The sequence below is a fragment of the Notechis scutatus genome, chromosome 11 (assembly GCF_049901735.1).
Source record: "Notechis scutatus isolate UNSWTSFEM ecotype Mainland chromosome 11, rNotScu1.2, whole genome shotgun sequence".
NCBI classification, from domain to species: Eukaryota; Metazoa; Chordata; class Lepidosauria; order Squamata; family Elapidae; genus Notechis; species Notechis scutatus.
In genome coordinates, this window is record NC_142019.1 from 13,461,079 (window position 1) to 13,605,257 (window position 144,179).

General features: G+C 40.8%; 1 protein-coding gene across 7 annotated transcripts; it reads right to left on the minus strand.

Moving 5' to 3' along the window:
* Window positions 1–5,588: 5,588 nt before the first annotated feature.
* LOC113428496 (ATP-dependent chromatin remodeler CHD2-like) lies at window positions 5,589–97,056 on the minus strand. 7 transcript variants are annotated; one of them, XM_087972820.1, is made up of 42 exons: window positions 96,747–97,056; window positions 94,115–94,181; window positions 93,515–93,582; window positions 90,101–90,148; window positions 81,907–84,684; window positions 81,416–81,554; window positions 68,418–68,637; window positions 67,314–67,400; window positions 61,932–61,978; window positions 58,329–58,457; window positions 56,883–57,032; window positions 56,046–56,179; window positions 54,105–54,330; window positions 52,148–52,248; window positions 48,819–48,863; window positions 48,438–48,613; window positions 47,025–47,149; window positions 45,403–45,619; window positions 44,168–44,257; window positions 42,793–42,983; window positions 41,748–41,936; window positions 38,946–39,108; window positions 38,034–38,186; window positions 35,808–35,879; window positions 34,586–34,735; window positions 33,223–33,371; window positions 32,422–32,518; window positions 32,151–32,243; window positions 31,892–32,065; window positions 30,543–30,718; window positions 30,114–30,155; window positions 29,342–29,481; window positions 28,303–28,441; window positions 27,528–27,678; window positions 27,093–27,215; window positions 26,211–26,339; window positions 24,981–25,121; window positions 23,521–23,699; window positions 22,131–22,242; window positions 19,144–19,348; window positions 9,441–9,684; window positions 5,589–8,775 (listed from the first exon to the last, which is right to left on the minus strand). In XM_087972820.1, exons 6-42 carry the CDS (start codon window positions 81,475–81,477, stop codon window positions 8,445–8,447), a joined length of 5,352 nt encoding a protein of 1,783 aa, XP_087828946.1. In that variant the 5' UTR covers window positions 81,478–81,554; window positions 81,907–84,684; window positions 90,101–90,148; window positions 93,515–93,582; window positions 94,115–94,181; window positions 96,747–97,056; the 3' UTR covers window positions 5,589–8,444. The 7 variants fall into 7 exon arrangements, with proteins under 7 accessions (XP_087828946.1, XP_087828947.1, XP_087828945.1 ...); XM_087972821.1 differs by having other exon boundaries at window positions 33,223–33,344; window positions 61,917–61,978; XM_087972819.1 differs by having other exon boundaries at window positions 22,143–22,242; window positions 61,917–61,978.
* Between the last annotated feature and the right edge of the window lie 47,123 nt (window positions 97,057–144,179).

The following is a 144,179-nucleotide window of genomic DNA, read 5'->3' on the forward strand; positions in this document are numbered from 1 at the left end:
TCCCTGGGTTCCAAGTTCTAACTCCCAACTGTCAGACAGCCAATCTGGTCTATGCTTCAGATGTTGGCCTAGAGACTAGTAGACTGGATTTCTAGTCCTGCCTTAGACATGAAAGCCAGCTGGATGACTTGGGACCAGTCACTCCTTCTCAGCCCAACCAACCTCACGGGATTGTTGTGGGAAAAACAGGAGGAGTATTAAGTATGTTCACTGCATGGAGCTAATTATAAAAGTAATAAAGGCAGGATGTCCACTCCTGTTCTGGTTCTTAGGAAATAAGCCAGGGAACTATGTCAGTATATGTCCATGCCACCTCTAGGTACAAATCTTCTGGATTGCATAATCCTCAAGTCTTTCATTTTTGGAAAACAAACCATGCCAATCCATAGGAGAGCTGGAACATCTTTTTCAGTGGTGCTGGTTTTCAGACCGCAATTACACCTTCTTCCCCAATGACTTGTCCCTTCCTGCTTCTGCAGAGGGCATGGTGAGTTGTTCTGGTTAGTCCCCCTGCTCAGAAGGCTGCCTGCTGATTTGATGGCATTACTGTATCATTCAGGTCTTATATTATATTCTTTATTAGAGTATAATATTTATTAGAATTCTTTATTAGCGAAGTGTGATTGAACACACAAGGAATTTGTTTGCGTTTCCCACAGGTGGGTAGGCCTCATAAACAATGCCATTGTTTTATTCGAGGGATGAAGGTGGAGGTGGAAGGTCTGCCTCAGTATTCTGGAAATACCGTTTTACAAAATGCAGCTTCTTTAGGTCCGTGTTTTTCTTTGGCAACACCTGAGCTAAGGAATCTCTGAATCATTATGTTGGGTTTAGGTCAAGGTGCCAGATGAGAAGTCTCCCATCCTAAAACTGATCCTGATCCCTGTCTATTTTGAATACACCATAGTGGGTGTATTCCCATTCTTGGGGACATATCGGGTGGGTGTGTTTGCTGTGTATATTGACAACATGCAAGTTTTAGGGAAACCTAAAGTCATTGTCTGACTCTGCCCCTTTCACCCCAGTTTCATCGTGGGCAATAATACCCATTCAGCAAAGAGACACAAGAGTGTAGCCACTGGATGCAGATATTTGCTTGTTATGCTACATAGAGAGTTGTGTTGGTTCAGTGTGAGTGAGCAAAGAGATGGGATTCACCTGCTTCCTTCCTAAAATATTTAAAGGAATACTTTTATTACTTCTCTTCATGATTGGTTCATCAGTGGACATGATTGTCTTCTCCATTGCTTTGTGTCAGTTTGAGGAAACCGAATTGGGGCTACTTAGAGAGGGACGTGGGGGAGACCGGGTGCTCTCTTCCCACATTTTAAGATGTCTACAAAGTTCAGATGGATGTCTCTCTCTGCCCACATTTAGCTCACTTCCTTTTGGTCACTAAATGAATGGTTGTAAGTTCAGGACCTTCTGTATTGTCTCCACCAAGATCCTTACATTCTTCCATTGTCTAAAGTTGTAACTCTAATTGCTCTGAAAGTTATTGCAAACTTGTAATCTAGACAGATTTTCCAATTTCTTGTAGGTGTTCAAAAGAAGCTTAAATGATACCACAAACATCACTATATAATTGCATCTGTAATGAAATCACAAGACAGGTGAGATTCTGTGAAAACAGGTGAGTTCTATCGTTACTATATTTTTGATTTTACGGTGGATACCCCAATATATTTGGAGAAGATAGATAGGAAATCTGACTCGGTACTAGTTCAATAGATGTCCCAGGTTGGCTGCCATAATTTTCATTTCATTACATAGCTTATTATTGTGTGGGAGGGGGTGAATTCTCTCCACACAGTGCCTGGTTGCCAGGTTTTATCACTATTGATTGTATTTAGGTGGCATTTCAGGCAAGTTGGCTAAGAGTAAAAATCCTAGATGGTAAGTAGATCCCAGGGATGAATGACTCTGAAGAGTGAAGATCAGCTTGCCTTCCATAATTCATGCATGCTTGGATAAACTTATGGCACCCATTTCCATTCAATTCTGAAACACAATCCATTAACGCAAAAGTCCAAGACAGGTTTTCCAAATGTCCATCAATTATCTCTTGCAGCTTCTTCCAAGCTGTAATAGAAGAAATACAATGTGATTTTTTAAAATATATATTGTTGCCAAAGTTGGAATGTCAGGCCTGCCTCCATTCATAACCGAAGAAAGAAAAAAATCCTGATATTCTGACCCAGCTTTGTCAAACAGAATTAATACTAAACTTGTTTTAAAAGCAAAACCTATTTTATTGCAATGCTGGGAAATACGTGCATTCCCAGCCAGAACTAATTATAAACAGTCCCCCAAGATAAGCACACTCCTTTCAGTGCTGTGGAATGTTGCCAAAACCAGAAGTATAACAGAAATCAAGTACCAGAAAAAACTAACCAGTACACAGAGCTTCCAAGAGGACTCGGAATCTATCGAACTACTTTACTTCCTGCAAAGTTTTCGTCATTGAGGTCTGACTTTTATCCCTCATGGGAGGGCAATCACCTCCCAGCCTTACTCCTGAGTTGCCTCTTCTGTTTCAGCTGCTCTCGCCTTCTAGCAGCTCTGCACACACGTGCACTGGGAACAGGCTCCCCTGGGTCCTCTGCCTCGCTGCTGCCAGACTCTGAAGGCTCCGAAGGCAGCACCCCGCTCCTAGATGGTCCTGGCCCCATCCCTGCATCAGACGCAGGACCCGCGTCCAGGTCCTCTCCAGACTCCCTGACTGGTTCCCTTTCCTCCTTTCCGATTCCGCTGTCATCTGCACCGACTGCTGGCGAACCACAACACCCGATTGCATTGAAGTAGAGAAGAGGTACATTTACAGAGTTTGAAATGATAGTGGCGAAAGAAAAGCAAGAACTGAGCCAAAGGCACAAAAGTTACATATTGAAAGTTTCCCACATCCCTTCCCCCAGGGACCCAGCTGAATGTCCAATCCATGTCCCGGATAGTGCCATGTGGAGCATATCTTCAGGTGTTTTTGTCCATATGGAGTTCTAGGACGGTTGGCCTTGACTGGCTGTAAATAACTCCATTCAGCAGCGGAGTAATTCTTGACAGCAAACCTCCCTTTTAGTTCATATGGTCCTTCATCACACCAGCTCACTTCCCAAACCGCAATGCCATGCCCCCGCTCCTCATTACTATGGCAGCTGATAGCAAGCAAGCATCAAAGGGAAACACCGTGCTGGAGATCCGGCTGACAAGGATTTAGGATAAACTGGATAAACCCTATATAGAAGTCTTTGGCTGAATTTAAAAGTTCAGCAATGGAAACCTGAGTTATCACCCTGTTTGCAATGAAGGTGAGAATTCGCCCTTCACATGAAATTCTCCTCAGAAATGGTTTACCTCAGGGGTCTCCAACCTTGGCAACTTTAAGACTTGTGGACTTCAACTCCCAGAGTTCCTCAGCCAGCAAAGCTGGCTGAGGAACTCTGGGAGTTGAAGTCCACAAGTCTTAAAGTTGCCAAGGTTGGAGACCCCTGGTTTACCTCACAACCCATGCTAACTACAACTCCTAGAACCCCCAATCAATGACGTCACTACAAGAGGAGGGGTTTTTTTTTAATGCAAATTAACTGGCTATTATCAAAATGGTATTTCATTTTAGCATTTCATAAATCAAATGATTGAACAGTAAAATGTAACAAATCGGAAGTTTTTCCTTAACCAATTGTCATCTTTCATTCTCAACTTATTTCTCTTAGAATTTTTATTTAAAAAATAAAAAATAGGAGAGGAAATTGAATAATGAAATTACTAGAAATGTTTAAATGATATGGTGGTTGGCACTAGGAGCGAGTATTGCAATGCTGAAAATAAGCAATAAAGGATTATGATTTAATGCGAATACGTGTATTAAGAGATATGATTGTTATTAATTTTGTTTACATTAAAATGTATGATGTATTGATACCACATTGTTTATGTATTGCTATGTATGTGTAGACTATAAAAACAACTTGATTTTAAAAAAAACTTATTTCTCTGACTACAACCATTTCCCAGATGTTGCAATATTGTTTCTTAACCCTCTAATTATTAACAAACCACTTTAATTTGCATGATCTTCAGTCATATTTTGGCTTCTGAGCAGGGGTGGGCTTCAAAAAAATTAGCAACCGGTTCACTGCCTGGTTGCTGGGTGGGCATGGCCTAGTCGGCCTCCTGCACCACGGCAGGGGGGGTGTTTTTGCCCTCCCCGGGCTCCGGAGGCTCTCTGGAAGCTGGAAACAGGCCCATTTCCAGTCTTCCGGAGCCTCTGAGAGGCCTGTTTTTCGACCTCCCCAAGCCTCTGTGTGGGCCCTGCACAGGGATGGGATTCAATTTTTTTAACAACTGGTTCTGTGGGTGTGGCTTAGGTGGTGGGTGTGGCTTGGTGGTCATGTGACCGGGTGGACGTGGCTTGGTGGTCATGTGACTGGCTGGGCGTGACCAACTCAACATCACTCACATCGAGGCACGCATCTCCTCTCCTGGCCTCTCATGACTGTGGGAATGCTGCAACAGTCTTAAGTGTGAAAAATGGTCATAAGTCACTTTTTTCAATGCCATTGTAACTTTGAATGGTCACTCCACACAAGCAAAGTACCAGCAAAGGAGGGGGAAAAAACTCCAGAGAAGTTCCTGAGACAGGAAGTCTAGTCCTGCCAAGAATGTAAAAAGGGTTAACGGAGAGGCAGTTTCTGTAAGCAACACCAGAATGTTTCCTTCCTGCCTTCCTTACAGGATTAGGCCAGTAATTTCTTCTAGCAACCGGTTTTCCGAACTGCTTAGAATGTTAACAACCGGTTCTAGCGAATAGGTGCGAACTGATAGAATCCCACCCCTGCTTCTGAGTGAATTCAGCCTATGAAGACCCAAGAGGCTCCGAATGAATATCTGAATAAAGACATGGAAAGTGTATAACAAACACACTGCCTCCCTTTCCAGCTTATTGCATATGTGTGGAAATTGTATGGGGTGTTGTGATGTAAATATTGTAAATTATTTATTGATTTTAAAAAACCGAAAATAAATTTCTTTTTCTTCCCAATAACACAGTCCTGAATTTCTGTTGATGCGATCTTCAGGACAAAAAAAATAGCATGAACCAGATCACATTTGTTGTGTTTGTTGAATTGGCTAGTTCACTGTAAAACCCAGCTCACCTTGCTGCCAAAATAATTACCAACTTCAGAAAACCAAAGATCAATAAAAAAATAAAAAAATGTGTCATCAGCTTTCATTTAGAATAGATTTGTCATGGAGAAGATACCTAGGTCATGTATAACTGTTGGTCTATTTTCCAATTCCTGCATTGAGATTTTTTCCAAAGTACTGGATACTTTTCAGAGAAGAGATCAATTTGATGTCAGAAGCAAAAAGAAAAGATAAATCCAAAAAATGTGAAGCAATATGAAAAAAGGAAGTGAAGAAGAAGAAATGACTGAGGAAGATTTTGTCTTCACTATCTAGAATCAGGCTTTTAAGCTGAAGTAATAAAACTCTTCAGTATTTTCAAAACAAGAAAACCATCAGTTAAATAACTTCAGGGACAACTATTTGAAAAAAAAAAAAAAAAGAGAGAGAGAGAGAGACGGAAATTCCAATTTCTGAAAAATTCAACTTTTAGTGTACAACAATCCAAAGTACAGGAGCTTAACCATAGAAAAAAATTAATACATACTTTATAAACCACATATTTACATCGGAAATCACTTCGACAGTGACAAATTCCTTTGTCACAAATATAAATTAATATTAATTACTGTACTTAATCATAGGGATTTCATTTTCCCTTTAAGTCCATGGCTTTATGCACCAAATTTCTTTTACCCCAGGGGGAGATGCAAAATTGCATCAAGTAGGGTTATTGTAGCTGGATGACTGGTAGAAACCAAACAGCCAGAAACTTCTCCTTCAATCTTCCAATAAACCTTCATAATTGCCTCAAATTAGGCACAAACCCAGAATTCACCCTCCCACCAGCATTTTGTAATTCTTAACCCGGGCAAGAAGAGAACATAGAAACATTCTGGAGTTATTATTTCATCTAACGCTCACAATCCCATTGCAAAAATATCCCCTCCTAAAATTATGGGGCCCAAATGCATTTCAACCTTACAGGAAAAAGGCAGAACAATCAAAAACATATTAGAACTTAGGGGCCAAATAACAACTATTCTAATTAAGTAACAATTACAAAGATATCAGAACTTACGGGTGAAAGAGTAGCTATACTAATTAAGTAACAATTAAGGAACATATGAGAAGAGTGAAAGTATCCCACCGGAAAACTATTGGTCCAAATATATTTTACCTTTATGGGAACATGTCAGAAATTATGGATAAAATAGTAACTATTCTAATTAATTATATTGCAATTAAGTAACCATTAAGAAAATTATCAGAAATTAAGACTGAATGTATCCAATTTGAAAACTATCGGTCCAAAAATATTTTGCCCTTATAGGGAGGGGAATGTCAGAAGTTTTGAGTGAAATAGTAACTATTCTAATTAATTGTGTTATAATTAATTAGCAATTAAGGAAACTACAAGAAATTAAGTTTGAAAGCAACTACTTGAAAACTAGTCCAAAAATATTTTGCCCTCACAGGAAAATTTAAATTTATTTAAGAAATATTTTGCCCTCATGGGAAAATTTAGGAATGAAATAGTAACCATTCTAATTAATTCTATTCTAATTAAGAAACAATTAAAGAACCTGTCAGAGCTAAGGAGTGAAAGAATTGTTCTAATTAACTAACAAGATAGAATTCTTGGCTTCCCTTTCCTGTTGGATATATTTGGAATTCACATTTAGTCAACCACCCTGGGTAAAAATAAAAGGACCTTGGAAAAAACTCTATAGTGTCTTTTCTGCAATCACAATTAACAGGTGAGATGTAATAGAAAAAGTATATGACACACGCATGGACAAACATAAAAAAACGCCCCTCTAGAAACTTAGAAGACAAACACTTGGTCTGATTGTTTCCTTCTTATTTCACCAATCAAGTTTTAACACTTATCGAAATGACTTGGCAGTGAAATATCAAAAATTATGGCTCAGGATTGTTGCCAGGGGCACAAAATTCATTTGAAAGGTGATAAACACAGGGAGGCTATTTTCCGCATGTATTTGGCCATTTCATTTTTAAAAGCAATAAATTTAACCCAAAGCAATGGATTTGGGGCTAAGTGCTCACAACTGCCCACACATATATATTTTGGGCGGGGGTGGGGGGAGACAGAGAGAAATATCTGTTGGAGTTGCTTATTTTATTTTTTTTAGAAGATGCTGCTGAGACAGATCATCGAAGTATAATTATGACTCAGATCTTTGCCACCTGTGTATAAAAATTCCCTGTGGGACAAAACTCCATGTTTCTCTTCACTCAATGCGAGGCTTCCTTCATCTTGCTTAGTTCATTGGTGTCTCTTTTCTATGGATGACAACCATGGGGTTTTTTGAACCTTTCTAACCAGAAGTGCGAAGTTGACCATCTTGAGATGTTCATGGAATCCTGTCTGAGGTGGACCCTCCTCTCGGCTCCTTTCTCCAAGCTGAATCCCTGGTGTTCCCATGGATCATGAGAAGGAGAAGAAAAAAAAACAGGAGCTCTACGGTCAAATTCTGAATACTGAAGTCTCCCAATGTCATGGACATACTGTCCTTCTCGCTCCTTCACAACCATGGAAATGAAAGTTCTGCCACCATTTAAAAACTGTTCTTTGTCCACAGCTCTACTTGGTTCACATAGTGCTGCTCGAAGTCCCAAAATTGTTAAGGCAAAGAAAAGCACGGAGAAGCTAAGAGGAGGGAGGGACCATAAACCATTCCTTCTTCTTCTTTTGTTTCGTTTTCTGGCTTCCGTCAATCTTAAGTCCATAGACTTCCAAATCTCTTCAGTAAGAGTTCCAAGCATTTTCATCAAAAGTTGGTTTCACCATTCTGAAAAATCAGTCTCACTCCTGCCCTCCCTGATGCCAATTTTTTTATTCAACAGCTGTAGCTATTGTGGTCTTCTTTATCATCCCCTTCCAGCAGCCAATTGAACCTGAACTCCAAAACCATATAGCTTTTGCCTCCGTCTGTACCCTTTGCAGCCTGTCTGTCCATTCTGTGAAATGTCCAGAATTCAAGTTGGCATTATGGACACAAACCCAAAATCTTCATTCCAAAACGTAGGTGGTAGACCTGACCTTGTTCTCTACAGATCTCTTGGTGCAGGGAAGACCCCTCCCAACATCCAGCCAGTATCCTGATGGAAGGCAAATCTGGGGCTAAAGTTCAGGCTCCCTGGTGGATCCAGTTTTTCTGACCCCCTTCCAATTCTTACAGCCCAAAGCTCTACAGCACTGTATTCAGGCTTTCTGGTTCCAGCATTGATGGCCCTATAACTGGTGTTTCCTTGGGCCGGACTAGCTCTTTCCGTTGGCCTCTGCTTCTGGGACTCTAGGTTTTCCGACTACTCCAGTTATAATCTGGATTGTTCTTCTGCTCTAAGGGCCTATCCAGAGGTGAGCGATGCTGAATGGGAGACTTGGCACCAAGTGGAGATTTCTGAGAAGCTGGAGAGCGAGGGTCAGAGACCTGGGAGTGAGGAGGGGGAAGGAGTTGCTTGTAATCAGCTGATTTATCTTGGTGGAAAGGCCTGTAATGGTCGGATGGCCCTTGCCCATGATAACTCAAGGGAGGTCTATAGTCAGACATCCTCCGATAATCTTGTTGGTAATTCTGGGGCCGGAATCCATCTAATCTTCGTCTCTTGGCTTCATGACAGTATCTGGAGGGGAAAGAAGAACACAAAACATTCAACTCAACAAAAGAGGCAAAGATGACCCTATCTAGGTCTTGGGATGCTTAAGTCCCTCTGGTGGCAAAGGCATGGAAGAAGAGAACAGGAATGTCAGCCCAGTTCCCCAGTATCTAGACACTAGGGGAAGGAAAGAAGATGGACAACAGCAGGGTTGGAGCCCAAGCCTATATGCTTTACATTGTGGGTCATATTACATATACTTCGAAAAACGGACAGAGCTCACAATGCAAATCTAGAACGTGGTTGAAGGGTGCAGAGATACCTCCAATGAAGGAATGCAGCAACTGTGTCCTGGAGAAGGAAAGGCTGTGAGAAATCATAGGGATGGAAGCAAACTTGGAGGTCTTCTAGTCCAACCCCTGGTCAAGGCAGAAGCCTCATACTGTCCCAATCAAATGGTTGTCCAGCCTATTTTCGAAATCCTCTACCAATGGAGCACCCACAACCCCAGCAAATAAGCTATTTGGCCGCTTAATTGCTTTTGCTATTTAAATCCTACCAACCCTACAGTTCAAGTAGTCCTTGCAAACTCCATTCCATGATCTGGCTGACAAACACCATTCACTGTTTTTGGCATGCTGACTCCTGCAGAAACACCATAGACTAGCTGAATGGCCTGCTTAGCACCTCACCTGTAGTCCGGTTCTCCGCGGTAATTGCGTTCACTGTTGTACTGATCGTAGGGGCGTTTACGAGACAGGTTGCTGGGCTGGTAGTTTCCTGAGCTCCGATACTGTTCTCTGCGCGCCTGGCGATCCGCATAATGATGATCCTTGTGCCAGCGCGGCTCATATGGGTGATAACGGTTTCTGCCCCAATTCGTATTGGCATTGCCACTGTAGTTAAATTTGCGATCCCTCTGCCATTCGCTTCGTTCTGCATGACAAGGAAGGGGAAGAAGGTAGCACTCTTTCACAAGAAGCCCAACTGGTATTCACTATCTGTACTTCTGCCTTTGTCTACTATTCATTTGATTTTTATCATCTCCTTTTTAAGAGAATAAGAAAAATGAGGAGGAGGAACAATAACACAATAATCAAAGCATCCATAACAGGAACAGCCCATCCAGAGTTAAACTGGGAGTCCTGAATTGTGTAGTCCATGTGGTTCCAGTAAGGGGGCCAAGGATAGTCATGCATTGCCCCCTTCCCCCATCCCAGGAAGCTAGATGGGACATCAGGAAGAAGGGCAGAGCTTCTATGGTCTTCAAGAAGATCTGCCATCACACCGCTTCACCCCTGCTTTACTTTGACGGTTTTTAAAAATATGTTGGATATGTTGGATAACCATTTGTTGGATAACCATTTGTCTGAAGTGATGTAGGGTTTCCTGCCTAAACAGGGGGGTGGACTAGAAGACCTCCAAGGTCCCTTCCAACTCTGTTATTCTATTCTATTCTAATATGGGGATGGGGGAATGCACATATGTTTCCAAGATGGCGCTGATGACAGGTGCCTCAGTGAAATGCTCTCTAATGGTTTCTTTATTCTTTATTATTATCTGCAATTCACTATGAATTTCATACTTATGAGACCATCTGCTAAGAATTAGGCAATGTTTTCTTAAGGAGCAGCTTTCTGATTCCTCACCCACCCCCCTCTTTGCCATCACGGAGGAAATTCTAACTAACTCCCCAGTGCTATGGATTACAACAAAGAAAGCAAAGAAGCGGCAGCGCCGAAAAAGGAGACGAGGTAAATGAGCAGGAATTGTAAACAGACTAAGGAATAGGGGAATAGTCCCTGGTTGATCCAGGAGAAGCTCTCTTTTCCGGCGGCGGAGAATTGAAGTTGCTGAAAGTTGGGACAGCTCTGGAATGGAAGAAAGAAGGAAAGAAAGTGTGTCGCTTTGGTGAGATATTTTTAAATACTATTTTTGGGGAAAGAACACCCAAAGGGGGTAAAGGAAAATTTGAAAAGTGAAGACAGAAGAGGATAGGCAGCGAAAACAAGCTTGAAGTCAAACTAAGTGGGGGTTTTTTTGATCGGGTTTTTTTTGCTGGATTTTATTATGGACGCCAAAAGACTTTAACTACAAACTGGACTGGTTTTTCTTTTTTACTGTTAAGCAATAATTTTTGTGAAAGGGAGAATTTTTTTTTTACTTTACTTTATAGTTTTATTTGGTTTTAGTTCAAAAAAAAAGGACTTTTAAACTTTTTTTCTTTGTCCTGGTTATAAAGAGAAAGTAGAGTATACTAAGTAACACTGCCACCCAGAGGCTTGAATACATTGTTTTTTTAATTGAGTATAAAGGGACTTAGAATTTTACTTCAAGGACTTTTCAGCCTGTCTGTTTATGTGCTTTAACAAGATAGTGGGATGAGCATGGAAGAATGTTATTGCGGGTGCTCTTCTGGTAAACTGGCTGGAGTCTGGAGTTGAAAGAGATTATAGTGACCTTGAAAAAGAGCCTGGAATAAATTTGTTTGGATTCTGACAAGAGAGCCTTGGACATTGTACTGTGGCAGTGTTTTACTTTGTGACAGAAAGTTCTTTTTTTTTCCCCCTACTTTTCCTCCTTTGTTTTTAGTTTTTAGCTGGCATCTGTGCCTGTTTAGCCTTCTTGATGGGATTCTTTTTCTTTTTTCATTCACATAACTAGGAGCTTTATTTTGTATTGGAGCAGAAATTTTTTTTCTCTTTTAATTTTCTTTTGCTTTTTAATGGAATTCTTTTTATTTTAAATTGGAACTTTTTAAATAACTATTAGTATTAGTGTTTACTTTTGTGTCTTTTGTGCCTCCTGAAGAATGCATTTTCTTTTCTTTTTTCTTTAGTATGTATCCTTTTTCTTTTCTTTTTCCCTAACTGGGAAACATCATTTTCACTTACTTTTTCCTTCTTTTTCTCTTTGGAGATTGTTTAATTATTTACTAGGCATACTCCTCCCCATTCAATTGGATTATGGTATAGAAAAACCTGAAGATTTTATTGGTGTTGGTGGCCTGTCAATCTCTTCCTATCTAATTGGATTAGGGTGTAGAAGAACCTGAAGTTTTTTTACTGTTGTTTCTAATTTCTCAATTTTGTTTCCTACATAAGTGGATTAAGGTACTGAAGAACCTGAAGATTTTTTATTGTTGCTTGGGAACTGTTAGTGAACAGATCTGCAACTGACTGGAAATGAGTAGGAAGATATCTGCTACAGGATCCTCAATACCAACTTCTTCCTCTTCACCACTTGGAGGACAGCGATCAATACAGATGATGTTACAGCAGGAGAAAGAAAGAGAGAAGGAAAAAAAGTTACATTACAGATGATTATGCAAGGAATTCAAAAAATAGAACAAAGAACAGAGAAGATTGAACAAAATACAGATGAAAAGATTGAGAATATTCAACAAATGATGAAGTATGAGGATAGATTCCAGAAAATTGAAAAAAAGGATGAACAAAGAGATAAGAAAATTGGTGATATTGACAGCAGATTGAGTGTGGTTGAACAGGAGAAAAGTGGAATGCTCGGATGGGAGATTGACAGGGCAGAATTTTATCTCAGATTCCAAAATATAGAAGAAGAAAAGGGAGAAAACCTGGCAGAAATAATGACAGATATATTAGCAGATGCTTTGGAGATAACTAAAGAAAAAAATGATGGATAGAATAGATGAGATGTTCTGAGTCTTTACAAGATATGCAATGAGAAAAAACTACCTAGAGAAGTCCATGTAAGATTCACGAAGAAAGCAATCAAAACTTAAATATTACAGTGTGCAAGAGAGAAAACATTGAAATATAAAGATAAGGAGATTGTGTGGTGAAACAAGTACCGAGGAGAGTCAGAGAGATGAGAACAGAATATCAATTCTTGACAAAAATGTTAATTAAGAAAGGTGCATTATGGGAGAATTTAATGGAATAGCGGATGTGAAATTAGATTATAAATCACAGAAAAGGAAACATAAAGAAAAGACAAATGTTGCAGATATTAGAGGAAGACCATAGGAGACTTGAGAAGGAGTTACAGAAATATCCACAAAAAGGACATTTAAATTCAAATGGACACAATTAAACATAAATGGGGTTAATGGAAAAAGAAGAATTAGCACAGAAAATTAGAAGTGCTAAACAGAATTATTTCAAAGACGCAAATAAACCAGGTAGATGGTTAGCATATAAATTAAAGAGAGAGAGAGACTTGAAAATGCAACTGATAGATGACCAAGGAAAGATCTGCTATGGAAATGAAGAGAAGAAAAAAAATCATACAGGACTATTATGGAAAATTATATGAGCAAGGGAAATTATATGAGCAAGAGGAAAATATTAAACAATACATGCCAAAGGCGATGTTACCCCAAATACCTAATGACATTGAAATGATGTTAGAAGGGAACATAACGATGATGGAATTAACTGAAGCATTAAAAAAAACAAAATAACGGAATGGCACCAGGCCCAGATGGATTACCAGCTGAATGCTTAGATGTAAGAGATAAAGAAGGAATTTTTAAGTCTCCCGTTATTTGAAGTGATGAATGAAGTCATGTCAAAGAAGAAAATACCTAATTCATGGTCAGAGGCTCTTGTACCAAAGGAGGACGCTGACCCACAACAAATCAAGAATTATAGACTTATTTCTTTGTTAAACTCAGATTACAAAATCTTCGCTTCAATAATGGCAGAAAGACTCAAAAGATACCTGAACAATTTTATACACTCTGATCAAAATGGATTTCTGCAAAGAGACAAATTAAAGATAACATGAGAATAATTTTGGACACTTTGGAATACTATGAGGCACATCCGGAGAAGCTAATGGCTTTGATATTTTTAGATGCACAAAAAGCCTTTGATAATGTGAATTGGTGGTTTATGTTATTACAATTGGAGCAGATGGGCTTTGGTGTGAAATTTATTCAAGCCATTGAAGCAATATATCATAGACAATCAGCAAAGGTGATGATAAATTGAGAGTTAACAGAAAATATTGATATTAAGAAAGGAACTAGGCAAGGTTGCCCGCTATCACCTCTGTTGTTTGTGCTGACATTGGAGGTACTAAACAGAAACACTAGAGAAGATAGGGAAATAAAGGGAATGAAAATTAAGAGGGAAGGATATAAACTACAAGCATTTGCAGATGACCTGGTGTTTATTTTGGAGGATCCATTAGAAACAGAGCCTAAATTGATAGAAAAGATTGAGGAATATGGATATGTGGCAGGCTTGAAAATTAAAGACAAAATGAAGATATTGACGAAGAACATAGTTGAAAAACGAAAGAAAGAGTTGGCAGAGACTTTGACGATCCAGGTCACAAATAAAGTTAAATACCTAGGAATATATTTAAAAGCTAGATGTGGTACACTGAAAGAGGATAATTACCACAAACGCAAGCAACAGATTGTGACAGACCTGGCAAAATGGAAAATTTTGCAATTATCTTTAATAGGGAGAATATCCACAATTAAGATGAATATATTACCAAGGATTCTATATTTGTTCCAGACAATTCCAATTAAATTAGGGAAATACTATTTTGAAGACTTAAATAAAATAGTATTGAAATATATTTGGCAGGGAAAGAAGTCGAGAATTAAATTAAAATTATTACAAGATTCTAGAACAAGAGGAGGCTTTGGCCTACCCAATTGGGTCATGACTTGTTGCTGGGATGGCATGCCTTCTTATGGTACAAGGGGACTAAAACACATGGTATTTTAGGAGGCACTATATACGAGAGGCTTTACTATTAATATGGGAGAAAATTAAAAGACAACATTATTTAAAATACCAGTCTGGTTGTCAACTATTGAAGCATTTGCATATCCAGTAATCTATAAAATGGAACAAACAGTTAGATATGGCGAAATTTTGAATAAAAATGGTGAACTTAAATCTATGCAAGAACTAGAGGAACAAGAAATAAGGATGAATTGGTTTTCATATGTGCAAATACATTCTGGATATGATAAACTCTATAACAGAAGGTTTTTATAATAAATTAACTGAGTTAGATAAAATCTTGACAGGTACTGATGAAAAGGTGATTAAAAATATATGGATATTTATTAGAGGTTAAGCTAGAAGAAGAACAAGTAAAGAAACAATGATTGCATTGGGAAAGAATTTTGGATATGGGATAGATCTAGACAGATGGCAGAAATTATGGTCACGAAATTATAAAATGACAATGTCAACAGCATATAAAGAGAATTTCTATAAGATGTTTTAAAGGTGGCATTTACCCCCAGCAAGAATGTTCAAGAACAAGTCGGAGAAATGTTGGAAGTGTCATCAGATACCTGGATCATACTACCATATGTGGTGGACCTGTGCAGAGACTAAAAGATATTGGACTAAAATCCACACATGGTTGGAAAAAATGACAAAAAAGCACATAGATTTAAAACCAGAGATATTTTTATTGGGCATCATACCTGAATTATGCAATAGAGAATTGATATATTTGATTATAAATGTATTAACAGCAGCTAGAATTGTATTTTCTAAAAACTGGAAAAATTAGAAAATTCCAATGGAAGAAGTTATTAAGAAAATAATGGAGTGCGTAGAAATGAGTAAATTGACATTTGAAATTAGAGAGCAAGAAGATAAACAATTTTATAAGGTATGGGATCTATTTTATCAATGGTTAGATTAAAAAACAGGGAAATGAAATATTTTATAATACTCTATAAATATAAGTATAATAGAATCGAAGAGATAAAGTAATGTAAGGATATTATTATTGAATAGATTGGTGATGATGAAATAAATGTTATAAAGTAGACCAAGTAAAAATGGTGATTTGCTCACATAAAATAATGGAATATTAGTAACAGTCTAGCAAGTAATTAACAATGATAATAATATAAATATATATAGTGGATTTACAGTATGAGGATTAATTTAAATTAGAAGGGAAAGACTACAGAGATTGTGCACAAAAGACTTGTACCAACCAACACACTGTATGTAATTGAAAGATGGTTTTATGTTTATGTTTTGTTTATGTTTGTGTAAAAAAAAAAAAACTTTTAAAAAAAGGAATGGGGGAAAAAAACTCCTCTCCCTTCAATCTTTCTAATTTATGCTCACTTGCTAACAAAATGGATGAAATATATCTCTTAAATAGATGGAATCCTGATTTCCACAATTCAGCTGTTCTTTGTTTTACTGAAACCTGGCTTAATCCACAAATTCATGGGGACAACACCATTTACATCCCAGGATTTCAGACATTTAGATCAGACAGAATTGAAGAGACATCAGGTAAAACAAAGGGTGTAGGATTATGTTTATATATCAACAACAGCTGGTCTCAGGATATAACTATAATATATAAATTCTGTGATGAAAATTTAGAGTCTTTGCATATCAACTGCAAGCCATTTTATTCTCCACGTGAGTTCTCCTCATTTCTCCTCATTTCTCCTAATAGCTGTATATGTTCCTCCACAAGCTTGTGTAAACAAGACATTACAAACTCTTGCTGATCAAATTAGGAGGCTGAAGCCAAACACCCAGATTCCCTTCCCATCATTTTAGGAGATTTCAATCAAGCAAATTTAAGGAAAGAACTTCCAAAATATTTCCAGTATGTAAATTGTCCCACCAGAGGCAAAAATACTTTAGACCACTGTTACACAACAGTAAAAGATGCTTATAGGTCTTTACCATGAGCTTATAGGTCTTTACCATGGGAGACTCTGATCACTGCATGATTCACCTTGTACCTGCCTACAGACAAAGACTTAAAACCATGAAACCAACAATTAAATCAGTGAGAACTTGGTCTGATGAGGCAAAGCTGAAGCTCCAGGTTGCCTTGATTGCACTGATTGGAATGTTTTTGCAGATACCTTTGCAGACCTAGATGAGCTCACAGATACTGTAACATCATATGTCAGCTTCTGCAAAGACTTATGTGTACCAACAAGGAACCTGCAAATATATAGTAACAATAAACCTTGGTTCACAGCTAAACTTAAGCAGCTATGTCATTCCAAAGAGGAAGTCTACAGAAAAGGTGACAGAATGCTATACAATCAGGCCAGAAACATATTAACAAGAGAGATCAGAGCAGCAAAAAGAAGCTACTCTGAAAAGTTAAGGAATCAGTTCTCAACAAATGAACCAGCAAACATGTGGAAAACTCTTAAAAACATCACTGGCTACAGCAAACCTTCTTCCCACACAGAAGGAAATCAACAACTAGCAGATGACCTGAATGTGTTTTACTGCAGGTTTGAAAGGAAACTAGAGCCACCTATCTCCACAACTCCCATCTCAAACACACAAACAACAGCCAAGCCTCCTACAACTGGCCCCAACCCATTGGGTTCACAACCTCTGGTGATCATAGAAAAAGAATTGCAGTATCTATTTCACAGACAAAAGCCAGGAAAAGCACCAGGGCCAGATAAGAGAATTCCTTCTTGCTTAAAAGTATGTGCTGAGCAATTGGCCCCCATCTTCACCCGAATCTTCAATAGATCATAAGAAATATACTATGTTCTTTCTTGCCTCAAATGCTCTACTATCATCCCAGTGCCAAAGAAGCCCTTCATCAAGGAACTGAATGACTACAGACCAGTTGCTCTAACATCTGTAGTTGCGAAAATCTTTGAAAGGCTTGTGCTGTCCCATTTGAAAACCATCACAGATCCGCTGTTAGATCCCATGCAGTTTGCATACCGAGAAAATAGATCGACAGATGATGCTGTTAATATGGCTCTGCATTACATCCTTCAACACCTTGAATCTACGCAAGGGTCCTCTTTGTAGACTTCAGTTCAGCATTCAATACCATCATTCCAGACATTCTTCTAAGTAAATTAAACCAACTAGTGATACCTGAACATACTTGTAAGTAGATCATAAACTTCCTAAGTGACAGGAAGCAGCAGGTGAAGCTAGGCAGAATCACATCCAATACCTGTACAATCAGCACAGGGGCCCCCCAAGGCTGTGTGCTATCTCCACTTCTCTTCTTCCTATATACCAATGACTGCATCTCAAAACAATCCATCTGTCAAAATACTGAAGTTTGTTGATGACACAACAGTGATTGGTCTCATTCGAGACAACGACGAATCCGCATACAGACAGGAGGTTATACAACTTGCCTCGTGGTGTAACCGGAACAATCTGGAACTGAACACACTCAAAACCGTAGAAATGGTGGTAGACTTCAGAAGAAACCCTCCCATACTACTACCTCTTACAATACTAGACAACACAGTATCAACAGTAGAGACCTTAAAATTTCTAGGTTCTATCATATCACCAGACCTAAAATGGACACTTAACATCAAAAACATCATCAAAAAAGCACAACAAAGAATGTTCTTTCTGTGCCAACTCAGAAAGCTCAAACTGCCCAAGAAGCTGCTGAGACAGTTATAGAGAGGAATTATTGAGTCTGTCATCTGCACCTCTATAACTGTCTGGTTTGGCTCTGCAACCCAACAGGACAGACACAGACTCCAGAGAGGAATTAGGACTGCAGAAAAAACAATTACTACCAACCTGCCTTCAATCGAGGACCTGTATACTGCATGAGTCAAAAAGAGGGCTGTGAAAATATTTACAGGCCCCTCACATCCCGGACATACATTGTTTCAACTCCTATCCTCAAAACAACGCTACAGAACACTGCACACCAGAACAACTAGACACCAGGACAGTTTTTCCCCCCGAACTCTGCTAAACAAACAATTCCCTCAACACTGTTCAACTATTACAAAGTCTGCACTACTATTACTATTAATCCTTCTATCCTTCCTTTCACCCATCTCCTCCCACTTGTGACTGTATGACTGTAACTTTGTCGCTTGTATCCTTATGATTTATATTGACTGTTTCCTAGTATGATTTGATTGTTTACTGTACCCTATGACTATTATTTAGTGTTGTACCTTATGATTCTTGACTCTTGATGAATGTATCTTTTCTGTTATGTATACAGAGAGTATTTGCACCAAGACAAATTCCTTGTGTGTCCAACCACACTTGGCCAATAAAAAATTCTATTCTATTTTTATAGGAAGGGGATGACAGGAACCAGAAGTGCTGACCAGAGACAACGGTTGAACGATCCAAGGACACGACATGAGAAAGGAATGCGAATGCCCACCAAACTTTGGGAATTGTTACCAAAACAACTAATTTAACCCACATTGGACACCAAAAAAAAATGACCAGGGAGAAGAAAGGGAAAATTATCTGGCTTATGCAGGAATCCTCAGATCTAGCTTTGCTTATACTCTAACCACTTGGCTCCAGTAAAAGCACACCTTTTACTAAATGCAACTCGACTGCAAATGGAGACGAGAGTGTTTCCTTCCTAAATGCCCAAGCTGGGACAGGCCTGGTAATCTCTCACCTGGGTGGCTGAAATGCCTTCTATTTGGCTGGTGGTAGTTCTCTCGTGGATGTCCATGCATCTGGGAAGGGTGAGGAGATGGCTGCTGCAGTTTTTGACCATGAGGGCTATGGGGGACAGGAGACATCGGAATATCTCGACTGGTCCCAGGAGCTTCTGGACGAAGCCGCTTGCCACTCGTTGCCTCTTCCTTCTTTTTTTGTTCCTGCTGAGCAGAAAGACAACATCATCGGAGAACTCAAAAGACCAACAGTAATAATGATTTGGGTCTTATTAACCAGGGTCTGGGGAGGAGGGAGGTCGCTGGAGAATATTGTAGGGCCTCTTCTAGAGGAAAGGATTAAACAAACAAACAGAAAGAAAAGGGAAAGTCAAATTCATGCTCATTTTTATATTCCATTCCATATCTTATTACCATTCTACATTTTCTATATAACTTCTCCCCTCTTTCAACTTTCTTAATTTTATTTATTTCATCTCAATTCAAATCATCATACTTATATTCTTTGTCTGTCCTGTTTCAGCTGTCTATTATCTTTTCTCATTAAGCAAAATTTCTCCTGTGATCATTGATTGGAGTATGACGCCTTTATATCTTTCCCCTAAAATTATAACACTTAATATTATACATAACTTCCATTCGGATTCTGCTTGGTACATTCTAAAACTACACAATGTATTTTAAAAAAAATTATAAATATATAACATAATTAAAACAACAATCCATACCAATTCGATTCTATCATTAATATTAATATTCATTTAAATCTTAAACATTTTACACATTACTTTTCAAATAAGTATCATACTTCTATGGAAACACTTATAAACTTTCCATAATTACTTCCCTCCCACTTCACTTATATTTTATAAAACGTTGAGTAGTTAAAATGTTCCCATTCCTTCCTAATTCAAATCTCTCATTTATTTCATTTCGTTTATTTTGTTTACAAAAGTTTCACTAAATTACACTAACTATTTTATTCCACTTTTTAATCATATGTTATTTCCAATTTTCTAACATTATTTCTATTACAAATGTAACAATACAATCTTATGTACCTTTACAGAATCCCTTTTTCAGTTAAATTTTCACCCATTGTCTCTGAATAAATCCTGTTTCTTTACATCTTGCTCCAAACCTTTATAACTTCTCTTCCCTTCCTTTTTCCCTTTCTTCTCTCTCCCCTTTTTACACCCTTCTCTCCACCTCCATTTCCCTCTTCTGTATTCCCCTTTTCTGTTGCTTTCCAACATTATATCCCCTTTTCACATTATTTTTCCCTTTTTTGGCTGTTTTTTTAGGTCTTAAATTCTCCATTCTCTTTCCTCCCTTTCCCTTTTCTTCCCCAGATAGAATTACTTGTTCATTAAAAATGGCTTCTTCTTTGTCCCAATCTTCTTGTTGCGCAGTCTTTTTTTGTTGTTTCTTGTAGACACCAATCGCCATTTCTAAGAATTGAAAAATGGAGCCAAAGGATCCCTTCCCTTCTTGTTCCTCTTTATATTTTTTAAATTCGATTTTCAGTTCATCCAGTTCATCCAGAGGTGATGCCCTTGTAGAGTTGTTGTTTTTTTTAAACGACCACCCAATTGTTTTTAATCATTCAAATATGATTTCCAAAAGTCCCAAAATCACCAAGCAATCCAAATACACACAAGCTATTTATTTTAACACTTTCTTCTTTTTTCACTTTCTCTTCTTGGGGTTACTATTTAGTTGCAAAGTTCCAGTTAAAATGTATCCTTTAGAAGTCTTGTTAAGATTTAACTTTAAATTCTTTTGAATTCCAAGCAGTCTCCTCCTTCCAAGTCCTGCCCTTATTCTTTTCCTCTCCCTTCCCACTTATAGCAAAAAAAAGATTTTTTTAGTGTTCAGAAATCTTTATTGTCCCTTTGGCATTTAATTATATTTCCAGTTTAATTACCTGTTGGTGCCAAAGCGGATTTTCCCGATTTCTTTATTCAGATCTTCTCGTTATCAGCATGAGGAAGGAGAGTGAAAAAAAAAACTTCCCCTTTTCACTTTCGTTCGCTGCTTCCGACTCTTCTTTGGGAGCTATGTATCTTTTGTAAAATTTAAATTCCAGGGTACCTTGGTTGTTACTTTTTGTCCCGGTCAGCCAAAAACTTTCACTTCTTAACTTCCTCCTGCACTTTCTTTTCTGGCTGAGTGCTTCTTTGAGGCGGCCATTTCTGACCACCGCTCTTACCACCTTCGGGAAAGGGAGTTTAGCCAGCTGGGGAGGAGAGGTGCAGCTCCCCTCGATCCTGCTGGGTCTCCCCCGTCTTCACCACCTCTACGGGGTGGCTTAGCCCCGAAGCCAGCTGGCTCAGGACACTCCAGTGGCGAGCCCAGGCAGAAACCGCGCACGATCGCGGATTCCTGCCTGCCGCCGAAGCCCTGCAAACCGGAAGTCTGCACGAAGAGATGTAACCCAGGATCAGGCTGCTTTCAAAAAAGATGTTTTATGATTTTATGTTCTATGTTTTGTTTGTTTATGTTTTTTTTAAAAAAAATCAATAAAATTTTCAAAAAAAGAAAAAAAAGGGAGTCTTTCTACCCCATACCTCATTTGTGACCAAAGATGTCTTCACCATCAAGGTTTGCTAGGTCAGCCCCTTTTTGCACCCCAGGGGACCCCCCCCACACACACACAGTTGTATTTGGCAGACAACTTGAAGAAAAAGCAATGCAAGTCCACCAATAGAGACTGGAGAGCCACTTGTCCAAGATGGGATAGGGTCTCCTGCTTGAGCAAGGGGTTGGTTTAGAAGACCTCCAAGGTCCCTTTCCAGCTCTACTCTGATTGATTAATAAAGGGCCAAGTCCAGCCAAAAGGAGCTGGAGGTTCACAGAAAAGTCTCAAGCAGAATTCCTCTAGTTCCTGAGGTTTTCTTTTGCACAAGATGTTCCCATTCCTTCCTTCTCTTTATTTATATTTGTATCGCTTGCATTCTACTGCACAACACAAACACACACACACCTCTGTTCTTACCTCCTGTTCCCGGGATCGCTTTTTGTTAGCCATCTTGTATATCTTATGTAATTTCTTGGCATTAAATTCAGTAAACTTGGAGACAAATACCCATAGATTCCTGAAAGGAGATGAACAGATAATTTTAATTTTCTCTTTTTATGACCTGGCCCAAAAGTTCAAACTTTTCATGCCAGAGGAAAGAGTTGCCCCAAACAAACAGTGATGGAGAGATGTTTTATTCTGCTACTTCTCTTACTGCAGACTACTGCAAATGCTTGTATCGTGGTTTTCTAGGAGTTTGGACTAAAATGTGGATTTTGTTTTTAACACTCTGACGTATTTCCATATAGGGGAATTCAACACAATTCAACAATTGGAGACTGCATCTCATTTGTAACATTTCAGTAGGAATTCGAGGGGAGTTGGGCTTAGTTTGCTTGTGGCTATGTAGAGATTCTAGGCTGATTCCTCTTTTAACTCCATCCCCAGGTTCTGTCTCTTCTTCCCCTATACCTCCAAACTCAAAAAGAGTCCTGACCTGCAAGTCTGACTGCAACATCAGGACAAGAGAGAGAGAGATTATGACAAGGAGATACAGGGAGATGATGGACCTGATACATGATCCAGAGGTGAGAGTAGAAAACCCTAAGCAAATGATAATGAACAAAAAATTCAGAAAATAGAGGAGAAATTAGAAGGAGCAGAGGAAAGAATAGAGGAGATAAATCATCAAATGACACAAGTAGATAAAGATGTGGAAGAGACAGTAAAGATGCTTGAAATGGAATAGGAAGATTATTCATCAAGAAGTCAAAATATAGAAAAGGATAGAGAGAAAGATCTCCCAGAAGTAATGAAAGAGTTACTGACAGGTGCTCTAGAGATTTAACAGCAAGAGACAGTTGTGGAGGCAAATGAAAGAATTAGACTAATTATGAGTTATGTAAGGGGGATACAAGATCCCAAGGGAGGAGCATGGGAGATGTGTCAAAAAGTTAGTAAGAAATGAAATACTAAAAAGAACAAGAGATGATGGATAGATACAAAATTCCTCTTAATATAGGAATTGCTTTATTAGGGGTTAGAAAAAAGACATAGAAAGTAGAAATTGGGAAAATATTATTAGGCATACTGCTATATAATAGAATAATTATAATTACAATGTACATGTAGATGTTAGAAGTTGAAGGATTATTATTATGTATACCTAAACAGTTTTATTATTAGTATTGTGTATAAAGTAGATTGAACCAGACAATACACTGTTCACTAAGCACTCATGAATGTTAAAGAAAAGCACCCCATAAATAAAATTATAAAAATATAAATAAATTGGAGAGAGAGGGAGGAGGGGGGGAGAGGGACAGATTGACGATTTGGTGGGCAGACAAATCACCTTCTCCATACGTTAAAGACTTCCTGTTCAGTGTGGATTTTCAAACATTCAGCAATGTGGTCTCCGATCTTGAGTAGGCAACTCCGTGTTTGCTCCAGCTGGTCGTGGTCTGTAAGTCCTCTTTCTGGCTTATCCAGCTGCTTCAAGGACTTCTTAACTGGCCTCATCAGCTCTTTGCACTAGAGAGACAGAAAAAGCAAAGCTCTACATTAGTCGCACATAAGAAGGAAGGAGGAGGACAGAGAGACCCTGATTGAGGCAACCGTTTGAGGGTAGGGGCCCATTTTAATTTTGGGGAGGGGATCTGTTGTGGCTCCAGCCACAGGCCTTCCCTGTTCACAAGACAAGTCACCATGCTACAGAAAGGATAACTTTTGAGTGGAAGGTTCAGCCTTCTTGCAAAACAGAATCTCCCTTTTTGATCAGCAAATCTATGATTCTCCTGTTTTAGAGATAAACTGGTTTGCGGAAAAATGATTTTCTGAGATAAATATGCCAGGGACCAGTGTTTGGCTTGGTAGCATGTCAGTTGTCTTAACTCAGAAGAGGAAGCAAGCAAGAAAGTGAAGGAATCTGAAGTGCCCCAAAAGAAACATCTGGAGCCCACACGATATCCAGCCCCCAAGGAAGCTAAAGCTACCCCAAATTTCAGGATGGGATTTAATGCTTGTCTGGGGAAGCCATAAAATCTTGGAGACTATGCGAGAGATTTCCCATCTTTCTTTAGGATAATTCATTAAGATGAAGGAATGATACTTTTTCTTTGAACCAGAATAACAGATTATTTTATTATATAGGTAGCCTTTGACTTACAACAGTTCATTTAGAGACCATTCGAAGTTACAACAGCACTGAACAAAGTGACCATTCTTTTCACCCTTATGACCTCTGCAGCATCCCCACGGACATGTGATTTACGTTCGGATGCTTAGCAGCCGGTTCCTGTTTATGATGGTAGCCGTGTCCTGTGGTCATGCAATCCCCTTTAGCGACCGTCTGAGGGGAAGCCAGATTCACTTAACAACCATGTTACTAATTTAACAACTGCAGTGATTCACTTAGCAACTATAGCAAGAAAGGTCGTAAAATGGGAGCAAAATTCACTTAGCTAAGTTCCCACTTACCAAACATAAATTCTGAGCTCAACTGTGGTCATAAGTCTACCTGTTTCTTTGTTTCTGACCTGAAGAAAGTCTGAAGTCCTTTCTTGTATCCTTCCCTGCCCCCTTTCTCCTTGTGCTTTTTCAATTTTCCCTTCTTTGACACCCCCCCTTCCCTATTTTTAAATCTTTTGGGATTGGTTAAAGGTATCTTTCATCTTTCCTTGAAACTTCACAAAGAAGAGGTAAGCTGATTTGGGAACTAAACAGCAGCTGCTCTCTGAGTCAAAGGGAGATTTTCTAGGGTCAATGACTAGCCCTCTTTGACTTTTCTCCATTCTGTTCCTAGAGAAGACTCACAATGGTGAAGGTTGCATGGTCTAACTCATCCTCTTCCTCTTCTTCAATGGGGACAGGGTCACTTCCTGCCGTAATGTGGACGGGACCCTGACCCAGCAGTTTCTTCCCTTTGTTTCCGGGTTTGGCCTCGGCGCCTTTGGGCTGCGAAAAGACAAGAGGAGAAAGCATCCCTCATTAAAAAGCCCAGAATGGAAAGTCACGGATGTGCCAGTAAGAAAATGGAAGGCAGGTAAAAAAACAACAACCAAGGCTAGTGAGAAACTTGCATTCTGCTGCCTGGAATTTCCAGGTGATTCCAGGTGCCCCTTCAAACAGGGGTCTCCATGTTTCTGGTAATAAAGTAAAGCTAAAGATTTACTCTGTCCAGTCGTGGCTGACTCTGGGGGATGGTACTCATCCCCCTTTTTGGCTTAGAGGCAGCATTGTCCGAAAACAATTTCCGTAGTCATATGGCCAGCATGGCTGTACGCCAAAGGCACATGGAATGCTGTTACTTTCCCACCAAAGTGGTACTTGTTCATCCACTCACATTTGCATGCTTTCGAACTGCTAGGTGGAGAGAAGAGCTGAGGCAAATAACGGGAGCTCACCCATTACGTGGAACTCGGCTCTCGAATTTCTTAAATGAGTTTTGCCCTGTTTTATGACTTTTCTTGGCGCAGCATTTGTTAAGTGAATCGCTGCAGTTTTTAAATGAGTGTTGTTAAGTGAATCTGGCTTCCCCATTGACTTGGGCTATCAGAAGGTCACAAAATGGGGGAATCGCAACTCCGAGACACTGCAAACGTCATAAACGGGAGTCAGTTGTGAAACAGCCAAATGTAAATCATATGAACATGGGGATGCTGTAATGGTCATAGAGTGCGAAAAACAGCCACAGGTTCCTTTTTTTTTCAGTGTTGTTATACCTTCAAACAGTTGCTAAGTGAATTAAATGTAAGTCGGGGACTACCTATACATGTGGCTCTATTTAAAAATTAAAATTTAAAAAACCCACCCTATTAGTAATCAATACAATTCTTGGTAACAGCAGGATCCTTTTGTCACAGACTATAGCAAAGATTCCAGCGGCTCTCAACAAAATGGCTCCATCAGTCTGGGATTTTTCTGAACTGTAGCCCCTGTCTAAGGTGGCACTCCCAAAATGGTAGAGAGGAAATGGCAGACCTTAAATTTTAGTCCGCCATTTTCTCCACCAGGAAGTCCCCGTTCCTCAGTGCTCATGCTTACCTTCTTCTGTCCTTCTACTGACTGGTTGTCTGGAGGCTGCGGAGAAGAGGATTCGTTTCCTGGCTCCTCCTTGATTTTGGGAGGTTTGTTTTCTTTCCGGATTCGAGGCTTCACACTTTTGGCCTTGTCCTAGGACAGAAGAACAGCCCACGAGGGCAAAGATGATCAGAAAACCCTCCTTGCTGGCCCATTTGGTGGACCCTACCTTGATTTGTGCAAACCCTTTCCTGTATAGGGTCACCCACCTCCCTGCAGTATTTCTGGGGCTTTGGAGAATGACCATCTTTATACCTCAATGGGGTAGCTTTCTCCTGGACAGAGATAGTCCACCATTTGGCCCTCCTGGACTGGAAGCTTCTTCCCAGGAAGCAGTGGGCATCTGTGACAATTGGGGCCTTTGCATGGATTCAGTTTATGTAACAATTGTGCCCATTTATGGACAGGGAAGCCCCCTTCATGGTCACTCAAGTCCTAGTTGCTTCCCATTTGGACTACTGCAATGTGCTCCACAGTGGGCTGCCCTTTGAAGGCAAGCAGAAACTTCAAATGATCCAGGAAGAAGCAACATCCACAGCGCTGGGCACTCCATGGGTCATGCATGCTATACCAACGTTGCACTAGGTTCACGTGTCTTTCTGGGGTGCAATTCACGTTGCTGCTTATCACCCTGCTGTCTGTGTGTGTATGTGTGTATGTGTACCAAGATTGGGGAAGGCTGATAAAGGGCCCCTTCCATTTCTTTACTTTAGCCCCTTCCTTCCTGTGTCCATGATTTCCGCCACACTGACTGGAAGCTTGAGTTTTCCATGTGCTAACTTCCCAAACAATGCGTAGCATTAATGAAGCCCACTTGAGCAAATTTAGTTTGGTGATGGAACTGACCTCCTCTGTCTTGTTCGGGTTCTCCTTCCTCTTCATGTCTCTTTTGATAAGCTTCATCAGATAATCTACTCGCGCCTGGAGCTGCTTCCCCTGTGGCTTTTTATCTGTCTCAACTGGTAAAATCTGGGGAGGGGGTGGTGAAGAAGGAAGAAACATAAAAGAGACTTATTTAGAATGATCCAGCTGGCTTTGTGCCCAAGGCAGGATTAGAACTCACAGTCTCCTGGTTTCTAGCTTGGTGCCTTAAGCAGGAGACCAAACCAGCTCTGTGTTTGAAGCACGAAGTCAGCACAAAAAACATTGCCTGTCAAATGGCAGAAACAGAACTCCCTGCATCCGATGCCACTGATTCCTTGCAAAACGTCCTTTTTTTCAAGCGTTATAATTTGGCTCTGCATCTGTAAAACACTGACCCGCGTGTGAGGTTCCTTGTACCTTTTCAGTGAGGTTCAGTTCTGGGTCTGACTTGATGAGCTCCCAGTTCCCACATCCGTGCTCATAAATCCCCCGCAGCAAGGAAGAGTCCTCTTCCACTCCCCAGTCTACATCAAAATGGGCAGATTTGACACGGGAGTTCAGACGAAACCTGCAAAATTGGAGGAGGGGACAAGGCGAAAGGTGACAAGGGATCCCACGTGAGGCACTCCTGGTCAATAAAGTTCTACAACACAGCCAGATGAGACAAACTGAAAGGCAGTTATAGATGTGTGAGAAAGTGTGGATAGGCACCCAGAGGTGAAATTGTCTCTCTTAAACCTCTTCTCACTACCATGATTCCCCCAAAATAAGACCAGGTCTTATATTCATTTTTGCTCCAAAAGACGCATTAGTGCTTGTTTTCCGGTTAGGTCTTATTTTGGAGGAAATAACAGTACGAAATGTGTCCGGCTGGCTGATGATCTTAACTGGGGCTTATTTTAGGGCTAAGGCTTAAATTACAAGCATCCTGAAAAATCATGCTAGGACTTATTTTTCTGGTTGGGTGTTATTTTCGGGGAAACACTATAGGTAACATAAGTTTCACCTCAACTGAGCAAAGGACCGTTTCTTAATTGCTCTAAGAAGGGACCAAATTCATGTGAGAACCAGCTATCGAGACCTAGTTGAAGAAAAGGCAACACAGAGTTGGCCTTGTAGGGAGTCTTCTCTCTAAGTTATCTTCTCCCTCACGGCTGGCACACTTGTGCCTCTCTTAGATGGTTATGCTTACCTTGCCCTCTCCACTGGGTCACTGGGAATGGTCTGATGGAGCATCGCAAACTCCTCCTCATGTTGAATAATTGCTTTCACGTTCACCTGGACTCCAGAGATCTTAATTGTGGGCCCCTTTCTCTTCCCTGGTCCTTTACCTGGATAAAAGGAGCCGCACAGTCACAATCAGGTGGGGCAGGTTGGGAATTGCATTTAAAGTGCATTCAGCACCTGAGATTTTAATATGTTCCTGTTTGGGTGCTGAAGTACCAGCCTGTTATTGTAGGAGAAGAGCAGGCAGAACTGGGGAGGGTTGGAGTTAAATGTGTTATCAGTTTAGAGTCCTTGCGTGGCCAGAAATCAAGCTCTCTTGAATTCTGTTGACCCTTATCAAGAGACAATTTAGTAATAAACTTTATTTGACTAGATTTTTGCATATTGACTTCAATAAATCTTATGTGCTGCAACTTAACCTATGGGCCTGATCCTTTGCACCTGACAATGATTTTGGAAAAGAAGGAGTAGGTTTGGCATCATTTTCTTTCTCCCCCCTCCCCAAAGTTGACAAAATTTGTGTATTTTTTTTAAAAAGGTCACTGTACCCAATTGTAAGGCTTTGCTGTGATTCTATCTTAAGATGTAATCTCTCACTGTCTCTAAATGATTTAGCACCACCTTTCCTGGGTTATCCCAAAGGAGCTTTTTCAAGCGGCAACTGGACTTCCAGAAAGTCCAGTTGCCTCTTGAAAAAGCACCCTTAGGACAACCATGACCTGGATGACTGAGAATCTCCAATAGACATTTTCCTAGGTTAGTTTGAGGGGAAGTGGAAACTTGAAACTGAGAAATCACTGGGGAAGATCAGTTGAGCAGATACCGAAACAATGATATGAGCATAAACATCATAGTTGCAGAGTTCAGTTCTTCTTAAGCATGAATTCTTCATACAGTGCCAACTTTCTTTATGGAGAGGCCCAGGCTCATAACCCTGGATTCTGAGCCAGGTCCCTTGGGTTGACCACCCCCCTTTTCCCATTACAGAAATCCCCTTTCCTCACTTTCAGTTGGGTTCTCCTTCAGATGCTCTTCATACTCCTGCATGGCTGAAGCACAACTGTTATGGAGAAGTTCTGCCAAACGTTTCAGATCAGCTATCGATTTCTCTACCAGTTCAGCATCCCGAGCGAGGCATTCCAGTCTAAAAAGGGAGATGGAATGGAATAAAGGTGCTCCATAGCAAATTTTTGACTCTCCCTCCCTCAACGCACCCACAAATCAGATATTACTTTAAAGCACTTCCAGAACTTGGATGGACTAAGAATAGCTACCAGGAAATGATTAAAACAAAAATCACAGAGTGAAACAAATTACAGTTGTAATTTGGTGGACAGCACAAGTCATAGGACCTTGATGGAAAATCACTCCAAACAGTTAACTATGCATCCCACATACGATGTGCAAACCCACCGGGTGTAAGTCCTGCTTATCCAATTGAAGACCTAACTTATATGCAAGGATGAACAATACTGAGGGATCAGGAGAGGCAACCCTGCCCCCGAACCTCCTAGGGGCTGCAGGAGGCCTCCTGGCAGGTGGATGAAACTGAACATATGATGACATCATCCATAAGCGATTGCATTCTACGTGCAATTTAAATAATCGATAGGGCCGTCCATCCCCTGGAAGCGATTCTGCGCGGTGTGCAATGATTAAAACAAAAATCACACCGTGAAACCAAAGGCGCCTGAGGTTTGATCATCCCACCAATGCTCTGATGTCATGACAGTTGTAATTTGGTGGACTGCATGGTCTCTCTATTCGGTCACTCACCGCTCCAAAGGAACGCCAAACTTCTTGTATGCCTTGATAAATCTGTGGAATTTAAACAGGAAGAGTTACGACCGTTAGAGAGGTTTGCTCAAGGCCTGAGTTTCACACACATCCCCCGCTGCTTGTGGGTCTGGTCTCCCTCCTCCCAAATTTAACCCCCCTCCAGATGTGCCCCGAGTACAACTCTCAAGTTGCCCAATATTTACAAAGTCACGTTAAGCCAAGGAAGGCTGCAGAAGCTTTCTTACAATATTTTCTTTGCTCTGGACACTCAAGATGACTGGAGTAATCTCCCCTCCTTTCATCCCACCACACCTCTCTGTGAGGTAGGCCGGGCATCCCTCCCACCCTTTCCAGTTCATCTTAGCTCAGGCAAAAGATGAAAAACCAGTCCAGAAGAATTTCCAGGATGTTTCCCTGGATACCAACCTTCTGATTTCAGGGTCTGTAAAGCCTTCCACTGTGTCCTTCCGAACACTGCGAGGCCGTCCTCTGCGTTTGGGCCTTTTGTCATCATCAGAGTCCTCTGTCTCGGTATCTGAGCCCGAAGACCTCTGGAGCTTCCTCTTTATTTCAACATCTGATTCGCTGTCATTGGCCTGAGCCTGTTGGGGCCAGAAAAAGACCAGGCTTAAGAGAGATCCTCTTTGACAGAGGCCGTAATCTCCAAATGGTCCTCGACTTATAGTTTGTTTAGTGACCAAAGTTACAAGACCACTGGAAAGGCACTTATGACCATTTTTCACCCTTATGACCATTGCAGCATCCTCTTGGCCATATGATTTATCTTCTGATGGTTGGCAACTGACGGTTGCAGTGTCCCGGGGTCATGTGATTCCCCTTTTGTGACCTTCTGACAAACAGAGTCAATGAGAAAGCCTCCAGGGTCCCTAGGAACATGCTGTGTGTTTCTCAGCACCAGTCAAAGTGTGAATTTACCTGTCATGCCCCTGTCAGAATCAGATTCGGAGGGGGAGGCCGAACAGTTGACAAGGAGTGGGAGTGTGGCTCTGTTGGCTGTGAAGGAAACTGGGGAAGGGCGAAGTCTGGCTTAGCAGAGCAGGGGAGAGGTAAAGCAAGGGAGAGGGAATTCGGAGGAAGATTTAGGCCCAACCCCTCTTCATTCTAGGGCACGCAGGGAAGAATGGAGAAGGGAGCAACACAAGTTGCAAGTTGCGTAGCTTACGGGGGAGGAAAGGGCCCTGATTCCCTTCATTAGCTGCAGTGGAAACACAGTGTTTAAAAAGGGAAGCTGTGCACAGCAAGTTGTTCGGAGCAAATCGTGAATTATCTGGTATTGTTGAGGCTTATCTGTGTTCCTGGCATCTTCCCAACTTTGTGTGTTTTGGCTGTGCTTTCAAGTCTGCAATTCCTTCTCCTGCCCTGTCAAGTTAATTACTGCAGCATGGTTTGCTTGGATTTTTAGTTATAGTTTATAAGTACTTTGTTTTTGGACTGAATTTCCTCCACTTAAAAGACTGTTCCTGGGAGAGTTTTTTCTCCAGCCGAAGGTAACCTGGACACTGGTGGCAAAGTTGGAGATAATAAAGGAACCCTTCTTGTTTATTTGACTGTGTTGCCTTTGTGCCACATCCCAGGATACCACATTACCCTTCTTCAAAATTAAGCATCTATTGTATCTCCAGCAGAACCATCTGCATCTGAAAGTCCTCCATTGCTATTGTTTTGAAAGGTTTTTTTTTTCATGCAGGATGAGGTGAATCTCACATCTCATGTGTGAGATGCTCCTGTTATGAATCTTACACTAGAAAAATTACCTTTTTGGCTGAGCTGCGAATCCTGGGCAGCATGTATATCTCCTCGAGTTCTTTCTGCCGCTCCTCTTCTTCCACTTTCTTCCTTTGTTCCTCAGGAATGATGTTTTCCCACTCCTTCTGAGATTTCTCTTCCGCCTCGGCTTCTTCCTCTTCTGTTGTAGCAAAGTTTGCTACCTAAGAGGAGAAACATTACTCCCTTTAAGGCGCTGATAATGCCACAAATTCTGAAACCTTTGGTGCTCCTTTTCTGGGCCCGTACCTTAAATTGTGAGAGCAGTTCGTCTGTTGCACTTGTGGATGGTTCATTCTCTCGCGTCTCAGCCAGGCGTAAGATTTCCTCAATGTCCATTTCCTAGAAGCAGGGGCAAGAGTGCAGTCAGACACACACCAATATGAAATATTTAATATTGTCTTTCTACAATCCTGATATGGAAATGAATTGAATCGAGTTAAATCTCTGCCAATTTCAAATGACATCCCAAGGAGAATCAAGGTAATCTCTACCCAGACGTATGGATCAAAAAACTCACTTGTGGTTCAGATTCTTCCCCTTCGGGTTCTTTAAAAAGCTCTTCGGCTCCAAATTTCAAGATGGCGGTCAGTTCCTCCTTGTTGAATGGGTTTGTCCTAGAAAAAAGCATGAAGCCACTGGCTTGAACAAAGATTTCCAGTTTACAAGTACTTGGACCATATCTTAGCTCACTTTTCCAGGATCTCAAATAATCTAGATCAGGGGTGTCCAACCTTGGCAACTTTAAGACTTGTGGACTTCAACTCCCAGAATTCCTCAGCCAGCTTTGCTGGCTGAGGAATTCTGGGAGTTGAAGTCCACAAGTCTTAAAGTTGCCAAGGTTGGACACCCCTGATCTAGATCCTTGTACTTATCCTTTGATAAGAAGTCCCATCCAACTCCTAATCCCTTTTGAGCTGAAGAAACCAGACAATTTGCCATTCTGAGTAGCTAAAATTATTATTTTTGTCTTTTTAAAATCAAACAGTCAATGTTACAAATAAAATGTTTTTCTTTAAAAAAAAAAAAAGACAGCAACATTAGCATAAAGCATGCATTTAGGTATGAATGACTATGTCTGGCTCATTTTATCTCAAAACCAGCTCATTTTATCTCAAAACAGGACTCAGTGCTAAATCACTTGGTGTGTACTGCCTGCTAAGCTGAAGCCAATTCCAGAATCCACTGGTAGAGAGGATCCCTTCCCACTGAACAGTTCAGCCCAATTAAGCCTAAGTCTTATCGCCTTCTCAGATTAACATTCAAATGGTGCCACATAACAGCCATTTTGATCAGCGGACCAGAAGTCCCATCGCCTTACTTGGATCTATCAGAGCTGTTGTCCAAAACTGTCCGGCCTGTGGTGTCCATTCGCTGTATCACAAGATGGTCCAGCACCATTTTCTTCTTTGCTCTTTCTATAATCTCCTCTTCCACTGTTCCCTTTGTAACCAAGCGATAGATATTTACCTGCAGAATCCAGGGGATGCGTGAAATAGCTATAAAGGTAGCTTTTTATCCCTGGTGCAGCCAAGGTGAAGTGCAAAAATCTCTCTTGAATCTGTCCCTAGTTCAATGATTCATCCTGACCTTTTTAAAGGATCGGGAAGGGACAGGTATCAAGGACCAACATGCTGCAAACCATAAGCTACCGGCTTCTAATACCTTACAACAAAAGTAGAAATTATCCCATCAGGATTATTTACCTTTCTGAAGGTAGATGTCTTGTTTTCACCCATGTCTACCAAGGCAGCCCCCTTAGGTGAACTTTCAAATATCTAAGACCAACCCCACCCCAAATCCCCCCTACCTATGTTATTTAACTTTGCTGCCCACTATTTCAAAAACAACAAAACAAATAACCAGAATTTTCTTAGCCAGCCTATCTAATATAAAAAGGCAGACTCTGAAAATCAGAAATGCTGATCTGGGCCAACTGAGGAAGAGCCACAAATAAAATGTGCCTGCTCCACAATTTGGCCAAATTCAAACTGCTCAATTCCCACAATCCTTAGTAATAAGTGAAGCTCAACTGGCAGGGGCTACTCAAGCAGACCAATAGGAAGCCCCCCCCTCCCCTAATGGCCTTCATCACTGGGTTACAGGTTCTAAATCCCATTGCTCAGTGAGGTAAGAGTCAACTGACATGGCAGACAACCAATCTGGTCTATGCTTCAGATGTTGGTCTCGAGACCCGCAGATTGGATTTCTAGTCCCACTTTAGGCATGAAAGCCAGCTGGATGACTTGGGACCAGTCACTCCTTCTCTGCCCAACCAACCTCATGGGGTTGTTGTGGGGAAAACAGGAGTCGTATTAAGTATGTTCACTGCCTGGAGCTAATTATAAAAGCAATAAAGGCAGAATAAAAATGGAATAAATAATCATATTACTTAGCCCTTGTCACATTCAGGGGATCTGAAAGAATAGGGCAATCTAGTTAACAGCCAGATAGTACCTGCCTGGAAATAAATTTCTCCCCTTGTTTTCTTGTAGCCAGAGAAGACAAAGCAACTGGGAAGGAATTAATTTACAGACTGCTACCCTCTGGCTGTTAACTAAATTTCCCTATTTCTGACTCCTTTCAGATGCGCTGAGTGTTGGCTCCCAGAATCCCCCATTCCCCCTTGCTAGGAACTGAAGTCCCCACCATTATCTAAAGGAGGAGAATTGTTTCTCACTAACTTGTTTCTTTTGCCCAATCCGATGAGCACGAGCCTGAGCCTGCAGGTCATTCTGGGGGTTCCAGTCCGAATCGAAGATCACCACCGTGTCAGCCGAGGCCAAGTTGATCCCCAGGCCGCCAGCACGCGTGGAGAGTAGAAAGCAGAAGTCCTAAGGACGTGCAACGAAGGGAAACACACATTTAGGTCTGTGTTTGGATAGGCCCAGGAGGAGAAGTCAGCAAAGGACCAGCCAGGTTACGGGCCAGCAGGGCATCACAAGCAGATGGAGACATGTACGGTAATACCAAAGTTCTTCTACACCAGTTACAGGTCGTCCTCAACTTACAAACATCCATTATATATTGACCATTCAAAGTTACAACTGCACTGAAAAAAAGGTGGCTCACGACCCTTTTTCACACTTATGACCATTGCAGCCTCCGCTCGGTCATGTGATTTACATTTGGATGCTTGGCAACTGCTTCATATTTATGACGGCTGCTGTGCCGCAAGGTCGTTTGAACCCTTTTTGTGATCTTCTGACAAGCAAAGTCAGTGTGGAAGAAGCCAGATTCACGAGTTACTCATTTAATAACGGAAGTGATTCACTTAACAAACACAGCAAGAAAAGGTGACAAAATGGGGGCAAACCTCACTTAACAGCCTCGTAAATTTCGGGCTCAATTATGGTCACGAGTTGAGAACTGCCTGTGGTTGTTTACTGACAGAGCACAGAGCAGGGCAGCCTGTTCTCTTGTCCTATCCCAAACATTACCTTAAAAGAGGAGTAAGAAGAGGCCTCCTCAGAAACATGTCGCTGTTATGCAATGCCTCTAGAGATAATCCTCGACTTACAACCACAATTGGGGAGGAGTTTTTACTCTCCCTAATAAGGTAGCCAGAAGAAGTTGTCAACAAAGCTCAAAACACGGCCAAGATATGCTGGCTAAGCAAACCATGTTTCCATTGCGGTGAGAAGCGGAGAGTCCACTCCTGTGACCTACAGCTGGTCCTTCAGCAACTCTTGAGTGCAAACTAAACTTTTCCTTCCTCTGTCCAGTTCTGCCAGCCTCCCTCCAAGACTCTTCATATCTCCAGGCCTTTGCCAACAGAAACACAACCGACATCTTCCTTCCCTCCCACCAAGGAAGCACCCATTGCTACGCCTTGTAGCACCCCCGTCCCAGGCAGCCCCCGCACCTCCTCCCCACCTGTTTACCCACACCTGGCTCCAGCCCTACCTCCGAGCCTTCAGCGTTGAAATGATCCAGGGCCTGCTTCCGGATTTCTCCTTTGATGGAACCGTCCAGGCGCTGCAGAAAACAATAAGTGAAGAGGTCAGGGGATTTCCAAAGCAAACCTCACCTCCAACCCACTCCAGCTGCCCCCAGGTCTCCTCCAGAAACTCCAATCTCCTCCGATGGTTTCCCCTTCAGCTTAGAGCAAGACAACAGTCTAAAAATAACCACGATTAAAAATAACTCAGGCTGTTCCTGCTGCTGGGAATGGTGGCCAGGAGGCAGAAAGACCAAGGTCCTGCAGCTAAGAGGGTTTATGGAGGGAAAAGAAAAAAGAAAAAAGGAGACAAACAGAGCTATCAGGGGAAAGTGAGCCACTCCAAGAAGTGTGCTTCCCCAGGGTCTGGATTAAATGGTATCTTAAAACGGATTACATCCTACGATTAAGGGCTGAACGATATGTAGGTTAATACAGGGAGTCGTTGACTTACAGTCACATCTGAGCCCAACCTTTCTTTGGTTGAAGTGAGTTTTACATTTGCTAAGTGAGTTCTGCCCCATTTTACGACCTCTCTTGCCAGAGTTGTTAAACGAATCACTGCAGTTGGCAGCAAGTTTTTTTTTAAATGAATCTGGCTTCCCTGTTGACTTCGCTTGTCAGAAGGTTGCAAAAGGGAATCACATGATCCCGGGACACTCTGCAACTATGAGTCTGTTGCCAAGCCTCTGAATTTTAATTATGTGACCACGGGGATCCTGCAAGGCCCATAAGTGTGAAAAATGGTTGTAAGTCACTTTTTTTCAGTGATGCAACTTCGGTCACTAAATGAATTGCTGTAAGTCGAGGGCCTCCTGTATTATTTGAAGCTTTTTATTTGAAGTTACAGTTCCTTTGAATGTCTTGTTTTATCACTGTTGCATCATTTTGATCTCACTACTAGTAAAGCACTGTGTAGTGGTATATAAGTCTAAGTGGTACTGATATTATTTTTGGCTTTTCTTCCTTTTTCTAAAAACTATTTCTGTTTTTGTGTTCTGCTTTTTTTCTAATTAATTAAAAGCAATAATAAAAAAAGGAGTCCCTGTGGATTTTATTCCGCTAGTTGTTGCCAACTAGAGGGACCGGTACTCATCTCCGTTTCAAGGCCCTTGAGCCAGCGCTGTCCGAAGACATTCCCGCAGTCATGTGGCCAGCATGATGCCACAGAGTGCTACTTCCCAATGAAATGGTACCTATTTATCTACTTGCATTTGCATGCTTTAGAACTGCTAGGCTGGCAGGAGCTGGGGCAAGGATCACTAACATTAAAAGCAATAAAAACAACTAAAACAACCTTTCTTGTTAGGCAGAAAATAAAAAGCTTCCCATCTGGTATCTTCCAACGCCTGGCAAGGGAGAATAGAAAGTAGAACCCTTGCCCATTATAGCCAAGTTCCTCCAGAAAGCCTGCAAGATTCAATTATCTGCAAACATCCCCCTTAAAGCTGGTCTTTCTCCTTCGTCCACCATAAGGCAAAATACACTTGAGAGCCTCCTGCTGCCCCACCACCATATCTATCTGTCTGTCTGTCTGTCTGTCTATCTATCCATTCATGTGTCTGTCCATCCATCCATCCATTCTTCCATCCATCCAGTCTACCTATATATCTATGTATCATCTATCTATCTATCTATCTATCTATCTATCTATCTATCTATCTATCTATCTATCTATCTATCTATCTATCTATCTATCTATCTATCTATCTATCTATCTATCTATCTATCATTTCTATCATCTATCTATCTATCCTCTCCCTCCCTCCCTCTATCATATCTATCTATCTATCTATCTATCTATCTATCTATCTATCTATCTATCATCTCTATCTATCTATCATCTATCTATCTATCTATCTATCTATCTATCTATCTATCTATCTATCCCTCCATTCATGTGTCTGTCCATCCATCCTTCCATCTTTCCATCCATCCATCCAGTCTGTCTGTCTGCCTGCTGCCTCTCTCTCTCTCCCTCCCTCCCTCCCTCCCTCCCTCCCTCTCCCTCCCTCCCTCCCTCTCCCTCCCTCCCTCCCTCCCTCCCTCCCTCCCTCCATCCATCCATCCATCCATCTATCTATCTATCTATCTATCTATCTATCTATCTATCTATCTATCTATCTATCTATCATCTATCTATCTATATCTCCATCCATCCATTTTTCTATCATCAAATTCCTGGTCTTCACCTGGAAAGGGTAGTGCTTGATGGCCAGATATTCCGCCAAGATGTCCAACATTCTCACCATCTGGGAGAAGATGAGGACCCGGTTGCCCCTTGCACGGAGCCTGCTGAGCAGTTTGTCCAGAAGGATGAGCTTTCCACTGCTCCTGATTAAAGACTAAGAAGACAAGATTGAGCATGAAGTGGTAGTTCCAAATCTGATGGAGCAAAGTTGACTGAGCAACTCAGCATCATGACGGTCTTAGTAGAATTAACAGAAGTAACAATGAAAATGAATGCAAAGAGGTTCTAATTCTTGTTGTTCTAATTCTAATTCCTTGTTCTAATTCTCCTTGCCCATCAGCTCGGTAGATTAACTTAGGCAACTTATATCTGTTTCCTGGCAATAACCAATTTTTATAGACCATCTTCCACAATCTACCCCCACCCTCCAATTGAGTAGTTATGTTGGTTGGAGAGACCAGAAGTCCTACTTCAATATATTCGATATGTTCAGGTAAGAAAAAGTTGACTTTCAGGCTAGATCTCAAGTTCCTGTGAGATCACCTGAAGCCTTTGATATATTTGGGAGCCTTATACAATGTTAAGCATCAGAGCTTTTTAATCTATTCCTCAATTTTACAATTCTTCTCCAGAGCATCACGCTTAGCCGTACAACCAACTAACAGTATTATGAGTTCCATCTCTGACTAAATCCTTAATTTCTTCATTAAGATTCAGGCTTTAGCCATACGTGAGAAAAGATCCACAAAACGGTCTCAAAATAGCAGCAGGAAGTTTGCAAGATTCAGACCTGCCAGGTGTTGCAAATGTAGCTTTACAATAAAGTAGAATTAGCTCATCTAGTTGAGTTTCCTGTCTGATTTATCTGGAAAGGGCTGACGTTACCAGAAGTCTTCCCCCAAGGTCTACCCACCTGCAGCCTCTCCTGGTTGTTTTCCTTCTCATTCTCTTCTGGAGGTTTAATCAGGTAACAGTGATTGCAACATTTCTTCAGCTCCATCACGATGTTCAGGAAGCCAGAAGTGCTGCCACGTGTTCCCTTGGACAGGGCTTTGTAATTCCTTGTTAAAATCCATCTGAAGGGTTAGCAGGTAACAAGCATCAGTTTTTCAGCCCCTCTAGTGGCTTCAAGAAAGCAAGCCAGCACATACAGAATACAGAATAACAGAGTTGGAAGGGACCTTGGAGGTCTTCTAGTCCAGTGGTCGCCAACCAGTGGGCCAGGGACTACTGGTGGTCCGCGAGAAAATTTTGGTGGTCTGCAGAGAAATGTCACCCTCAAAGCACCTCCCAAAGCAATCCATTCAGGCTGCACAGGAACACAAGGCTGCGCTGCCCACATGGCTTGCAGGAACACAAGGCTTGTGTCGCTTGCATTGTGAACAACACAAGGTAGTGAGGGGAGGAAAGGTGGAGGGGGGGGAACTTGCCCCACGCGCCTGGCCCGGCCACTGGGCTGCTTCTTTCCGCTTCTTCTTCTGCTTTTGGCTGCATGCATGGAAAGCAGCAAAAGTCTTTCTTTCTCCCCCCGCAAACTCTGCGAGAAATGAGTCTTTGGGACCCTGCGAGGCCTTCTGCTCCAAGAGGCTGCATTGGCATGACAAGTCTCACAAAGATTCATTTCTGGAGGAATTTGGGGGAGAGAAAGAAAGACTTCTGCTGCTTCTCCTGCTTTCTTTGCATGAAGCCAAAAATATCTCTTCCCCCACTCCCGAGAACGGAGCTGGAGACGGAATCCTGCGGTCCCAAATAAAGAATGATCGATTGGTAGGAAAACGGGGTGGAGAATCTTCCTGCAGATTTTGGGGATTTTCCCAGGGTCTCTGGTCCGCGGGATTTAAAATTATGAGTTTGGTGGCCCCTGAGGTCCAAAAGGTTGGCCAACCTCCTGCTCGAACAGGGGACCCTATACAGGTAGTCCTCAAGTTACAACAGTTCATTTAGTGACCGTTTGAAGTTACAACGATACTAAAAAAAGTAATTTATGACTGTTTTTCACACTTATGATCGTTACAGTATCCCTGTGGTCAAAATTCAGATGTTTGGTAACTGGCCTGTATTTATGACGGTTGCGGTGTCCCTAGGTCATGTAGTTACCTTTTGTGACCTTCTGACAAGCGAAGTCAATGGAGATTCACTTAACAATTGGGTTACTAAGTTATCGACTGCAGCGATTCACTTAATAACTTGATGCAATAAAGGTCGTAAAATGGGGGCAAAATTCATTTAACACTTGTCTCGCTTAGCAACTGAAATGTTGGGCTCCATTGTGGTCCTAAGTCCAGGACTACCTGTACCATTCTGGAAAAACAGCTGTCCAATCTCTTCTTAAAAACCTCCACTGAAGGAGCACCCTGAACTTCTGGAGACAAGCATCCTAGAGGCCTACAAGCTGTGGTGGTGCAGTGGTTAGAGTGCAGTACTGCAGGCTACTTCTGCTGCCTGCCGGCTGCCTGCAAATTTGGCAGTTCGAATCGCACCAGGCTCAAGGTTGACTCATCCTTCCATGGTGGGTAAAATGAGGACCCAGATTGTTGGGGACAAGAGGTTGACTCTGTAAACCTCTTAGAGAGGGCTGTAAAGCACTGTGAAATGGTTTTTAAGTCTAAGTGCTATTGATCTTCCTTCCTTCCTCCCTTCCTCCTTCCCTCCCTCCCTTAATTCAATTTCTCATTCTCCTTCCTGGTGGCTCAGTGTTTAGAATGCAGCATTGCAGACTAATTCTGCCAACTGCCACCAGTTCGAATCTCACCAGGCTGAAGGTTGACTCAGCCTTCCATCCTTCCAAGGTGAGTAAAATGAGGACCCAGATTGTTGGGGGCAATAGGCTGACTCTGTAAATCGCTTAGAGAGGGCTGGAAAGCACTATAAAGTGGTAAATAAGTCTACGTGCTATTGCTATTAAGCCTGGAAATGCAACTGGGGGCGCTGACAGAATGTGGCAACTTGGAATAAATAGCATGACGGCTCTGAGTAAGTTGCAGGGTTGAACCAAGAGGCAGCCAACGGCCTGCTTGAAGTCAGAGTCATTCTCAGTTACTCCTCATCTCTTAGCCCAGACACCTTGCAGGGTTCTTGTTGAGACAAAACAAGAGGGACTCTGTCACCATCTACCTCACCTTGAGAACCTCTCTCAGTAGGAGGAGGATGTGAATACAGTTGAAACAAGTTCGATCTTGGTTACAAAATCATTCCAACTACACCATTGCCTCCTACATTTGCTTCGCCTGGAGTGCTTTTCTACCATACAATGAACGCTTTGCTTCTGAGCTAAGGCCAGGCTGCATCCTTGTTAATTATTCAAATCTGAATGCTGTCCACTTTAAGACATTGTGTTCATTGACTGTACTCGCTCAATCAGCCTTCGTTTTTAATTTATGTAGGTTTATGGGGAGGGGAGAACTTCAATTATCACCCCACAAGGGGCCTTGTTGTGTGACTCGTGATGGCCAATTCGAACGAAATCCAGCTCAGAATGGCAGGCGCCTGCAGGGTTGCTACAGGAGACTTCCCAAAGTCTCCAATGTTGCATTTAGACTAGGGAAGAGGATCACTTGGAATCTGATTTGACTGGAGACCAGCAGACGGATGTTGGGCAACCTCTTCCTGTGTGCAGAAACCCAAGCACCATTCTAGTCTGACTTCCTTCCTGAGAAAAGTTATCTTGTGGTACCCATGCTGAGTATTTCTGCCCCACCACCAGAAGAACCCTTACTTGTAATACTGCTTCTGGAGGGCAGACATCTCCACCCGCAGGATCTGCTCTACTTTGGCTGGGAGGGATTTTTCCACATCCTTCTTCACCCTGCGCAGGAGAAAGGGCTCCAGGACCTTATGCAGGCACTGGTACCCGTTCTCTCGTCCTTTGCCGTGGTCCTCTTCAAAGTCTTCCCAGGATTCGAACCTGACAGCCACAGACAAGACAAGGAGGTGGGGGGGGGGGGGAGGGAGGAAGAAAGAGAGAGGAAGGGAGAGAGAGAGAGAGAGAGAGAGAGAGAGAGAGAGAGAGAGGGAAAGAATGAGAAACACTCAGGCCCACCTCCAAAGCCAATTTTGCAGATTAAAAAAGGGCCTTATCTAAGCATTATCTAGTCCATTCTTCCTTTCTACTGGCAAGGTAGGCACAAGCATACAGGCAGCCTCTTTTATTTCTATGGAGATTCTCAGTCATCCAGGTCAGGGCTGTCCCAAAAGTGTTTTTTCAAAAGGCAACTGGACTTTATTACCTTTTGAAAAAAGCACCTTTGGGGCCTCATGCATATCCCTGTTTAATTTTCACATAGGAGGCAGCCCAGCTCCTTAGAGACTCTGGGAAGCATTTTGACATTAAAAAGAGGAAAATTATAAAAAAAAATATAATTATAAAAAAATAAAACAAGAAAAAACATTGTATTTTCAGAAGAGAGACAATAAAACTAACAAAATTCTACAAGGGAATCCTACACATTTCATTAAAAGCTTTCACCAACTGCATAATGCTTCTGTGAATGCTTCCTGTTATCTAATAAAATTTATTATTGAAAAAAGTGCTATCAGATTCCTGGCTCTTTTTTTTTTTTTTTTTTTTGCCACAATAGATTAACAGAATACAGAACTTTTTTAAGAAATAAGTTTGTATTAGGCTTGCATTGATAATTTTGTACAATAACTTGGGCTTCTAAATATATCTTGCTCTAAAGGCCACTTTAAGTTTTGAGTTTCATTTACTTTCGCAGTTGCACCCTGTTGTGGCTAAAGAGCTACTTCCCAACTCAACTTACTTCTCTGGCATGATGAATTGCAGCAGGGACCACAGTTCCTTCAGGGAATTCTGAAGCGGTGTCCCAGTGATGAGCAGGCGGTGGTTGGACTTGAAGTCAATCAGTGTCTTGTAGAGCAAAGAATCGTCATTCTTCAAGCGGTGGGCTTCATCCACTCCTAGGAAGGCCCAGTTGATGCTTCCCAAAACGGCCTACAGAAGAAAAACTAGATGGGGCACACAGCAATAACACAGAACCACTTTAGGGAAGTCCTTTTACATCTGCTCTGGAAAACTTACACCTGTGTCCCAAGCGTGACAGGTTGCAACATACAGAATAACAGAGTTGGAAGGGATCTTGGGGGCTTTCTAAATGCAACCTCCAGCTCAAAGCAAGAGATTCTATACCATTCGGGACAAATGGCTGTCCAGCCTCTTTTTAAAAACCTCCAGGGTTGGAGCACCCACAACTTCTGGAAGCAAGCCATTCCACTGGTTAATTGTTCACACTGTCAGGAAGTTTCTGTTTAGTTCTAGGTTGTTTCTCTCCTCGATTTATTTCCATCTATTGCTTCTTGTCCTGCCTTCTGGTACTTTGGAAAATAGGTTGACCCCCCCCCCCCCTCTTCTTTGTGGCAACCCCTCAAACACTGCTATCATGTCTTCCCTACTCCTTCTTTTCACTAAACTAGACACTAGACAAGAATACCCTACCTCCAGATATTTCCCATCAAGAAGCTGCATAGAAGAAGGAGCATCCCAAATGTGAACCCAACATGGCCGCTTACTGCTTCACAAGGTTTTTAGTGAAGAAGTTATGTGGAAATATTCCTTCCTATATCAAGGATATAGAAAATTCAGCCCCCTCCCCCTATAAAGGTCTGTGGTTCCCAATCTCCACTACCACTCTGTCTACATAACAGTCCTTGGACCTTGGAATAAGTGTTGAAGACAGACCCACATCTTCCCATGAAGTACAGTTGGACAACACACTAAAGTGTGGGGCAGAATTAAAGCAGGTTGAAGATAGCTTAGAAAGCAAAAGGTGGTCAAACACCTTAAGAGCAAATACGATGCAGACATTGCTCATATTAGTTCTTTGAATTCATGGTATTTTGATCACAGTCCTTTGCACCTTAATGCTCCCAAAAACATTCCTGGGTAGCAGAATACTGGGAGAAGAAAGCCCCACAAAGGAATGGATGAGTTCTCCAGAAGCAGCTCATCCACTATGAGAATCTTAGGACTTTCTGAAGGGAAAGGAAGGACTTTCCCAAATCTTCACCTCCAATAGTAGCCATCCTTTCAGAGGCACAATAGCTAGGGCAGACAAAGGAAAGAAGATGGCAAGGGTTCCTCTTCCCTCTAAGTAGAAACTGCCTTGGCCCATCACTCACCTTGTCTTTCAGGAGGATCTCATAGGTTGTAATCAGCACATTGAACTTCAACCGTTTGGTCTGAGAATGGATCCACTCATACTCACGGATCTGAAGTAAAATGAATAAATAAATGGGTTGGTTTGGCAATTTGAAGATATGTGGATTTCATCCCCCAAAATTTCCCCAGCCAGCAGATGATACCACCTACTCATCCAACAGCTCTTTTTTTTTTTTCATGCAAAAGCCTGTCTCTAGGCCAAAATGAAATTTGATTTTAGTTCAGCAATAGCGCTTAGACTTATATGCCGCTCCATGGTGCTTTTACAGCCCTCTCTAAGAGGGTTACAGAGTCAGCCTTTTGCCCCCAACAATCTGGGTCCTCATTTTACCGACCTCGGAAGGATGGAAGGCCGAGTCAACTTTGAGCCCGTCAGGATCGAACTGCTGGCAGTCGGCAGAATTAGCCTGCAATACTGCATCCTAACACCGCACCATAATGGCTCTTATCCTGTCCTGGGAAAGCTGTCAGCTATAATCTATTCAACAGGGTTAAACAAATAATGGATCTAAGCATCCAGGCAAATTTGGGCACGGTTCTGCATGCCAGCTATCCATTTGGGCACGGTTCTGCATGCCAGCTACCCAACACGTGAGAAGATGGCCTCTAGGTTGCTGAAGCATTTCCATGCCCAATACTCAGATAAACCTAACTAATCGTTTATATTTCTCTTCTCTTTTATCTTCCAGGTGTTCTCTTTCTTCTAGGGGGGGCAGCATGCCAGGTCCCCATAGATCCCCAACGGGATGCTGCCATTCTGATAGGGAAGGCCTGAATGCCAGTTTACAACTTTTTCCTATTTCTGGTCTTTCCTTTACTTTGCAGTACCTTCCTGGGAATGTGAGGGGGGAGGGAATAGCCTGTGGCCATCTTGTCTCAGCTCCGAGGAACCGAGCAAATGGCGTCTGAGAACAGCTTATCACCTTCTCAGCTTGAGGTTCTCATAACAACATTGCACCTCTGGATTGGCTCACCTCTGGACTGGCCAAAGGAGGGGTTTCTACAACTTTTAACCTAACAGTTTTGAGCGGGAATTTCAGATCATGCCTTGCTTTTCTTACTATCACTGTCTCCCAATAATGGCACTTTCATTTCTGTGTCGTACACCCTGTAGCTCACCCCACAGAGCTGTAGAAAAAGAGAAATGTGTTGTCCTAGTCCCATTCAACCCCTTCCTCGATGCTAGTTTACGCACAGCATTCCTGCTCAGCTGATCTCCAATGTACACAACCACGTTGACCTCAGGGGCCCAGATCTCAAACTCCCTCTGCCATGAGGTTAGGGTTGACAAAGGCACCACAATCATAAAGGGGCCATAGAGCTGGTGCTGGTAGAAGAGGTAGCAGAGGAAAGAAATGGTCTGGATGGTCTTCCCCAAGCCCATCTCGTCCGCCAGGATGACACTGTTGTTCCTGAGGAAGCAGACAAGGAAAGGGGTCAAGCCAGCATAGTCATGTCAATGAGCTCCCTTTTTCCTTCTCCCTTTCAATTCTGGAGAACATCTGGAGGCAGACAGATATTCCCCAATGCCTTCCATTGAGGATCTGTTTCCCGCATGAACCAGAAAGAGGGTTGAGAAAATATTTACAGACCCCCTGACATCCTGGACATAAACTATTTCAACTTCTCCCCTCAGGACACCGCTATAGAGCATTGCATGCCAAAACAACCAGACATAAAGATAGTTTTTTCCCCCCTTCTTGTGCCATCACTCTGCTGGAAATTCCCCACAACACTGTCTCACTTCTCATCTTTTCTCATCTTCTTGTCTTTCCTACTATCTTCTCCTATTGGTTTCTTATGATTTTATCAATTGTTGTTTGTAATTTGTGATTAATGATTGTAATTATGATTTATAACTCAGGACCTATTATTTGCTGTTTATATGAACACTGTGAACTAATGCACCAGAGACAAATTCCTTGTGTGTGCAATCACATTTGGCCAATAAAAAAAAAACCTATTCTACTCTATCCTATCCTATTCCTATTCCATTTCCTATTCTTATTTCTATCCTATTCTAATTCTGTGCTACTCTACTCTCAGTCTTTCTTGTCATTTGGACCTAAAAAAGTCATTTTTTGTTTTTGTGTCCATTTATTTTGAGAGCCAGGAAAGTCTACGGAGTAGTCTGGCTGCCAACAGTTGCTAGTTCATTTAGTTCATGCTGTCACGTCATCCCAGGGTGCACCATGAGGAGGTAAACTACCTTCACACAATTCTGAAAATGATATGCACCTCACACGGTGCCTGCCAGGACTCATTGCATAAGATGGGGCTCTGTATCCTCCCCTTAGTGTGACTGGGGAGTCCCACACCAAACTGTAGGTGTTGCATCATGATCAGAGGTAAACTGAGGGCATATATCGTTCCAGTATCCGATTTGTTTTCATATAAATGATGCTGCACCTCAATGGTTAGATGGCGTAGAGAAGACATTGATATCTGAATGTGGACATTTTTAGTATTTATATTATATTGTGTTTTATTAACCTACTTGCCTCCCAAAAGTTGTAGGCACTCCAGTATTAAAGGTTTTACAAGAATAGATTGAACAACCATTTGTCTGAAATGGTACAGGGTTTTCCTGCCTGAGCAAAGGGATGGACTAGAAGACCTTCAAGGTCCCTTCCAACTAGGGTGAAATGTTCATATATGTTGCAAATCCATGGATGATACGTCATATGCTAAATATAGAAATAACCACCTGAGCCCATTGGTAAGAGACACCGCTTCAGATCAAGGGAGGAGCATCAAAAATCTCTTTCTGGACTATGTTTTTTGGAGCAGGGATAAGAAGCACCTGCCCTCACTTACTTGCACCAGGAATGAGCCAACCAATTCAAGCCCTCCAGCTGATAGTCACGGAGTTCCAGATTCTCCCCACCAATGTAGGAAGGTTGGTTCTTCAAGGCCACAAAACGAGGCCTTTGCTTCAGCACCTAAGAGAAAGACATCCATCATTCTCCCAGCTTCACAGACCTGCTGCTGCTCTGGAGAATTACAGCTGGCCCTCAATTTATGACCACAGTGCCATTGTAACTTCAAACAGTCACTAAGTGAAGTGTTGTAAATCAACAGTTGCATGCAACCGACCTGTGTTATCTGGTTGTATTCTTTTAAGGAGACTGAGACATGCTTCTATATGGTCATTATATGATTGCTACAACAAGAAGTCTAAAAGTGGCCCAGGACTTTTGCACAGTATTGTAAACCTTGTAAATATACAACACATGGCCAAACTACCCCATCTTTAGTTTGCAAGAACATAGAACTTTATGATATGGAGCAAGGGAGGGAGAATCTGCAAACGGAAGCTAATTTTCCTTCTAAAAAGCACAATATTTATTTTAATGGAGTAAGGTCCTGAATTTAAAAGAATCTCTCTCCAGCATGGAAAATTGGGCACAAAAAACACTGATCTGCCTTCATGACTTGATGTCAGAACACTATTTCAAAGATAAATCATCTAGGAGAGGAAAAAAACCCTTAATTTGCATTCAGTACTGCGTTTTTTGGGGTTTTTTTTTTCCAATCATGCAGCTGCTATATGCCTCAATTGCTGTGAACTCTGTATTTTGGGGAAGCAGCGCCGCCCCCTGACCAAGAGGAGAATATAAGTAATGGGAGAACTAGTTCTTTTTTCCCTTGTGCTCTGACTCTGCTGAACACCTAATTCTCACAGGGTGGTCTAATGTCTTTATTCATGTAGTATGGCGGTAGTATTATTATTTAATCCTTCTTAATATCTTCTTATCGGTATCATTAGGATGATGATGATGATTCTGTTGCTTTGAACGTACACCAAGTGTTTCTGCAACGGAGACAAATTCCTCGTGTGTCTAATCACACTTGGCTAAATAAACAATTCAATTCACTTTACACAGAGGCCAAAATGGGAAGAGCAATCTAAGGGGTTGCCATAAAGAGGAGGGAGTCAACTTATTCTCCAAACCACCTGAAAGCAAGACAAGAAACAATGGATGGAAACTAAGCAGGGAGAGAACCAACTTAGAAGTAAGCAGGGATATCCTTAGCAGTTACAATAATTAATCAGTGGAACAGCCTGCCTCCAGAAGTTGTAAATGCTCCAACACTGGAGGTTTTAAAGAAGAAAGTGGATAACCATTTGTCTGAAATGCTATAGGGCTTCCTGCCTAAGCGGGGGGGGGGGGTTGGACTAGAAGACCTCCAAGGTCCCTTCCAACTCTGTTTTTCCATTAGACTAACCTTGCAGTCCCGAGTAGGCATGGCTTTGGAGTTGTTCCTATTGTTGAAGCTATCAATACAGTACTGGAATTTTTTGCTGATCAGAGCTTCATCTTCCCAGCTACATTCTGCGTAGGGAAGTCCCATCCACTTGCAAAGGTACTCTGGCTCATTGGAGGAGGACTTGCGGTTGTGAACTGCAAATTTTGGGGCAGGGGGCAGAGTGGGGAGGGATGAAGAAATACATGATAAGAGCCCTGCCATATCCTCAATGGGCATGACGGAAATATCCTACCCATGGATATTTGAGTAAAATACGTGACTGAGTATTGCAATCAGACATCTCTACCAATCCGTATAATTAAACAAAAGCACGTAAATCAGCAAAACGAGTCACCTTACCTGGAAATTCAGTTCCAGGATTTGGCGATTTGTTTGTTTTCACCGCTGCGCATGAAACGAGAAAACAACATTCATAACTGTAATGATTAAATTAATCATTTAATCAATACGTTGCTTTTATTATATTTTTGTATAACAATTAATTCAAGGCGGCAAACGTATCTAATGCTTCTTCTTCCATCCTAATTTCCCCACAAAAATAACCCTGAAAGGGGAGATTGACTGGGTCAGGCCTGCCATCTTCAGCTTGGCACCTTGCTGGCATCCTGCCATTAAAGGCTAGGAGGGAGGGGAGGGACATGGGAGGGGGAACAAACGGGCAATCTGTCAACCCAGAAGTGGATCCGGCTGAGGCCATCTTGGAGGCTTCAGGGTTGCCACACAACAGAGTGAGGGGAGAAATAGTTAGATGGGGTTATGTAGCCACGCAATAAAGTCTTCCTGTGGGAACCAAGGACATTCTCACAGGTGGATGGCCAGAGAAATAGTGAAGTAACCAAGCAACCAGCCAGCACCAATGACCAGTGACTTGGGGGAAAGGGGAAACTTTTAATTAAGTGAAAGCCGCAGGAACTTTGCTTTCACCAGTTGGGCCAATATGATGTATCCAATAAAATTGTTCTTTGAGGACTTTGCCTGCCTGAGAGTCCTGCTTTCTATGGATGCATTACTTGGAATTCTGACACAATCAACCAACAGGTGTACGTGATGGGGAATCGGGAAATGGGAATGACAGCTCCATGAAGAGCAGGAGAGCTCGGAACCAGTTGGTGCCAGCCCCCAAGGCCGTGTACCCCGAGAAAGAATGTGATTTACCCTGAAACATTTCAGCGTTCTCAAAACAAAACTCAAAAGTTTCGATGCAATTGGTTGTAAAAGGAACACACAAAAAAAGACACGACAATTCGTGAGTGCTTTTTGTAAAGATATGAATAAGGAAAGGTGTTTCCAGGAAGCATGTATTAAGCATATCTTTTTAAACGTAACTAAATCTTAGCTACCTCTGGAACAAATTTAGGATTTTTGCCTAAATTAGATAAACTGCCTTAGGTTAATCTTTAGCACTGGATACTCTCATTGCCAGGTGTCTATTAAGCTGCTAGCCTGGGTTTATGGGAATTGTAGTCCTAACGGATCTCAGTAGACAGTCAAAACTGTTCCTTCTCAGAACTTGTAAAGTTTTGACCACATATCCTGACGTGGAAGACTACAACTCTCACAATATTTGGGAGTTGCCAATACCTAGCAAGCTCTCTGCATCCCTGGAGCTAATCTTGTTAAGCCAGTTTTTTAAGGAAACACTTTTTAAAAGAGAAGGGAATGTGCTGCAGAGCAAATTACAAGTTTTAATGTGTTTTCAAGAATGGCTCTGGGCCCCGAGGTGTTCTTAGAAAATTACAAGCGGTGGCTGGTCTTTTCTTAAAAGTGCAGTCAGCTGCCCAGGAAACCCCAAAATAGCAGCAGGAAAACCAGCACGAGTGGCAGATGCCATCGGGCAAGGTGGATGCATCCTGTTATTATGCAAACAATGCTCAGATGTCATGATACAAGTACGCAACTGCATTGGTTGCTTGTTGTTGTGGTTTGTTATGGGTGCCCATCTCTCCAGGTGAATGGCCAGGACTGGAACCACACATTTTAAGTGCCACATTACAATTAGTCTACCAAACTTCCAGGGTGGCCCTTTTTTATAATTCTCAATATGCCCACAATGCCAACAAGATTGCCTACAGGCAGTTCTTGACTTCTGACCACAACTGAGCTTCTAATTTACATTGATAAGACAGGTGTTAATTGAATTCTGTTTACATTTTACAAGCTTTCTTGCCATAGGTGTAAAGTGAATCACTGCAGAATACAGCCGTTAAGTGAATCTGGCTTCCCCATTGACTTTGCTGGTCAGAAGGTCACAAAATGCCACGTGACCCTGGGATGCTGCAACCATCATAAATATGACTCAGTGAAAGGTTGTAAGTCAAGGACTCCCTTTCTGGGGGGTTTTTTCTCCTGCTTTCATTCATTCTCGGAAAAAAAAAATCTTTCAAAAGTTTTGGCCACCACAATGTAAAAAAGATGTTGAGATTCTGGATAGAGTTCAGAGAAGAGCAGCAAGGATGATTAGGGGACTGAAGACTAAAACATATGAAGAAAGGTTGCAGGAACTGGATATGTCCAGTCTAATGAAAAGAAAGACTAGAGGAGACAGGACAGCAGTGTTCCAATATCTCAGGGGCTGTCCCAAAGAAGAGGGAGTCAAGCTATTCTCCAAAGCACCTGAGGTCAGGACAAGAAGCAATGGGTGGAAACTAATCAAGGAGAGAAGAACTAAGGAGAAATTTCCTGACAATTAGAACAATTAATCAGTGCAACAACTTGCCTCCAGAAGTGGTGAATGCTCCAACACTGAAAGTTTTTAAAAAGATGTTGGATAACCATTTGTCTGAAGTGGTGTAGGATCTCCTGCCTAGGCATGGGGTTGGACTAGAAGACCTCCAAGGTCCCTTCCAACTCTGCTATTCTATTCTAAAAGAAAATCCCATCAGCTTCAGAAGCCTTAAATGCCCTTTGTTTTCAGCCATACAAGACATGTCTTCCCAAAATATAGATGAAGGGGCCGTGGCTGTCGTTCTGCTGAGCTAACACATCGCAAGCTGACAGCCTGACTTTAATAATGGGGGGAGGGGGCAATGGGGGTAGGGATGCAGGAAGGGAATCAGGAGGAATCAAAACCAAGCCATCCTGTGGGAAGCACCAGCCATCTTAAGGTTACACTAAAAGAATGCGGACAGGCTCCGTTTCCCAAACAATTTGTTAATACTTAATTGGACAATGACTGATAATAGCAATAGCAGTTATATACTGCTTTACGGTGCTTTACATCCCTCTCTAAGCAGTTTACAGAATCAGCCTATTGCCCCCAACACTCTGGGTCCTCATTTTACCCACCTCGGAAGGATGGAAGGCTGAATCAACCTTGAACCTGGTGAGATTCGATCTGCCAAATGGCAGGTAGCCGGCTACAGCAGAAGTAGCTTGCGGTACTGCACTCTAACCACTGCGCCACCAAGGCTCTTAAACAGGGGGGTTGGCCAGGAACCAGGGAAAGTTAACTATATTTTTTTGCGCGTGGAAATCTCAGATCCAGCTTTGCCTCTTCCGTAACCACTTTGGCTTTTAGTAAAGTATATTTGGGCTAATCAGGGGGCCAGGAGTCTTTCTTTTCCATTGACCAAGTTGGGAAAGTTGACAGAAGGGTTCAACCAGAAACATGTGGGATGTATTTCTGCTTCAGCCCCGATGGCCTGATTCTTTTTTGACCCCAAACTCACCAATCACTCTTTCCACAATCTGGTACTGTTTGTTCAACTCAGCTGCCAGTTCCTGTTGGCAGTTGAAATACTCTACGTCTTCTGGGGTGACCTTTTCCAACCTGGGTATAAAAATAAAAAGAACAAATCAGGTGGTGTTTTTTTTTTGCAACCAGCGTGTTAAAAACTATTCTGCTCTTACTATTGCACCAAACTTTTGGAAGTGGGGCTCATGAACCCTCTTATGAAAATTCAGCTTTCTTAAATTGTTTACAAAATATGAGTGTCTTGATGTTCACTGAAAAGATAGGACTTTAAAAAAAAGTTCAAAAACTAGTTTTTAGAAAAGTAAAAATGACTGGAATTTTCTGGAATTGAGGCCAGGTGGAATAGCCATATAAAACTTTGTGGATGTTATCTGAAAAAGTGGTTGCAGCCAGTTTCAAAGCCACTTGACTCCACATAGGAAAGGCTTCTCTATACTTGGCAACCTAGAAAAATCTAGTTTCCAAATGTCCACTTTAGGAGCAGAAATCAGGATCCTGAGTACTACAGAGACACAAAGACTTAACCCCTTTCAGACATGAAACTGTGCAACAGGTTTAGCCAATTTCTAACAATATGGGAAAGACACCATTTACTTATCTTGGAGTGTTCAGGGTCTGCAGGCAGTATTTTTTGCAACAAACTTGAGAGGTCTTTTTGTTTTAAATCCATCTCATTGGAGTGTTTCTATCTAATCTGGTGGGGATCCATCAGTTTTTAATACAGGTAGTCCACAATTTACAACTGTTCATGTAATGACCATTCAAAGCTACAACATCACTTAAAAAAAAGTGACCTACAACCATTTTTCACACTTACGACTGTTTGTATCATCCTCATGGCCAGTCACATGAATCAAAACAGTTGGGCAACTGGCTCAGATTTAGGATGGTCCCAGTGTCCTGGGATTATGTGATCCCCTTTTGTGACTTTCTGACCAGCAAAGTCAATGGGTAAACCATTCACTTAACAAACATGAAGCTAACAACTCCTGCCATGATTCACTTAACAAGTGTGGCAAGAAAAGTCAAAAGGGGGGGCAAAACTCACTTAACAAAGGTCTCACTTAGCAACATACATTTTGGGCTCAATTGTGGTCGTACGTTGAAGACTACTCGTAATCAGATGGGTTCAAAATGCTTCTTGAGCCACAATAATAAAAAAAAAGCTCGGGAAGCACAGATCAATCTATGTCATGCCCCTGTCGGAATCTGATTCAGAGGGGGAGGCCGAGCAGCTGACAGAGAGTGGGAATGTGGCTCCGTTGGCTATGGAAGAAATTGGGGAAGGGCAAAGCCCGGCTGGGCAGAGCAGGGGAGAGGTAGAGCAAGGGAGAGGGAATTCAGAGGAAGACCCAGGCCCACTCTCTCTTCATCCTAGGGCACGCAGAGAGGAATGGAGAAGGGAGCAATGTGAGTTGAGTGGCTTACGGGGGAGGAAAGAGCCTTGATCCCCTTCATTAGCTGCAGTTTGGGAACACAGTGTTTAAAAAGGGAAGCTGTGCGCAGTGAGCTGTTGGGAGCTGATTGTGAGTTATCTGTTATTGTCGAGGCTTATCTGGGTTCCTAGCATCTTCCAAACTCTGTGTGTTTTGTTGGCCTTTGAAGTCTGCAATTCCTTATCCTGCCCTGTCCAGTTAATTGCTGCAGCGTGGTTTGTGTGGATTTTTATTTACAATTTGTATGTACTTTGTTTTCGGACTGAATTTCCTCCATTTAAAGGCTGTTCTTGGGAGAGTTTTTTTCCCCAGCTGAAGGTAACTGGACATTGGGGGCAAAGTTGGAGGTATTAAAGGGACTTTTCTTATTTATGTAACTGTGTTGCCTTTGTGCCATGCCCCAGGTCATCACAATCTAGGAACTCTCATTTTCCATATAGGAAGCCCATAATTTTAATCCACGTTCTTAGCAGGCCAGAAGAAAGAAAAGCCTACCAACTGTTGATGTCTTCTTCTTTCTTCTTGAAGTTCTCCAGCTTCTTGATGCCTTTCACTTTCTGCTGCTGCAAGGAGTCCTCGCTTTCCCATGTGCTGTGGATGTATGACCAACCTTTCCATTTAACCAAGTACTGCACTTCCCCTTCCTCCTTTTCTGGGTCAAAATCGGCACTGGGATCACCGTTGGCTTCCATTGAGTAGACAGTGGTGGAGGCCCCAGTGGCTGCCGAAAGAACAGAAGTGAAAGTAGGTCAAATTTTGCAAAATGGTCTTGGGCCCTTTGCCCCCCTGGAGGGTTTCCATAAGTTTAGCTGCGCTCACTTCTAAACAATTCTATTTCATTTCCCCTACTAAAAAGTGGGCCAGCACTTAGCACTCCTTGAAAATGTTCTACTTTTGACTGTGAGAGTCGTGGTGGCACAGTGGTTAGAATGTGGAACTGCAGGCTATTTCTGCCGACTGCCGACTGCCAGCAGTTTGATTCTCACCGGTTCAAGGTTGACTCAGCCTTCCATCCTTCCTAGGGCTATAAAATGAGAAGCCAGACTGTTGGGGGGCAATTTGCTGATTCTGTAAACTGCTTAGAGAGGCCTGGAAAGCGCTGTGAAGCGGTTTATAAGTCTAAGTGCTACTGCTATTGTTTTTGCTCTCAGTTTTTGTTGCACTTCTCCATGGCTCTGGGAGCTTTCCCAAATAGGCCTATCCCAGAACGAAAAAGCCAGGTCCTTTTCAACCCTTAAAAGTCCTGTTCAGAGAATTGGCTTAAATGATCAATTGGGTGTCATGGTAAAGTCTACAGACCTAATGGCATTATTATACTGGCAAAGCTCTCCCACTCTACCCTCGATTTAGTCTGCACTCAGAGGTCTTTATAAAGTAAAAAAAATAATAATCAGTTTGCCTTGTTCAAGGGAACCTTCCCTTTTGCAATACAAAGCTAGTTTTACAAAGCCTTGTGTGCTGCGATAAAGCAGTCATCCCTAAGATGAAATCTCCAAATATAATATGCCCCTAACTCACAAATTTTACAAGCTGTACCAATAAAGGAGAATATTTGTAGTTCAGAGCTGAGATGAGGGGTCCTTGGTGCTATCTGAGCTTGGTGGTTTTTCTTGCAGACATTTCATTAACATCATCAGTGCTGGGAGGGAGGCTTGTAGTGGAGGAGGAGGAGGAGGAGGAGGACAATGACTGTGAGGTCCTTGGTTCCCTCTGAGCTTGGCGGTTTCCTTGCAGACGTTTCCTTACCCCAATTGAGAAACGCTCATTACTAGTTTGAGTAATGAAACGTCTACAAGAAAAGAACCAAGCTCAGAGAGCACCAAAGACCCGTTTGCAAGCTGTGTTTGCAGAGTCAGGCATTCTAGAAGCAAAGGTGTTATGGCTGGAAGGATCCAACTTGGAGAAAGCTGCTTTTAACTGGGTGCCTAGGACCATGGCTAGGAATAACTGAATCCGAGGAATATCTTTATTTATTTTTATTTATTTATTGATTGATTTGATTTGCCAATTGTTTACAAGATAATAAGTATAAGTGTATACATAGTTGTGAATACATGAAATGGGTACATATAAGAAAAATAAAAGAAGAATAAGAGAAACAATAGGACAGGGACGGTAGGCACGTTGGTGCGCTTATGCACGCCCCCTACAGACCTCTTAGGAAAGGGGTGAGGTCAATAGTAGACAGTCTAAGGTTAAAGTTTTTGGGGTTTGGGGAAGAAACTACAGAGTCGGGTAGAGTATTCCAGACATTGACCACTCTATTGCTGAAGTCGTATTTCCTGCAATCAAGTTTGGTGCGGTTAACATTGAGTTTGTATCTATTGTGTGCTCTTGTGTTGTTATGGTTGAAGCTGAAGTATTCATTGACAGGTAGGACATTGCAATGTATGATTTTATATACCATGCTTATACCATGCTTCTTCTTGCACTCACCTCCTTTCTTGCCTATTCTCTTCTCCAGCACTTTCTCAATGGTTTCGCTGTTATTTTGCTGCTCCTCTGCCCCTTCACCTGTCATCTCAATCAAGTCGTCTGAATCGGTCTCAAAGTCATCGTCTTCCTTGTAACTGTGTACAAGACCGTGCACAAGGACAGTTCAGGGTTATCCTTCTGCCGAATGGGTTCACCATGTAAATAAGAGCGGGTTCCCCCCTCCCAACCGTTACAACCTCCAGATAGGTGGACTTCAAGATGTGTCACCAATAGCTATTTTAACACTGGAGTTCTGGGATTTGAAGTCCACCCATCTGGAAATGGCTAAGACTGGGAAACAATAAGCCAAAGAAATGTTATTCACAAGATAAAGTCACTACCTGACTTTAACATCTCCAAGCCTCTCTTGGCTCAAAGGCAAAATTCTTGGTGGTAAGATGGCATAACAGTGGAATAGTCTAGCGAAGTTGTGGATTCAACTGAAAGCGAACAACAACTTCTCATGGATGGTTTAATTGGCTTTCCTGCCCATTGTAGAGGATTGGATTAGATCAGTACTTTTCAACCTTGGCAATTTAAAGATGAATGGACTTCGATTCTCAGAATTCTCCAGCCAGCTCCAGGACATTGCATAATCTGGGTTGACATACTAAGGTAAGCTATGGTTTGCTCATTGATGGCTTGGTTAAATAAACCATAATGACATAGGCTCACATATTAATTTAAGGCATAATCAGGTTAGTTCATGTGATGTATGATGGCTGGGTTCTGACAAACAAACCACCCCATGTTGGCTGAGGGTGTGTGAACCCAGCTTCTAGGTTTTTCTGCCACTACCTGACATTTTTGGCTGCTCGGCGCTTAGTTTGCCTTTTGGGAGTCTCATCCTCCTCCTCCTCCTCCTCTTCCTCTGATGATTCGGTTTTCCTCCGCCTCTTCGGCCGTTGCGGTTTGCTGCTCCTTTTTGGGATGGATTTGGTCGCTGCTCTGAAATGAAACAATGATACAATAGTAGTAATAGTGGAAGTAGCAATAGCACTTAAGACTTATATACTGCTTCACAGTTCTTTACAGCCCTCTCTAAGCAGTTTACAGAGTCAGCATCTTGCCCCCAACAATCTGGGTCCTCATTTTATCAACCTCGGAAAGATGGAAGGCTTGAGCCAGTCAGGGTCAAACTGCTGGCAGTCAGCAGAATTAGCCTGCAATACTGCATTCTAACCACTGCACCACCACAGCTCAGTGGTTGTAATAGCAGTTGAGCATTCTTCAACACCAGACCAGGAAATCAACACCACCAAAGAAGAAAATCAACACCATAGAAGTCTACTTATTATAATTAGGCTTCTTCTGTTCAGTCATGTCTGACTCTAGGGCAGAGGTGGGCAAACTTTTTGGCTCAGGGGCCTCATTGACTTTTAAAATTTGACAGAAGGGCCGCCACCTGGTGTCGAAATGCCTGTCATTACAAGTCAAAATCAAATGAATGCAATCATTCAATCATTCACATTAAATCATTCACATCATTGGCACATTCTGTACCAATCTTCGGCGGGCCGGATTAAAAAGACCAACGGGCCGGATGTGGCCCGCGGGCCATAGTTTGCCCACCCCTGCTCTAGGGGGTGATGCTCATCTCCATTTCTTAGCTGAGGGAGCCAGCATTGTCCACATTTCCATCATCATGTAGCCAGCATGGCTATATGCCAAAGGCGCACAGAATGCTGTTACTTTCCCACCGAAGTGGTACCTATTAATCTACTTGCATTTGCTTGCTTTCAAACTGCTAGGTTAGCAGGAGCTGGGCAAATAAAGGGAACTCACCCTGATTGTGCAGTGCTGGGGTCTCAAACCTGGGCTGCCAGCTTTCCAACTGACAATCACAGCATCTTTAACTTCTGAGCCAGTTATTGAGACTGGCTCTAATAACAGAATATTACAGGTCTGATGGTGCTGGACCCTCTCCTCCTTCTTATACTCCAGTGAATTCAGGAAGTCTATACCTCAGCCACTTCCAAATTCTATCTCACTGTTTTGTACTTTAAAAAAAAAAAGTTTCCACACTTTTTGCTAGGCAGTGATTCCTGCATATTTCAACCAAGGTCATCTTCTTTAACTCTTGCTCCGTCCTAGAAACTTTTGCCCATTCTTCTGTCTTCCCACTAGGCAAAGCTTCCAACATTGCACTCAGAATACTGACTCACAATGAAAGGATGGAAGGACAAGGTCTAGAGTGGGGGAAAATAAGAGGAACTGCAAGGAAGGCAGCACCCGTTTTCTTACCTTCTTGAACTAAGTCTTCTGGACCTCACTTGCTTCACTTCTTGTTCACTCTCTCCACTGGAGCCTTGATCTTCAACATCATCTTCATCATCATCCCTAGATCCCTCCCTTTTCCATTTACCTCTGTGTCTATAAAAGTTGATAAGGAATGTGTCATGAACATCATTATGCTCCACGATTATGGTTGCTTTTACATGCCAACTAATGCCCCCTCCCCCCAAAAAAACATAAGGAAGCCTTTAGGTACGCAGAATATTCATCTAATGTTAAGACAATTAAGTTATTAACTAGGGCTGTGCAGAAATACATTCATAAAGAATGCCCAACCTCCTTAAAGTAGCTGCATCTTTCTTCGAGATGATGCGGCTGCCCTTTGTGGCAACCTGCGATTTCAAGAAAGGACAAGGCTGCTTTAAAGAGCTCCAAAGCACCATTGAGAAAGCCCCCACTTAGCTCTGTTATTATCAATGATATCTGTTCAATTAACAGTAACAAAAGCAAAAAGTTCAACTACATTCCCACAATCTGAGTTACTCAAAAGGCCCCCTAATTAATACTCCTGGCAATGGAATGTTCTTTTAAGTACAAAAAGAACCATGAGGTGTCTCATAGCTAGGGTACCATTGTAGTTTCCACTAAGACTGAGGCTATTAGGAGAGGAGAGTCCACAAGCCACATCAGTCATCCGAGGAACTTCTCAACTTTGGCACCTTGAAGATGTGTGGACTTCACAAGCTGGCTGGGAGTTTTCTGGAAGCTGAAATCCTTGTGTCCTGAAGCTACCAAGGTTGAGAAATGTTGGTCTAAAGCAGCCCGGTGATGGGGAAATAGCCTTTAGCAGATGGAAGAGTTTTGTTTTCTTCTTAGGAAAGGAAATGCAGGTGGCTGGGGCAAATATCCACTCTTCCCTCTCCATGGAAGAGTTCCAGAAAAGGAAGGAATATGTCCCTTTCTTGTACCAATCTATCAAGCATCTTGCCAGAAGACAAGAGGACAAACATCAGTATATGTGTGTGCGTGCAAGTGTGGTGTGTTTTATGCAGGTTTCTCTCTCTTGTGTGTGAAATTTTACTACTAACCTGCCTTTCATCGAGGACCTGTATACTGCACAAGTCAAAAAGAGGACTGTGAAAATATCTACAGACCCCTCACATCCTGGACATAAATTGTTTCAACTTCTACCCTCAAAACGATGCTATAGGGCACTGCACACCAGAACAACTAGACACAAGGACAGTTTTTCCCCTGAATGCCATCACTCTGCTAAACAACTAACTCCCACAACACTGTCAATTTACTTAGTAAGACTGTATTACTATTCTTCTTCTCATCCTTCCTATTATCTATCTCTTCCCACTTATGACTATAACCATGTTGCTTGTATCTTTACAATTTATATTGCTTTATTCGTTCCCTAGTATGATTTGATTGCTTATTAGTAACCTATGACTAACAATAAGTATTGTATCTTATGATTCTTGATGAATGTATTTTATTTTTTCTTTATGTACACTGAGAGCTCCTGCACCAAAGACAAATTCCTTGTATGTCCAATCACACTTGGCCAATAAAGAATTCTATTCTGTTCTATTCTATAATAGGGTAAATTGTACAAATGCGTATTGGGAGAAGGACAAGATTTCTCCAAGTCAAACTCAATGAAGACTTCACAGAGGCCTCCAAGTAATTTCCTAGGCAGTGTTACAGAAGTAGCTCCCTGCCTCCCTTGTTTCTAGTTTTAATATCCCAGCCAAATGCATAACAACTTTGGGGTTTTGCGTTGGTTTCCCTTCTAAGGATACAAGATCAGTCAAGTTCTGCTAAAGTTGCCCCCTCCTGGAAGAGGAAGGGCAGACCATACAGTGTAGTCCTCGACTCACAACAGTTCATTTACTGACCCTTCCAAGGTTACAATGGCACTGAAAAAAGTAACTTCTGACCATTTTTCACATGACCGTTGAGTCATCCCCACGGCCATGTCACCAAAATTCAGGCACTTGGCAACTGGTTCACATTTGTAACAGTTGCATTGTCACGGGTCATGGGATCCCTTTTTGTGACCATATGACAAGCAAAGTCAATGGGGAAGCTAGACTCACTTAATGACTGTGTTACTAGCTTAAGGGCTGCAGTGATATTGCACCCTATGACTATCATTAAGTGTTGCACCTTATGATTCTTGACTCTTGATGAATGTGTCTTTTCTTTTATGTACACTGAGACCATTTGCACCAAGACAAATTCCTTGTGTGTCCAATCACACTTGGCTAATAAAGAATTCTATTCTATTTTATAAGAATTCTATTCACTGAAGAAGCTTCTTGGATGAGAAGCAAAATGTCTTCAAAACAACAACAACAACCCCAGTTGCCTCTTGAAAAAAAAAAAAAAAAAAAAAAAGAGCACCTTTGGGTCCTTCTATCCTCTGTTATTTCTTTATTCGTCTCATTTACAATGATATATATTTTTTTTTTTGCATCTAACTCCTTTAGGGTGGCTTCCAGATCAACAGTGTACAAAAAAATTGACCTTTTTTTTATTTTTATAAACAGAACAGCAATCTTTTTCCAGGATCTTTGTTTGAAATCCGGCAACCCCCTCACAGCCAGTATGACCACTGATCAGGCTCTGAGATTACGGGATGTAGAAATTCCACCTGGTGGGTTGAGGAAAGCTATTCTAATACTTTGAAAATACAACGTGCGGAATCCAGGATGGAGAGGGTTGCAGCTAACATTCCATAACCATCAAGTACAGATAGTCCTCAACTTACAACCGTTCATTTAGTGACTGCTTGAAGTTACCACGGCACTGAAAAAAAGTGACTAGGTTTTTTCCCCCCCTACACGCGTGTTACAGTCTCCCCTCACTCAAGTGATCAAAATTTAGACACCCGGCACCAGTGGTGGTATTCTACCGGTTCGGCCCGGTTCTGGCGAGCCGGTAGCAACGATGAGCAACGATAAGCATAACCGAACCGGTTATCTCCACCACTGTGCTGTTGGGCCCACCCACCCGCCTGGGCTCCCATACTCACCTTTATCCACTGAATTTGAAGCGCAGCTGCTTTGCACGGCACAGGAGAGTGCGACGCGGCAGCTGCTGAAGTGACCGGGATCATGCAGGAAGCGAGTTAGAACGCCTCTGTGCCTGCACAAAGTGCATGTTTGGTGCACGTGCGCACACAAAGTGTGTGCACCTGTGCAAAGTGTCCCCATCAAGCCACGCCCCCCCCCCAAACTGGTGGCAAAAATATTTGAATCCCACCACTTAACTGGTCCATATTTATGACAAGTTGCCGCGTCTCCCCGGGGTCACGTGATCCCCTTTTGCGACCTTCTCACAAGCAAAGTCAACGGGGGAAGCCAGATTCCCTTAACAACCATTTTCACTAACTTAACTCTTGAGGCGATTCACCGAATCGCCGTGGTCATAAAGTGGGGGCGAAGCTCAACTCAACGGCTGCCTCGCTGAGCAACAGGAATGTCGGGTTGTAAGTTGAGGGTTACCCGTACAGACGTGAGAATCCTTTCAAACAATGGAAAACTAAATTTGTTGCAGAAACAAGGCAGAGTCCTCGTAACTTACATTTTTCTCACTTGCCTTGAACTTCTTCGTTTGGGACTCTCACTTTCAGACTCGCTATGCCCCTTGAACGGAAACAGAGAAGGAGGGAGAGAGAGGGAAGGAGCAATAAGAGAGGCTGCTGGTTGATGGCTACATATTTTGCTCGCAAATATTCTTGATATCCATATGAGAGGTGTAGTGGCCTAGAGGTGGAGCTCTTGCCTCACAATCAGGAGACTGTGAGTTCGATCCTAGGTAGAGGAAGGTATTTCTCTCTCTGGGCGCAACGAGAATATATCTGATGAACAAAACTCCTCATTGGTGATAGGAAGGGCATCTAGCCAATAAACACTCAGCTCCATCGAGACTCCACCCCACAAGGAAGTTCATTAAAAGATGATGATACTTGGCATCCATAAAGGGTGTTGGGTGTGCCCCAGATTTAAAACCAACACAATCCATAGGGAAACATTTGCTACCACACAGTAAATAAATAGGCAACACCCTTTTTGCCCCACAATCCCAGCAGTTCTGTGGTGCTGTGTTTTGTTTTGCTTGGTTTTTTTTTTTTAAAGAACTCTTGTTACATTGTGAACACAAGTGGGCCAAGGTACTTGAAAAAGAAATCCAAACTGAGGACCAAGAGTATCAAAGAACTGCCCAAAAAAAGAAGGAAGAGGACCAGAAGTCAACACTGCCAGCAGCCACACACCCAAGGCTTTCCCAGCATTGCAGAAGAGAGGATGCAAGTTGCAAGAAGGGACAATCCTGCTCACCTCTACATGGGCTCCCTCTTAAGGGGAGGATCAGTAATGTGGGGTCCTTGGTGCACTGGTGATGTTACCTAGTTTGGTAATGAAACGTCTGCAAGAAAACAACCAAGCTCAGAGAGCACCAAGGACCCAACAGTTCAACCCTGAGCTACAAATATTCTCTTCTGTCAGTTCAGGTGACTTCCATACCTGGCTTTCAAAGGCACATCATGAGACATATTCCAAAAATTATGAAAGATCAGGAACAATAACAAAAAAAAAAATGGGGAAGGGCTGAATGAACCCTTTTAAAATTTCATTTCAATTTCATATCATGCAATTTCAATTTCATACTTTTAAAATATTTTTTTGGTTTATTTGTTTTTTGATTGAATGAAATTGGTAAGCCACTGAGTCTCTCAATTGCAGTGGGTGCAAAAAGGAAAAACAGAGAAAGAGGAGAAGGGGAAGGAAGCCCTTAAAAGACATCTCCTAATTTTTATACAAAATGACTTTATGCTTACATAGATTCATTAAATCTTCTTAAACAATTAAACTATTAACACATCTTTCTGTTCACTCAATAGTTAGGAAAAAGACAAACTATACACAACAGCTAAATGCCTATAAATCTGGATAACCTTGTCTCTAAGTAATAAATTGCCCTATTGATAAGACAGCTTGTTTTGTGCAAAAAATGGGTGCTCAGAGGCCTGAATGTCAAGAGTGGGATTTGCATAACAACATGAACGTAACCATTCTCACAGGTAACAGGGTAAAAGAGATTCCAAAGATAGACTACTGGTGCTAGACAAAGAAAAATCCGCCACAAAATCTGCTTGAGACTGACAAAAACACACTTGGAAATGGAATCATCAGCAGTTTTCTTTCCTTGTGAGAACAGGGCAACATTATTTAAATTATAGCTGACAAGAGAGTTAAGAAAATGAGCTGCTGTGTTAGATGCAGGAATCCAAGTATATTAGAAACAGGTGAAGAGGATAAGAAGATCTTTGCAGTCAGCAGCTGGACACATCTGTCTCTTTCCAGGATCTTTATGAAACTTTGAAGGTTAAAGTGTGTCTCTTGCAAATTTGGAAAATCAACCCCAATTCTTAATGTGCATCCAAACTCTAGAACAGTAATTGGCTCTCCATATCTGAAGAGCTCACTCAAGCACTCTTCTTCGGATCCTTTCCTAAATTGTTACAAGACCCCCTGTCACAAAGCCTCTGCATTTCGCTGGCCCACCCTCCACCAATCTAGATGTCACATCTTCCACAGATCCAGATGAGAGCTTCATTAGAGGAGCCAGATGCTGGCATGGAATTATGGGGGCTCATGGTATCCCTTTTGTAGCTATACAAAAGCTTTGCCTCTCTGGTGCCCACAAGCTTTGAAGAGGACCTCTTTCTGTCCTCCTGGCCATCAGCATCTCTTGTCCTTCAGGGGCAGAAAAACACAGTGCAAGGCACTCATACACCAAGCGTAGCCATAATGTGGTTTGTTATTTATCTGCTTGGGGAAATGCAAACCCATAACAAGAAAGAAATGGTGTTATGTGTAACGTTTGCACATCATGCTATTCCAGGACTGAGGAATCTGCCCCCAAACCTTCCTTCATCCTACCATGGAGATCATCTTTTGCACATTTTCCTCCATCAAGGAAAGCATCCAAAGAGTGAATCCAATTTTCTTGGACTGGTGGGCTTCTTCCTGTTTTTGGTTTTTTACTGTAAGTTCAGCTTCCTATTCTGTCCCTTGCTGGAGAAATCCCATCAAAATAAAGTTCTCCAGAAGCTTGCATACATCTTCTCCAACTGGGAAGCTGCAACCTTGTTCTTGGATTGAGAATTATGTATGTCTCTTGATGCAGTGGGCAATAAAGAAGAACCCTGAAGCAACTCAAACATAGGAGCAGAAAAGCTCTTGTGGTGATTGATCCTCCTTCAATTCTCACTTTTTGATATTGTCTGGTTCCCCAGCCCAGCTCCCTACCCTGCAATAACCCCAAACACACAAACCAGAATATAAATATTGTGTGATCACAGATAGTGGAAGAAGCACCATGGCAGTTTTAGTGCACTTGATGAAGTTTTCTGGAGAGCCTTCAGGCCCTTCTAGACAATCTTTGCTAGGCTTCGCTTATCCAAACATTCACACCAGCATAAGCCACCAATCCAAAGACAAACCTCAACAAAGAGTTCAATCTTAAACTGTGGTTTAAGATGTTGACTTCTTTGCCCTTTAACATCACATTGTCTCCAGTGAAGTTGAGGAAATGATCTCTTTGTACTCTCAACCTCGTCACAGTGGAACAGAGATATACCTCATAGTTTTTTTTAAAATTTATGTAGCCCTTTTTTGCACAATCCTGCCACAATGTTTTTTATCCTCAAAGCCACATCAGAAAAGATAGCAGGAGCTTCTTTGCAAGGTGGAATCATAAGGTGGAAAAGTAAATAGAAAGTAGTAGTTTTGGATACTCATCTGGAGGGAAGTTAAGGGACCTCCTCTTTTTTCTAGGATACATGTGTGAGGTGCTGCAGTTATATATATTTGAAAATACATCCACCAGTGGAAAAATATTGCCCAGTAGTCCACTATTAAACAATTGTTAAGGATTCCTAGAAGCACCCTCATTAGATTCCTTAAATAGCCAAAGCAGCATCTACAGACTACAATTTGCATGAGTAAGATCCCATTAATTAAAGCAGACCTCACTGCTGAAGTGAAGGTTGTGCACTGTTCCTTTTTCCATCAGAGTAATCAATCCTTTTCTTTTCAGGTGGAAATATTTTTATTTTTATTTTTACATTATTGTGTGGTATTGCAATGTTTGCTGTGAACCATACACATTGTTTTCTTTCACATAAGGTACAAATAAAGCCATTGCCTGTTGCATTGCCAATAGAAACATCTAGCAGGCAGCAAATCCAATGTTTGCAAAAACCACATAATATTGTAAAACAAAAAAAAATTGGAAAGGATTTATCTGAGCCCCTAATGGTCCTCAGCGGAGATCGGGGTGGGTGGGTATGACATCACCAGCCCAGTGCATGCTGGGCCATTGTGAGAGAGAAAAGAGGGCCATTGAGATTTTGCAGAGCTTGGAAAAAGGAAAACAAAACCCTGTTGTTTAATGACAAAAGAATTCATGGCCCCTTGGATCTGAGTCTTCAGGGGAGTTTTGGTTGGGAGGGGGAAAGAATAGGGACAAGGTAGCCCAGATGGAGCTCTGACCAAATAGTAGACATGGAGGAGAGAGTTGGCTCCACTTGTTCTTTCCCATCTCTAGGAAGATTGGAAGATGAAGGAGACCATGGGCAATACCACTGTTCAAGATGGAAGATCGCACAGGATCATGGGAGAGAAGAGAATAACCAGAGAGAGAATGGAAGGCAGAGCTGGCCTGAGTAGCACAGCTGGCAGGCATGTCCCTTATGCCAGGTTGCTTTGAGAATAAAGAAGCAGATTAAAGGCTACCCTAAACTAAGACAAGTCTCTGTTTCTGTATTATCTCAGATAACCTCACAAGAACTTTCCTACAATGGCACCTACACAGGCCTGGGATCCAGAAGTGTTTATTTAAAAAACGTAACCGTCCCTTAAGCGCCGGTTTCCCAAAGGAAAAAAGAATAGTAACAATTATAATAATGACAACAAGGATTTAAAAACCTCTGAAGATTTCTGTTCTGTAATTTTTTTCAATGTGGTGAATCCAACCTGACCGAAGACAGTTTAATTTGAAGACAAGACGGGAAGGGCCAAGAGAATCATTATTTTTGATGCAAAATGTTCAAATCTGGGTGCCTTCTGCTAGGCACCTAAATCCATATATAGGCACCCAAGCATAAATGGACCCATTTTTAGAGGACTCCTTAATGGGAGGAGAGGGTGCCGCTTATTTTGCAGGTGCTCGAATATAAATTTAGGTGCCTACCTTTGGACTTCCAACTTTGACATTTTCAGTCTGATTCTGAACTTTCCTGAGCCTCATTTTCTCCATCTGTAAAAAACAGAAGGGAAAACTTGCTTACTTGCTTTGGACATCGGTCGGAGGTGGGAAATATGCACACAAATGGGAGAAAAAAAGAAAGAAAAAGAAAAAAATGCAGGAGAATCAGTCACTCACAAAAACGGCAAAGAAAGGGTGGCCAGTTCCAACCACACTGCCCGTAATACGGTTTTGGATGGAAGTGAAGAAAAGAAATGGGTTTTGATGTCTCAGCCATCAGATGAAAACAAAAATTAACCCCCTGAGCTCATCTCATGCATGGATTTCAAGAAAGGATCACATCTATAATATAAAAAAGGAGGCAAAAAGGTTTAACACAAAGGAACAACACAATATATCTATAAACACGCACAGTTTTATCATGCATGCTTTTTAATCATGCCATCTTTCCAGAGTCTCAAAGCAGGGCTGTTCCTGCAACATCTCCTTGTATCTCGCCAGGGTCTGATTGTCCCAAGACTTCAATGGGGATCATATCATTTCCCATTTGGACACACGGAAGGTCCGATGGGCACCTTTTGACCTGGCTTCAGTCGCAGGAACAGCGCTTCAGGACTGCGAAATGCGAACATCAAATAACCACCGAATAACTGGGCTCTTTCATTCCAAGGATGGCTTTTGCTCTTTACGGGTTTCCTCACCCCTTACCTCGTCATTTATAGTAAAACGCGAAGGCTCCTGTCTGCTACGGTTGGATCGTCTCACCCCATAAACATCGGGATATTCTTCCCACATCTGCAAAATAAATCAAGCTGTCTGTCAGGGATCCAAGTAACATACCCATACCAAGCAAAACTCTGAGGCAAGTATATTCCTCAAAGAATAAGTTTATTGGATATATCATATTGGCCCAGGCTGGTGAAAACCGACCCTGAATATTCCTGTGGTTTTCACCTAATTAAAAGTGTTTTTTTTTCACATGGTCCAATCAGGATGCTGTTCAGTTGCTACATGACTCCAGTTCCTTCTTTCCGAGCACCTGGAGGAATGGCCTTGGTTCCCAAGAGAAAGTATTTTGTTTTGACTACAACACTCCAACTATCTATATTCTCCCCTCCCCCTCCCTCTTCTCCAGTGTGTCAGCACTAAAGTCTCAAAATGGCTTCAGTGAGGCCAGCTTCGGGGTTGACACTGGCGTTTGTGTTCCATTAAGAGATACGAAGGGCACTCAGATGAAAACCATCTATTATATTCTCCTGGAAGACTCCAGTGATATAGGTTGGGCTACTTGATTGAACAAGTTGGATGTCAGGTGCAAAGGATGGGGACCATCTGTTAAGTTGCAGCACAGATGATTTATTTAAGCCTGTAAACAAGGATCTAGACTAAATTGTTCAACACTAAATTGGCGACAGATCAATAGAATTCAGGAGGGGTTGAACTTGGACCATTTGTGGGAATGTGATGATTCTAAGCTGATGACGTGCTTAACTACATCCCATAGCTCTGCCTGCTCTTCTCCTAAATTATACCTTTCTTGGGGCATTGAGATAGAAGTCATAATGCTTTAAAGCAGGGGTCTCCAACCTTGGCCACTTTAAGCCTGGAGGACTTCAACTCCCAGAATTCTGGGAGCTGAAGTCCTCCAGGCTTAAAGTGGCCAAGGTTGGAGACCCCTGCTTTAAACCAACACTCAAAACATTATCCTTGGAAGACACACAAGTCCCAATCAAGCAAAATTATCACCCCTTTCACCCCTCAAACTTTCCAATCTCCCACGTTATCCCCACTTTCAGCAAGGCATTGCCGTACTTTTTTGACATCAGCTATCCTTTCTTTCTTGGATGCTGGTTTCTCCTTAGCTTCCGGAGGGGTCTGCCGAGACTTGGATGCTGTGGACCCGCTCTCTGATTCGGATTGACTTCCCGAAGACTCGGAGCTGCTGTTGGTTTCACTTCCATGATCACTGCCTTGCTCGCTGTCTGACTGGCTCCCCGAGTCAGAACCCGAGCCCTCTTCAGACGCGGAGTGACTGTACAGAAAAATAGCGAGATTTTCTTTACCCTCAAATATAGCAGGTTATCTTTTGAACTCCCCCGAAAAGATGGTATGATCTTATTATTTCTCTCTAGCAATACATCTGCACAACTATGTGGACTTCATTATCTTGGTCAACATGCTTCCATCATGACATTTATTATTAATTTGTTTTATTTATGTAGAAAATTTATATTGCCGCCTACCTGCACATGGCAACTCAAGGTGGCTTACCGGACACATCCATCTAGCTTTGAGGGATCTGCTTCAACCTTTCCCTGAGTCAGAGGAAGTTAACTGTCCTGAAAATTACAGCTTATCTTTTTTGGGGGGATTGGAGAAGAGGAAGAGACTCAGGAAAGCTCATCTATCTACAGGCTGAGCCATTTTAGAGCTTTCAAATGTGCTCATTCATTGGCATCCTTCAGTCTCAAGAGACAATGTTATCGTGCTTTGAAAAGAGGTCCCTAAACAGCATCTAGTGTGGCTAAAAAGGCCAATTCGAGAGTGGGAATCCCTTCCACACTGAGGACAGATACAGTCTGTCTCCTGTCCAGTCTCCAGATTTTGCTGGTTCTGGGACTGCCTCTTTGTCTCAACCTGCTGAACGAGTGTCTCTTCAAATTGAAGAAGGCCATGCTGCGTCTTTAGCCTCCAAGCTGAACAGTCAGAGGTCAAGGTTTCCCAGCTGCTAATGTTCCCAAGGCCTTTAGATCCCTCTTGCAGATATCCTTATACCGTAGCTGTGGTCTCCCTCTAGGGTGCTTTCCCTGCACTAATTCTCCATACAGGTGGTCTTTCAGAATTTGACCAATGTGCTAGGTTTACACTATATGTTAACACACAGAGATGTGCAGAAACACATCCATAGATTCACTTCTTGGATGAATTATGATATAAGCAGTTGATTTTCCTGGAAGAACCTGTCTGGTCAAGTCTAATAACCACAGAATCTAGGGAAGGAGAAGTCAGAGTTTTTGATATTTCAGGATCTCTGTAGTCATAAGGTTTTGTAGGAAGAGGACAAGTTCCTGGAAGATCTACCATCCACAGAGTCATCTCAGTGTAAAAGACAGAAACTGGGTCCATACAATGTACTAGAGATTCAGCAATATTGTCATAAGTCTGTTGCATGAATCAAATCACGTTACTATTATATAATTTATTTCTTTGGACACTTCAAGTCAAGTGAATGCAGCAATTAAGTTTTTCCCCCCAAAAGTTTTATTGAGTAAATTATTAAAACATTGGACGTGGTGTGATCGTCCTGAAAATCCTGTTTGTCATACATATTATGGCATAGAATACATGTTTTATATACATTTATACAATATTTTCTATTTCTAATCATCTGTTCTGCCGTACCTATTCTCTTTTGATTCTAGATCCTTCCTTTTTTTCCCACCATTGATAGAATTTATCCCAAACTTTATAGTATTCTGTCTCATCTTTGTCTTTCATTTCCAAAGTTAATTTATCCATCTCAGCGCATGTCCATATCTTTTTTATTACTTCACTTTCATTGGGGATTCCTCTATCTTTCTACTTTTAAGCAAAGGCTAACCTTGCTGCTGTTATCACGTATATTATTAAATAAATATCCTCTTTATTATATACAGCAATTAAGTTTTGTTAAGCTGGGTTTCATGTGTTGTGAGAAGATCCTGCAGCTTCTGCAATGAAAAGCCCATAAGATTGCAGGGTTTACTAAAAAAGACCATCCAAGCAACCAACCATAGCAATTGCCTTTGACACTCCACCTCAGATGATGTGCATCATTTCACTAACTTCATTGTCAATTCTAAGGCTGGCTGCTGGACCGTTTCACATTAGTCTGGTTTTATTCAGTTTTAGTCCATTTTTTCCCATAGTGCTTCTTGCCATTCATTACTAGAGCTCATGGATCATTTACATTTTTAGCAAACAAGGTGTCAACCACATAGCAGAGAGTGATGCTTCTTCCTCCAATTTTAAAACCACATTTAAAGTACATTATAAAAGAGCCTGGTCTAAATGTTACTCGATACAAAACAATAGCAATAAAAGCTAAAAGGCTAAGCCGCTGGAGATACATCAGCAATACCAATGTATAGGCAGGCCCAAATTTATAGGTATGGATTAGGCCAGGCCGTTTCTCACAGCTATTAAAAGCCATTTTTCTCTTGCCTCAAGTAGAGGTCACCAAGAAAAGGATCTCATAAAATCCCTTTAAAAAGAAAAAATATATATATTGGATGAGTCAATTAATTCAGTGGTAGGAACTGGGCTGAAGATTTTTTTTTTTTTTTTTAAAGAAACTCTTCCAGGTTTTATTTTGTGGTAAAAAGGCAATAATTCCAGAAGCAGATCCCTGAGCCGAGCACATGACACAATCATTTGGCATCTCTTGCAGTGCGTTAGAGCCTTTATTTTACTTTAAAAGATGTGAAAAGCAAAACATGGAAAAAGCAACAGGGTGAAATTAAAATGCATTTCTTTAGGAAACTGGCAGAGGGCAGCAAGAAAGCAGGAAAGAGCAAGCTTTGGGCATGCAGTCGGAAGCCATTTTGAAAACATGATCTGTGAATAAGCCACCATTTTACGCCTCTCCCTGCACTGCTCTCTCTTGAGCAATTCCAAATAGAAGAATAAAGTCATTGCTAAAAGCACCGTGATGAAGAAGTAGTTTGAAAAATGCTGGGGCTTAAAAATAAAAGGGTTACACAAACAGAGCGAAGGTCTAACCTTTCTTTTCCTTGTTCTGGGAAAAAGAAAAAAGGATCTATTTAGGAGTCAGACACTCGAATAAACAATAAAACAAAACAAAAAATCAAAACAAAGCAAAACAAAACAAAAATCCAGCCAGGTTTTAAACTTTCTTGAGAAGAGGGGAAATTAAATTATAACTAAATTGTGCTGAATAAAGTTTACCTGTTCTGCCTCTAGGTATTTTAAGTGGTGTCAGAATAGAATTGGAAGGCACCTTGGAGGTCTTTCGTTCCAACCCTCCTCCCTGCTCAAGGAGGGGATCCTATAGCATTTGAGATAAGTATCTAGTCTCTTAAAAACCTCCAGTGATGAAGCACCTAAAACGCCCGAAGGCAAAAATGAAGAGCTTAGTTCTTTACTTTTAGGAGATTTTCTGTGCTAATTCAAGGCAGAACAGAACAAAGCAGCAGAACGGACTGGAAAAGTCAGAGGAAATTAGTAGTTAGGAGCAGAAGGTTGGGCTTGCTGAACCCACTAAAAACATTTCCTAATGGAGGCAGGTTTGAGTCCTTAGGTAATTCTATCCCTCGGCACCATCAAGCTTCAAGCAAGCCCGGCTGCTCATGCTTTCTCTCAGATCAGCGATGGCAGCGATGTCAAACTCAAGGCTGGAGGGTTGGATGCGACCCATGGGGTGCTTAGATCTGGTCCGCAGTGGGGCCGGCCTGGAAATATCAAAGGACTGCCCATGGTGCCTCTGCTGGCCAAAACAGGCCGGGGGGGGGGCCTTGCTTTTGGCTTCCACAACCTCCTGCAGCACTCTGCTGCCAAAATTATTTTTAGGATTCATTTATTGGCCGGCATAGCGCTGCAGGAGGCAGCACCTTCTTCATCTTCTCTTTAGCAGCATCTTGCCAACTAAAACTAGGTCTCCTCCAAGATCTGGGTGTTCAGAAGAGGCAAAAACATCTGGCTCTTCACCCAGGTCTTTGATGAGAGAGAGCGTGAGCCCCCTTGTATCACTGAATTTGTCGTCTTTTATCTTAACTTGTGATTGATTTCATTGTCATTTTTTTTTATTGTTGTGAGCCACCCATTGATAATTGGGTGGTATATCAATTTTGTAAATTATTAGTACGATAATATTGAGTCCTCCTCCAGGGCTGTGTCAAGAGGTTGTAACAAAAGATGGATAGACTGTTAGACAGAGTTTTTAAGAGACATCTGGAGAAATTGTCAGTTCCTTTATGTTCTTCTCCTATACAAAAGAGTCAAGCCTCATAGCAGCTGCCGGGTCTACATGTCTTTAATCTGTACATTATGGAATTGAGACTATTTGTGCCAGGAAGTAAATCTCCCTTTGTCTGGAATAGCTGTTTTGAATGCAAAGGGGGAAAATGCACCTTGAGCCTACCCATGGCCACGCCCACCCATGGCCACGCCCACACCCCCTCCCCCCCCCAGGTCAAACACATCCCTGATATGGCCCTCAATGAAATCAAGTTTTGACACCCCTGATATATGGAATTATACCCAAGGATAAGAGAGAGGAAGGCTTCACACAACATGCTAAAGTGGCATATTTGGGACTATTTATTGAAATTATTTTATTCGGTTTGGATGCTGCCCAATTCTTCATATTGTCCAAGTCAATGTTCTTAGCTTAGGGTTCAAAGTGTTTGTCAATCTAAATAATTGGACTCATTCCATGAACTGTAGTTTAACTATGGATTAGTGGGCTTTATGAAACAAGTAGACACAAAAGCTAGCTGTCTATTTGATTCCAGGCGCAAACTCTAAACACAGAAGAACGTGGCTCATTTAACATCTACATATCAATTTTTTGTCACTAAGGGTCTTCTTTAAATTTTTCCTTGAAAAGAAACTTATGTTGTCAAGTGAGAAATGTGTGCGCTTTGCCCCATTTTACAACTTTTCTTGCCACACATTTCAGTGGTGGGATTCAAAAAATTTCACTACTTATTCTGTGGGCGTGGCTTGGTGGGTGTGAAGGGAAAGGATGCTGCAAAATCTCTATTCCCTTCCCACCCCACTAACCTGCTTTCCAGCTCCGTTCTCCTGTGCAGGGCAACAAAAGAAGATCCAGCCAATCAGCTGGGACTCAATGGGAGGCAGAGAAGAGATGGGGTTGGTGGGGCCAGTCAGAGGTGGGATTTGGCAGTTCTCTGAACTGCTCAAAATTTTCACTACTGGTTCTCCAGAACTGGTCAGAACCTGCTGAATTCACCGCTAAGTGAATTGCTGCAATTGTTCAATTAGTAACACCATTGTTAAGTGGATCTGGCTTCCCCATTGACTTTGTTTGTCAGAAGGTCGCAAAGGGGCAATCATGTGACCCCGGCACCCGTCATAAATATGAGTCAGTTGCCAAGCATCCAAATTTTATTCGCGTGACTGTGGGTTACAACAATCAGAAACATAAAAAATGGTCATAGGTCACTTTTTTTCAGTGCTGTTGTGACTCTGAATGGTCACTAAATGAGCCGTTCTAAATTGAGGACTACCTGGCTGATGAATTTATCCCAGGTTTTCCAGGCACAAGGCCAAGCCAAGCTTCACAGGAAGGCGGCACACAAAATAGCTTGCTTGCTTGCTTCCTTCCTGCAGAATGTCAACTCAAAAATATTTCTCTGGTCTTTTAGAGTTGCCAGCAGAAAGGGAGTGGGGGAAGTAGTGCATTCTTTAAATATTTTCATAGATAATTTTTAGGCGACCAGCGCAAGATTATTACTGGAGAGTATGATTGATGACTCTTGGCTATGCATGTGTCCCATTGGAGAATACAAATTATGATACACCCAGGGGATGGGGGAAGACCAGGGTCAAGGGTGAAATGAATGATGTGTCTCAGAGTTGATTGCACCCAAACAGTGCCGGTATGTTCACTCCTAATAAATCTTCTTTAAGCTGTCTGAAAGAACTGGCTAGAGACTCATGATTTAAATGGAGGTGACTACTGGAGCCCTGACACAGAGGAAGCTCTTGGCACTCTAAACCAACTACCCAACGAATTGTATCTACCAACTCCAAAATGGTTTTGGGAAGTCCCCTAAAACAGTGATCCCCAACCTTTCTTATGTCGCGGCCCGGTATCCCCAACCTTTTTTATGCGCGGCCCGGTACCGGCATCAGCTGGGCGCCGCCATCTTTTGATGAAAAGTGCTTCTGGTGACCTCACCAGAAGCACTTTTTCATCAAAAAGATGGCGCGCATGCTCGTGAGCTTTTCCGGTAGAAATGGCTTTCTACCCAGAAAAGCTCACCGAAGCGCTGGCGCCGCCATCTTTTTGATGAAAAATCGCTTCCAGTGAGCTTTCTACCGGAAAAGCTCACCGGAAGCACTTTTTCATCAAAACAAGATGGCGGCGCCCAGCAAACCAGCGGCCCGGTAGGACTTGTTCCCGGACAAGTCACGGACCGTTGGTTGGGGACCCCTGCCCTAAAAACATCCGAAAGGGAGTTTCCCTTTGGACTCTGCTGAGGTAGAGGGAGAGGAGATATCTGTGCCTAGACTTCAACCTGATTTCTGGGTGTTTCAGACCCACATCCGTGGCTTTGTAGCAACAAGGCCTCAAGCTGTTTCATTTGTTACCTAGTGGCACATGGATGCAGCACAAACTCAAAAGGGTTTGGTAAGCCACATTTGTGAAAAAAAGCCATTTAAAAGAGCTTTCCTCACTTCCTCAGAGCTGTGTATCAAAATTATCTTATTCTTCTAAGCATCAAATTTAGCTCTATCCACAGCACAGGACAGTTGGTTCCTTGTAACAAATCACATCCATCATTGCCAAATGGATGCCCTATTTGGCTTCATTGGTGATGGCAATCCAACCAATTGTGGGATGTTGTATAAAACCAACAAATTATGGTTTAATGAGTTCATTCCATGACTTAGCACAATGTGGATCCCTTAGCTTTGGGAACAGGGTGTAGATATGTCTATTTTAAAAATCAACATTTAGCAAATTCCCCCAAATTTCCCTTAGATAATCTATCCTGCTTTCTTTCGCACTCATTAATCAATAGTAAAACTATCTTCCAGAAGGCCATGATACATATTATATTTCAAACTGTACAATCAATGAAAGCTACGCAGACACATCAAAGCTTCTACTTCCAATCCTGCACCACCACTTAAATATCAAGCCCAATTTCATGCATTATATCCTGATTTGAAACTTCAAAAAAAATATTGAGTAGCCTGGGTTTGAGGTGTGATGCGGATGAATGACACCAGGAATGTCCCATCCCATGACTAAGATCTCCCAGAAATCCCATAGACTTGGGACCTCAATTCAACTTCTCAAAACACAGGAGGGATATTAGAAGAAGAGGGATTATTTCAATTTCAAAAGAATAGGCTACACTGAATCTATTTTATATTTGTTTTGTTTCAACCATTTTTTTTCTCTCCCTGTGGATATTCATGTGAGTTGCTAGTTTCCTGCAGACTTTTCTTCAAACAGCACTAAAACAAATAAATAAAGCACAGAGAAATACACAAAGTAACATTTAAAAGGTTGAAAAGAAACAGTGCCACTTGAAACCAAATCTAGATGGTGTTGAAATGCACCAGGGTTTTTGTTTCCTTTTCATTCTTTTTGTAAGAGAGCTTTGGCATAGCCAGAAATCCTACCACTTCCATCAATCACAGCCTGCACAATGCGTTTCAGGGCAATATGAAAATTATAATCCAAAAAGGCTGAAAGGCGCTAACCACCTTATGCAATATAGATGCTTTTTATAGAGTTTTGAAAATCAATGTCCAAAAAAGTAAATGTATCTCTTTCAGAAAAATCCATTTTTGATTAAACATTTCAAAGAGATGCAAAGCAGATGAAACTGAGTTAAAGGGAAAAGATCTGCACTTTACAAGAGATTTCCCCATCTTCTAAGTTCTTTCTGTGCAAGCTGAACTACAAATTCTTTCAACTTCAACCAGAATAACAAGATTGTGGAATAACACATGGCTTGAAAATTTAAGAGCTTACAAAGAGCTTCAAATAATATAAGCTAGCTAGAGCGGACTATTTTTTTTTCTCTTTAGGAAATTAAATCCAGGGGTTGACCTGCTCTTAGGATTAGCAAGATAGCTCTCTTCCAGAACAAGCAAGCAGAACGAATAAAACCATCCATAAATCACATCTGAAAGGCCATGAAGATAACAATAGGGAAACTACAAGAGCAAAGAAGATAAAAGTCGTTTTTCAGCATTCCAGAACTCATTCCTCTTTTCTGCAGACTCTCTTGCTAAGATGTACACAGGAAGAGATTTGTGGTTTTGAAAGCACCAGCTTTTGCAGAAACTCAACATTTCTGTAGGAGCACTGAGATTCAATTTGGCAGAATACTTTGGAATTAGCAAGAGGTTTGAAACTATACCAGCCCCTAAATACTTCTTTCAGGAAATCTGTTAAAGAAAATATTAAAGTATCAAGTGACAAGCACATCTGAGATAAAAACAATGAGCTTCCAAGATAAAAAGCACAATTTGCCAGCTGCCTTGTCTGCAAAGTATTCTACTTTTTAATGTCATCTCTCTATAAATTGTGTTTCATTTGAACTCACAATACAACTGTGCTGAAGATGACAGAGAATGGAATCTATGCTCCCTCTTATGTACATTCAGCCTTCAGAAATCCAGGCTTAAATATTTATTTACCCATTGAATATTGCCATTCTTCCTCCCTCTCCCCCAACACATACTAAAAGGTGAGACATTCCCCTGTTGTTGTTGTTGTTGTTGTTGTTTTTGGTAAACCTCCTAAATGGGCAAAATGTGTGAACCTTGTTGAGTTGCAAAGCAGTGATGTCACCCACATTGAAGTGATAGAACAAGATAACACAGGATGAGATCATGCACAGAAATGTATGGCTGAATTGCAGCCGAAGCTTTTGAGGACTAAACTAGTTTAGACTTCAAGTCTGTCTGTCTGTCTGTACTTTTTAATCATTCCTGCATGAAATGATCTGTGCCTCAAAAGAAAAAGGGCATTTCCGAAGCCGAGGTCTTCTAACCCATTTCTTCATTGCGTAAATACTGTTCATAAACGTGTTGGCGTGCTGCTTTCTCCAGATTTTGCAAAGAGTACTGGCAAAGTATACACTTTCTCTACTTCTTCAAAGTATACATATGCTCTTTCACAATCCTTCTGTAATTTAGCGCCTCTTGATCATTTGGCAGCTGATGAGGATGGCGGGGGGGGAGATTTCAAAGCCCACCCCCCAAACAGAAGAAGGCACAAATAAATTTGCACGGGTTGCTGATCAGCTGCTTTCTTTCCCTCTTCCAAGCCCAGGGCTGGCAGCGGCTCGGCTAAGGTTCGCTTGTTCTCTCTCAGGCTTGCCTGAGCAAGCAGAAAGGCATCGCTAGCCAAGTGGAGGGAGGCTGATGTGCAGGGAGGTGCAAAGGGAGGCGACGTCATCCCGAAGGCAGGACTGCAGCATCTCCGGACTCTGCCTGTGAGCAAGTGAGACGGCAGCCAACCACAGCCTGCGTCCAACCCAAGATGGCCTTTGAACTCTCCACCAACTTCCTGCTGAAGGATTTCCCCCCCCTTCTTTTTTTTTTTCAAACCAAAAAAAAAAAAAAGAGTACACAGTGCAATGCAGTATGTGTCTGTCAGCCTCTGCGGCACAAAAGAACAGCCATTTTGTGACAATCCAGCCCTGCAGTGAAAATGCCTAATGCTTTTTTTTCTTTTCGTTCTCCTCCATTCTCCTTCTCCACTGCCCGAACAGCTGGCATCGGGCAGAATGTCAGCAATCCTCAACTCTCTAAACATCACCCTCTCCTCCTCCTCCTCTCCCTGCCTTGGTCTTCGCCTCTCCTACTTTAAATAATCCTCCTTTGTGCGAAGGTTGCTTCATAAAATGGCTGCCACTAGCTGAGCACTTAGTGGGAGCCAGGGCTGCATGAATGTGAGAGTGCTTGCAAGACTACTCCAAGGACCTCAACTGGGAGAGGAGTATGCATTTAGCAGCCAGGGTTTGACCCTGCATTGTCTCAAGGCATTCCACAATGGGTGGAGGAGCAGAGAAAAACAGAAGACCTTATCCTTGCTATAACCTGAAGGGAAGAGTCTTTAACATCTTGGCTCAGTCCAAGGCATCTGACCCAACACTGGTTTGATGGCATAGGCCATTCTAACTGCAAATCCGCACTGAATTCAGACTTGGGAGCCGGGGAAAAAATATGTTTTGGGGCGAGAATGAGAATGCAGTCCTGGGTACTTGGGTACAATTTCTAGCTCAAACTTTTACAGAAATAAGGAAAGGCCACTACTTGCAATATTCTGAGGTTTATATATTTATAGCAGAAGCTCCTTATTTACAGAACCCCTTTTCTATGCCAATACATATGGGCATTCTTGTCCTTGCTTTTCGGAGCAGGTGAACATCTTCATTTAAAAAAGAACTTTGATTAACACACCAAGACTCATCAAGTTTACAAGCCTAGACCATTGGGGTACGCCCCTTGCTTAGGCTGCACAAATAAAATTTTAATTTAGGGTTGCCTTTCTGCTCTTCAAAGTTACCATGATTCCATTGTGCATTTGACACTGTAAACCCTTCAGAAAAAGCACTGCTAGAAAGTGATGTAGGAATGCAATCAATTAATGGTACAAATGTGTTTGTGTGACTTTAATGAAACATCCTAAAAGCAGCTCCTTTTGAGTGCAGGCTTTGCATCATTTTTTTTAAGGACTTGGTACATTCCATCTTGAGCATGAATTCTGTTTTAGAAGAAAAGCAATGACATCTTTTAAAAATTCAACATTCTTCATGGACTATCTCAGATGTTTCGCTTGCAACATCTAAAGTACTTTTCTGCCATATTTAAACTTAAGTGAAACAGCTTGGTCATGCTCAGTTATTTAAAACAATCTTCCAGGATTAGAAAAAGAGTTAATTTTGACCACTTGTAACGTACCAGGTTGTAGATGAACATGGATGTGAAGCTCATCTCAGCAAGCTATAATGTAAAAACTTTTCCATTAGTGCTTGAATTTCCATTAGTGTTTGAATACTAAGGGGTATTCCAGACACCATTAGCCAGATTTATCCTTTGAAGCTGTGAAGTGGGGGGGTTTAATGCAACTTTTACTTCAATAAAGAATTACCTGATCTATTCACAGGAAGAATGGGTTCTTTGTAGAATGGATGTTTGCATTTATAAGCAAGTGGGAGGCACTTAAAATGGTGGTTTTTGACATTGAGGGGCAAAGAAAAGTTTTTTTCTAAAATTTACATTTGTTACACCCATCTTTTAAGTATATCTGGCTCCCACCCAACTTCACACCCATCTCAAACGAATGATGTCACAAATGGATTAGGTGCTGTGCTGTTCTGCCCCCAGTCTTATAGACAGGAAGTTTCAAATGAACTTCCAGGATGTCTTGCTAAAACAATTTCTGCACAAACACATCTTTAACTCCACCCCCCCCTCAAAAAAGTTCATTTTACACAGTATGAAGAGTAGTTGCAATTCAGAAAATAAGCTTTATATAAACTTTCAAACAAGGCTGAGTTATGCTTTCACAGTTCATGTGAACTGCTATTAATATGAGTGTCTTATTTTAATTCAGTTGGGTGTTAACATTTTGCTTGATGTAGTACTCCTTTATTACCAAGAAAGCAAAACTTCAAGTGTGGATGCTATGCAAATAATATACCCAAGAGAATAGAGGAGGAAAGGTAAAAGGGCTGGTTAATCTAATCTCTTTTCATTCAACTCACTCCTGTTGTTTGCAATAGAGAGCTGTTCTCATCAGTGTTGAATCTCCTCTTTGAATTTGTAAAAAAAAATGAATTATGTTCTTTTAATGTGGATATTGGCATGCTAATTTCAAAACCAACTTTTTAACAATGTCAGCAATTTGACTATTAACCACTGTCTTTTGGAGTTGAATTTCAAAGATCTGAAAATTATGCAATAAAAAAAAAACCCCAAGTTCCTTTTTGTGTTTTTCTGAGAATCAAAGCAGCTTCTCCAGCATCCAAAAATCATGGGTCAATCCATATGATTTTAAAATAAGTGCTCTCTTCCATTGTACTTGTTACGTCAAAGGATTTCCTTACAAAAGGCATTATTTCAAATGGTAATGTATATAATACATTGAGAAACAGCCCTCATGAAGTATGTGTATTTTAGAATTATAAAAATATTCAAAACCTGAAAAGGGATACAAATAACAAGCCAAAAATAGATCAATAAACACATTGCAAAAATATTAGAATCCTCATAAAGTAACTATTAGTTTCCATCAAAGTATGGTCAATATAACATAAAAAAAACATAAATGTCCTTCTGCTTCCCTTATAAATATAAGCATACATATATTCAGCATCAAAATACACATTTAAATAGACATGCACAGAACTTAAGATCCAAGAAATTATATCTTCAGATAATATCTTTTTGTAAAATATAAGCAAACCCCATCAATGAGAAAGCTTGGAAACACAGTATCAAAATATCCTAAAATGCTGAAATAGTATCAAAGTTCCTTGCCCAGAACTGAATATACAAGCAAGGAGGATCAAACAAATACATGTATTCTTTTTTTATTTTAAAATAAACATTTTTTCATTCATAAAACTTTCTGTAGTTTCTGATTTACAAATACCACCAGGCTTCTGTCAGGCCTTCAACTTGAAGTTTAAACTCCACAAATTCCTCAAAGAAAAAAATCCCTTGTATATAAAATGGTGCAATGCAGCAGTGGGAACAAGGTCATTTTTCACAGCACAAAACCCCTCAAAAAGCAAAATTTAGCAGCTTAAACTGCATAATATACAGGGTTCCATCTGTGTAAAGGTGCTTTACTTTTTAAGCAGAGCTTGGGGCCTTTTCAGTCACACCACAAGTTTCAGAAATTATCCAAAAAAAAAAAAAAAAAACAGGGTGTGGCATTTTAGCAGTCTCAAGGTCATTTCATAAGAAAAGAATCAAAAGCCCTGAAATATATTTCTTTCTATTATCAATGATGGTAAGTCAAAGCTGTCAAAAGGTTAACAGTTGCTCAGAATAATTAAAAAAAAATAAAAGTTGAGAGATCATACCTCGATGCATGGCTGTGCACTGAACCCTCCTCTCCTTGGCTTTTGTCCGTATTTCTCAACATCTTTCAATTCTTAAAATATTAAGGGAAAGGTAGAAGGATGGCTGGATTTGGGCTGAAGTCCTGTGCCCAGGTATTTACTGTCAAAAGTTGAAAGAAAGGTAAGCTCCCACTTTGCTTTGAGGTTTCCACAGGAAGAACAAAAAAGTCCCGACGCTGCGAAGCTTTCTTAGAACAATAATACAGAAGGGGGACATCGGCACGGTAAAAACAATAAAAATATTTATCTTTTTTTAAAAAAACGCGAAGGAAACACAGCCCTGGGGAGCATCCTACAAAACTTTCCCGAAGTAACCCTGGAAGCAAGTATTCTCGGTATTTTATTGCGTCATTCCAGGATCGTTGAAAATCGGTCGAAAGGGGGAAAAAAGCCTTAAGTATTGAAAAAGGGGCAAAATCCCCCCTTAAAAATGATAATCATCGCCCACCTACCTGAGCCAGGCTCCAACGCCAGCCCCAACCCGGTTTCTAGTCGTGGGAAAACATTCGCTTCCGAAGCGTTCCAAACGCAACGCAGGAAAGAAAAAAAAAACAAAATCCGCCTTCTTTTAAAAAATAACACATTCGAAATTAATCCACACGATCCCGCAATTGCTTAGTTGCCATCGGCAATCATTAAAGCCGTAAAGGAATATTTAAAAAAAAAGGAGAGAAAAAAAAAGATCCGGAGGAAAAAGCTCATTAGGAGAGCGCACAAAAATGGAGGTACGCCATGGCTTCCAAGCTGGGAAAAACAACGACCTGGGCTGTTTCTTTCTAACCAGGCGAAGGGAGAGGGGGAAAAAAAGTCCCCCCAAAGCTCCTTTTCTGCCCGAAAAACGCACGATCCCCCTTGCACTGGCCTCCACAAGAGACCAGGGGCCGCAGGAGCCCCTTGAGGACGCCCAAAAGTTACACAAAGTTGCGCAAAAGTGGCGGAGGAGAGAGGGGGGAAAAAGGCAGGAGGCTCAGCGCGCTCTCCAAGGCACAGCCGCCATCTAGAGCTTTCTTCCCAGCTCTGAGCTCTGCCTTTGATTGACACTCTCTACATTTACCCCACAACTCAGGTGATGTACCATAGACCCACCCCTTCATTTCCACCAAAAAAAAAAAAAAAAGGGAGCCTCCATCTAAAGGGAGCTTACTCCCCATCACTACTATCTCCAGCCAACTCCCATCTGTGGAGGGGGCAACTTAACTCCATCTGGTTCAGACACCCTTTCTAAGCCAAAAGAGAAATTATTGGTTGCTTTTGTTGGAAAAAGGGCTGGCTTACATTTATGTCCTTGGATTAAAATGACTTCCTCCCTGGACAGGAAGTTGTGGCACAAAGGGCCATTTTGGAGGAAGGAAAGTGGGACTTGGGGCTCCTGGATTAGCATTGGTAGGATACATGGGTTGGCAAGCACCCCAATGGGTAATTTCAGTAGAAGTCATCTCTTCAAAGGTTCTACTTGGTTATGGCAATCTGTTGGTTCTAAGCCATTGGTTTTAGGAGAATTCCAAATAGAAGCAAAAGTGTTATGTATCAGCCCCTCAAAACTCAATGGCGCCTCCCTAGTGGTTCTATCTGGTACCAAGATAGTTAAAGAAACCCATGTCAACTGGTCCATAAACTGATCTTGGGATGTAGCTGAAATTATAGCTGAATTTTCCCGCACAAGCGGAACCACAGCACCAAACATCAATATTAGCAAAATCACTTGCAACTCATGAGCACAGATAAAATAAGCCTTCTGTCTTAACCATTTCCATACTTGAAGTTTTAGGGTTTTATCATGACCCCTAATATCTAGACAAAGGTCTTGATCTAGAGCCAGAGATAATCAAAATGAATCACAAATTCTACAACTTATAGTAGCCATCATTTGTCATTTCTCCATACTATTTTGGTCCAAAAAAGGTCCAAATCACTCTAAGTGAACAATCTGATAACAAAGTGCTTAACAAAGTTGCCCAATTACAGATATTTGAGAAGTGGTCAATTAATACCATTATTAATACTAGTTTTTAAAACAAAATTAAATATACAAGACATTCCATTAGTCTAGAATTAAGCCACCAATGAAGCAACCAGACACATCTAAAGATGGCATAAATGGCAAACTATCCACATTTACATCAAAAGCATGATTACTCATCAATAAAGTCAACATCAAACATTAATTTTATATTTTATACATTCCCATCAATATGTCACTAAAATGAATCTTGTATGCAGCAATTGGAATGGAAAGTTTAAAAGATTTTAGTAAATGTAGTAAAAATTATTTTTTATGGAGAACATAAGACAACTGAATTAAATATTTTGGCTAAGTTCTTTATCCAACTCTTAATGAACTGGAGCATCAATGTAGCAACACCATGAAAGCTTTGGACATTGTATCAACAGTAAACCAAGTAGTATTGTTATGTATGATCAAACCCACATACAACAAGAAGGAAATTTAAGTATACAAGTATTCAGAACAGCAGGTGTCAGTTTTTAGGTACATGAATATTAGAGCCTTAGAAAGGTCCAGACCACAATGCCCATCCATAGATCCACAGAAAACACATCATTAGATTTGTACTGTTCTAAGAATTGCACCAATTCATAGGTGTGAATTATGCTCATCTTCATTTAACCAATATTGAGAGAACATGTAACTGACATTTTACAAACAGTAATAACAATCATAATACAGAACATAAAAACTCTCTTAAGTTTATAATCTTACTGAAAGGACAAACTAAGGAATCGTTCAAAGTTTTGAAACAGTTGATGAAAGTATTGAGCTCATTCAATAATCAAACAGTTCTCATTGATACCAAAAACAAATCATATGCTTCAGCCCAAAAGATGACAAACAAGAATAAATATGGAAAAAACACTTTTATTTAAATAGCAATGCACTTGTGCCAATTAAATAGGGGAGAGACATTTTTATACATTCCTGTTTGCAAAATTTGATCAGCCCCTTCCAGCCCTTCATCCCCAACTGAATGCTAATCCCAAGAGTCTGGAAACACAGATTTAAAAAAATAAATTAAAAACAGAATATAAGATTACAATTAGCTCAAATCTTCTGTAGGTTAGACAATTGTAGTCCATGTAAAGAATCCCTTTCTTGGAAGGGCATACTCAGCAATCATGCACTAGAGTTCACTTTCTGAACCTCTCAGCAGTGGAACTGCCATCTTGATTTGGAAATCGTTGTCTCCCTTTGAGTTTCTTCCTTTCTCTGGACTCTTTATAAAAAAAAATTAAAAGAAAATGCTATTGGAATGCAGGTAATTTTATCCTTAAATTTAAAATAATCAACATTTAACTGTCATATCTGAGCATAAACATTTTCAACACATTGTAAAAAGCTAAATCAATATCAAGAATAATATATTGAATAATTAGTAATATTTTAACAATATTAATGTGCAATGCATTTCCCTTTTTTAGCTTTCTGTTGAAAGTAGAATCTAGCTTAAAAAAACTCCAAAGCAAACAGGCATGACTTCTGGAATTTTAATGGGCAACATAAAAGCAAAATGGAGGCTTCAGTGTTAGAAAATATATTACTTTTGCCAGCAATGTAGCACTGGAGAAACCAATAGATACATCTTCTGCTATAGATTTAACAGGTGTCCAAAAGAAAAGCCTAAGGAAAAGTACTAAACAAGTAATTTTATCAGAAAATAGAATTGATTGTATACAAAGTTATCTCAGCTTATTTCTAATATAAGATTATTTTCTGGTTTATGTAAGCAAAAACTGAAAAAATTATTTAGACTTTTATAAAATTCCTAATAATAAATTATCTTATTCTCCCAAAGTATGCCTTGCCATGTGAAAGTTACATTATTTCAAGGTTCAATTTTATGTGGACAAGTAGCTTGGCTTGTTTAATCGAAATGACATTGTATCCTCATTATTTTCTTGTCCCTTCTTAACCAGAACTTAATTATCCCCATCTGATTTTACTCTAGGGGCAGGATCCAACAGATGAAGCAGCATCAAATATGCTTATTTGAAGGGAGGAGATTTTCTGTGGAATACCTAACAATTACTGGAGAATTTCAGCAGACCTGCCAAAATCAATGTCAAAGTCAACATTTTCTTCAAATAGTGTTTCCAAAAAAACTTCAGAAATGAAGAAATTTCTTTCTTGCATAGCACCAGCAAAACATATTGATCCCTAAAAACTATGGGATAAAACTGATACTTTTAATACCTGGAAAAGTTAGGGAAAGGTTTATTCATGATGCATTCCAAATGTAGCTATCAAATAAAAAATGGGAAGCTAGGGATGGAGAATCCATAGTGATTGGTTCAAGAACATGTCATCCCTTGATTGGTTATATCAAGAACCTCCCATTTTCTTACCACTACCCACTATTTCATTGTACTGTAAATGCAGCAGCATAGCATAAACTCAAGCCACCATTTTGTTGCAACCAAGTATCTTAAAGGCATCTTGGGTTCCTTGCATCTACCTTAATTTTTCCCCTCATCCCATGCTAATGTATAAATTATGTTTAATGGCTTCAAATAAAAAGAAATATTGACAACATAGATATGTTAAATTTAAATTCATCCAAGTCAAAACCATTTTTGCAGTGAGGAGAAATTCAGCAAAATGTGTGATGGTAACAAAAGCAGATCAAAGGGGAAGAAGAAAAATCCCTATCTAAAAAGTAAAGTTGAGAATACTTGATAGCTTCTGTTATTATTCCAAAAACTATATAGCACATGCCAATGATTTAAAGAGTCCAACCACAAAAACATCCAAGTTAAGCTGTTTTAAATATAATTATCAACAGAAATATATTACTTATATTCTGTATTTGGGTACAATCCAATTGAAGGGCCACAAATGACATTGCATCCATTCTACTTCTATGAAAACACCATAAGCAAGAGATACGTTAACAAACTGGACTCTCAAATGTATCAGAGATACATTAACAAACTGGAAATCTCAGACAGAAATCACTACAAAATTTTGAATAGTTGCTAGTTTCCATTTTAAGGTGAATTTAACTAGCATTTTCCCATAACTTAGTTGTATTAATCCAAAAGGAAATGTCAAAAGTGATCATTTTCTACAAAACCAATGTATATGTTTTTACTTTAGAAACCTCAATGGTTCAACAGATTGTGTAACAAGTAACAACAGAATAAACACATCAGAACACGTCATATATATTCATTTCCATTGAACTCCCAAGTTTTTGATTGTGTAAAATATTCTTTCATAAATTATACTCTTAATGCTTAAATTTTGTAATTCCCTAGGTATGGTGATAATGCAATACTGAGTTAATTCCACGTTAATGTGTCAATATTTAAAGCTTTTGTTCAATAAATGAACAATAGTACAATGGGTGATATTATGAGTAAAAGATTCAAAATTAATCATTTAAATGGATGGGACCAAGTATTCTAAGCTGTATTTAATATACAATTTCCTAAAAATGAGATCATCTAAATCCCAATTATTTGCTGCTTAGAAAATCTGACAATTTTAAGAATTTCAGAATTTCAATTAGCCCAAAGTAGTATTTTTAGAAAACAAACTAAAGCTCAACTTTAACTATTGCTACTTTTGCAAAGTACTGAGATAAACATTCATTTAGGTTTTGCCAGTAGTTGCTGAAGAACTATGGGTGCCATAGGATGTTCTTCAGTAGGTAACAGACTGAGAAACAGGCAGCAAGCAAACAAGGTTTTCCCAAAGAGATTCTATATTACTGAAACTCTTGTGTCTGTATCCTTTGACTGGGAAAAAATGGTGCATTGTAGAGCAACTACTTTGGAACCAAAGTACCTCAAATGGGCTAACTTACAGACTGAGTCCAAAACCTGGAACCCATGGATTCCACAGAATTGAAATTTGAGAAATTTTATAAAACATTACATAAAATTATGAAAAAATATGTTATTACATAATACAAAACGTTATGAAATATTTCCTTTGATCAACTCCTGTTTTTATTGTGTGTGCTATACAGTTCAATATGGGCTACTTTCAAGGCAGATACAGCTCGGAATATTTCCCTGAATTTTTAAGAACTTTTCTGAAACATTAAAAATTCTGCCATTTTTGAAGGCATTGAGAAATGTGGTAAAGAAATATATCTGGAGTGATAACCCAATGGGGGCAGGGGTTGTTTAGTGAAAGTCAAAAAGAGGAAGAAATATGGAACAAATGAGAAGAAAATAAACACTGATTTGTGTTTTAAAGGACTATCTATTCCCATTTAACAGTTCTGTTGGATGAAAGACATGGTCTTACTATTTATTTAGTTTTATTATATTGTCACTACTGTATATGCACACAAATCATATGAAATTTTTGGTAGGAACCAACATTTCTTATCTTAACCTTCACTTTTTTATAAGAATCCCTTCAATGAACTGCTTACAAAGGAAAAGAGGACACATATTTTAACAGATACACTTCACTCACATAAACTACCTAAGATCTGGCCCAGTGCTCTATGATTGCTGATTTTTTTACCATAGCTAAAATATGACTAAAAATTCATGGTAAATATGTTTTGGGGACTGCGTGCCAAAAAGTAAGACTACTGCCATGTGGGACTTAATTCATATTAACATTTGTTTGTAAAATATTGCTTATAGAACTCTGGAACAACAAATAAAAAGCATTTAAGATAGAATCTCAGCATTTAAATTAATTAGAATGCAAAGGGAACATGTAACATGAAACTATCATTATCTTGGTAAATTATTGTTTAAACATTTCAGTTAAACAGAAAGAGATATTTAGAAAATAAACACCTTTTAGTTAAAGGTGCATATAAAATCCTCCTATTTTTCGTCACTGGTTTTCTCTTGTCCTCTTTAATGTGTTGTCCCATAAACTGATCATACAATCAAATTGTTGCATTTTCAAACATTTCTAGTTCTTGTTTTGTTTGTAGCATGTTATGTTAATGTATAAAAGTCATATATCTAATTATTACATGCTTCGGATCATCTTGAACTAGATTCTCCAACAAAATTAATCAAGGGAGACGCGCTGATATTATAAATTATAGTTTACATTTATAATTCCAGGTCTACTCCTGAGTTTATCCTAAGTTCAATGGTACTTTCAAATAACATGTTTATTGTAATGAAATAAAGCGTTTGGGATACTGTGGCTTTCAAGGTGTTGTTCAAATAGAATTTCCATCAAGCCAAATAGCAAAGCCCAATGTGAAAGCTGCTAAAATTGCAGTCTAGTAATATTAGGAGGACTAGGTATTCCTCTCCTATGTCTTAAACTTTTTCAATAGTGGTATCCTGTTGTTAAGCAAATAAAGCTCAACTTTCTGTACAAAAACTCTGATAAATCAACCAAGTTGGTTTGTCTAAAGTATTGTTTTCCAGTTAGTGCTCTCCATATTATTGAAGGCATAGTCACCACTGTATTTAAACTGCCAGCCAACCAATGGCAAATGGGTGGAGTAAGGCTGATCTGAACAATGCAATATACAGAACTGTAGTTCTCAATTGCTGTGAGGTGCAGAAAAATTCTAAGTAAGAGTAGGGTAAATCACTTAAACTTTTAAGTCTTCAAATTTACCATAAATAATAAATATATCAACAGAATGTCTGAACATTACCCTTCTTGAGATTTTTTTAAGGGTTGAGAACTGCTTACATGGAGTATGATTTCATCACACCACAACATACTCATTCAGATGCAGGATTCTGGAGGAATTACCCAACTTGGCTTTCTGAACATAGTTAATCACTCCAGAAAAATGTTTATTAACAGAACAAACTAAAGTAGCTACTGCTCTCAAATGCTATCCTTCAATGAGATGATCTGATTTATAAAGAATTTTCCTAGAATCCAAATATACATCAATGATAATTCTATCTCATAGCACATTAAACATATACCCTAAAACTTTAGCATAATTTTTGAACAGGTTCTGTTGACCAAAGGAAAATATAGCACAATGTTTTTAAACCTTGCATTAAATAATATGGTCTTGTTTCTAACACTGAATAGATTTTAGAAAACCAGCCAGTATATTTTTTAAAAATGTCCATGTTATTACAGTGATAATATTATAGAACTTTTATATGATCACAGATATGCCATATTCTGAAAAGGAGCTTTAGATTCTATGTATCTCAATGAATGTTAAAATTTATTTCCAGCCCATGCAATAGGATAATTATAGATAACCCAGGAGATGCTAGAACAAATCTTTCTACAATTTTAAACAAATGATAGACTGTAAGTTAGATATCTAGTTTCAAAATTAACCTGTTAAAATGATTGTACAAGTAACAGGAGCAGGTAATGCTTTTCTTGGAGCAAACTACTTTAAACCAAAAATTGGCATTATTGGCAATCAATAAAAAAGAAATGTATTGATAGAAGGGTAAGCAGACCCCTTCATACCAATATAGTAGATTCAGAGGGATATATTTTTATTATGCTATCTGAAAAAGTGTTCAGACATACACTTTTCCTAATGATAGCAAAGTAATTTTCTCCAAGAATATTACGGATTGATTTTATTAAAATTATCCTGGAAACATGGCTCATTTAATTCATAGATTCGTAATTTTAGATCTTTTCCACAAAACATGCTAAAACAGTTACAAAAGCACTTATAGTAATATACTGAGACAGCAACTTACCAGTACAGCATACAGAATCAGGTATTTTGTGGAATCACTTCAATGTACCTGGAGAAAGATTAAATATCTTTTGTTTAATAAATTAATATATCACCAATAAAATCCTATCTATATTCAGAAAAAATGTGATTTCACGGAGTGTTCTTAGTACACTAAGACTATTTTCAAGACTAAAGCATAAAGATGCTGCTTGTTTTCTCAAGCAGAGACTACTTTATGCACTATGAATCCATGGTACGATAGGCTTTTTTTGTGAAAGTCTGTGAGTATTACATTTTAGGGCTTCCTTATGTTACCCTTCTCCTATCTCACTCTCTAGCAACAGAAAAAAAAACTTATCACACATCAATCCCACCTACCTCTAGAAATTAATCAAAAGTACAATAAAGATGACTCATAGAACAGCCCTAGGGCAAGTCCCACTATCTTTATGTGTCGTCCAATTGCTCTTTGGACAATAGCAAAGTACAAACATGAATAGATTATGAATGTCATGTGCTGTGAAAATATTGGGACTATTTTTTCATAGAGATGTCTTTCAGAGCAAGTGTTAATATTGCAGCTAGACTTTAAATACAACCAATTAATGTTTAAATATTTTAAATGCACATTTAGATAATCAAGTTTATTAGGTGCATAACCCAACTTTTGTATATGGCAAGGGAGAGTATTTAAGCATTCACCCTATTTGTTTCCACAACAGCAACTCTCTGAAGTAGGTTGGGCTGAGAATGAGATTGGCCCAAAACCACCCAATGAGCTTTATGACCAAGGAGGCTAGAATCTCCGATTTCTAGTCCAACACCTTAATCACAACACTATACCAATTCTGTAAATTTAATATTTTAAAAAATTTAAAACCACAAACACATGCAAAAAGAAATAAATAGTATAGCGTGCACTGATACATTAAATATCCTAATACTCTTTAAGGGAAAAAAAATCAAGGAAGCTAATCAAAGTCTGTAAGTTATACAACACTATTTGACATCTTTCAAAATCCAGAATGAATTTAATAAACCCGTATCACTGTTGTTATTTAGATTTAGAACTTAGCAAGATTGTTAAATTCCAAGAAGAATCTTGGAACTGACATATGTATTGGACAAAAACTACCAGAATCCTTAAAGTGCCATAGTAACTAATAATTCTGGGAACTATGAACTATTTGCAAACGTATCAGCTTCAGAAGTCTCCAAGATGAAATATTCTATCTACAATTTTGAAACTTAATATGGACGATAGGAAGCTGATACACATTGGAAAGATGATAAACTTTTGAATTTCTCAGCTACTTGAGAAATTCAATAATTGGGGGAGGGAGAGATATTACTAGACATCTTCTGGCAATACTCTAATGAGGTACCTCTATTTCTTCACATTTACATCTCAACATTGTTAGGAATTCTTACAGAATATGTATGTTTCCAATTTGCAAACAATTCTAATTTGCATAAGTGTAGCAAAGTCAATGCTGGATTAATTAACAGATGGATTTTCATTACAAGTCAATATCATTTTCCTAGGCGTATTTTCTCTGAAGCAAGTCCTACCAAACATTTTGGGATACATTTTTGTATAACTGCAAATTTAACAGATATACTAAAAGTTTCCTTTTTGGGGAGATAGTGGTGATGGTTGTCTTTACATTTCATCATTTTAACTTTATAGAGATTGAAATATTTTATTAGTCTGACCTCATCATGTAGTGGACTATAACACATTTCAGAAGAAATGTACAGGTACGTGGTTTTTCAAAAATACAGATTCCAGATTTTCATACCCTGTTCATTTTTTAGCATTGACACATTCATAACCTTCCCAATAAACAGAATTTGTTATGCTATCAATTAGTGGATGCTATAAACATCAACATTTCATATACTGATACTTATCCTTAATTATAGCACAGAAAACATGCTTAAGTGTTAGATGTTTTTTAATGCCACAATACTTGCCGAAGGAATTAACCCAGAATGACATAATGATTCGCAATTCTAAAGAGATGTAGGCGAGATCTAAGATTTTCCAATTTCCTTGAATCTAGACTCCAGTCTAAACAACTAAATCAATGCAGTAACATCGCTTCTATTCTTGACACTGAAGTATCCTTTTAACAACATTCATTACAGTTGTATAGAAATTATAATTTACCAAAAATACAAGGTGTTTTACTATTGAATTTTGACAAAAATAAAGAAAATATGCCAAAGTCATCATCAATTAAAATGATGAAACTTAATATTTCAACATATCTGGTGCAGTAGCAGAAAAATTTAAACTTAAATGTTCTTTCGTTCTAGCCTGAATGGTGATGTGCAATGGGCATGTTCTAGGACTCTGAAAGGAGTAAAAACATGAATTACCTATTCTCAACATTTATTCTAGGTCTAAAAGATTTGTCCTAAAAATGACACAAGGGATGATATTTTGCCAGTTTTCTGTTCACTCTTAAAACCATGTAAATGGAAATGCAATTTAATTTGGGCTAATTCCTTGGTAGTAATTATTTACTAGTAAGATTGCATTATTTTTATCAGTATTTTGTATTTAATAATTTATTATATTTCTACTTCACTGTTACTTTTCCAGATAGCTCATATGGCAAATATGATAGTCAGATTCAACATTTGAAGGTAACGTCTTAAATTAATAAATGGACTCTCAGTTTAAACAACTTAAAAGTACTGGGTTTTTAGTAAAAATAGAAAAAAATCTAAACTAGTTATAGAAGTTTGATCAATTTCTGATTAAAACATGCATCTTGTTTTAAGAACCTCTATTTTTTTAATTTTTCAAATATCAACCAAGCTGAGAGCCAAAACTCTGTGAATTATATAATCTCTTATCTGTGTTCATACTTAACAATACCTTGTATCAACATTCAATTACAGTTCAAACCTGGATTATGCAAAGGAAAATGTATCTCTAGATGTATTATAGGATAAATTTTGTATTAAGTAAATGACTGAACAAAATTTACTTCATCAGGTTTTAATGTTAAATTTAATAAATAAACTGATGCAATACAAAGGTGGGATTGTAGAAACTAGCAATTGGATAATTGGAAGTATGACAGTGTTTAGGAGCATAAATGAAGTTTAGTTAAAATTTCAACGTGCCTATGAACATTAAAGATAACTTCAAATTTAACATGAGCTACTCAATGAGCTTGTTTTGATAGCAAAGTAATCATTTCCAAATATTGTTAACATCATCTCTGGTGCTAGAAATAGTGTTATAATATTTAACAATTATAATGAGTTTGTAGTAATATTGAAAACTTTAATTTTTAAGCTTTACAAAGGTATTCCAAATTCCAAGCAAAGATTCTGTTAAAGACATAAAGGCTAGAAAGAAACCAAGATGTAAAAATGATCTGCATTATTCAAATAAGAATAAATTTAAAAATACCTGAAACTGCTAACATGTTCTCCTTTAGCTCTATCCGGATCCTCCTAGTTATTAGACATCAAGGACATCTTTAAATAAGAAAATATATATAAAATAATATATATATATATATGCATATATTTGTGTCAAAATGGCATTCAACATAGACATAAAAAGATTTAAAGCGGAAAAACTACAGAAAAGTCCTCAAACACATATATCTGTGTGCAAATATTTACCCTTTTAGGGTAAATATATATATCTACGTATTTATAATGCACATTTTGGATATAAGTTGATCATCCTTTTGGTGCAAGTATTACGGCTACTTTTTTCATTTCAGTGATATGAAACTTGATCATAAAAGTTTTAAAATGAAAGTAACTTATATGTAAGTCGCCTAGACAAATTTCAACTGGAAGCTTACATTCTCCAATATAGGTATATAGGAGATATGTACCAGTAAAATCAATTGGACCTTATAAAAAAAATTTCAACATTAATCAAATATTTTCATCATTATCATAATGAAGTTTTATTTTTGTTCCTTTTAGGGTAAATGTTTTATATATAAGGGACATATTTCTTCCAAGCTGAGAAACAAAATGAGTTAATTCTTACCTATAAAAAATTCTGGGCAACTCTTATAAGCCATCAGTTATTGAGCTGGCAAATATTCATAGAACACCTAAAGAAAAATATATTTGGATTAATCAAAAAAATTTTCTCTTAATATTTGTAGATATCTATTAAATAAAATACTTAAAATTATGTCAGTGCTATCTATAAAGTTAAGCACTATTTTTTAAAATTTCCCAGACTATGAAAAAGTATTTATGTACAAGTTTTCTACTTAATGCAATCTTTTTTTACCCTCTCTTAAAAGAAAGACACAACAAAAGTGTCATAACAAAGTCCATCTCAAAACCAATACTCATGCAACTGCAACTATGAGAAGTCAAACATGTTTAGATTTCTCTTATTCTCAAGGTTATACACATTTAAAATACTTCTACTGTTTGAAGCCATGGAATTACATTATCTTAACTGAGATTGCATCTGAGATAATTTTATAAAGCTGTTTTGAGAGTGAAGGTTTTTTTTTATAATCCACAGAAGTATCCAAATTTTACCCTCACTTTAATCTCTTTTTCTGTAAAAAAAAAAAAAAAAAAAAAACCTGGCAATTTTTAACAGTTGGCTTAATTGCAATTTTTCAATCATACGTCTTTCAAATCCATAATCATAACTTTAAAGTTTCAGTGAAACCTCAGAACTACTTATTCTATATAGAATGTTTAAATACATACTTCACAGCAGCTTTTGTTTGATTAATCAGTTAAAGCCACATCTCCAAAGGATTGTAAAATACTTGCTAATATTATAAAAATATAACAAATGGTCGCTACATGCCAGAACTTTCTTATCCGGTAAACTTTTAACATTACAAAGCCTAAGAAATATTACGTATTGATCCAGAAGGAAAATATACACATTAAGACAAATTTAACACAACCATTTTAAAAATGGACAGCCTGTCATCCAAATGTTCATTTTAACAGTTAAGTTCCAAACATTATTACTGAAACCAATGAAAAAGTAAGGAAACATTTTAAGGTTTTACTTTCGCTTAATGAAGAGGTTTAAAGATTAAATTTGCATGATAAAATTGCCAGAAAATTCAAACTTCAAATTTGACACATCACAAAAACACATTCTCCAACTTTTAAAACTGTTTTCATGTATATTTCATTATCTATTGCTTGTTTTAGCTTACTCAATTAGATACCTGGCATAGTTTTAAAAGATGCATGTATTTTAAAAACCTCATACATTTCATCTTGAACTTTCATTAGACTCTTTCATTTTGGCTAAAAAATGTTTTTTTTTCAATTTTGTTATCATTGACCAAAAAAAAAAATCTTGTTTGCAAATTGTTTCCACATACCTAGTTGAGAAAGAGTTAAATGCCAACACCCAAATACAGAAAAACAAATTTGTTTGGAGAGAAAGAGGCAGCCATGGCGTCTTTTGTTCTTACATGAAGAAGAAGAAAAAATTAAACAGGGCTCTTTTCCTCTTTCAATCATAATGGAGGACGACTCTTTAAGAACTTGAGACTTTTTGTCGCAGACATCCTGTACGTGGAATCACAGTATATACCTTTCATTTCCCTGCTCCAAATATTTTAAGAGGGTGTTGTCCCAATTTGCTGCAGACCCCCCCTCCCTGTAGCTCCATAGCAAACTACCCTTCATATACCTGCCCTTCAGTTATTTATTCCAAGAAAAAAAAAAACAGAAATCCAGCATGCAGACCTTGCAAATCTCTATGGGGAAGAATTGCAAGGACCCCCCTGATATTTGAGGGTGGGGTGGGGATACAAACCCTAGATTTCTGCTGGGTAAGGGAGGAGGGAAGAAAGGAGGAAAACTGCAGTTCAATGGCGGCTCTGGTTTGACATCAACCTCCTTGGAAATGGCTTTGCGTCTAACCAGGAATCTTACCTGGAACCCCCAATTCAAAACTGGGGAGGTTCTCTATTTTTTTTTTTAAAAAAGGGTGTTTCTTTACGATACAAAAAATAAGGGAAGAAAGAAAAAATCCCCCCCCCCAACCTTGAATTCCACATTACGTTTTTCATTCCTTATAAATCCCCCCCCCAATTCGTTTTAGGAGCATCCACACCCACAAATGTGGACTTTCCACATCCAGAGGAAAAAACCCATAAAGACCAATAAGGAATTCCACCTCGTCGCCGGGATCGATCCCTCTTTTCTTCTAAGTCCTTCTCTCTCCCCCCCACCACCACCATCACGAACACGCTAAATTTGGGGGGACCCCCCGAAACTAGGGGAGAAGGGGGCTCACCGGCTTTCTACCAGAAAAACTCCAATCCGAGGAAGAAAAGGCGGCTTCTTTTCCCCCTTCGACGCCCATCTTGGAAGTCACCTATTCCTAACGTCGGGGAAGCCTCGGCGACCCGAGTCTAGTTTGGGGGACCCCCCTCTCTCTCTTTCGCTTTCGAGGAGCTCGGGTCGGGATCTTTTTTCCCCACATATACACCCCGGCGGGACTCCGGCAGAGAAAGACGGGTTCGAGCCGACTTTCTCCCCCCAATCCGCCCGCCATCTCTCAGGCGGCTCCAAGGACATCTTGTTTTCCTTCTCAAGGACAAAGAGACAATGGCGGAGGGCGGCGGCAGAGACGGAGGAGAAGGACATGGCAGGGCGGCAGCTGAGGCAATACTCACCGTCCTGAGGGGTGAGGGAAGCCAGGCGAGTCGAGCGGAGGCATCCCGGAGGGCGGACGGGCGGCGGGAGAGTCGAGGCTGCCTTGCCGCAGAGGCTTGCTCTCGGGTCCGCCTCAACGGGGACAGGATACCCTCCACTACCACCCCAAGCTCGGGGACCCCGGGCCGGCGGAGACCCCCGACCCTGAGGCCGCTTTCGGCCCGGGAAAGTTGGCGGGCGAGGCACCCCCGAGAACGGGGGGGGTGGGGGAAAAGCCGCAGCCGCTCGCGAAGCAGCCGTCCGCCCGGCCATCTTGCGCCGTGTGCGAGCGAGTGCGTGAGGGAAGCCTCTGCCTGTCTTTGCCGTCTCTCCGCGAAGCTCCCCTCCCCCACCCCGCGCCCCTGCCCAGACTCCCAAAATGGCCGCCCTCGCTCCCTCAGCCACTACTGCGGCAGGGAGGGAGAGGGGGGGGGGCGGGGCCGGCGCGCGCCTCGGCTTCCCCACCATCGCGCCTGCGCCCAGGCCACCTCCCTATTGGCTCGCCTTCCTCCAGAAACCCATTGGCCGTCTTTCCTGGCTCGAGCTCGCGCTACGCCTGTCCCCAGGCTACGGCTCGCTATTGGCTCGCCTCTCTCTCTCTCGTTTCCCCCTTCTCGCTGTGGTCCCCCCACTCCACTCCCTGCCTGCCTCCCTCCGCCCGTGCATTTTGTGCACCAGCGGTGTTTCCACTCCCCCCCCCTTTTTTTAAACCAACTGCATTGAGCTGGGTGCCACGAAGGCGTAACGGGCTCCCATTGGTCCGCGGGCAACTGTTCTCGCGCTCTCTTCCCCGCAGCTGTTGCCCCGCCCCTCAGATGACGACATGCCTCTTCGAAGTGGAGCCCACCCTCAGAATAGTGAGGGGGGGTACAATCTGGTGTCACTGATTGGTGGAGGAGCTTAAAGCCCTCCCACGAAGATTCCGCCTAGGTGCGTCCTATAAACTCGTTTGTGGATGCTCCTCTCTATGGTGGTTGTGTATTTACGCATTTAAACCAAATATTTGATGGATTGTGGGTCACCAAGTCTCTGTTGACTTGAGATCGACCTTCTCCAGCAACACCTGTCCCCAGCCTGGTCCTCCTTCAGAGGTCTTCCCAATGTTGTCTCCATCACTTGAGTCCATCTTGTTTCTCTGGTCATCCTTTTCTCCTCTTCCAATTTTCCAAGTATAATGGACTTCTCAAGGGAGCTAGGTCTTTGCATTGGTTGGCTGAATAGTTGTCTACCATCTAGTCATTCCTGACTTTGAGCAACTGGAGAAATAGAACTCTAGGAAGATCTATTTCTCAACCTGGTCTTCAGATCTCTCAATGTTGCCTCCGTCACTTGAGTCCATCCATCTTGATTTTTTGGTCATCCTCTTCTAATTTTCCAAGTATTATCGACTTCTCAAGGGAGCTAGGTCTTTGCATTGGTTGGCTGAATGGTTATATACCCTCAAGTCATTCCTGACTCTGAGCAATTGTGGAGATACAACTCCAGGAAGATCTGTGCCCAACCTGGTCCTTCATATCTTCCAATCATGTCTCCAAAGCCACTGTAATTGAGTCCATGTACCTTGATGCTGGTCATTCTCTTTTTCCCATTGATTACTGTATATGCCACCAACTTTTTGTTGATTCTTATAAACTAGAAATTGACTTCTCCAGGAAATCCATCCCCAACCTGCTCCTTCATAACTTTCAGTAATGCAATCATCACCATAATAATTGAGTCTGCCCATCTTGCTTGTGGTCATCCGCTTTCTATATTTTCAGCATTATAGAATTCTCAAGAAAGTTGGATCTTTGCATAAATTGTCCAAAACATGATAATTCGTGTCTTAAATAAGAACTCTTGATTCATTCGATGAGCCATTTATTTGTTTCCTTGACTGTCCATGGTGTTCTCAGGAATCTTTATCAACTCTGGAGATTAAAAAGTATCCTTTCTATGCTGCTTCAAATTCCAAAATTTGCTTCCTTAGAGTGTCACAAGGAAAACCAGTATTTGAACTTCTCAGATATTTATGTATATTGATTCATCACAGCATCAAAATATGTTTTCTAAGGCCTTTATTTCTATCTATATTGTATTTGGCATTGTATGTATTGTATTGTATGTGGCACTAATTATAGAAAAGATGAGAGAAGTCCAACTCCGCTGGTATGGACATATCCAGAGAGCAGCATCTTCCACCATGGCCAAGACTGCCTATCAACTAGAAGTCAATGGCCGGCAACCTCATGGATGTTCAAAACAGCTGGCAAAACACCATCAACGAAGATATGCAAGCTGTGAGCCTGCACCCTGGAGATGCAACTGACTGTGCAAAGTGGCACACAATGATCTGAAAAGCAGACCCTGCACCTGCAGGAATATGCTGGGAAGAAGAAGATCAGTCTATATTGTATTTCTTGACTTCTGATTCCGTTTTTCCTTGATGATTCTAAAAAGCAGAAGCTATTCATCACTTCATCTGATACCGTATAAATAAATGTGTGTCATGTCTTCATTTGAAAAGGACAACTAGGCTTGAGAGAACACCAGCTCCACAATCAAAGTAATTCTTCGTCATGCTTCAGGGTGACTTCTTTTTCTCTGCTATGCAAAACAAACCTACTTGGACCATAGCCACGGAGACAGAAGGTGAGAAAAGAGAAACCCAGCCAGCCACCTTGCTTGTCAGAAGCTAAGTGTCATCAAAAGCATTTTATTTGCTCTCTTGCACCTTGGCCTAAAGGGAAGTGAGAAATCCTGAAGAGTTAAGACAGCCCAAATTCTGCTATGGTGCTTTGACTGCAAAGTTGCTTAGAAGATCTCATCTTCAACTTGGGGAAAAAACATATTGTCAGACATCTGTAGCTTGGGTGTAGGATGAGGGTGAATGTTCATTCTCTGAGCTTGTGGGTTGGTTACCAGACTAGATAACATCTAGGAATTTAGGGGATGTCAGTGTCAGTAACCTCCCTATCATAAGACCTGTCAGAAGACTCTCACTGATGACTCACACCTGACCCTCACTTCACAAATGGTTGAGATTCTTTACCACATTTAAACAAGTGTAGATCAATGTGGAAGTGTGCAGCATTTAGCATCTACTGAAAACTAGCAATTCTTTACCGTCCTGTGGCAGAACTCATAAAACACTTCATCACACAAACTGTGTTCATACAATACAAAAATTGTACTGTAATCCATTAACTTCAATGCCATCTTTTCTTATGTCTTTGCTTTCAGGTATATTATAAGGTCTACAAAGTGAAAAAGAACAATTTAAATATACAATAGAATACTTTTCAATCCCATGAAAGCATACTTAAAGCTATTTACAATGTGCACAATGACTGCGCAGAACTAGACTACAATTTCAAATCAAGTTAAAAGGCCAATAATTAAAAAAAATTACCTTAGAAGGTTGCCTAAAAATTATGAGGGGACAAAGAGAGCAAAGGGAATTCGTCCCTAAGGGGACCAACATTTAATCTGAATCCATCAATGGAGAAGGTTATATGTCCCAGCAAAATAGACCTCTGTTAATTAATGAAGATGGTTATTACAAACTATTTTGTTTACCATCTTTGGTTGTTAGCAGGAGGTTCTAGAAGGCCTCATTTTCCTTTCTAGTAAGAAAGGAAGCTGCACTTCTACTCTCTGCAGGAGCACCAAGAATTCTTGTATGGAATCAACTAACCCATTTAAAAGTGGGATGCAAGAAAAAGAACACGTTGCCAACAATATCATGGGTTACAAAAGACTGAATACATTCATTAGAAGTTCAAGGTCAACTTCCAAGCTGAGATTTCCTATTAAAGAAAACTGTTAAACCCTGAACCCATGGTCACAAAGATCTTGGAAAAACCACTGTGACTTAGCTACACTTGAATCACATCTCTCTCCCATCATCATCATTTGCAAAAGACAAGTTAATAATTTGTGAAGATATCAATATCCAAGTAAATATTTTCCATGCTATTCTCCAAAACAAAAGCTACATTCACATGATAAATTTGAAACCCAAAGTAGTGTGCCATGTTCTTTCACAGTTCTTTTACAGAATAACAGTGTAGTTAGTCAGGGTTCTATGAAGGAGCCAAAAAAAAATTGGGTTAATTCAAATATGTGAGCATCTTAACCTGGTAGTGATAGTTTATGGACCAAGGAGGACAGTAGGAAAGAAGACTAGGAGGAAACTAATCATGGAAGCTTCTCCTACTGTAATTGCCACTAATCTTTGGCTATAGATTTAGCCCATTGTGATTGACCATACTTTCTTTTATTCAGAGTATGATATAACTCATAAGGATCTGAATTTATTTCTAAATCTAAGTTAGCAAGCTGCAGCGGCTGGCATCAGACATTATTAAAGCAAGCTCTATGATAACACAGAATTTAACAGTACAACAAAATAAAAATCAGTTCAAAATTAACCCATGCTATTTTCCACACAACAGTCCAGAGTCTGAGAGATCTTGGACTTTGATCAAGTTCAACATTCATCTTTAGGAGAAAGAAGCAGTTTCAGCTTGTTTTACATCCCTGTAAAATATATTTCCAATATTGTGCTATTTATTTAAATGCCTTAAAATGCCAGTACAATTTTAGTAACTGTGACAAGATACCAGTAGTTTAGAAAACAGAATTTAATTTGGCTGTTCTGGTTTCCCATTCATAGTTTCTTGGTAATGGAAGAGGAAAGCATTTTTCTTCCTTCCATTCTCAAGCAACCTGGAATTAAGGAGAAACTTCTTAACAGTAAGGACAATTAACAAGTTGAAGAGCTTGCCTACAGACATTGCGGATGCTCCATCACTGGAGGATTTTAAGAAGAGACTGGACAGTCACTTGTCTGAAATTACGGCCCCTGGGCCGGATACTTGCAATGAACATTTGTGTTGCTGCAGAGAGTCTTCCCCCTTCGGGGTCTTTTTGTGTGGGTCGGAGGTGGGAGGTCTGCTTCAGCCTCCTGGCGTGGGGCTTTGGGTGAAGGCTGGAGGGAAGTGCCACTGGTGGTGAAGAGCTGGAAGGCCTCATTCAGTGGTGGGATTCAAATAATTTAACAACCGGTTCTCTGCCCTAATGATTTCTTCCAACAACCAGTTCACCAAACCGCTCAGAAAGTTAACAACCGGTTCTTCCAAAGTGATGCTGGGAATGGCTGGGAGAGGAGGGTCGAGTAGGGGCCAACGAGGCTCCCCTTGACGCCCACCCAGTCACAGGACCATCTAGCCATGCCCACCCAGCCGGTCATTAGGCAGATCATATTAGTGGTCCCCAGGATTTAAAGTTATGAATTTAGTGGTCCCTGAGGTCCGAAAGGTTGATGACCCTTGCTCTACACAATGATAAAACACATTTTCAGATGTTTGTTTTATGGCACAACAAATATGTTGCTGATTTAATTTGATTTCTTAATTTACAAAGTTCCCCAAAGTCTTCTGGATAAATTCTAGCCACAGTCTGAAGATTTTTTTCCCCACTGTACAGTATGTTGAAATCCAAAGAGGAAACTCAACACTGCAGCTTGCTGAATGCAGAAGTGAGAAACAAAAGTGTGTCAGGGGTTCTCCATTTTGAAAAATGGATTATTCTTTTTACATATAGCACTAGGTTTGGGTGTCAGCTGTCAACACACAGTAATTTTTTTAAACAACCTAGTCAAGAAGAGTGCATGGAGTTGTTGTGTAGCTAACAGGGATGCTCTTGTCCTTGGATTCTCAGATATAGAAACATTAGCCTTACCCTCTACACGAGAACGCCTTGTGAATTTCCCCTGGAAAGGAAATATTCTAGCTGCAATACGCTAGGTGGTATTTAGTTTCCCAACAGAGGATATATTCGTAAAAGTGTGGAGCGTGTGTGTGTGTGTGTGTGTGTGTGTGTGTGTGGAATAGAAGCTATTCTCATGTTAATAATCTCTGACAGGAGACGGAATCTTTGAGGGGGGAAATGACTATATATTTTAACTATTTGATTGCTGCAAATCACAATAAGAAAGAGATTGAAATACTGGAAAGACTTAAGTCTAACCTTTCTCAGGATTCAGATTTGATTCTGAAGATGCTGAGTTGTACCAGTGGATTGACAGCCTTAAGAAACCGCCATCTATTCTTGCTCTAATCAGAATATTTCCACTATTATTCATGCCTACTGTATGTTATCAATCAGACTCTACAGCTACAGTACATGTAAGAATATTTTTTTGCCTTCTGTTTCTATGGATTGCATAATATTCCCCATCATAATAAATGGAAAGTTGAGGTTTAGATGATGAACTTCAATATTCTTCACTGTAGCTCAGAAAATGAATCATTTTTACCATAAAGGGATCAGGTGGCTACAGAGTTATAAGGCTCTTCTTTACAATTCACCAACTGTGAATTAGAGATGCACCACTATTTTTAGAGGACATATCCTGATGAGGTAACCTCATCATTTAAAAAAAAAATCCATCAACATGCAATTATTTTAGCCTATTTATGTACTTATTTCAATTTATATGGCTCTCCATCTCAAATTCATGACTGTGGGTACCAAAAACCATTAAAATTAAATAAATACCAACAGACATGTTGTCTATATTGAGGTAAAAAGATTAGCAATAACTCAATACAACATTTCTGGACTTCTAAGCCTGATTTCTAAGGCCTTAAAAAAGCCAGCAGCATCAATGCCAATCTAATCTTTACACTGTTTTGCAAAATTTTCACATCCTTTTAATACGTGTATATGTGCAAATGGGAGGCAGAGAGAGAAAGAGAAAAAAATTACTGGAATTAGTACTCAAAATTGTACTCAATTTTTTTTACTCAAATTAATATAATCCTAATAATTGACTTAAAATCTTACTCTGATAAAATGGCATTCACCAGAATAACAACAACGATAATAAAATACACCAAGACAGTCATCTAAATTAAGTGATACACTTCTGCACACATTAATTAATATCTAAAGCAAGGATGATAATTGCCTATGGGGACTTCACCACTGAATTTCTCCATCCTTTACAAAATGAAATTGTAGCATGGTTAATCTATAGCCTACTCGAAAGATCATTCCAGATTGGCAGTTCAGCAGAAGATGTGGTTTTATTCTATATTTCTTCTTCACTAACTTTTAAGAAATCGCAAAATAATGTTTACATCCTGGGCAAATTCAAACTGAAAACAATCATATGCAATTTTATAAATAAGATAATGATTATTGTAAATGTTTGCTGCACCCGTATATGTTACCGAATTAAGCATTTCTGTGCAATTCTGATCATTTTTTCTCAATTATAAACCTGTTTCTCAATGTAAGTCCACACCCTCCTCTAATTGTCTTGTACCAAGAGAAACAAGAGACATGTATGGCCTCAAAAGCTTCAAAGCAAGTCCTAACAGGCTGGTGTTTTGTTTTTGTTTTGGCTAAGCTTAACAGCCAGATAAGCCCTTTCCAGCATGATGAAAACTGACTTTCCATCAAGCCATCTATATCCCCAGCTTGAGCTTAATCAAAATGTCAATATGAAACCTACAATAGCTAGCAACAGGATGAAACAAATGAAAACATAGGTACAACAGTAAGGAAGAAAAAAAAAACCAAGCAAAACCACTCCTCTATTTGTTGCAGAATACCTTATGCCACCAGACTATAAGTATAGTACATAAAAGTATAGTACATAAAATTATATATTGCAATGTCCAATCTGTCAATGAATACTTCAGCTTCAACCACAACAATACAAGAGCACACAATAGATACAAACTCAAGGTTAACCGCACCAAACTTGATTGCAAGAAATACGACTTCAGCAATAGAGTGGTCAATGTCTGGAATACTCTACCTGATTCTGTGGTTTCTTCCCCTAACCCCAAAAACTTTAACCTTAGACTTTCTACTATTGACCTCACCCCTTTCCTAAGAGGTCTGTAGTGGGTGTGCATAAGCACACCAATGTGCCTACTGTCCCTGTCCTATTGTTTCTTTTTTTTATTTCTCTTATATGTATCCATGTATTCATAACTATGTTTATACTTATACCTGTTATCTTATAATTGCTTGATAAATAAATAAATAAAAATAAAAACAAATCACCAGGAACAAATAACCCAAACTATCAAAACCACCAGTGAAAAAGCTATTATTAATTGCCACCAGTCTCCTGAAAAAGCCAGATTTTCCATTCTCTGAAAGAAGACTAGGTTTGTTGACATCAAATGCTTCTCTCAGGAGAATACATTTGATGAAGAGGTACTTCCAACTACCAAGGCCTTCTTACGTCCCTCTAGGATCTTTCTCCTCCCCCTGGCACCACCTGTGTGCCTTGATCGAGGAGCGAGGCTGGCTAGGATGGTTCATTCAAATACAAGGTCCCGAGCTGCTAGGAAACCAAATCTTCCTTTGCAATCTCATCTCCTAGGCTTTCCATTCAGCAAGACTTTAACCTGCCCTTGGATCTGTATCACACCTGAATCACAGCCAAATCGAAAACAAAAGAAATTACAGCCAGAGAAAGTGGGGAGGAATACAGGAATGGCAACAGCCTAGATAGTAATTGCATGGAAAGATGCAGGAGGCCTTATACCATTTCAGACAAGTGATTGTCCATTCTTAAAAGCCTCCACTGATGAAACATCCACAATTTCCGAAGGCAAACTGTGCCTCTGGTTAATTACATTAACTGTCAGGAAATGTCTCCTTATTTCTAGGTTGGTTCTCTCCTTGATTAGTTTCCATCCATTGTTTCTTGCCTTGCCTTCTTAGCTTCTTAGCTCACTGCCTCTGTAGCTTGCATTGTATCTCCGTTGCCCGTTGTACACAGGAAGCTTAATGCAGCAGAGAGTGTATTTATATGATCTTATTCCGTGGTGAAAAATCATGGTTCTTACCCAACTTGAGAGAGCTTTCCCATGCAGACTTTACTTGAGAGACAACAAAGATTTGGAGCTGGGCAGTCAAGATATAAAAGAGAGAAAGAGGACAATTAGATCAGCCTTATTCTCCCCATCACATGGTCTAATCCCATGAAATGGATTTCTGGATGAGGCTTCTAGAAAAATCCTAAAATCCTGGCACTGTATAGTCTTGGTTACCTTCTGTTGAAATAGCACCCTTATCTCCAGACCTGCTTTGAACAGAGCTATATAATTTTTAATCTCAGTTGTTATTTGGGATCAGATGAAGCCACAGAGAAGCAAGAGCTTTGCAAAAGTTCACTTCAGACTGCAACATGCCCGAATAGAATATAAATACACCCGTAATCCAGCAGCAAGATAGAGTAATAGTGTTTCTATACACTATTATAACATTCTATTAATGCAATGAATGGACTTCATTATATTAATAGGATGTTATAGTATATTTACAGAATATACTATATGAAAACAGTAAATATCATGAAAACAGTGATCAAATATCTCCTCTTCCCTCTTTTCCAAAAACCTCTTTCCCCCCACATCTCGATTACCACTTTTATAATAGATCTACAGCAATAGTAGCCATTACACACTTTCAAACACAATGTAATTCACAGTGATGGCATTATCAGTTTATAAAACACTGCTTGGGAAATGTGCATGGTTGCATAAGATAAGAAAGCAATCTAAGGGATTTTTCTATTTGCACTAAGTTAGACAGGATGAAATGGAGTATATCAGAGCCTATGACGTTGGTTAAACATTGCAAAACATCAACAAGAAGATAGGAAGAAGGTAGCAACCTTGGTCTTTACTTCTCCCAAAGACTGCTGAGCAGGAAAGAAGACACAACAAAGACACAAATGAAGAAAGATAGTTTCACACATTGAAATAGAGAGAACTTGATTTAAGTTAAGAAGGAGAAGGAGGAGGAGAAGGAGGAGGAGGAGGAGGAGGAGGAGGAGGAGGAGGAGGAGGAGGAGGAGGAGGAGAAGGAGAAGGAGAAGAAGAAGAAGAAGAAGAAGAAGAAGAAGAAGAAGAAGAAGAAGAAGAAGAAGAAGAAGAAGAAGAAGAAGAAGAAGAAGAAGAAGAAGAAGAAGAAGAAGAAGACCACCACCAGCTGGAGCCTGGAAATGCAGGATGGGCAAAATAAATGGCCTCTCTAGCACATCATACACCAATTCTAAGGTATTAACCTTCATTTGGAACAGAGAGGACATCACACTGAACTGAGTTGCACGTTAAATATCACCAGTTGTGGAGTACATTATATGTAAAAGAGACTTCAGGACATAAAATAGAATAGAATAACAGAGTTGGAAGGGACCTTGGAGGTCTTCTAGTCCAACCCCTTGCTTAGGCAGGAAACCCTACACCACTTCAGACAAATGGTTATTCAATCTCTTATTAAAAACCTCCAGTTTCAGAGCATTCGCAACTTCTGGAGGCAGGCTGTTCTATTGATTCATTGTTCTAACTGTCAGGAAATTTCTCTTTAGTTTTAAATTGACATAGATTAGATATAAATTATATTCTGTAAAGCAGTGATCCCCAACCTTTTTGACGCCGCGGCCCGGTACCGGCATCAGCTGGGCGCCGCCATCTTTTTTTGATGAAAAAGTGCTTCCGGTGACCTCACGGAAGCATGTTTTCATCAAAAAGATAAGCGTGTTACGCTCGTGAGCTTTTCCGGTAGAAATGGCTTTCACCGGTGACGCTACACCGCCATCTTTTTGATGAAAGCGTGCTCCGTGAGCTCTACCGAAAAGCTCACCGGAAGCACTTTTTCATGAAAAAAGATGGTGGTGCCCAGCAAGCCAGCGGCCCGGTAGGAGTTGTTCCGCAGACCGGTACCGGTCCACGGACCGGTGGTTGGGGACCCCTGCTGTAAAGGATGCCAGGTAGATAGTTCTAGCAACTACCACCTTGAAAGTGAAGGTTTTAAAAACTAGTTTCATAGAGCTTCAGCTAATCCTTGTTAATATCAGTGGTTCTCCTCAGAATGTTCTACTCATTAGTAGTACCTTATATATACAAAATTCAGACTTTAATCTCTTATAGGCGAACTTGTCTGCTTGACCATTCCTTGTTCTGCTAACTGTGCTCTCTAGGAGAGGGCAATGCTTAATGTCTTTTCATGATTAAAGGAGAACGCCTAAAGGTCTAGGCATTGGGTTCTTTGATGGAAAAATGAGCTTCCTAGTTAGCCTTAAAAATTCCAAAAATAAACAGATTCTGTTGGTTTTAGAGCACTATAGTTGAAATGTGGTTCTCTAAGGAATCTCCAGACTTTTTCTTTCTTTTGCAAAGGAAATTAGAATAGACTAACAGAGTTGGAAGGGACCTTGGAGGTCTTCTAGTCCAACCCCCTGCTCAGGCAGGAAGCCCTATACCATTTCAGACAAATGGTTGTCCAATCTCTTCTTTAAAACTTTCAGTGTTGGAGCATTTACAACTTCTGAACGCAAGCTGTTCCACTGGTTAATTGTTCTCACTATCAGGAAATTTCTCCTTAGTTCTAGATTACTTCTCTCCTTGATTAGTTTCCACCCATTGCTTCTTGTCCTGCCTTCAGGTGCTTTGGAGAATAGCTTGACTCCCTCTTCTTTGTGGCAACTCCTGAGATATTGGAACACCCTAGTCCTTCTTCCATTAAACTTGACATACTGAATTCCAACAACCCTTTTTATATGTAGTAAACATCTTTGTTAGCTAATTCACCTGGAATTTTGGTTTGTTTCCTTGATTCTTCAAGTCTTTGACTTAAACTTAGATGCATGCTACAATAATGAGACTTTTGAGAGAAAGGCTGGAGGATGAGAATTGACAGATTCTGTCAATTTCACCATTAACAGAAAGACTGCCAAAACACATTGCCTTTTAATAAACATGCATTGTTTTTTCTTATTCTTCATCATACATCACAACTACTGATTAAAGTATATTTACATAACGGTGTTTGCAACCCCTGGTTTCTCCCAACATCCTTTTAAATCAACTTACAGCCAACCCTATTTTGATCCACCTTGAAATACTGAGCATACACTTTAGTTAATCGGTGTTCATTCAGTCAATCCCATCATCCTCACAACATGCAAAATGGAAGTAAAATCAATTACTACTCATCTTCCCCACAGATCTTGCAATGAGAGGGACTATTGTAATTATTATTATTATTATTATTATTATTATTATTATTATTATTATTATTATTATTATTATTCACAAAAAACAATAGTGTACACAGCCAACAAGATAACTATGCTGGATTTCGTATCACAAATCACCGGTCAAACACTTCCCAAGCGTTTAGGACTGTGTGATATATTGGCGGATTATGCGAGCAGATCCCAGTAAGGTGGCCTTCTGCAGCTGACCAGTGGTGATTTTGTCAGCGCCAATTGTTTTCAAGTGCTTGCCTAGATCTTTAGGCACAGCACCCAGTATGCCGAACACCACTGGAACCACCTGCACTGGTTTATGCCAGAGTCTCTGCAGTTCGATTCTCAAGTTCTGATATCTGGTGATTTTTTCAAGTTGTTTCTCGTCGATTCTGCTGTCACTAGGTATGGCAATGTCGACGATCCACACTTTTTTCTTCTCCACAATTGTGATATCTGGGGTGTTGTGTTCAAAAACTTTGTCAATCTATATTCGGAAGTCCCACAGTAGTTTTGTATGCTCATTTTCGACCACTTTTTCAGGCTTATGGTCCCACCAGTTCTCTGCTACAGGCAGATGGTAGTTGTGACACAAATTCCATCTGAGCGACTGTGTTGTGATGTTGTTTGTAGTTAATCTGAGTGATTGTCTTACAACAGCTCAGTATGTGATTGATGGTTTCATCCGCTTCTTTGTAGAGTCTGAATTTGGGGTCATCAGCAGATTGTTCTATTCTGGCGTTGATTACATTCATTCTGATGGCTTGTTCTTGGGCTGCAAGAATCAGGCCTTCTGTCTCTTTCTTCAGTGTTCCGTTGGTCAGCCATAACCAGGTCTTTTCCTTATCTATTTTTCCTTGGATCTTTTCAAGGAACTGTCCATGCAGTGCTTTGCTACACCAGCTGTCAGCCTCAGTTTGCATTGCTGTTTTCCTATATTGATCCTTGGTTTGCTGCACTTTGACCATCTTCCTATTGTTGACCTCCATCAAAGCTTCTTCTTCTTCTTCTTCTTCTTCTTCTTCTTCTTCTTCTTCTTCTTCTTCTTCTTCTTCTTCTTCTTCTTCTTCTTCTTCTTCTTCTTCTTCTTCTTCTTCTTCTTCTTCTTCTTCTTCTTCTTCTTCTTCTTCTTCTTCTTCTTCTTCTTCTTCTTCTTCTTCTTCTTCTTCTTCTTCTTCTTCTTCTTCTTGCCAGCATACTTTGGGGGCATTTAAACACAGCCAAAGGTAAAAGGGTACCAGCCAACAGGCAGTCCAGGAGACAAGGTTGGCCGGGATTCTCACCAATTGGAAAATGGACCACCATAAATAAAGTAGAGCAATAGTATTATAGAGGAAACACCAACTTTGTTCCTCATTCAAATATTCACAGCACAATTAAGAAGAAGTGGCAGTGCTTCAGACCAGTTCTTTTAGGCTTGCACAGATCTCAAGCTGCTTCAGAACTAGTAACCAGTGTGCAAAACCATTGTTCATTTGTTCATTTGTGTCAGTTTCAAATTTCAGTTAATGCTAACTAAGGAATCTTCCAGGCAAAGATGCAAACCTGGCCCTCCTGTGAGATAAATCCCCTGATAATCATATGATGTAATTAGGATCTTGCAGTGGTGAGCAATGCATGTGGCATTGTGCCATGAATGAGGAATATCACCCCAAAATTGTGAATGCTACTTCAAAAAACATTAGCTCCTAGGATCTCATAATAAACTGTGCTGACAGGGTCAGGGAAAGAACTGGTGGCATTCCAGCATATGGAATTCTAAAAGTGACAAAGACAAAATGAGCACAGAAATATATTCGCCTTTATTTTTGCAAAGAGGAAGAACAGATAGATGCTGATGGACTTCTCTAAAGGATGAGGGTGAGGCAAGCAGGAAATTGAACAGCTGAGAATTTTCTCGGCTCAGCTGTTGGCCAGAAATTTCTTATTGGCTGACTGTCCTCTGCATGATCTGTAGATGTACGAACACATAAACCTAACTATGCTCAGAGTATCTCGGTGTCTAAATAAAAACAGAAATAGAGCCATCTTCATCAAGTCAAAGGAACCTAATAGCTGTCTTCCAGTACTTGAGGGGCTGTCACAGAGAAGAGAGGGTTCATCTATTCTCCAAAGCACATGAGGGCAGGATAAGAAGTAACAGGTGTATAGGATTTTATTGGTAATATGTGTGATGACCCGGGGCGTGGCACAAAGGCAACACAATCAAATAAGCAATAAGATTCCCTTTATCATCTCCAACTTTACCCCCAGTGTCCAGGTTACCTTCAGCTGGAGAAAAACTCTCCCAGGAACAGCCTTTAACTGTAGAAAATTCAGTCCAAAACAAGGTACATACAAACTACAACTAAAAATCCAAACAAACCAAGCTGAAGTAATTAACTTGACAGGTCAGGAGAAGGAATTTCAGACTTGAAAGCACAGCAAAACTCACACAGTCGGACAGATGCCAGGAACACAGATAAGCCACGATGATACCAGATAAATTCATGTTTGCTCCCAACAGCTTGCTGCGTGCAGCTTCCTTTTTTTATACACTGTGTTCCCAGGTGCAGCTAATGAATGGAATCAGGGCCCTTTCCTCCCCCATAGGCTGCGCAACTCATATTGCTCCCTTCTCCATTCCTCCCTGCATGCCCTAGGATAAAGAGGGGGTGGGCCTGGGTCTTCATCTGAATTCCCTCTCCCTTGCTCTACCTCTCCCCTGCTCTGCCCAGCTGGAATTTGCCCTTCCCCAGTTTCTTTCACAGCCAACAGAGCCACACTCCCACTTCCTGTCAGCTGTTCGGCTTCCTCCTGTGAGTCAGATTCTGACAGGAGCATGACAATACATGTTTGAACCTTGTACATTGATATGGCCTATAGGCTAATCAATAAATAATGATGATAATAATAATAAAGAAGTAACAGCTGAAAGATCATTAGAGATCCAACCTAGAAATCAGGAGAAATTTCCTAGCAGAACAATTAATCAGTGGACCAGCTTGCCTCGAGAAGTTGTGGGTGTCCCATCTCTGGAGGTTTTCAAGAAGAGACTGGACAGCCATTTGTCCAGGATGGTATAGGGCAGGGGTGTCCAACCTTGGCAACTTTAAGACTTGTGGACTTCAACTCCCAGAATTCCTCAGCCAGCAAAGCTGGCTGAGGAATTCTGGGAGTTGAAGTCCACAAGTCTTAAAGTTGCCAAGGTTGGACACCCCTGGTATAGGGCAATGATGGCGAACCTTTTTGGCACCAAGTGCCGAAAAGGGAGCATGCACACTCATCGGGGCCGCAACCCGGAAGAGGAGCTGCACAGGGGACATGCGCGTGCCAGGAAATGAGCTTCCAGTTTCTGCCGTGCATGCACCCATGACGATCAGCTGGCCAGTGTGCATGCACACCCTGGAAACTGAAAGACCAGCTCTTCCAGTTTCCGGCACTGCCACACACGCGAAGACCAGCTGATCATCGTGTGCACGCCAGAAAACCAGAAGAGGAATGGGTGATGCCGCAACATGCCAGGAGACATGCCTCTGCATGCCACTTCGGGCACGTGTGCCATAGGTTCACCATCACAGGTATAGGGTCTCCTGCTTGAGCAGGGGCTTGGACTAGAAGACCTTCAAGGTCCTTTCCAACCTATGTTTTATCTGTTGAGTTTTACACAAAAGGCACCCTGGGATTGTTTTGAGAGTATTAACTGCTAACCTCTGTCTGATTCAGCACCATCTGTTCATTGTTGGCCAAAGACCTAGATGGTTGAAACCCGACCTAGATTCTGTGGCGTAGACCACCTGCTGCACTACAAACTGATGGCTTCTGGTGTGATCTGATGGCCTCGAAATGTATATCTTGAATACACACCATGCATAACCACTGCCAGCAGCCAGCTTGCCCCATTACAAACAGTCTACCTTAATCTTACAAGAATAGACCGCAAACGTCTTCAGAAAATAGCTTACTTTCCCAACTGAGAGGAAAAGGACAATTTCCCCTATAGCTTTCACCTATGTTAAAAAGAAACGGGGATGTAGCTTGCCAACTCTATACATAACAATGATCCATAGACAACTGCACATGGTGGATAACATGTTCACTTTTCCTCTATCTCGGGAATCTTTCGACACGGGAATCTTTCAAAAAAACCCAAACGCTGTTAAGAATCTGCTGAAGTAAGTCAGGTCTTCCCTCATGCCTCAGACACAGATTGTCTACCACTATATTGATTTGTATGAATAGACAACTGCAGAAATGGCCTTTGGAGATGCTTCCAAGGCGTTCTTGTGTGTTTGTTTCTTTCCCACTTAATGTCAGCATTCCAAAGAAACTCCTCATCTTCATTCAACACTCAGAAACAAAGTCCACCCAAGTAAAATATGGCTTCCATGGCTGACCCCTTTATTATTATTATTATTTTTACAAATAACTCGAGGTACCAAACATATCTAGTATACCTTCCTCCTTCAGTTTTCCCCAAAACAACAACCCTGTGTGGTGAGTTGGGCCGACACGCAGTGACTGGCCCAAGGTCATGTAGTTGGCTTTCATGGCTAAGGCAAAACTAGAACTCACCATCTCCCGCTTTCTAGCCTGGACCAAACTACCTCATTCTTTTATTATCCATGCATTGCAGTGGTGGTATTCTACAGGTTCAGCCCAATGCTGGTGTATTGGTAGCACCAAAGATCAGCTGGCAGAGAACATTTGCTCCAAGCCTCTCCAATGCTCTGCAATTGGGCCTCCCAACCCCCTGACTCTGCTTCTAGGTCCTTTTTAACCTCTCAGCTCTTGGCACGGTAGACCGGATTGCTGTGCTAAACAGCTGAGAGGTGCAATAGCTTAGTTTTTACTGTTTTAACGAGTGCACAAAGCATGTGTTTGGTGCAGCCATGCCCACCAAGCCACGCCCACAGACCGGTGGTGGGACCTTTTGAATCCCACCACTGATGCATTGCCCATCCTTCCACTTTCCACTAAGTGTGTAACCTTCTGCTCTGGGAGCCATTTCATGTACTTATGCCCACAAAATGGCCGGACACAGCAGCAACCACAACAGCAGCAAACACCACCCGGACTTATGATGTATTAAGGACACATGGATCAGATCAGGATGAGATCAGTGGAAGAATAGCCCAGACTTGTTAGCTTACACATAATGTGGTATCAGGCATTTCCTGATGTTCAGGTCTTCTGTATCCTGATTGATAATTAAACTACTGTCTTTCCTTCCCTCTGAAAAAAGCCGGCATGCCAGACATAAATTTTGCATATCAAAGTCCATTGTGCATATAGCAACAGTTCCTATATTGAGCCTCTGCCTATATTCAAGCTCTAAACTTTAAATCTGTTAAAAAAAAAATCATCTCTTTTTTTTTGAGAGTCTGAACTAGGCATAAGGGCTGAATTTGTGCCCACAAAATAGGATGACTCTAACGTTTATTTTCTTACAAAGCAACTAAGCCAGTTTGTACTGTCCTTTATCACTGTTGGTAGAAGTGGGGACATGCACTCATCCATTTTTGAGAGCCAGAAAAAAAAAATTACATTTGTCTCAAACTGTGAAATCAAACTCTCTTCCTCGTGTTTGTTGCTTTTTTGCGGACAGAAAACCTCACAGGTTCTGGGTGGGGGAATTTAGCAGCAAGGAAAACCAGAAGGACAAGAGGCTTGTTGTTCCAGCTTCCTCCCACATCTGTGAGTGCTAAATATAGTCTGCGCCCTTCCCTCAGGAGGCCCAGCCAATAACAGCTTCGAAAACAGCATGATTTCTCAACCATACCTTCAAAGGATGAATGGGCAGGACCCACAACCCAGCTACACCCTGACAAGCACAGCCTTTCATATGAAGTGGAAAGACCTTGGCAGATTCAGCGTGCAACAGAGGAGAAAGCTTGGTGATCGTTTGAATTTGCATCAGTTCACGCAAATCAGGGTGGTACAGAATAATAATAGAGTTGGAAGGTTGTCAAGCAAAGGTTGTCCAATCTCTTCTTAAAAACCTCCAGTGATGGAGCACCCACAACTTCTGGAGCAGTGGTGTGATTCAAATTTTTTTTACTACCGGTTCTGTGGCGTGGCTTGGTGGGCCTGGCAGGGGAAGGATATACTGCAAAATATCCCCCAAATCCCCTCCCTACCCCACTAACCTGCTTTCCAGGTCCATTCTCCTGTGCAGGGCAACCAAAGAAGACCCAGCCAATCAGCTGGGACTCAATGGGAGGCGGAGAATAGATGGGGGCGGGGCCAGTCAGAGGCGGTATTCGCTGGTTCTTTGAACTACTCAAAATTTCTCCTACCGGTTCTCCAGAACTGGTCAGAACCGGCTGAATACCACCTCTGAATGGAAGCTTAATAGAATAGAAATAGAAATAATACATGAATAGAATAAAAAATAGTGGAGTGTGGCACAAGTGGCCCCATCCTTATTTAGCACCAGATAAAACTACAGCTAGTCCTCAACAATTCAGCCCCAAATTTCCATTGCTAAGCAAAAACAGCTATTAAGTGAGTTTTGAATCTGACTTTGCTCCTCAGAAGGTCACAAAAGGTGGATCACTTGATGCCGGGACACTGCAACTGTCATAAGTACCAGTCAGTTGCCAAGCATCTGAATTTTGATTACGTGACCATGGGGATGCATGGTTCTAAATGTGAAAAACGGTCATATGTCACTTTTTTCAGAGCCATTGTAACTTTTGAATGGTCCCTGAACAAATAGTTATAAATTGAGGATTGATTGTGCTTGTATTTTATTTCCACGCTGTGCATTGATGTATGTATGGGTATAAACTAAAAAATAAACTGATACCAGGGCTATTTACGATCTGCTGTACAGTTTATCCCCAGCTCTTACACCCAACTTCCAAAGTGTACTCTATTTTACAGAGTAAGCTTGAGGAAGAACTCACCCTAGGCAGAGTCAGGTCAGCCAATTTAGTTTGTGGGTTGAGTATCTTCCCAGTATCTTTATTTGGCTCCTAATCCAGCTTGACAAGTTTGACTGGTATACAGCAAAGGAGTTCTTCTTTAAAACTAATAAGGCCTGAATGCAACCAGAGCTATTAATATCAAGCTAAGGAAGAGTTGGAAACATTTTCTAAGCAGAGATATCCAATTCTGCCTTGCCTCGATGGGCTATTCAGGGCACCTTCGTAAAACTTGCATGGCTAACGGTGGTGCATGAATTCTCTTTCCAAAACTACAGCAATGAACTTGCTAGTTTTGCCAGGCAAAAACAAAGTCCAGATTTTCTAATCCAGTTTTCAAGTGGAAAAAAAAAGTAATCTGTTGTTTTTGGAATACTAACTCAAACATCAGTTGTGTTTTATTTTGCCCAGAGATTTAGGTTTGATATGGGACAAACGATTTGGGGGTGTGGGTAAAATTCACATGTACATCTTCTTTCACAATAACAAACTATGCAGTAGATATCTGGTGAAAATTATTTTGACAGCTAGCTTTCTTTGTGTAGAGAATATATGGAGAAAAATGAGAGGATTATGCCCTTAGGACCCCCAACCTTGCAATCTGCAGTGTCATAGACAGGGCTAATAAAACAGAATGACAGAATTGGAAGGGACCTTGGAGGTCTTCTAGTCCAACCCCCTGCGCAGGCAGGAAACCCTATGTCATTTCAGACAAATAGTTGTACAATCTCACCTTAAAAACTTCCAGTGTTGGAGCATTCACAACTTCTGGAGGCAAGTTGTTGACACTGGTTAACTGTTCTCACTATCAGGAAATTTCTCCTTAGTTCTAGGTTGCTTCTCTCCTTGATTAGTTTCCACCCGTTGCTTTTTCTCCTGCCCTCAGGTGCTTTGGAGAATAGCTTGACTCCCTCTTCTTTGTGGCAACCCCTGAGATATCAGAACACTGCTATCATGTCAGCCCTAATCTTTCTTTTCATTAAACTAAAGGTAAAGTTTCCCCTCGCACGTACGTGCTACTCATTTCTGGCTCTAGGGGGCAGTGCTCATCTCTGTTTCAAAGCCAAAGAGCCAGCGCTCTCCGAAGACGTCTCCGTGGTCACGTGGCCGGCATGACTAAATGCCGAAGGCGCACAAACGCTGTTACCTTCCCACCAAAGTGGTCCCTATTTTTCTACTTGCATTTTTTACGTGCTTTTGAACTGCTAGGTTGGCAGAAGCTGGGACAAGTAATGGGGACCCACTCCATTGCACAACACTAAGGATTCGAAACGCCGAACTGCTGACCTGTCCATCAACAAGCTCAGCGTCTTAGCCACTGAGCCACCGCATCCCTTTTATTAAACTAGACATACCCAATTTTCAGTCCAATTATGCAGCTCAGTGGGAGATATTTGACCATGCCCAGGAGATTGGCCAATTCATGGAGATGTTTTATTCTACTGTATGTTGCCTGCAGCGGTCGTATTCAGCAGGTTCTGACCAGTTCTGGGGAACCGGTAGAGGAAATTTTGAGTAGTTCTGAGAACCGGCAAATGCCACCTCTGACTGGAGATTTTACAGTATCCTTCCCCTGCCACGCCCACCAAGCCACACCCACAAAACCGGTAGTAAAATAATTTGAATCCCACCACTGGTTGCCTGGAATGGAGAATCCATGACAGTGTCCCAAGTGAGGCCAGCTGTGAGAAGAATGAAGAGCTCACCAGGAAAGACAGTGAAAACAGCAACATTTGTTTGAAACAACAAGAATCCGTCTGTATGTGGAGAGAAAGAGAAGCAAGAGACATAGCTCACAACAGATCCCTGCTTCTTGTAGAGACACTCAGTGCTGGCAATAAGAAATTCGTGTTGCATCAGTAACGAAGGTCTAGCATGAGCAAATTCCTGGAAATCTTGCAATCCTGAAGTCCTGATGACACTGTCATCTGGTGAATGGGGCATGTGCTGCTCCATTTAGGGAAGAGCCTGAGGATGGATGTGCTACCATAAGGGAAGATGTTTCTTAGGCATGCAACTGGGAGTTCTACGGCAGGACTTGACAGCGAGTGTAATTTCCTTCCCTGGCCAAGATGTCAAAACCATCTTGGTGACATGCATGACAGCCCCATCCTGTGCAGGATGAAGGTTGTTGGCTTCTGGTTAGAAATTGCAAAGATGGGTGGGGTTCACCTTGGCAGAATAACAGAGCTGGAGGTCTTCTAGTTTTGTCTGGAATGGTATATAGGGCCTCCAGCAAGAGACCTTCTACCACCATTCCAAACAAGTGGCTATCGAGTCCAGAGGTCTCCAACCTTGTCAACTTTAAGACTTGTGGACTCCAACTCCAGCCAGCATAGAGAATTCTGGGAGTTGAAGTTCACAGGTCTTAAAGTTGCCAAGGTTGGGGACCCCTGGTCTAGTCTCTTCTTAAAAGCTTCCAGTGATGGAGCACCCCCAACTTCTGAAGGCAAGCCGTTCCACTGCTTCATTGTTCTCACTGTTTCCCACCTTCAAAGGCCCCAACCCATGATGCAGACTTGCTTCAATGGGGGAACTTTTTAATGAGATCAGGGTTAATCAGAAAACTCTTCTGAAACTGTTTCTCAGCCAAGTCACAAGATGCTGTCATAATCACATTCTTCCTGTTTATGTCTTTGTTCCTATTTTTAAATGTAAAGCTCCTTGAGAATGCAGAGCAAAGTCTGTGTAAAAGATCACAAACCCTAGACCCACTAAGTAAGTGAAGAAATGTCTTTGTGTATCTTTGTGTGTATTGGGGGGGGGGGAGACTTCCCAAAACTTCAACACTGTGTGGTCTTTATTACAATGAACACATTCTATTTTCTCCAGAAAAACATCACCCCAGTGAGATGCTGACCACATCATGCAGGGTCACAAAGACAAATTTTTTTTTACATTCATCCATGTCCCCCACAGACAAATGTGGAGGAGGTAACCATTATTTACAGCCGCCTCCCCCCCTCTCTTACTAGACGCTTTGCAGAGATAAATAAAAAAGGGAAGGGAAAATGTATTGCAAACCCCCATCAATGGTCCAATGGGAATGCATGGAATAAAGGCAGCATGGCAAGCCTGGGGTTTGGAAAGAAAGGAAAGAAGAAGGAAGGAAGGAAGGAAGGAAGGAAGGAAGGAAGGAAGGAAGGAAGGAAGGAAGGAAGGAAGGAAGGAAGGAAGGAAAAGAAAGAAAGAAAGAAGAAAGAGTAAGAGAAAGAAAAGAGGTGGAAGGAGAGAGAGAGAAAGAACGAAAGAAAGAAAGGGTGGAAGGAAGGAGAGAGAAAGGAGGAAATAAAGAGAGACAGAAAGAAAGAGTGAAAGGAAGAAAGAAACAAAGAAAGAAAAGGGGTGGAAGGAAGGAGAGAGAGTGAGAGAGAACGAAAGAAAGAAAAAGAAAGAAAGAAAAGGAAAGAAAGAAAGGAAGAAAGAAAGAAAACAGCGGGCTGGACAGATGCAACAGACTTCATGCCAACTGATCTGTCCTTAAATATATTTTGTTTAATATTTCACTGTTGTTGTTGTTTTAAAGACAAAGTGGTGGGCCGTTCCAGAACGTGCTTGCATTATGATGCTTGATTCGGTTCTGATCAAGGCTGTGGCTGGAGACAAGCTGACCTTTCCTTCCACTGGGGGCATGGAAGCCCTTTTGCTCTGCATTGCTTGCGCAAAAAGCATTCTGCCCCCCTCCCCTCAAGACGAACGCTTTCCCATGGGGAGCCTGGCACACATCCTGCATACCAAATGCAGTTGCCAGGCAACAGCGGGAAGAGGATCCGAACTGGGCCTCTCCCGGCATGCACTGCGGCATGCTTGCCTTGCAAACAATTCGGGCCACGTAGGCAAGCCAGTGGAAATTTACTGCAGTCCTTTTTCCTTAAAGGAACAGGGTTTCCTTTTTCCATTGCGCTGTAAGGTTTTCTTCCGTGCTGCTTTTCCGTAAGAAAACCCGCCATGCTCTCTTGCTGGCATGGCCAATAACTGAGCAGATGGTTTCTCCCAGCATTGCCCTCCTGAACTATTTTGCTTTGGATTGCTTGTTTGTTTGTTTTTTAGAATAAAAGCTGGAAGAGAAACCTACCAAGTGTATTGTTAATTTATCCATTACGTTGCAACTCAAACTAAGGATGAGACAGTTGATGAAACAGGAAAAATGGGCATTTATTTGCACGGACGGACAATTTTAGATCTTTTGCAAAAAGATCTAAAAACACCTCTGAAGCTCTCCCAGCACGTGGGAACATGGTGCAAGCATAATACTGGTAGTCCTTGACTTATGACAACCATAAGTCTGGAGCTTAAGTCATAAGTCCAGGCACCGCCTGATCATTTTACCACCGTTTTTATGATAGCCATAAAGCAAAACACACAAACTTTAAGTGAATCAAGTCATTGCCAGCAAAAAAAAAAAACCTTCACAAATTGCAGTCATGTGACTGTGGGACACTGCAACTGGTCATAAATGGAAGATGGTTGCCAAGCCCATCTAAATGTGATTATGCAACTGTGGATGTATTTGTGTGTGGCTGTCATACCTTTGATGGCTTTTCTGAAGTCTGGTTTGTAACTTCAAATGTTTGTTCAGCAGTTGTAAGTTGAGGACTAATGGTAGACGATTGAGCTTCAGAAATCCAGACAACCAGTAGATGGCAGAAAAATATTGTCCTGTTGCTGCCATCTGGTGGACATTCATATTTGTGCAACCCTTAATAAGAGAGGCTTTAATTAAATGACGGTTGGAGGCAAGGTCACCTTAACTTTTAATTACTAACAAAGCAAAATTAGGTAAATATCCTGAGCAAGCAATACATTTGATGACCAGCAAATGAGGACTGATTGCCTAAAAATATTACTGCTTAGCTGATCAGTAAAATGTTGACCAGGGTCACTTGGCCTTAAATGATCTTGTCAGCTCCTGCAAAGGAGTTGTTCTTGATGTTCATTTCCAAATGCAGACAACTTCTTCATTCAGCAGATGCAATCAAGAAGATTAATAAATATCTCAGGTTCTCAGAGGTGAGCTGCAAAAATTTGGACATCCGCTCAGTAACAAAGAAATATAGAAAAATCTTTTATTATTATTTTTTTCAGCCGCCAGAAAATCATTGCTTGGCACTTTGATAGTCTTGAAAATGACATTCAAACACCTTCATGTTTCTACCGTCCTCAGCCAGCTGTGTGATCCGCTGTAGCTCTTGTCAACATCTTTTGTCAAACATTTTGGTTTCTTGTCAGGAGCTAAATTAGTGAAGTGGTTTGGCAAAGATCCCATCTAATATGGGAGCTTGCTTGCACAACTTTTTTTTTTTTAAAGATACACTCAGTCTCAGTTTCTCCTGGACTGCGTGGCAGTACAGAGCCATCTTTTAAATATAGGTCAGCCGTCTGTCTTGCAATGATTTTCTTTTGCTTTGAAGGATATGTAGCTGAGATGGTTCCTTGGTCTGGAACAGTGCATTTTCTTTTCTAAGAAGCAAACTTCTTAGAAACATGAATATGCGGTTTGGCTTCTCCCTGTTTATTCTTGTTCTTATTTTGACTATGCTGCTCTTGTGCCTTTTCACAACAAGTCTGTAAGCAAATGTTCTTGAAAGACCTTTCCAGCAGAAAGTGCAGAAATAACTAGTAACCACAAATACAGCAAGGCTGGGTTACCACCGATTGGAGGAAGTGAAATAAGGTGTATTTTCAGCTACTGGAGACACGGAAGCAACCGCCTTTTAAATTCAGAGCCTAAAATGACTTGATTTTAATTGCACTGCTGGGTGCTTCATTTAGTTCTGCATCTCTAGGCTAAACCAGCAAAGTGGGTTGAATCTCACCATCCCATTCTTAACAGCATAGGAGTTGGTTGACCTGCTCCAGGAGCCCTTTTCAAAACCATCTGCTTCTCCATTTCTAGAATGTGAGTCAGAGGCAGATTGATCAAGTGTCGATACCCCTTTATAGTGCCTTGATAAGATCCCACCTTGGGGTGCGGCATCCAGTTTTGGTTGCCACTCTCCAATAAACAATTTGGTTTCAGAAAAAACTATCCTGTAATCTGCAACTCTTACACTGCAAAAACATATGGACTACTCAACTCGACCAGGGCAAAGCAATAGACGCAATCTACATAGACTTCTGCAAAGCCTTTGATTCAGTGGTACACGACAAACTACTCCTAAAAATAAAATCTTATGGTATCTCTGGACAACTGAATAACTGGATAGAAGCATTCCTGTCAAACAGACAACAAATGGTCAAAATTGGGAACGCCCTATCAAATCCAGTACCAGTCAATAGTGGTGTTCCCAAGGCAGTGTTCTAGGACCAACTCTCTTCATAATCTACATAAACGACCTTTGTGATCATATCAAGAGCAATTGCGTTCTCTTCGCTGATGATGTAAAGCTGTTCAATACCACAGACAATACTACTACCCTTCAAAAAGATCTAGACTATGTATCTGAATGGTCTAACATATGGCAACTACAAATCTCAACAAATAAATGCTCTGTCTTACATATTGGTAAAAAAATCAGAAAATAAAATACAAGCTGAATAGTCAAGATCTTGTTGATGACCCAAGCTCTGTAAAGGACCTGGGAATACTCACCTCTAATGATCTAAGTGCTAGAGCTCACTGCAACTACATAGCCAAAAAGGCATTAAAAGTTGTTAACCTAATCCTACGTTGCTTTTTCTCTGGTAATATCTCACTACTAACCAGAGCATACAAAACATTTGCTAGACCAATACTCGAATACAGTTCATCAGTCTGGAATCCTTATCACGTATGTGATATTAACACAATTGAGAAAGTCCAGAAGTATTTCACAAGAAGAGTTCTCCACTCTTCTACCCGTTATAGAATACCTTACGCCACCAGACTCGAAATTCTAAAACTAGAAAACCTCGAATTACGCCGTCTTCGGTCCGACTTAAGCATGGTATATAAAATCATACATTGCAATGTCCTACCTGTCAATGAATACTTCAGCTTTAACCATAACAACACAAGAGCACACAACAGATACAAACTCAAAGTAAACCGCACCAAACTTGATTGCAGGAAATACGACTTCAGCAATAGAGTGGTCAATGTCTGGAATACTCTACCCGACTCTGTAGTCTCTTCCCCAAACCCCAAAAACTTTAACCTTAGACTGTCTACTATTGACCTCACCCCTTTCCTAAGAGGTCTGTAGGGGCGTGCATAAGCGCACCAACGTGCCTACCGTCCCTGTCCTATTGTTTCTCTTATTCTTTTATTTTTCTTATATGTACCCATTTCATATATTCACAACTATGTATACAATTGTACTTATTATCTTGTAAACAATTGACAAATCAAATAAATAAAATAAATAAATAAAATGTAAAAAAGAATGTTGAGACTCTAGAAAGAGAGCAGAGAAAAGCAACAAAGAGGATTAGGGGGCGGGAGGCTAAATATATATAAAGAATGGTTGCTGGAACTGGGTGTGTTTAAGGAAAAGAAGGACTGGGGGCGGGGGGGGGGGGACATGATAGGAGTCTTCCAAAATCTCAGGGGCTGCCATAAATAAGAGGGAATCAAACTATTCTCCAAAGCACCTGAAGGCAGGAGAAAAAGCAACGGGTGGAAACTAATCAAGGAGAAAAGCAACTTAGAATGAAGGAGAAATTTCCTGACAGTGAGAACAATTAATCAGTGGAACAACTTGCTTCCAGAAGTTGTAAATGTTCCAACACTGGAAGATTTTAAGGAGAGATTGGACAACCATTTGTCAGAAATAGTATAGGGCTTATACAGTATGGTTTACTGAGATTCTGGGGAGATATTCCAAAAATTAGTCCATCGCATCTAGGCTGCAAAACCCCCAATGGCAATTAGCTGAGGGGAAAGGGGGAAGGCATTTTGCAGCCCTTTAGGTAAAGGTTCCCCTCGCACATAATATGTGCTAGTCATTTTCGGCTCTAGGGGGCAGTGCTCATCTCCATTACAAAGCCGAAGAGCCAGCGCTGTCCGAAGACGTCTCCATGGTCATGTGGCTGGCATGACTAAACCCCGAAGGCGCATGGAACGCTGTTACCTTCCCACCAAAGGGGTCCCTATTTTCCTACTTGCATTATTTTACATGCTTTCGAACTGCTAGGTTGGCAGAAGCTGGGACAAATAACGGGAGCTCACTCCATTACGAGGCGCTAGGGATTCGAACCGCCGACCTTTTCTGATGGACAAGCTCAGTGTCTTAGCCACTGAGCCACCCCGTCCCTCTATCGCACCCTTTTCCTGGCATCTAATTATTGCCTTGAGGTTTGCAACTCAGGTAGTGGGAGTCCCCGGCAAAACAATCCCAAGCTGCTTCTGCCATTTAGACAGAAAGGAACACAAATCTCAGCTACCAGACACAGCAGGGAAATGTGATGTGATGGAGCTGCAATTGTGATTCCTTTGTTGTGCCCACCGACAAATGCAACTGCCTGTCTTAGTGACCTCTGAACACAGAATATTAATCTGGGGCAGCTAAAAAATTCAGAAGGAGGCTGATAGCTCTTTTTCCAACGATCACATTTTATTAAAGGCATGTGGCTTTTTTTTTTGAGTTGCGGCTCATTTGCTCAGATCCAATCAGATGTAGGATGTAAACTGGGATTAGGTGGAGGGGAAGGCAAATCCACCAACCTGTCAGTCATTTGGGCTGGCCACATTTCTCTTTCCCAAACCGGCGACTTTGAAATCTGTAAATGGCCTGGCCCGGACAGTAGAAATGCTCTGATACTTTGCCAGCCGAAGTGACTGAGATTTGCTGAACTCAACTCACAGTCCTCGACTTACAACAAAGTTCATTAAGTGACTGTCCAAAGTTACAGCAGCACTGAAAAATGTGACTTAGGACCGTTTTTCACAGTTATGACCTTTTCAGCAGATCATTCTTGGCAACTGCTTCATATTTATGACCGTTGCTGTGTCCCAAGGTTACGTGATCCCCTTTTTACAACCTTCTGACAAGCAAAGTCCACAAAGAAGCCAGATTCACTTCACAGCTGGGTTACTAGCTTATCAACTGCAGCAATTCGCTTAACAATGGGGGTAAGAAAGGCTGTACAATGGGACAAAACTCACTTAACAAATGTCTCACTTAGCAACAGAAATTTTGGGCTCCATCATGGTCATAATTCGAGGACTACCCGTACCTCAAAAGCTTTCAGGTGATCTCTGAAGATCTCAACAAACCACAGTGGATTTTGAACACCCTGCATTTCCATCTGTCAGAAATGGTGTAGGGTCTCCTGCTTGGGCAGGGGGGAGGTTGGACTAGATGACCTACAAGGTCCCTTCCAACTCTGATTATCTGTTATCTGCTAGTTGGACGAGTCTTCCTGCATCTGCATAGCTTTTATTTTTATCTCCCCCTCCTCCCATCCCCATTTAAACCCCACCTTATTTTATCCCTACACATGGTAAAGAAAGATACATTAAGTTTACAGTTGCAACCATTTTATTGCTACACTAAATATATTGTTTCAAGTATATTTTAAAGTCTTATTTAATTTAAAAGGATGCCTTAAAAATGGTTAGACTGAAAAAAAATACCCTCCTTGTTTTGATAATGGAGTGGATCACAGCACATTCCTGATTGTTCTTTAATAAGGTGGCAAACATCGAGAGGTGGTCCTCAGTAGACCCCAGACCAATTCCAGAATGCAGAATAGGTAAAGGTAAAGGTTCCCCTCGCACATACATGCTAGTCGTTTCTGGCTCTAGGGGACGGTGCTCATCTCCGTTACAAAGCCGAAAAGCCAGCACTGTCTCCCTGGTCATGTGGCCAGCATGACTAAATGCCTTTGAAGGTGCATGGAACGCTGTTACCTTCCCACCAAAGGTGGTCCCTATTTTTCTACTTGCATTTTTTACATGCTTTCGAACTGCTAGGTTGGCAGAAGCTGGGCCAAGGAACAGGAGCTCACTCCGTTACACCAGGGGTCCCCAACCACCGGGCCGCGGACCGGTACCGGTCCGTGGAACATTTCCTACCGGGCCGCCGGTTTGGTGGGCGCCATCTTGTTTGACGAGAAAGTGCTTCCGGGTGAGCTTTTCTGGTTGGAAAGCGGCGTTTGGGTCCTGAAGGAATCCTCGTACCTTAGTTTCATCGAAGGGGGGGGGGCTTCGAACGAAACTAAGGCGCGAGGATTCTTTCAGCATCCAAGGCAAGGCAAGCCGAGCGACCGTCCCGAAGCGGTCCCGAAGCGAAGCCCATCGACAAAGGTACAAAGGAGGAGTTGAAGGTGGCGGGGAGAAGCGGGGGACGGCTGGCTGGCCGGTCGCTCGGCTCGCCTTGCCTTGTCATGCATGCTGATGCCGGTACCGGGCCGCGGATCATTTTGTGATGCCGGTACCGGGCCGCGGCACAAAAAAGGTTGGGGGCCACTGCGTTACACGATGCTAGGGATTCAAATCACCGAATTGCTGACCTTTCTGATCGAAAGCTCAGCGTCTTAGCCACTGAGCCACCACATCCCTATATAGAATATAATACAGAATCATACAGAATGGAATACAGAATAACAGAGTTGGAAGGACCTCGGAGGTTTACAGTCCAACCGTTTGCTTAAGCAGGAGACCCTATACCAGTGGTGGGATTCAAATAATTGAACAACCGGTTCTCTGCCCTAATGATTTCTTCCAACAACCAGTTCACTAAATTGCTCAGAAAGTTAACATCCAATTCTCCTGAAGTGGTGCGAACTAGCTGAATCCCACCACTGTGGCCTATACCATTTCAGACAAATGGCCTCCATGCAGATTGCAGAAGGATGATGAATACAGCGTAAACAGCCCTTCCTCTAGAAGAACCAAAAATATATCTGCAGCCGGTTTCAGTTTTTATGCTGTTTTGCAAAGCCGGTTTGTTGATTCTTTTTCTCTTTCCTTACGGGCGGAAGCTCACCCTTATTGCCAAACTCCACGCTGCGGGAGAACAGCTCCTGCCACCCAGTGGAAAATTCAACTCAAACCCAGCCTCTGAAAATGAGAATGAGAAGCCATTTTGAAGACTCCTGATGCCAGACTCAGTCTGGCGTCAGATATCTAAGATGGACAGAAGAGGTTAATATCATCCATTTCCAAAGTGGCTTTTTAAAAAACAACAACCAAAACTAACATTTTTCAAGAAAGCACATTCAATTATTCATGACAAGGATTCACTCAGGGCAGTGGTAAAATCAGGTCAATCAATTGCATTAAGCAACATCACTCCAAATAAGATTCTTTTTTGTTGTTGTTGTTGTTGTTGTTAACAACCCTGTAATCTCCTGCATTGGGAGCATTTACTGGCCAGATGCCCTTCCTGATATCTACGCAGAGTTCACAGTGGACAATTATTCATTGAGCCCAAAGAAATACCTGCCACTACCTAGGAGTATAAACTCACATACCCCTGATAGTGAGGCGAGAACTTCCCTCTAGGCCACCTTACCGCTCCACCCCAAATAAGAAGGATTATGAGAATTTTGCTCAGAACTTTTAGACTCATATAATCATTGATTCTTTCCATTTATCATCTAGACACGTTAGATTTAGCTGCACCCCAGAGATGCTGGGGTTACCAATTCAGATATGAGAATCATTTTCAAAGAACAGGGAAATCCATCTTGGTAACGAAAAGCCATCATGTCTGGGCTTAGATTCTGTAAAGTCCTCAAGCCTTGTTATGCAGAATGCAAATGTTCTCAGACAGATTTTCCTGGTGTTGGCTGAATGGCAGCTGAGCTGGCCGTTATGTGGGGTTTTTCTCCTCAGCTGGATTCCCAGTTGTGCACCAAATCTAGCTTCACACAGGAGCAAACGTCAGACAGTTGCCACTAATTATAGCAAGATCAGAGACAGAGGTGGGAAGAGGAGCTACGCCTGGGAATATCAAAGCAGGAATCAGGAAGGTTTCCCCGTCAGCCATTTAACCGGGTCAATGAGAACACAAAAAGGGATAATTGACTCAGTCAACTAATACCAGAGTTAAATTTAGCTGCTAAGCTGATGACATTATACTATAGAGGATAAAGAGGTCGGCTTTGAAACAGATAGGCTGGAATTACTATCTACGCAAAAGCGTGTGAAGCATTTTTAAAAAAATTCGGGAACAGCGAGATAACTTTGAGAAGCAGATCAGACAAATCTCTCTCTCATTTATTGGGGTATAAGGAGGAAGGGAAGTCCAGCACAGTCAGACTTGTAAGATTCTCTTCATTAGAACCAATCTCAATAAAAGTAGATTTAGCCTTCCCATGGAGTCGATTTCCCGGTCTGGTCCACCTTGTTTTGGCTGACACATGCAGACTAACGCCAATCGGTGCGTCTGGGAATACATTCAGTCTGTTTGGTTGCCATGATACTGAATAAAAAAAGATGTCGAGACTCTAGAAAGAGTGCAGAGAAGAGCAACAAAGATAATTAGGGAAATGAAAATATACAGTTTGAAGAGCAGTTGAGGGAATTTGATATGTCTAGTCCGGTGAAAAGAAGGACTAGGGGTGAGATGAGAGCAGTGTTCCAATAATTGAGGGGCTGCCACAAAGAAGAGGGGGGGGTGTCAACCTATTTTCCAAAGCACCAGAAGAGAAGGCAAGAAACAATGGGAGGAAACTAATCATGGACAGAAGCAATCTAGAACTAAGGAGAAATTTCCTAACAGTGAGGACAATTAACCAGTGGAAGGGCTGGCCTTCAGAAGTTGTGGGTGATCCATCACTGGAGGCTTTTAAGAAGAGACTGGACAGCCACTTGTCTGAAATGGTATAAAGTCTCCTACTTAAGCAAGGGGTTGGACTAGAAGATCTCCAAGGTCCCTTCCAACTCTATCATCATCTATTTTGCCTACTGGTCTGGCCGTGAAAAACAGCTAGAAGGATGATTGATTGAATAAGCAAATTCTTCACTGCTGAATTCAACACTGCTTTGGCAGTGAATTTTCTGCTCCCAGAATAATGTTCTTCTGACTCAATATCTAGCAGAGTCTCAGGACTGTTGGGGAGGAGTGTGGTTAAAAAAAAGTCAAGAGAGTGACTAAAATTGAAGTTACTTCCTATTTATGTGCCCTGAAGTAAAACAACATTATAGGGCTTTGATTGTTGCATGTTTGACCTTTTTTGACCATTCATCCAATGGACTAGGCAGCTTGCAAGAACAGGTTCAACTTCGATGCGACAGTTTCATTAAGCTTATGCTTCAATAACAGAATAACAGCATGGAAAATATTCTTATTTATTAGGTTTAATATATTAATAGGGCATATGTGATACTTTGCAAATGATCAGATTATTCAGTTACAGGATCCAACATGGGTTGGTCACTGTGGACCAGAGGTTTTGTCTTCCGATCTTTTGAACTCGTGCTGGAGCCCATCTTCGGGGAATTTCTCTGTATCAGATTGTGTGCTGTTTTGTGTGTGGCATCGATATGGTGCCTGTCAGATGTGGCTTGTTAGCTGTTGATTGGGGTGTAGTGATGGCTGGCTTTTAAGTCATTGGCTGTCATTCGCTTGTGCTGCGCAGCCCTCGCCTTCTAAGTATTTGATAGGCTGGTAAGAAAACCAGCACTCCCATTGACTGACAAAGGGCCCATTTCCCAGGCTTCAATCACTTCCTGGCTCTTTTTGTGCCTGCTCGTCCAACAATCTTAGTAGCTGCAAAATGGAATGTGTGTCCTTGTTCATTGCAGTTGTCAAGTCCGGTATTGACATATATATATAGCCATTTTAGTTAGGCTTAATATATGTTCTTTTTCTTACTTTCTCTTTGGCAATCATGAGGGAAGGGTTTCAGGCTTGCCACATTCCTAAGGGGGGAGGAGAGGAGATAGAGAGTTTTGGCTAGGTGATCATTCTTCCCATGGGAACCTAAAGCTGTCCATGTCTAGGCACTGAAGGTGGAGATTTATAACATCAAGCAACGTTGAATTAATGTGACTTTTGGGGAGTTGTTTCTAACTTCTAATATGTGGGGAAATTCTGGGTTGTGTCAGATCTGGAATTACCATGGACTTTGCCAATTTGATGTTTTCCTAAATAAAAAAGTTAGCTTGGAAGATGGACTTTGTGCTTTTCTTTTCAAAATGGATTTCATCGCTTGGAAACCTGACTTTATTCCGACACCAGTGTGAGGCTACCAATGAGTTCTGGTGACCGACCCAGATTGGATCCTGCAACATTATCCCAGGACATGTTCATTCATGAGAGATGTTCAGTTACAGTTCCTAAAGTAGCCACAAGGCAATACAGGTGTCAGGGCTCCAGCAGTTACCCCCATTTAAATCACGAGTCTCAAGCCGAACTTCCAAAACTTAAAGATTTGTTAGGAGTTAACATGTCCAGCACTGCCTGGGTGTAGCCAACTCTGAGACACATCATTCATTGTCACACTTGACCCTGGTTTTCCCCCACCCCCTGGGTGTATCATAATGTTCTGATCCAAACCTTGTTCCAAGGAAACAAACACGAAACAGAGGTAACAGCAAAACCTTTTAATGATTCTTTATGAATTCCGTTCCTTCCCGGTTAAAAGGCTGTTTCAAACTAATTGTCTGATAAGAACAAGCCTTGCCAAGGTGGTGCAAGGTTGCCAAGAACACTAGATAAAGTTACTAAGAAATATTTCAAACACAAAAGAGTTTCCAAACACAAACTAAGATATTCCGAACATCCACAAGGCTTGAGTGCAAAAATTTCTTTGCTTCCTGCAAAGAACTCCGGTTTCTCAGCTGGCTTTTATCTCTTAAGGGAGGGGCCATCACCTTGCAGCCTTACTCCCGAGTCACCCGTGCTGCTGCAGCTGCTCTTTCCTTCGAGCAGCCCTGTGCGCACTGGGCACAGGCTCCTCGGGGACCTCTTCATCACTGCTGCCAGCCTGCACAAGCTCCGAAGGCAGCATTCCACTCCCTAATGGTCCTGGCCCCATCCCTGCATCACAGGCCCCTCATCTGAGTCCTTGTTCTCCAAAACCTCAGCCATCCACACCTGCTGCTGGCGAACCACAACACATAATTCATAATCTCCAATGGGACACATCCACAGCCAAGAGTCATCAATCATATTCTCCAGTTAGAATTTTGTGCAGCAGAAACTTCGGTCACCTAGTTACTATCTTTGAAAACATTTGTGGAATGCAAGCTGCCCCCTCCCTTTCTGTTGGCAACTCTAGAAATATTTTATGAGTTGACAACAGGTAGTCCTCAACTTATAACAATTCATTTAGTGACCGTTCAAAGTTACATTGTCACTGAAAAAAGTGACTTAGGACCGTTTTCCACACTTATGACCACTGTAGCATCCCCATGGTCATGTGATCAAAATTCAGGCACTTGGCAACTGACTCATATTTATGACGGTTGCAGTGTCCCAGGGTCATGTGATCCCCTTTTGCGACCATCTGACAAGCAAACTCAATAGGGAAGCCAGTTTCACTTAACGATTAACAACTTTAGTGATACGCTTAGCCACTGTGGCAAGACAGGTCGTAAGATGGGGCAAAGCTTACTTAGCAAATGTCTCACTCAGCAACAAAAAAATAATTGGGCTCAATTGTGGTCATAAGTTCAAAGACTACCAGTATTGTGTCCCCGTATTAAGGATTTTTTAAATAGCATGGAATGGAATGATCAGAATTGAACAAATACATGCTGGTACACAGAAGACCTGAGCAAAGAATGTGGGGAAAAAATCATTGTGGAGTCCTCTTGTGGTAAAATATATCACTGCAGTGCACTTTACATATATTTTTATTTTATTTTCTTCAGTTTATGTGGTTTCCCCAGCCATCTGATAACTAAGTTCAGGCAACTATCAAACCTAACCCACATTTTGAGTTGGTAAAAATCACATCAAAATACAAAAACAACCAAATGGTTCCACCAAGGCACCCCATTGTTAATAAACTAATGTTTTATTCATACATTATATGAATACAGCTCCTTTTAAAAATTTTTCCCCTGGTCAAACATTGGTATAAATATAGCCATTTTCTCAGGACAGTCTAGAAAACTGAGAATAATGTGACAAATAATGCAATGACTTCTATTTCAATACAGCTAGATAATACCTAGATGAGAAGGCTGAAATGAGAATGGAAATATTCAGTGAACAAAATTGTCCAAATATTCACTTTTTAAAAAGAAAATTGAAACAAACACAAATGGGTATATTATTGGTTATCTAATTTTTTATCCAAAGGGTTTTAAAATCTATTTTTGTTTATAATTCTTTCCAAATTTAGAACATGGTATCTAGTGTTACCTGGAAGATGTCAAAAATATATTCTTATAAGGAAGGGGAGGGGAGGGGAGGAAAGGAAAGGAAAGGAAAGGGAGGGAAGGAGGGAAGGAAATGGTTTGGAAGGAAAGGAAAGTCTGTAAGATGTTGAAGTCAAGAAAAGAAAGGAGGGAGAGAGGGAGAAAGGAAGGAAGGTAGGAAGGTAGGTAGGAAGGAAGGAAGGAAGGAAGGAAGGAAGGAAGGAAGGAAGGAAGGAAGGAAGGTAGGTAGGAAGGAAGGAAGGAAGGAAGGAAGGAAGGAAGGAAGGAAGGAAGGAAGGAAGGAAGGAGGAAGGAAGGAAGGAAGGAAGGAAGGAAGGATCTGTAAATGAAATCACCTACCTTAAGCATCAAATGTAGGGCTATGTAGATTCTAGATGTGTTGAGAACATTCAGACATGGAAAATTCAAAAATTAAAACTTCACAAACTTTTTAAGCACCAGTGAATTTTAATCTTTGAACTGGGCTTTCAGTTGGAAGTTGATTCAACTTCATCTCTGACCCAAATCAGTTTTTCAAATTAAGCTGGACTGCCGATTCAATTTCAGTCTCTAAAATCAGTATGAAGCTATTCATCAAAAAGTCAAGGTATTATTCAAAGGTGTGAATCTCTGAAGGAATTGACTTTCCAAACAGGGAATAGGTAAATCAAGGTGGGGTATCAAATCAAATGTATCTCAATCAATTCACCATGATAAACGCCCCCTCTCCCTGAATCAATTTGATGTTTGGAATTAAAGCATGGATCAAAGTCCTTAGAAAGAGAGCAGAGATGAACAATGAGAGAACTAGGTACCTGTAGTCTAACAAAGAGAAGACTAAGGGGTGACATGATAACAGTCTTATAGTACTTGAGGGACTATCACAGAGAAGAAATGTTGACTTATTCTCCAAAGCATCTGAGGGCAGGACAAGAAGCAATGGGTGGAAGATCATTAAAGACAGATCCAGCCTAGAACTATGAAGAAATTTCCTGGTAGTGTGAACAATTAATCAGTTGCCTTCAGAAGCTGTGGGTGCTCTATCACTGGAGGTTTATTCTTTTCCAAAGCATCAGAAGGCAAGACGAGAAGCAATGGATGGAAAGTACTCAAGGAGAGAAGCTACCTAGAATTAAGGAGAAACTTCCTAAGAGTGAGGACAATTAACCAGTGGAACAGCTTGCCTTCAGAAACTGTGGGTGCTCCATCACTGGAGGTTTGCAAGAAGAGATTAGAGAACCATTTGTCCAGGATGGTATAGTGCAGGGGTGTCCAACCTTGGCAACTTTAAGACTTGTGGACTTCAACTCCCAGAATTCTCCAGCCAGCTATGTTGAAGTCCACAAGTCATAAAGTTGCCAAGTTTGGGGACCCCTGCTCTACAATGTTCTGAAGGTCTCCTAAAGAAACAAGAAAATGATCAATTCCTGCAGCCCAACGATTTCTCTCCCACCCCCCTGCACTCAACGCACATTGTATGGCTCTTTTATCTTCCGACTTGCAAATGAAAAGGTGGCCAGAGGTCCAGTGTGAAAAGGCCCTCGCCTTCCTTTCTGCCCGGTTCACATCCTATTAGTCAGATTTCCTGCAATTTCTATCTGGCAACACTAATCCCTGTTCTGTTTTGTGCTTTATCTCTTTCCCAGCTTGCAATCGCAGGAAGTGTTTGACGTGAGCAGCTGACCTAAGGCGACGGTTTTTTTTTGACAGATCAGTGCTCTGTCAAAGAAACCCTTATTTGCAATTGTGTTGCCCTGAAGGAAACGCCAAGACCACAGGCTAACTCCGGCCCCCTCCCCACCTGTAAATCTCTGTCCTGAAAAACCTCACATAGGGTACCTGCAGAGGCCACTTGATGCCGTTGCAATCCTATCCAATAGAGGGCAGCACTTGCTCATCTCATTATCCCTTGTCCATCCAGTGATGAACGATGCCATCCGAGGATTCTGTGTTTCCCATGCATAACAAGTGGGTGCTGCTAGGCAGATAACTCGTCCCTATCAGTCCAAAGATGCTCTCTTGATATGTCATCTTTGCCCCCCCCCCCAAAAAAAAGGGGGGTGGAAAAAAGATGGCATGAACCATGTCAGGTTGCTCTTCTTGGTGGCCTCAAATCCACCTGGCTTAAGAAAGCTGTTCACCAAGCCTAGAACAGAACAGGAACAGAACAGGAAAGAAACAAAACAGGAACAGGAGTTGGAAGGGACCTTGAAGGTCTTCTAGACCAGCCCCCTGCTCAAGCAGGAGATCCTATCCCATTCCAGACAAATGGCTGCCCAGTCTCTTCTTAAAAGCCTTCAGTTAATCTCTCACTTGTGACTGACTGTATGACTGTAACTTTGTTGTTTGTGTCCTTACTATTTATACTGACTGTTTTCTAGTATGATTTGATTTGATTGCTTATTGGTACCCCATGACTATTATTAAGTGTTGTACCTTATGATTCTTGACAAATGTATCTTTTCTTTTTATGAACACTGAGAGCACACGCAACAAGACAAATTCCTTATGTGTGTCTAATCACACTTGGCCAATAAAGAATTCATTCATTCATTCATTCATTCATTCATTCATTCATTCATTCATTCATTCATTCAGTGATGGAGCACTCACAACTTCTGAAGGAAAGCTGTTCTACTGGTTAATTGTTTTCACTGCCAGGAAGTTTCTCTTAGTTCTAGGCTGTTGCTCTCCTTGTTTAGTTTCCATCCATTGTTCTTGTCTTGCCTTCTGGTGCTCTGGAAAATAGGTTATCCCTCTCTTCTTTATGGCAGCCCCTCAGAAATGTATAGATATATCCCCCCACGAAACACACACACACACACACATACACACACACACACAAACACAATACGCAAACCCAGGCCTGGGGTTAATATATTTTGTATTTTGGAGAGGGAGTTGGCTTCCTTGGTTTATTCTAATCAGGGCTGTCGGTGTGATTTTAGGTATATCTGTTTTTATAGATTTTTTTTGGCACTCAGAGTCCATTGGAGTTGGGCAGCTACACAGTGTCCCATTCTAGGTTTTATTCAGCTTTTTTTTTTTTTTTGAGCTGTAGCAAATAATTTGACTTGAATATCCCAGCTTGAACTTTCTGCAAGAGAATTGCACTGCAAAAGTTTTATATGGAAAGAGTTTTGAGGCCCAGGGCTTGAAATTATTCAGGGCAGATATGAAGCAACTGACTTTGACTCATGAACAACTTTGAAATTGCTGTGTCTGTAAGAACTTCAGAATCTTGGTGGATTCAGTCAAGAGACTTTCAATCCAGCATTAACTGGACTATCCAGCAAAGCTGCAAAACTCCCAAACATGGACAGGAAGACCTTGCCTTTCTTCTACTTCTACTGTTCTCCAGTCAGGGGTATTTAGGACATGTGATTGGTGCTGTAAGTAGCCACTATAGCCATCAAGCCAACATCTATGGGTTTCCACTGTTTTTAACCCTGTCTTTACTTCACCATCAGTTCATCTTGGGTAGGGTTTTCCTTTTTGGTTTTTTTTGTTTATGAGCACAACTGAGCCCAGAATTCCTGTTAAATGTTGTTAAATGAGACATTTGTTAAGTGAATTTTGCTCCGTTTTACAACTTTTCTTGCCCCAAAAGGCCAGAAAAACCCAAAAGGCCAGAAAAACAGCCAAATTAAACCTAGAAAGTATATGTGTGTGTCTGTGTAGTCATTGTAGCTGCCCAACTCTAATGGACTCTGAGTGCCAAAAAAATCTATAAAAACAGATATACCTGAAATTGCATTGACAGACCTGATTAGAATAAACCAAGGAAGTCAACTCTCTCCCCAAAATACAAACTATATTAACCCCAGGCCTGGGTTTGCGTATTGTGTTTGTGTGTGTGTGTTTACACCTTTGAGGGGCTGACACAAAGAAGAGACAGTTCATAAGCTACTAACCCAGTTATTAAGTGAATCCATGTTCCCTATTGACTTTGCTTTTCAGAAGGTCGCAAAAGCGGATCATGTGACCTTGTGACACAGCAACTGTCATAAATATGAGCCAGTTGCTAAGTGTCCGAATTTTGATCACATAATCATGAGGATGCTGCAACAATTATAAGTCTGAGTCATAAGTGATCCTAAGTCACTTCTTTCAGTGGCATTATAACTTCGAAACATTATTAAACAAACTGTTGTAAGTCAACAACTACCTATATTGAAAAAAGAAGAGTGAAATATTCTATTACTCTGGCTTCGATTTTTTTTTGATGGAGCTGGTAAGCATCCAGTTGTGAATTTAAAGCAACAGTTGCTTTGTTTTGTGGTTAGATCAGTGGTGGGATTCAAACTTTTTTACTACCGGTTCTGTGGGTGTGGTTTGGTGGGCGTGGTGTGGCTTGGTTGGTATGGCAGGGGAAGGTTACTTCAAAATCCCCATTCCCTCCCCACTCCTCTAACCTGCTTTCCAGATCCATTCTCCTATGCAGGGCAACAAAAGAAGACCCAGCCAATCAGCTGGGACTCAATGGGAGGCAGAAAATAGATGGGGGCAGGGCCAGTCAGAGGTGGGATTTGCCGGTTCTCCAAACTACTCAAAATTTCCACTACCGGTTCTCCAGATCTGGCCAGAACTTGCTGAATATCCACCTCTGAACTCTTATCTCTATCCTGGTCTGTTGGGACCACTAATATCTTACACCTCTTGCCCTGGCTGAATTTTTTTAAAAACCCAGAAGGCAGAAGCATATAAACATAAATCAACATTTGTGCATACAAATAAAGAACAGAGACAGGAACATTCAACCCTGTTGTGAGCTTGGCTCCCTCCGTTACCATCAGTTGGGCTCCAAAGAGTTTAATGGCTCCTAAATGTCTGGAATCAGTCTCCAGGAATGGAAAACATCTCTAGAAAGTTCCAATTTGAATTTGGACAAATGCAGGCCATAATGGAGGCAACTGGCAAGATTTGTATTCAGTATTGTTGCAGGGAAATCTATGGCTTTGCCCCCTTTTTAAGGAGCGCTTGTTTCCATTACAATGTGCTCGCGGTGGCAAAGATACGGAAGGCTACAGCAGCCTCTTTCATCCTTTTCAAAGCTGACCTTACCACATTATCTTTAGACCTCTATTTTTCAAGAAAAATGGGAAGCTTTTATCCAATCAATAACTGCAAAGAAACAGATGGCAAGAATATGCTTTTCAACCTGCAACTTAAAGATGGATTAGCAGTGGGAGGTGGCAATTGCGCTCCAATCCACCTGCATAACTTCAGGTTGCAGCAGCAACCTAGATTCCCAGAGGTGGTATTCAGCAGGTTCTGACCAGTTCTGGAGAACTGGTAGATGAGATTTTGAGTAGTTCAGAGAACCAGCAAATACCACCTCTGACTGGCCCCACTCCCATCTATTTTTCGCCTCCTGAGTCCCAGCTGATCGGCTGGGTCTTCTTTTGTTGCCCTGCACAGGAGAACAGAGATGGAAAGCAGGTTAGTGGGGTGGGGAGGGAATGGGGATTTTGCAGTATCCTCCCCTGCCACGCCTACCAAGCCATACTCACCAAGCCACACCCACAGAACCAGTAGTAAAAAAAATTTGAATCCCACCACTGGAGATCCACCTCTTCTATCAGCCTGATGACTGAGGATCCCAATCTCAGGGTATTGCAGATGTTTTTCTCCTCGACTGCGAAGAAAAAAAAAATCTGCTGCGAACTCCATGTAGGCATCAGGAAATGCTCAGCTGTACCCAGTTGCCCTGACTCTACCCTGCTTCAGGTATTACAGGGTCATAAAAAATGTATCCTAGTTATTGTTGACTCTTAGCAATCATACATATAGGTTTTCATCCTAAGTTGCTCTTTTTAGGAATTCAAACCCCCACCCCCACCCCACCAAAGCTACTTATTGCCACTGTAGCTGATCGTGTTGCATCACAAAATCACCTCCAGCCAGCCTCAGTTGCAGAATTCAGTTCTGTCAGCTGGACTCGCTAGCTGGACAAAAATGCCAAATCCATTGTAAAAATCTGGCTGGCTATGTGATCAACCATAATAATTTATTAAAACTCACAAGCTGCCCAACTCTCAACCCTGTTTGGCAAGGTTTGTGCTTATCAAAGTTAATTAGTTTGCAGCAGCCATTTAACCGGGGATTCATAAGACTCATTAAAAGGTTTCTGTTTCCTTTGGTTTGTGTTTGTTTTATTGGAAAAGGGTTTGGGTCGGAACACTGCTAAACTCTCCCAAAGGAACGACACATCCATTGTCGGGCAGGATGAAAAAGGCAGGCACCTCACTTGCATGAATAGCTCCGTCTCGGAATCCTTTCGCCATTGGACAATCCATTAATCAAATAAAAAAACAAACTCCCAGCCGTGAATCTGGCATTGTGAGTGGCTAGGTGTTGCATAGCTTCTCCTGCTATTGTGGCTTCTGCAAAAGGCAGAAGCATTTTTTTTTTTAGCCCTATTGAGGATATTAACTTTCCTTTGAAAAGCTCTCTGGTTGAGCTCCATGGACACAAAGCGGGGATAAAAGCGAGCCGAGGGCCTTCATCTCCCTTTTGCTTTGCAAATACAAAAGCCTCCCTTTTTAGCAGAAGGAGCTCAAGACGGCTACATTCAGTGATCTCATTTATTTATTGTCAAAATGCCTGAAGTGCAAAAGTGTGCCAGGGAGCCTAGCTCAGAAAAGAAAAAGACAGGCCTTAGACTGGCAATCGAGTGCGGGAAGGATTTAAAAAAATCACCATTCCATAAGTAAGGAGACAGAAGGGCTACCGACACAAACACTGTCATTGACAAGAAGAAGATCCATGTCTAAAATGGGAGGTTGAACCATTCTTCATTGAAGCCAAAATGAAAAGCGATTTGAATATGAGAACCTAATTAACGGACATGACGATTTTCCATTGGAAACAGGAGCTGAAAGGAGGGGATTATATGGATCTCCACACATGAATATCCACCCATTCAGTGATAGATAAAAGACAGCTGTGGATGTAGTGCCCTACTAAAAGACTCAAAGTCCATCCCAGCCCTGAAAGGACCTAATGGCAAAGACTGCAATGACGACACCATCAAAGCAAACCTCTTTAACACATTCTTTAGCTCAGTATTTGTAAACAGCAATGGATCATGTCCAGTATTTTCTAGTCGAACCACAGACAACTACAGTGATCTAATACATATCGATTTTACAATGTTAAAAAAGCACTACGCAATCTAAAACCATCTCTATCTATTGAACCGGATGGAATATGTGCCTACTTCTTAAAAAAGTTATCCACTGCCATAGCTGAACCTCTAAGCATAATCTTTGAAAAATCTTTCAGGACCAGCTCCTTGCCTAACCTATGGTCACAAGCCACGGTCATCCCCATCTTCAAAAAGGGAGACCCCAGCCTAGTTGAAAATTACAGACCAATCTCCTTATGCTGCATCACCTGTAAAGTCATGGAATCAATTATTAACCAATCCATTATCCTCCACTTAGAGACAAACAACCTACTCTCTGATAAACAATTTGGTTTTAGGAAAAAACTATCATGTAATCTGCAACTCTTACACTGCAAAAACATATGGACTACACAACTTGATCAGGGCAAAGCAATAGACGCAATCTACATAGACTTCTGTAAAGCCTTTGATTCAATGGTACACGACAAACTACTCCTAAAACTAAAATCTTACGGTATCTCTGGACACCTGCATTACTGAATAGAACAGACAACAATTTTGTTGTCAAACAGACAACAAATGGTCAAAATTGGGAGCGACGTATCAAATTCTGTACCTGTCAACAGTGTTGTCCCCCAAGGCAGTGTTCTAGGACCAACTCTCTTCATACTCTACATAAATGACCTCTGTGATCATTTCAAGAGCAACTGCATTCTCTTCGCTGATGATGTAAAGCTATTCAACACCACAGACAATATTGCTACCCTTCAAAAAGACCTTGACTATGTATCAGAATGGTCAAACAAATGGCAACTTCAAATCTCAACAAATAAATGCTCTGTCTTATATACTGGCAAAAAAAAATAAAAATCAGAAAATAAAATACAGGCTGAATAGTCAAGACCTTGTTGATGATCCAAACTCTGTCAAGGATCTTGGAGTACTCATCTCAAATGACCTAAGTGCTAGAGCTCACTGTAACTACATAGCCAAAAAGGTAATAAGAGTTATTAACCTAATCTTACGTAGCTTTTTCTCTGGTAATATTACACTAATAACTAGAGCATACAAAACATTTGCTTGAGCAGCTAGACCAATACTCGAATACAGCTCATCAGTCTGGAACCCACATTACGTATCTGATATTAACACAGTTGAGAAAGTCCAGAAATATTTCACAAGAAGAGTTCTCCACTCCTCAACTCGTTGCAAAAGACCTTATGCCACCAGACTCAAAATTCTAGACCTAGACAACCTAGAACTACGCCACCTTCGGTCCAATCTAAGTATAGTATATAAAATCATACATTTCAATGTCCTACCTGTCAATGAATACTTCAGCTTCAACCATAAGAACACTAGAGCCAACAATAGATACAAACTCAAGGTTAATCGCACCAAACTCGATTGCAGGAAATACGACTTCAGCAACAGAGTGGTCAATGTCTGGAATACTCTACCTGACTCTGTGTTTTTTTCCCAAACCCCAAAAACTTTAACCTTATACTGTCTACTATTGACCTCACCCCTTTCCTAAGAGGTCTGTAGGGGGTGTGCATAAGCACACCAACGTGTCTACCGTCCCTGTCCTATTGTTTCTTTTATATATTTTTTATTTTTCTTATATGTATCCATGTATTCATAACTATGTTTTTACTTATACCTATTATCTTGTAAGCAATTGACAAATAAAAATAAATTAAATAAATAAATAAATAAAGAATTAGGACCATATATTAAGTTGAAGTTCAGAATATTTATTGTTCAAGGCTATGCATGAGAATCTAGTCAACTGAAGTTCAGTACTAAATTGGCATCAGATAAGGGTCAACAGAATTTAAGAAGGATCGAACTTAGACCATTTGTGTTTTTTTAAAAAAAAATTCTTGGTTTTTAAAACAAACATAAACAAACAAAACATAAAAACATCAGGCCATCTTCCATATATGTACATACAGTGTGCCGGTTGGTTTACAAATCGTTTTGTGCTTCCATTTCGTAGTCTTCAATTACAATTACATTGTATATGATCTCGTATTTTCAATCCAATATTAAATACATTGGTATCATTATTAATCAATCATTTGACTATACTTTTATTCATTCATGCTTTAGGAAATAATCATATTTTACTTAATTTGTTTTGTGACAATTCATATCATCATCCCAAATCTATCCTAAAATCATTTTGGAGATATAATAAGGAAAGAATACATCTTTATATATTTAGTATTTTCTAAAAGTCTGCATATTTCATTGCTATACTTTATTGTCTAGCCATTGATAGAATAGATCCCAAACTTTATAAAATTGTTTATCATCCTGTTCTCTAATTTCAAATGTCAATGTGTTCATTTCAGCACATTCCAATATTTTCTTAATGATTTCCTCCTGTGATGGTATTTTCTCATTTTTCCAGTTTTTAGCAAATACAATCCTAGCCGCTGTTAATACATTTACAATCAGGTATTTCAAGTCTTTACTATATATTTCAGGTAAAATTCCCAATAAAAATATCTCTGGTTTCAAATCTATATGCTTTTTTGTCATTTTTTCCAACCACGTGTGGATTTTAGTCCAGTATTTTTTAGCATCTGCACAAGTCCACCACATATGGTAATATGAGCCAGGTGTCTGATGACATTTCCAACATTTTTCGGATTTATTCTTGAACATTCTTGCTATTCTTGTCGGGGGAAAATGCCACCTGTAAAACATCTTATACAAATTTTCTTTATATGCTGTTGACATTGTCATTTTATAATTTTGAGACCACAATTTTTGCCATTTCTCTAGATCAATCCCATATCCAAAATTCTTCCCCCAAGCAATCATAGTTTCTTTAACTTGTTCTTCTTCTAGTTTAATTTCTAATAAATATCCATACAGTTTTTTAATCACCTTTTCATCAGTACCTGTCAAAATCTTATCTAAATCAATCAGTTTATCATAGAAACCTTCTGTTTTAGAATCTTTATCATACCTTGAATGTATTTGCGCATATGAAAACCAATTCATCTTTATACCTTGTTCTTCTAGTTTTTGTATAGATTTAAGTTCACCCTTTTCATTCAATATTTCACCCTATCTAACTGTTTGTTCCTTTTTGTATATTATAGGATAAGAAAAAGCTTCAATAGTCGATAGCCAGACTGGAATTTTCAAATAACATTGTCTTTTAATCTTTTCCCAGTTTAACCACAGAGACTCCCGTATATAATGTCTTCTAAAATACCCCTGTGTTTTAGTTCCTTTATACCATAAAAAAGCATGCCACCCCAACAACAAATCATGTCCTTCTAATGTCAACAATCCAGTATTTCTTAATGTTATCCATTCCTTAACCCACATCTAATTTGTAGCTTGGTAATACAACTCCCAATTAGGCAAACCAAATCCTCCTCTTATTCTAGCATCTTGCAAAAGTTTTAACTTTATTCTCGCTTTCTTACCTTGCCATATATATTTCAACACAATTTTATTTAAATCTTCAAAATAGTCTTTTCCAAGCCTAATTGGAATTGTTTGAAACAAATATAAAATTCTGGGTAATATACTCATCTTGATTGTTGATATTCTCCCTATTAATGACAGTTGTAAATTTTCCCATTTCGCCAGATCTAGTGCTATCTGCTGTTTAAGTTTGATATAATTATTCTCTTTTAGTGTACTGCATCTTGCTGTCAAGTATATCCCCAAGTACTTGATCTTATTCATGACCTGAATTTTCAATAGGTCTGCCAGTTCTTCCTTTTGTCTTGATAGCATATTCTTTGTCAAGATTTTTGTCTTATCTTTATTTATTTTCAAACCAGCCACCTTTCCATATGTCTCTATCTTTTCTATCAATTTTGATGCTGTTTCTAAAGGGTCTTCTAAGATAAAAACCAGATCATCTGCAAATGCTTGCAACTTAAATTCTTCCTTTTTAATTTTCATACCTTTTATATTTTTTTGATCTCTAATATTTCTATTTAGCACTTCCAAAGTTAACACAAACAACAGAGGTGATAGTGGGCACCCTTGTCTTGTTCCTTTTCTTATATCAATAGAGTCTGTCAGTTCCCCCTCTATCATTACCTTTGCCGTTTGCTTATGATATATAGCTTCTATTGCTTGAATAAATTTTCTAGCAAAGCCCATCTGTTCCAGCAGTAACAACATGAATCGCCAATTCACATTATCAAATACTTTCTGTGCATCTAGAAATATCAAAGCCATTTGTTTTTCAGGATGTGCCTCGTAGTATTCCAAAGTGTCCAAGATTACTCTCATATTGTCTTTAATTTGTCTCTTTGGCAGAAATCCATTTTGATCAGGATGGATAAAATTATTTAAATATTTTTTAAGTCTTTCCGCCAATATTGAAGCAAAAATTTTATAATCTGTGTTTAGTAGGGAAATAGGTCTATAGTTCTTGATTTGTAATGGATCAGCCTCCTCTTTGGAACAAGTGTAATATAAGCTTCTGACCATGATTTAGGTATCCTCTTCTTTAACATAACTTCATTCATAACTTCTAGCAATGGAAGATTCAATGATTCTTGTAATGTTTTGTAAAATTCTGCCGGAAGTCCATCTGGGCCTGGTGCCTTTCCATTATTTTGCTTCTTGAGTGCTTCAGTTAACTCCATCAGCGTTATATTGCTTTCTAACATTGTTTCAATCTCTTTAGGTATCTGGGGTAACTTAGCATTCTGTAGGTACTGTTTGACTCTTTCCTCATCAGTATTCTCTTGTGTGTATAGTTTCCCATAATAGTCTCGAATGATTTCCTTCTTCTCTTTACTACCATAGCAAACTTGGCCTTGATCATCTATTAATTGCAATATTTTCCGTGATTCTTTCTCCTTTCTCAATTTATATGCTAACCATCTACCTGGTTTATTTGCATCTTCAAAGTAATTCTGTTTAGCACCTCTAATTTTCTGTGCTAATTCTTCTTTTTCTATTAGACCCATTTTATGTTTGGCTATATCCATTTTTAACTTAATGTCCTTTTTCTGTGGCATTTTCTGTAGCTCTTTTTCAAGTCCTTTATACTCATCCTCTAATGCTTTAGAGGCTAATCTTTTCATGGTATTTCTT

Coding starts and splice junctions, on each gene's coding strand:
- LOC113428496 (XM_087972817.1), bottom strand. CDS start 81,477: ATGTTGAGAAATACGGACAAAAGCCAAGGAGAGGAGGGTTCAGTGCAC. Junction 58,458..61,916: donor TCAAGGCAAGTGAGAAAAAT/GTAAGTTACGAG, acceptor CAACTTTTATAG/ACACAGAGGTAAATGGAAAA. Junction 22,243..23,520: donor GTCTTTAACGTATGGAGAAG/GTGATTTGTCTG, acceptor ATCTCCTTTCAG/GAATCTATGGGTATTTGTCT.